This window comes from Astatotilapia calliptera, chromosome 14, assembly GCF_964374335.1.
Source record: "Astatotilapia calliptera chromosome 14, fAstCal68.1, whole genome shotgun sequence".
NCBI classification, from domain to species: domain Eukaryota; kingdom Metazoa; phylum Chordata; class Actinopteri; order Cichliformes; family Cichlidae; genus Astatotilapia; species Astatotilapia calliptera.
In genome coordinates, this window is record NC_137435.1 from 14,829,097 (window position 1) to 14,973,275 (window position 144,179).

A 144,179-nucleotide genomic window follows, 5' to 3' on the forward strand; every position below is an offset into this window, starting at 1 on the left:
GGTTTCTTTCAGCGACCTGTGAGGAATACTGGGCAACAAAACTGCGGAGCATGTTATAATATGTCCTCGGATCGAGGTCTGAATCAGCTTCATCCGACATTAACAGGCGAGAGGAGGGGCCAGGAAAAGGCCTGCCATGCTCCAACTCAAATGGAGTGTAACCAGAGGTTTGATTTACTGAGCATCTTATGGACATTAATGCAAGAGGCAATGCCTTAACCCAATCTAATTTGGTCTGTGCACAGATTTTAGCCAATTTAGTTTTTAGAGTTTGATTCATCCTTTCCACTTTCCCCTGGGATTGGGGGTGGTAAACTGAGCCAAACTTATGTTTCAAACCTAATGCGGCTTCAACCCTCTGCAGATCGTGGTTCCTGAAATGTGAACCATTGTCCGACCTTATGACCTCGGGAAACCCATGCTGTGGTATATAATGATTAATCAGACACTTCACCACAGTTCTACTGTTTTCACTTGCTGTCGGCCAGGCTTCTGGCCAACCTGAAAATGCATCCACAGCCACCAGCAGGTACCTGTAACTGCCTACTCTGTCCACCATGTCTGTGTAATCAATGATTATTTCTTTCCCTGGGCAAAGTGGGATGGGGAAGTACCCTGCTATTGGCTTGAAGGCGGGCTTGATTCCAAATTGGTTGCACTCCTTACAGGTTTTAACCATGTATTTTGTCATGTCTTTTAGATAAGGGTGCCACCAGGCGGCTAAGTTCCTCATCATTTGTGCAGGTCCCACATGCCCCACTCCATGTGCCTCTTCCATTGCTGTCTGTCTGACCCCTGGCGGTAGAATGGGCCTTCCATCTGGGCCACGCCAAACATCTGTGTTTGTGGCCCCTCTTGTTACCCATAATGATTTTTCCTGGGGGCTGGCTTTGTCCTGTAACTCTCTGATTGTGGCTAGGCCTAGTTGTATGGGTGGTCTTTCTGGAGGGGGTGTGGCTTCTGGGTCCATTACCATAATCAGGGAGGGTAAGTAACCAGCTGTCTGCTTAGCTACTAAGTCGGCCTGTTTGTTACCTAATGCCACTAAGTCCAATCCGGCACTGTGTCCTTTGCATTTTACCACTGCCACCTTAACAGGTAACAACAGTGCTTCCGCTAATTCCCTCATTTCTATCTCATGTTTAATAGGCTTTCCGCTGGCTGTCAAAAAACCAGCTCTTAGCCACTGCTTGAGCTCCACATGCACTGCTCCCACAGCATAAGCTGAATCACTGTATATATTCACTTTCTGTCCCTTTCCCATCCTTAAGGCTTCAATCACCGCTCTCAGTTCAGCTCTCTGTGCAGACTGTTGTCCTGTCAACTGCTCTGCCTTCACTGTTTTCCATCTCATGTCTGTCTGTTCCACTATTGCCCATGCAGCCTTCAACATTCCACTTTCAGTTCTGAAACAACATCCATCTGTGAACCAATCTTTTTCTGCATCCATTAGAGGTTCTGCCTGCAAATCTGGCCTGATTTTCTCCTGTACCTGCACAACCTCTTCACACATATGTGGTTCCCCTGATCCCATGTGATCAGCCATGTTTATGCCTTCATGTGAGTAGGAGATGTGTGGTGCTTCCAAAATGGTACTGAGGCGTCTCTGCCTGAGTGAAGTGAGTGTGAAGGCCTGTGAGGAGACGTAGGCCACCACACTGTGTGATGTCAAAATTTTTAGTGGGTGGTTCATCACTATGTGTGCTGTTTTCTGAATGATTTTTGCAAGTCCAGAAACGTGTTGTGTGCACGGTGGGTGGCGTTTTTCAGTGTTGTCAAGCATTACGCTTACATATGTCAACACTTTTCTCTCTCCCCCTTTTTTCTGGAACAGGATACCATTGATATGGGTTCCAGTTCCAGAAACATCAAGATGAAAAGGCAAAGCATAATCTGGCACAGCAAGGTCAGAGGCGACAGAAAGCTGTTGTTTTAACTTTATAAACGCCTGTTCTGTTTCTGTAGTCCATGAGAGGGGAGCAGAGAGGTTTCTCATGCCTTGTTCATTTACCAAAACGCGCAAAGGGCAAGTAAGGCCAACATAGTCTGGGACATAGGTCCTGCTGTAACCAGTCAGGCCCAAAAATGACAACATGTCTTTTACAGTTAGAGGTTTTGGATGGTGCAAAATGGAGTTCCTGTGTTCTGGGGACAAGGAAATACCGGACTGTGAGACCATGCGGCCTAGAAAAGAAACCTGTTTTCTTGCAATCTGTAGTTTGTTTTTGCTCACTTTAAAACCTGTGTTGGCCAGGTGGTGAAGTACCACTCTGGTGGCCTCCAAACAGATGTCAGCCGTGGGGGCAGACAGCAAAAGGTCATCCACATACTGTATTAACATACAGTCAGATGGTAGTGGGCTGGTTTGTAAAAGTTCTTTCAAACACTGATTAAACAGTCCTGGGGAGAGGGCAAATCCCTGTGGTAAGCGAGTGTAACGCCATTGTCGGCCTCTAAATGTAAATGAGAAAATGTCACGCAGTGACTCACGAAGTGGGAGGCAGAAAAAGGCATTAGCCAAGTCAATGCAGGTGAACCAGGCATGAGATGGTGGGAGGTTGGTCAAGGCAACATAAGGATTAGGCACAGGCAAAGTAGGAGTGCCAAGTAAGGCATTAATCCTTCTCAAATCATGTGCCATTCTGAACTTCCCCGTGCCTTTTTTCTCAACGGGTAGGATGGGCGTGTTCCACTTAGAGCAGGAGGGCTCCAAGACACCGGCAGTGACCAAACCAGAAATTGTTTCTGCAATCCCAGCCTCAGCCTCCGGTCTGTGTGGGTACTGAGGCTGCCACAAAGGGGTAGCAGATGACAGTTGAAAAGAGACTGGCTCCACATCAACTAAACCTACATCTGTGGGTCCAAGGGACCACAAACAATCTGGAAGAGAGTCGAGTAAAGGCGCAGCATCACAGTGGTCTGTGTGTTCTCTTCCATGTGACCCGCTGACCACTCCATGTTGCAGTGTTGAGGAATTAAAGCAATCATTTAAAATTTGGTATGTCTTGGTAGATGGAGAAAACAAAACCTGTGGGAGTTTTGTAGGTGTCCAGTCAGTGGCCGCAAGGGAACGTTTAACCATTCCACCCAGCTCCTTAGCCTGGTGTCCAGGATGTAAGGCCAGTGACACATGGGGAGCTGCCTCATCAGACATCATGTACCACTGTAATTGATCTGTTGTAAAAGTAACCGCTGCTGCCACTCCCTCCGGTGCCGCAAAAATGCACGACATGTTCAGAGACCAAGCCCGCCCCTCACACTGCTCTTGGAACATGTGCTGGTACCAGGTGGTGTCATGCCTGTCATAAAACAGTGTAACATGAGGTGGGTCAGGGGGAGGGACATAAGGATGTAGGAGTGAGAGCCACGGCCGCCATTGCTGAAAAGCAGTCCAAACTCCTGGTTCGGCAGGTGTTTCAACTTCCAATAATGCCCAGTAGATGTCAGCAGAGTCCGCCAAACAGGAGGAGGGTTGCAGCAGAAACTGACCACCTCCCTCTGGCCCATCAGAGCAGGGAAGTACAACCCCAGTAGGGAGAGTCACAGTTAGGCCTTGTGAAGAGCAGAGTATTGTGGCTCCTAATTTAATCAACAAGTCTCTTCCCAGTAAATTCACAGGCGCCTGTTTTGAACAAACATAGCTGTGTAACAAGGTCTGATCTCCAACCGTTGTGGGGAGGGGCACGGTGTAAGGCAGAGTTTTAGGTTCCCCAGATATGCCCACCACTGTAATCACTCTGTCAGTAAGTCTTTCACGAGCAACATCCTTAATGGTGGAGTACGTAGCTCCAGTGTCCACTAAAAAGCTGCTTCTTCTTCTATCTACAGTTATGGACAGCATAGGGTCCGCCGTTGTCCCTTCACCGTCCTGGGCAGTCTGTGGGGTGTCCTATAGCTGGGGACCACCCTCGTAGTACTCCCACCCCATCACAGGCATCTGTGGGGCCGGGGGCACTCCAACTACAGCACCACGAGGTCCACCTCTGTGGCCAGGATGCTGATAGGGCCCACCACGGGCTCCCCTGCCTCTTCCAGCAGCCGGGTTCAAAGGGCACGCTTTAGCCCAGTGTCCAGGTTGTCCACACCGGAAACAAACATACATCTGGCCTCCCCTACCACCTCCCATCTGACCCCTTCCCCTGAAACCACCTCTGTTTCCTCCAAATGGGGAACCTCTCTGCCCATAAGGGGCCGGGGAGTGATAAGCACCATACTGGGGGGGCTGTGGATCAGTTGGCCATGGGTTCGGATACAAATCAGGGGCAACTGGACCAGGAGGGGGAGCCGCAGCGGCCACAAGTTGCTTTTTAGGCTTGTCACCTTTTCCACCCAGGTCGTTTTTAGCTTTCTGCAGCTGAACCTTCAACAGTTGCAACTGTAAATCTTCGACGCTCTCCGCTTTATCATCAGACTTAATCTGCACTTTGTTAAGATTAAAAATCAAATGTTTCTTCCAGATTGCAAAGTCACAGTCCTGCAAGTCAGGATTATCCTCCATTTTCTGGCTTACTGACTCCGGAATGCCCCTCAGCACCGCCCTTCTAAACCACATGCTCTGTGAACAAGTCCTACTGGGGTGATGACCTGTATGGTTCACCCAGTCTTCAACAGCCTGATTTAGATAATGGGTGGGATTTTGCTTTCCCTCCCATTTAAATTTCTGTAAGGTGCCTTGATTTTTGGGTGGGAATTGTTTGCGCAGGGCCGGTCCAATAAACCTCAAGGCCTGCATTAGTGGCACCTCGTTCTCATGCATGGTAGTACCCGCATTTTGTTCCAGGTCCGCTGCCTGAGATCGGGATGTGCACCTAGTTATAATAGCTCTAAAATCTCCCAGTGCGAGGTCCTGTCCAGCTGTGTATTTATCCAAACCAGCCAACCAGGCATTCCCTCCCTCCGTTATGTCAGGGAGTTTGTCCACTAGGGCCTGGACATCTCCGAATGAATAAGGTTGATACACTGGTCTACGTTGCGCTTTAGTCTGGACCAGGGGAAATATGCCTGGAGGCTGAGGCACAGGGCCCTTAGATCTAGTCTGATATCCTAAACTGGGAGGGGTAGAGGGGGGTGTATTGTTAAGGTCACTGAGTTCATCATCAGTATCCTCAGTTTCTTCCCCGCCTGGTGGGGTAGCAGTGTCAGCAAAAACGTGGGCTAAACTCATCTGTGTTTCCGGATCCTGACGGCCCACCAAAGACATGGTAACTGTGACATTTGGTGAAGTGCCAGGCTCAGTTTTTGCAGTAGCGGTCAGATCTCCTTTAACAGCGACAGGAGTGCTGGCAAAGGGGTTGGACCGGGAAAGAGGGGCTGACGCAACACGATTATTCACCTGGACCACTGACCTATGTTCATTTAAGCAGCTGCGTAATGCTGCTTCTTGATCAGTTAATTGTTGTTCAGTGGGTTCCTGTCTGTTCATTCGAACCGCAAATGGTGCGCTCGCAAATGGGTCAGTTAGGCCCTCAGATCCGGTTCCAAAACAATGGGACATAGAAGAGGGGGCTCTACTACTAGCTGAGGATGTCGCCGACAGAGAGGAGCTTCCTGGGCAAAAATGCTTGGTATCTATGGGAGTTGGAGCTACGGGCGGTTCTTCTCCAATAGTCATTATTCCACCAGAGATATTAAGTACCGGATATATGCCTGCTGAGGGAGGAGTTGAGGCAGAATAGGGAGGTGGCTGAGACCTATTTTTCTTCATGTGTGGTTTTGCAGTTTCCCATAAACACACCCAGTGATTAAATTTAGCTTTGCGGCCTGCGTGCTTATCTGCTTCCTTTCTGTGTCTCACCCCGCTCATCACACCTGCACCTGCTGCTGCTGAGTTGGCTTCTTCCTCTTTCTCTTTTGCCTGCATAGCCTTATTCTGCCAAATTATTCCCCAGTTACCACTACTCCCCTCGTCCTTTCCCTTTTCTTTCATTAACCTTTCAGCTGTTTTCCTCAATGACTCTTTCTGCTTTTTTGCTTCTTTAGGCTGGTGTGTGGAGTTGATGACTGTCTCAACACATGTTAATTGTTCTCCCAATGTGCTAAGAATAACACCGGGACCCCAACCATCATCATTAGTTTCTCGATCTAATTCTCCATCCATTTTACTGTCAATGGAGGAGTGTTCTTTTATTGATTTTAAAGGAGAATTTGGGCCAGCTGGGTTTCTGCCTCTGTTAGGCACTAACAGCTGGGGCGCTGCTTTAAAGGTGAGTCAGCACTGAAATATCCCTTCAGGTGTTACCAAGCTTCTACCAAACCGGAGTCTGGCGGGTAACCTTGCCTAGAGCTTCCTGATAGGGGTGCTAGTTGGTTGTCACCTTGTTCACACGTCTCATTCACACTTCATACATTACCTGCAGTCACTCATTACCCTCCTTATGTATGTAATAAATGTGTAAAAAAAATTCTATGTGTGGTGTATTATTTTAACCAAAAGAGGAACCTAGTTCCTTTAATTGTGTAATCTGTGAACAACGGAGAACCAAACTGTCCTGCCCAGTGTTCCACAGCAAGCATTCAGCGTGTATTTATGTGTGTCCAATATCAAACAGAACATCAAAACATTTAAAACACTAAAATCATCGGGGTTTTAAGAAGAGATCCGTTTTCTCCTATTGATCAAAGGGACCCCTCCTTTGGACTCCAACCAGTACTTCTCCTTTTTAAGTTTTAGAGGATCTTTTCTAATAAAGTCCTCTGGGCCTTCCTAACCCTTCTGTAGTTTAGAGAATATTACTAAAAAATATTCTCAAGGCCTTTAACCTTTTAATTTGTTTAGAAAGGCGTTACTAATAAACCCTTTCAAGGTCCCAGACCTGCACTGAGGTATGTATCCGACACCGGAGAGCAACCCGTCGGCTGCAACCGTGGTCAGACCTCAGTTCACTCTTATCTTTATTCACTTATTCACTTATTTCTTATTCACTTATCTCTTATTCACTTGTCTGATTCTCAACAAGCCTTAAGTAAGCCAGACAATTTTGGTTATGAATTACTAGGAGTTTGGACACTAAGTATTTTTATAATGTTCAATATAGCAGAAATAAAAGGTCTGCTTACCTTGTTTTTGTGTGCACACAGCTTTTGTCCAAACTCCGTTCACTCAGACCACGGCCGAAGTCCTCCCATCCGTTCCAGTTGACCTGGAGCGGATCCTGTTCCGTGACGCCAATTGAAGGATACAAAAAAAACAACAACAGCAATAGAATAATATTAAACACAAAGTGAACCCGTCTTCCTTCATTAAATAGGTTCTTTTAGATGTTAAGGAGGAATTGACTTAACCAGGCTGGCGGAGAATGAAGACAACCGGACACCTGCGGCAGATGGGGAATCAGTGAACTTTTATTGAGACAGAGACAACCTCTCAACACAGCTCACATCAGGAGATTCCTAATATTTGCTGTGAGGATGGGTATATATTCTCTAAAACTTACAGGAGGGGGTTGTGAGGAAAGTGCTGCATTAGCAGAAAAACAACTCCATAAAAGGAAATCGGCCTTGGGTGTTCTAGTCTCTTCGCTTGCAGATATCTTGCACCTGCAGGATGAGGCGATCGCTTCTTATCGCTCTCAAGGCCAAAGTCGTGAGCACATTTTTATTACACAGTTGCACAGTAACTTTAAAGCTGAACAATATTTAAAGCTGAATAATGTTTGATCAGATTATATTTTCTTCATTAGTCGACTAATCGCATAAATAATCGGTGACTAGTCGACTATCAAAATAATCGTTTGTGGCAGCCCTAATGTCCAGTGACTTCAAATACTTAGTGCTGCCCCAAGGAATCACAGCTGGAATTGAGTTTGTACTCTTGTTAGCAGTTTTTGCTGAATCTGTTATATGTGCCGTCATGCTGTCCATAACAGCAATGCTTTTTTTCTGTGAAAAAATCCCCCAGCCGCTAAAAAATCACCGTCGGTGGAAGCTTTAGCCTGGATGCTGTGTAGCTCAGAACACAAGTAAAATGCGTTCTCTCATGGTCACTTGTTTTCTGTGTGATGGACAAGTCACCTTTTTTATTAACAATCTGAGTGAGAGGCAGGTCAAACATCAAATGTATTTCATCCACATTTATAATATCATCTGGCTCGATGGAGTTTTCCACTATCTTTGTTTGAGTGACTGTGCAGAAGTTAGCGAGTTTTTCCTCGTAGTTGGGAGGGAGCTGCTGACACAAAATTGTGCCCTGATGAGCAGGTCTTTTCATCTCACAAATCTAAATCACTGCAATGGTCCACTTCTAAAATCTTCAATTTTCATTTCGGTGGCGATTGCTTTAGCCTTCAGTCTGATCTGCACGGTGGAAACACCACAGCCCCCTTCTCTCTGAGTGTTAATCCAGTTTTCAAGAAAGTTTTCAAGTTCGGGCCATCTGTTATGATTACCTCTGAAAGCTTTTGTCATCTTTTTGCATTGACTCAGTTTTTCACACTGGCATCTCCACTGTCTCATCATCAATTCATTTATGCCAAGATTACATGCAGCGGGTTGTTTTCCTTCTTCAACCGCCAGATTTATTGCCTTTAACTTTAATGCATACATAATGTTAAAATTTGGGCTGCATCATATGCTTTTCTTCGAGTGTTTTCCATGTTGATGAGGATGATTTACAATAATTTAATTGTGAAAGTATGCTAATGTATCACACAATTTCATTGGACCTCTGTGAACTACTTATCAACTTTATTGGTCTACTGTTACAAGGCAAAATGTTTTTGGTAGCATTGAAAAAAAAAATGCATTAGCTGCACCTTAGTATAGGCCGCAGTGTTCAAAATCTGGGAAAAAAGTAACGGCTTATAGTCTGGAATTTACGGTACTTTCTTAGTAATTCAATATCTTATTAAATACGTGGATGCACTGAAAATTTTATTTATATTTTTTTGTACAGTATTGTGGGCTACTCTTAGAGCTTTACACAATATATCACAGTCACCATTCATGTTGAGATTCACATCTGTGCATCACTGATGTGAATGACAGTTGGTGAATCTACCGGTGCTCTGAACGGATAATTGGAGGTGAGCTTCCCTTCCTCCAAGACATCTACAGGAAGCGGTGCCTGAGGAAAGCGGGAAGGATCATCAAGGACTCCAGTCACCCCAGCCATAAACTGTTCAGACTACTTCCATCAGGAAGGAGGTTCTGCAGCATCCGGTCCCGTACCAGCAGACTGAGAGACAGCTTTTTCCACCAGGCCATCAGACTGCTGAACACTTCATAGACACCTCACCTTCACTACTGGAACTTCAACATTATGCCACTTGTTTTGCACATGTCCAACTACCAACTTCTGTATATTTTATATATTTTATTTTATTGTTTACTCTATTTAATTTGTAAAATATGTAACACACACACACGTAGAAAAACATATTTAGTATACACATCCAGTAATGCATACACTCTTATATTGTACATATATTTATTACTGTCAGATTTAGCCATTTTTATATTTTGCTTGTTTTATGTTATTGTATTTTGCACAACTCTGTTGCTTGTGAAGCTCGCACACAAGAATTTCACCCGCATGTGCTGTACCAGTGTGCCTGCACATGTGATGTGACAATAAAAGTGATTTGATTTGATTTGGGTAGACTGATGCTATTCTTTCTCATTTAACATCAGCAGTACCAGTAACACAGCATAGAAGAAGGTAACAGTTAATAGTCTTTACAGCTTTGAAGCAACAATGGCGCCTGTGTTTGGCTTTGCCGCCGCTGCTACAGCTCGTTGGAGGCGACAGTGTAGTTTTTCACTGTCGTCGCTTGTCGTTTGCAATATACTTTTCGCTCTTTTGTATTCTGACTTTGCTTCTGCTGCTTTAATTTATGATCGGGATACACTGTTAAACATCAAAGATTCAATGGAGATCTACTGTGACAGCTGGGACAGCTACAGAAAAACTTTTCCTCCTCCTCTGGTGTGTTCCTCACCTGAGTGCGTGCTACTGTGCACAACCCGCGGCATTTCCACCCTCAAGAGACGAAAAAGGGGAACGAAGGCCAGCATCCAGGTGAAACGGAGAAGGTACCGGAGGCTAGCTGCTTGGCTGTGGGGTGCCTGCGACCAGTTCCTCTCCTGTTGTTTGCTGGGGATGATACGCCGCCGCCTGGGACCCGAGCCCCATGGCTCGAAAGCAGTTTGCTCACTCTGTGTCCGTCATCCATTTTCCGTTTTGCTGGTGACAGCTACGTCTGCTCATCGATCAAGGTTTTTCCCAACTCTGGAGTCGCTGCCCTGCCCGGCAGGTCCATAGGTTTGCACATACGGTGGCCCCTAGAGACAAAGCACGTACAAACTCCAAAACACTTGCAAACTCCAAAACACTTGCAAACTCCAAAACACTTGCAAACTCCAAAACACTTGCAAACTCCAAAACACATGCAAAATCCAAAACACTTGCAAACTCCAAAACACATGCAAATTCCAAAACACAACGGAAGTGCTCCAGGACGCTAGGGGCAGTGTGTAGCTTTTGTTACCTAGTAACTACACAAGCCAGGAAGTACCAATGACCGGATTTGGGCTGCATCCCAATTCAGGGTCTGCAGCCTTAAAGGCCGCATTTTAAGGCCGATTACGTCACAGCGACACGACGAAGGCTGTCCCAATTCAAAGGCTGCTCGAAATGCGGCCCTCAAATGCGTCCTTAATTTCCCTGAATTTTAAGGATGGGTCAGTGTAGCCTTCATGGCCCAACATATCCCAGATTTCATAGTGCAGCGGTGGTGTGGATAATTTTGCCGAAAAAAAAGCGGAGCCTCCGAAGAGTAAACTTTCAGAAGTAAGTACTGAATATTATGTCACTTATTTATGCGCAAATGTTTTTATAATGAAAAACATTAAAACATTATTGTTGGCCACATGTCGGGAAAGTTATGTGACATTAGCGATGTTTGTACTAACTTGGTTTTAAAGCCTTTACTTCAAAATATATGCCGTTCAATAGTTGAACTTACAGAGATTGTGATGATTTTATGGATAATTAAAGTCAGTCATATATCCACAAACACAACAAGCTGAAAGTCAGTGATGCTGCTCGGTTTGCAGTCCTGAAAATCACGGCACAAGCAGGATTCACTGCACTGTTAATGTTAGCTATGTTATATTACTGCCTCTGTTCTGTGGTGTCGAACCAAACGGACTTTAACGTGTGTTTGAACGAGCTGACGGTTCACTCGTTAAGCTGAAAGAAAGATGCTTTAATCACAGGAGTCACACATGTGTCCACTGTACCATCTGGGAACTCTTCTTGTTTCGTAATAACACAAACATTAAATCCTCCTTCTTTTGTGCTGTTTTGTAGCAGTGTATACACCTGAGACTGTCACCTGTCTGTCTGTCCTGCACTCTCTCTCTTTTTCTTTCTCTCTGATTGTCTAATAAAAGTATGAACATGTATTTATAAGTTACACTTGTGTTTGAACCCTGCAGCTTATCACAGATTTGATTTCCATGTGTGACAACTGCAAGTGTCCAGAGTGAGGACAGACTGAGGGACCCACTGCTGCACATCATCTGGGAGGCTTTGCACCCCTGATGATCTACCAGGACAAACTCAGCAGTGTGTGAGGAAGAGGAGGAGGAAGAGCCAGCAGCAGCTGACAGATGGAGAGAATAGACAGACTGTTCCTTGTTTTTGAAGGACTGCTAGGAAAGTTTAACATAACTAATTGTCTGTCCTGAATCAGTCTTATTAGGTAATGTTCAAATAATTGTATCATTCCAGTGTTTTCAGTGTGGGAGAAAGTACTCAGGGCCTTCAAGTTCAAAGGCCTATGAAAGGCAGCAACAAGTTTAATATTCAGAAACCTAAAGTATGTATCAGCAGCAGAATGGAGCTAAAAAAAATGTTTGTTTCAGTTCTATGAAGCTTTGAGTATTTTGGATTAGTAGCACTGCTGTGTTTGTTGCATCATATTGCTGTAATTGTTTATATGCTTTATATATTCTGAGGTAAGTTGATCTATAGTGTTACATCATATTCTATAAGGATGTTATGTGTTTGTATACTTTCTGCCCAGTTTGACCCATTTAGCAGAAGTCAGCCTGTTTAAGGCTCTGATATTTATTCTGTATGACTTAAAGCAGTTATGACATGGTCTGATTTTCTCACCCAATAAAGGAATATTCAATATATCAGTCTACTCTTCATTTTATCAGAAACAGTTATCACAGCTTGTACATTTTCTTTTAGGACATGGTGGAGGACTTGCTGCTGTTTACCAGGACAGACTCATATGCAAACTGATGACCTCGGACTTCTTTTCTTCATTTGAGTCACAGATGATGAAGGTCGGTTCTTTGAAAACCTTTTACTGTATTTTAATCTATCGACCTCCTGGACCTGCTGGGGTCTTTCTAACTGAATTTAACGACCTTCTGACATCGATCATTAAACTGGAGAAAGTTGTAATATTGGGAGACTTAAACCTTCATATTGATGACGCTTCCTGTAACACTGCTGCTGTGCTCATCACTATCACTGAGTCTTTTAACTTTAAGCAGCATGTTTTTTTTACAAAGGGCCACACTTTTGATCTTGTTTTCTCCCTGAGTATAAATATACATGATGTATGTGTGGAAGATGTCCATGTGAGTGACCATAGTTGTATATTCTTTAATTTGTCATTTTACGTGGATCCTTCCCCTCCTAAATTGATGATCCAAAGGCGGATTTTAAACGAGGATGCTGCTAGAAGGTTTTCTGGCATGTTTGTCCCTCGCATGGCTCAAAATCATATGGATTCACTTATTTTGTCTTTTAACAATCAATGTAAATCTATTTTAGATAAGGTGGCACCTCTGAAACGAAATGTCCATTCATCCATTCGCTTCCGCTTATCCTTTTCAGGGTCGCGGGGGGCGCAGGAGACTATCCCAGCTGTCATAGGGCGAGAGGCGGGGTACACCCTGGACAGGTCGCCAGTCTGTCGCAGGGCCAACACACAGGGACAGACAACCATTCGCACTCACATTCATTCGCACATTTACACCTAGTGGCAATTTGGATTATCCAATTAACCTATCCCCACAAGCTGCATGTCTTTGGACGGTGGGAGGAAGCCGGAGTACCCGGAGGGAACCCACGCAAACACGGGGAGAACATGCAAACTCCACACAGAAAGACCCCGGCCTGATGGTGGAATTGAACTCAGGACCTTCTTGCTGTGCGGCAACAGTCAGTCATCCTGGACTATAACTATTCATTTTCTGGTATGATTACTCCTAGCTCTCGTTCCCATTTCAGTGTTATATATATGGTTGTATTGCCTTTTCTGTCCGACAGTTGTAGATAGGATTCTATACTTTTTTAATTGTATGTTTCAACTTTGTATCTTTCAATTCTAATGAGTCAGTTTATATCCAGGTTGACCTTATGTTCAGTGATGGCGAGTAACGGAATACATGTACCAGCGTTACATATTTAAAATACAAAATATGAGTAACTGAATTCTGCTACAAATACCGTTTAGCCCTTTAAAACTGGTCAGAGCGGGCACGCTCCATTTTGCATAACTATTTTTAAATCCCTGTAGAACTGCAAGCACATAAGCTAGCGCAGTATTTTTTTTTTTTTTTTTTTGCAAATGAAACCGGAGGAGTTGTACTTCTTATGCCATCAGCTCGTCTTAGGTCACGGTTTCCTTCCACATATAGCTTTGCAAAAACTGGATAAAAAACACTTGCAGCAACAAAAACATAATATTCCAGAAAAACGCTTTGCCGATCTGATCAGCTGTTCATAAAACTTCCTACGTTGCAATAGACGTCAGAATGAACTATCGCATGTCCGCCATTCCCTGCCTGAAACCAGAAGTGACAGCATTTTTGCGAAAAATGTAGTTTTTTACCTTCAGGGCCTCATAAACCTATACTGGTGTTTAAAGTCATGTTTGACTTTATGCTTTTCTGAATAGTTTCTGGGATGCTAAGAACTCAAATTGCACTGCCGGAAATAGTTTATTTTGATGCACATGCTGTTTTTTTTTGCAAATTTGCATGATAATATTGTGGCGTGTTGGGGGAGCAGCTCGTTCTCTCCCATCAAGGCTTGGGACATGTGCTGCTGTTTAGATGTTCTCATTTTATTGTTTATGGTTACGTTACTTTTAACTGTTATCTTTAATATTGTGTTTGTACTACGGTACAAAGTCACTGACAATTATTGTTTTATAGAAAGAATGCAGTACCATAAGTGAGTTCTGTTATGCTGTTATTGACCCTTGAAGCACATTGTAGCATAGGCAAGTGTTTAATAAAGAGCTCCCCCTACCAGCTTGGGGTTGAACAGACAAGCTCCAACCTTCTGTAGAGCTTCTTTGCTAAGATTCCTCTCCATGCCATGATATTTAATTTCATTATTCCTGCAGCACATAAAAATATAAAGATAAGCTCCGGCAGACTTAAGGCAGTCTTAAAGGGTTAAAAAGTTGGTCTTCAGAATACAGTCACTTTGTTGAAATAAATGGATTACATGGCAGTCTTTTCCTGTTTCATATGCTATGCTATGCCTCTATTTTTGTTAATTCCACGCTGGTGGAAACCCAAACAAAACACACATTAAGAGGCTCTAATGCCTGGGTCTCAATCTCACGGCCCATGTCACCACTACTTGCGGCCTGCATAATGACATGAAGAAATGTTTTTTAAAATTATTATTCAAAACATAATTTAATATGAAGGCAATAAGCAGAGTGTTGGGTCTGCGCTTCCACAGGCCCCGCTGGTTTAGAAACTTATTCCCGTTAACGACAAGGATGCAAGGCAATCAGCGATCGATCGATTTTACTTGCTAGCAAGGGAGGCTGGTCGGAACCAGGCTCTTGGAGCTGAACGCTCCTCACCTGTCTCCTAGCCAACTTCAAATAAACAGCCTTCCTTGCCGCCTTTTATTGAAAACAGTTAGAGTACACACAAGCACCACCCATTGTAAAAAAACCCCTATGGTTCTAAAAGATAAGGTACTGTGTGTGTGTGTGCATGTATGTGCGAGCATCTGTATGTGTGTGTGTAGGCGCATGTTTGTGTTTGGGGGCCCACAAAAGGGTCATAAAGGCAGGAAGCTTACTAAACAAGAAAACAGAACCCTCACATAGGATGTCCCTATAATAAAACACTATAGCCTCCCCCACCAACAGGCTGGCTGGGGAGGGAGTCAGAAACAAAGGAATGTCTTTGATCCTACAGTTTGAACCAAGACTTACAAATTTAAGTAACATTATGACAACATTTAGCAATTTGACTCCAACACAGAGTGTTACAGGCATAAACCTAAGGAATGTAGCCTCATGGGCAGTGTAATCCCTGCTGCAGGGATAATGGACTGCAATACCCGTTGTGTGTCTGTGAGCGTGAGGGAGGGAGAAAAAAGAGAGTCAAAAAGTACAAGTTTTCACCGACCAGAAACGGGAGATGGAAGCAGGTAAATATAATAATAACCACTGCAGCTAACAAGAGCGCCTGACGAGCCCAGTTATAAGTAAGCTAGGGTGACCAACCTTCCTCTTTTCCCCGGACATATCCACTTTTCACGTTTTGTCCGGGGTGATTTTCGAGGTGAAAATGTCCGGGTTTTCCTACAGAGAACCCATTTGTGTAACGTCATCCCCGAGCTGCTGCTTTGTGAGTTGTTGTTCTGCGCTCACAGACGACACAGACAGCGCGCAGTAGCACACCTGATGATGTTTAAAAGATGCCAAAGCGCAACTGCAGCTTTTCAGACTAACTGTAAAAGAAATTTCCCTCGTACCGTCCCGGTACTGGTAATTTTTTTTTTTTTTATACAGATGAGGCCTTATTTCTGTACCATTATTTTATTCCAGAGGTTTTTAAATTTTTTGCCCTTGTTGACTTGTAAAAGCCTATATGACATTTTTTGCTTCACCATTCATTAACCGCACAGAGAAGGCGTCGTTTAAATGTGTTAAAATTTTCTTTAAGCAAACAGTATTGCCTCGGACTTCCAGTGTTAAAGTTCTTCCTGACTTTTTGGAAATCAAAATATGGTCACCCTAAAGTAAGCTATTAAGAATCGACTGTACACTGTGTTCGGGTTTTCCTCCAAAATAATAATTTCCGTTGGAGCAGCCTTTCAACTCCTCTCTCTGTCTCTCACTAGCAAAGTTGACCCAGACAAAATAAAGCTAGTTTTCAGCTACGAGCCTGAAACGGAACCCAGCTTATTAGCCAGAGGTCCCTTTACTACGGTTCAGAGCCGCGGACTTGTTTTATATACGTGTGAAATTGTTTTCTATACAAGATCGCTGCAAAAAGTGCAGCCTTATCTAATGTCCACCCTACTGTTACTCATTTTATATTAAGATGTAGAAATCTAGTTGGTATTGGTATTGCGACTAACCTTCAGTAATAGCAATAAATCACACAGTAATGGTACAGTCATGTAGTTGTAAAAAGCATGATAATATATTAAGTAATCCAAAGTTTTCAGAACGTTTCTCTCATTGAGTAACGTAACGGAATACATTACAAAATACATTGTGAGGCATGTATTCCGTAATCTGTAGTGGAATGTATTTTAAAAGTAACCTTCCCAACACTGCGTATGTTTTACTTCTTATGTCATTTTTACTCCTTTGTTCAAATCTCTGGTTAGAGAACCGGGGGTAAAGCGCCTGTCATAAGCTATCCACTAAGTTATCTCAAGGTCTTCCTCCAGTTTATATTTGTGTACTATATTAAACCACATCTTTAGTGTGAACTTGGTGACACTACCCATTTGGTCGATTACACTCATTGCTCCCTCTCGGTCTCTAATGAGATTTTGAATTTCCCTTCCCTGTATATATTGTTCTAGAGTGTTCCATTTGGATACAAAGTCTCTGTCACACCAACAAATTATAGGTCTAATTTGTTTTGCATGAAAATATTCTTCATTCTTGATCTATGACCATTCTATAGATATCTAGAGATGATTTTATCCCATAATCTATATTGTTTTCTGGGATTGTTGTTTTAAATCACTGCCTATTGAGATAGGCAGTGATTTAAATAAGTAGAGAAGCTGGGAAAAAATACTTATTTTTATAGTCTCTATTCTTGAACCAATATCTAATGAAAGAAGGTTCCACCCTTCCACGTCACTCCTTATCTTTGTCTATTTTAGTGAATGGACAAAGAAATAAGGAATGAACACTGGGCTGTGAGTTCAGTTCTTTGATCATTAATATGCAAATTGTCATGACCACTCATCAACATTTACTGATCACTTGGATTCGTTAATGATCTGGTTCATATCTATACAGTGGTCCCTCGTTTATCGCGGGATAAAAATAACCTGTGATAGTTGAAATCCGCGAAGTAGCCAACTTAATTTTTTTTATTATTATAGATGTTTTAAGGCTTTAAAACCCCTCATTACACACTTTTCTCAGACAGGCATGAACAATTTCACACTTTTCTCTCATTTAAACACTCTCAAAGTTCCAACCTTCGTAGAAAAATAAGTCCAGTATTATAGAAAGAAACCAATGGCACCCGCAGGTGCCTTTGACGGTGCACGATTTGTTGACATTGTTGTGTTTGTTGGGGAGAAAACTTGTCCAAATTGTCCATTGCTATTTTCTTCTTGGTTAAAATTTTTATCTTTCTTTTACTCTTGAGTTACTACTTTGTATTTTTCCTCTGCCCATTTAGTTTGACCTCCAGATAAACTGCACAGCGATCTTATACACCTGCTTCTTGAATTTCACATTTCTTTACCCATAGTTCCTTCTTATGTGTAAAAAAACAAACAGTCAATTTTTGTGTAGCTGTTATTGGTCCCTGAGTAGTGTATAGTCCCTCTTTTAGGGGTGTACTGCCCTCCAGATGTGAACTATCCCAAATTCTTTGTCTTAATTGTTTTTGTAATGAGGTTAGTATTTTTCTTCTTATTTGTTGTGTCCAGTTTACTGTCTAAAACTATATTAAAGTTGTCACCACATATTAATATCCCTTCCATTTCCAGACTTATGGTATCAAAAAAGGTTTAAAGAAATGTTTTCCACTGTTGGGCTATGCATATACAGTACATGAATCACTGTGGCCATTTCATCTTCTAGTCTTCCTTTCACAAGGACAAATCTCCCTTCTTTTTCCTTAATTTTTTAATGCACTCATTTTGCTTAAAAGACAGAAGGTGAAAGTGGGAAGTGCATCCTTGTTTTGTTAACATAAGACTTATTGCCGCTACTACGGGCACTATAGCAGTTTTTTTAAGAGCAGGGCTCCATGGAGTAAGTTTGCCTTAATAACTTTGTGTCACTGACAATGGGCCAATCTACTTAGCCCAATCTACTTGAATGGAGGAGCCACAGTGTCTGCTGGCCGGGGGTGGGCTAACGACTTGAATCTGTCTTTTAACAGATTTGACAATGGCCCACTTATCACCTCTCCCACCCCCCAGGTTCCATTAACCCCCCCCCCCCCCTCCAGTTGCCCCCCCCCCCCCCCCCTCCGGGTGCAATGCCATTGTCACCTGAGCTCTCCTCTCACCACAACCCTGCTTCACCCCTATCCACACATCTACCCACAACAAAGCCAGCCCCCCCCCCCCCCCTCCAGCTCAGCCTCACATCTACTTCACAGCTGATCAGGTGAAAAATCAGCTCAAGAGGACGAAGGCAAGGAAGGCTGCAGATCCGGATGGAATCTGCTCCAGACTGCTCAGGGACTGTGCAGACCAGCTCTGTCAGGTGGCCCTGTACATCCTCAAACTGAGCCTGAGCCTGGAGAGAGTTCCTGAACTGTGGAAGACTTCCTGTGTGGTTCCGGTGCCAAAAATCGCACACCCCAAGTAGTCCAACCACTTCAGGCCTGTTGCCTTGACTTCTCATCTGATGAAGACTATGGAATGGCTCATCCTGCACCACCTTCGGCCACTGGTGGGCTCAGTGATGGATCCCCTGCAGTTCGCCTACCGTTCTGGAATTGGGGTGGATGACGCTGTCATCTACCTGGTACACCGATCCCTCTCTCATCTAGAGCAGGCGGGGAGCACTGTGACGATCATGTTTTTTGACTTCTCCAGTGCTTTCAACACCATTCAAACTGCACTACTGAGAGGGAAGCTGGAGAGAGCCGGAGTAGGCAAACAGCTGACTGCATGGACCATCGACTACCTTACCAACAGACCACAGTATGTGAGGCTCCATGACTGTGCGTCCGAGGTGGCAATCTGCAGCACAGGAGCACCACAGGGCACGGTTCTCTCACCTTTCCTGTTCAGCCTTTACACTTCAGACTTCTGTTATAATTCGGATGATTGCCATCTACAGACGTTCTCAGATGATACAGCCATCATTGGATGCGTATCAGACGGGAATGATCAGGACTACAGGGGGGTCATCAGTGACTTTGTTGGCTGGTGTGAGACCAATGTACTCCAAAACAACGCCGGCAAGACAAAGGAGATGATCATAGACTTCAGGAGGAAGTCACCCACTACTACACCGGTGAACATCCAAGGGAAAGACATTGAGATAGTGGACTCTTATAAGTACCTGGGTGTTCACCTCAACAATAAACTGGACTGGACTACAAATACAGACATCCTGTATAAGAAGGGCCAGAGTCGACTCCACCTGCTGAGGAGACTGAGGTCCTTCGGAGTCTGCAGGACTCTGTTAACCCTTTAAAACCGGTGAGAGCGGGCACGCTCCGTTTTGTGCAACTACATTTAAATACTTGTAGAACTGCAACCACATAAGCTAGCGCAATAATTTTTTTGCATATGAAACCGGAGGAGTTGTACTTACATCTTATGCCATCAGCTTGTCCTAGGTAACGGTTTCCTTCCACATATGGCTTTGCAAAAACTGCATAAAAAGCACTTGCAGCAACCAAAACATAATATTCCAGAAACACGCTTTGCCGATCCGATCAGCTGTTCATAACACTTCCTACGTTACAATAGACATCAGCGTGAACTATCGCGTGTCCGCCATGACCTGCCCGAAACCGGAAGTGATGTCATTTTCGCGGAAATGTAGTTTTTTTTTTTTACCATCAGGGCTTCATGAGCCTATACTGGTGTTTTTAAAAGATATGTTTGACTTTATGACTTTCTGTGTCGTTTCTGAGATGCTTAGAACTAAAATTGCACTGCTGGAAATAGTTTATTTTGATGCATATGCTCCTTTTTTGAACAAAAAAGCAGCATATGCTTTTTTGTATATTTTTTTTATGCACCAAAAAAAATATAGTGCAAATTTGCACTATAATATTTATTTTCGTTTTTCCTGTTTTGCTGTTTTTCAAAAATAAAACTATGAAGACACTCAAAATAAATTTTCTGTGGTGGGAAATTATTTTGTGCAACTTTTTTGTATTTACAGTTTTGAGGGATAAGCCTCTTAAATTTGTCTAACTAGAAATATATGTTTAAAAAAAACAAAAACGATTTTCAATTTTTTTGTAGTTTATTGCACTTTCTTGCAATTTTTGTAATTTCTATGCACTTAATGCCGACATATTATTAAAATTTGGGCTATAATGGTTGTATTGCAACTTGAAATGCTCCCAAAAATGGCACTACAGCATGTAAAAATATAATATAAGCTCTGGCGGACTTGGTAGGTCGTAAAGGGTTAAGGACATTCTATGACACTGTGGTAGCATCTGCCCTTTTCTATGCAGTGGCCTACTGGGGGAGTGGATGCACGGACAGGGAAAGGAGCAGGATTGACAAACTGGTGTGGAGGTCTAGCTCCGTGCTGTTATGTCCCCTGGAGTCTGTGGAGGTGGTTGGCGAGAGGAGGATGTTAGTTAGTTAGCTGACATCCATCAGGAACAACCCACATCACCCACTGCATGAGTATATGAGTGGGCTGAGCAGCTCTTTTAGTCAGAGACTGAAACACCCTCGCTGCAGGAAGGAGCGCTTTCGCAGATCTTTCTTGTTTGAATAAGTAATTAAAATGCATCAAAAAAGGAGAAGTAGTTTCTATAAAGACAGTATCAATTGGAGTGTATCCTGCTGACAGCTTCTTTCTATTCTGACAGGATGGTGACAAACTAATTATGTACAAATGATCAAATTAAAATCCCATTTTACCACATTCATTTTTCAGAGTGAATTTGGTGCCTTCTTCCCCATCATGTGTTTCTTTGTATTCTTCTCAGGTTTCATTAAGATTATATAACATTTGGGTATGAAGATGCAAATTAGCAGTCCAAAACTGGAAGCAAGTATAGCAAAAATTTCTACAGCAACACTGAACTTCCCAGGGGAGCTGACATATGCTGGGACAAATGTAATCCATACTGCACAGAATATCAGCATGCTGAAAGTGATAAATTTGGCTTCGTTGAAATTATCGGGTAGCTTTCGAGCTAAAAATGCAAAAATAAAACATAAAATAGCCAGAAGTCCTATATAACCAAGCACAGCCCAAAAGCCCACAACTGAGCCGAGGGCACACTCCAATGTGATCTTGTCTTTGATTTCCTTAAAATTCTTAAATGGAAAAGGAGGAGAAGTTGTTAGCCAGATGATACATATGTTAATTTGTATAAGAGTAAATGCTGTAACACAGAGTCTCTGCTGTGTCTGCCCAAACCATTTTTTAACATTACTACCTGGACGTGTAGCTCTGAAGGCCATTAAAACAACCATAGTTTTTCCCAGAAGACAAGAGATACAGAGGACAAAGGTGATGCCAAATGCTACATGTCGGAGCATACAGGACCAATCAGAGGGCTGACCAATGAAGGTCAGAGAACACAGAAAACACAGAATTAAGGAGAAGAGCAGCAGGAAGCTCAGTTCAGAGTTGTTTGCCCTGACAATAGGAGTTTTCCTATACTTGAAGAAAATAAGTATCACACCAATCGTCATGTGGGCCCCAAATATAGATGCTGCAGTCAGCAGTGCTCCCATAATTTCTTCATATGATAGAAACACTGCTTCCTTCTTTATACAAGCATCTCTTCTCTCATTTGACCAAAACTCAGGGAGACATCTCACACAGGTGACTGAATCTGGAAATTAATATTAAAACAGACGTTACTTTTACCCAGTACAGTTGTGTATGCCTCTGCCATGATATATTCTACTGGTGCTTTAGAATTAGAAGTTGAAAAACAACATTATTATTGAATGACTGCTACACTGTTTTGTGATTAAATGACGATTGACACAGCATTCATCAGAGATTGTGAATGTAGTATACTTTCCCCTAGAATTTTAAAGGAATATGCATATAATTTTAAAAAAAATCATGAGCATACACAGGCAGAAAGATACATAATTCTCCTGTTAGAAAATCAAACATGTCCCTTTTATCCTAACGATATCTATATCTATATATCTATATCTATCTATTTATATGTATATGCATGTGTGTATATATATATATCTATATATCTATATCTATCTATTTATATGTATATGCATGTGTGTATATATATATATCTATATATCTATATCTATCTATTTATATGTATATGTATATGCATGTGTGTATATATATATATATATATGTACATATATCCCCAAGAAAGAGGAGGAACCATCATGAAGAATAGGCCTCTGCACAGTATGTATGCTGGCAGACAGAGGAAGTGGCTGACATCCAGAAATCCTACCAGTGCCTCGAAAAAGCTGAAAGACAGTACAGAGGCACTAATCATGACAGCAGAGGAAAAAGCTCTGAGCACAGGATCCATAGAAGCTGGGGTCTGTCACACCAGACAAGACCCCAGGAGCAAGCTGTGTAAAGATGCCCCTGAGACAATCCAGCACATAACTGCAGGATGCATGTTGCTAGCTGGCAGGGCATACATGGAACGCAATAACCAAGTGGCTGGCATAATATACAGAATCATCTGTGCCGAGTATGGTCTGCAAGTCCCAAGGTCAAATTGGGAGAAACCCCTCGAGAATGATCGAGTTAAGATTCTGTGTGGCTTTTTGGTAGGACTTGACAAAGAAGTGCAGGAGACAGATGCTGTCCAGTGTAGCAAGTGATTTATTCACCATTTTGTGACCAACCAATATTTACAAAAATAAATAAAAAACTCGACTCCAAAATTAACTCAGTTCAAATAAACATAACTAAACTTAAATCAACGGAAATTAAGGTCAAACTGCACACAGCTACACTGCCCTGGTCCTTCCTTCCTTAACACCTGCTTTCATCTGCTTAAATAGTCCATTCACCCCTGGACTATTCCATTAGGGTAGGTATGGCAAACATTTCTATACTCAAACCTGTACTACTACTTATCCTAGCAATAAAACTCTAAGGTATAGTCACTACATCCATCCATCCCTTTGCTTCCGCTTATCCTTTTCAGGGTCGCGGGGGGGCTGGAGCCTATCCCAGCTGTCATAGGGCGAGAGGCGGGTACACCGTGGACAGGTCGCCAGTCTGTCGCAGGGCCAACACACAGGGACAGACAACCATCCGCACTCACATTCACACCTAGTGGCTATTTGGATTATCCTATTAACCTATCCCCACAAGTTGCATGTCTTTGGATGGTGGGAGGAAGCCGGAGTACCCGGAGGGAACCCACGCAAACACGGGGAGAACATGCAAACTCCACACAAAATGACCCCGGCTTGATGGTAGAATTGACCTTCTTGCTGTGCGGCATAGTCAATACATATTAAAACAAATCCATTTCTCTACTAACACTCTAAAAATCAGCTTTATTAAATTACAAAGAGTCTCCTCCTTCTTCACCTGGTCTCTTCCTGTGACCTCAGATTAACCAGGAAACTAAGCTACATTTCCTCCTTTTGTTCCTGGAACACAGGTAGGTAAGGTGGGTTCAAACAAAACCAATTAACAGTTGAAATAAATAACATGTTAACTTAACAAACTTGTCAGAATTGAGTTAAACCAAGATGTTGCACAATCTGTAAAAGTGCAAAACATAAACAAACCCAGGATAGTAGATGTTTGGTTATTGCAGACTACATATGAGATATGGCTAAATCAAAACAAGAATGTTAACTAAAAATATGGACAAATGGTGTTCTCACCACTTTGTCACAGGCTTTCAGATACAGATGGACAAAATGGAGATGGCTAACCAACCGGACATAGTGGTGGTAAACAAACAGAAGACAACAGCCGTAGTGATAGATGTAGCGGTTCCCAATGACAGCAACATCAGAAATAAGGAACACAAGAAGCTTGAGAAATACCAAGGGCTCAGAAAAGAGCTCAAGAAGACGTGAAAGGTGAAGGTAACAGTGGTCCCAGTGGTAATCGGAGTGCTAGGTGCAATGACTCCCAAGCTAGGTGAGTGGCTCCAGCAGATACCAGGAACAACATCTGAGATCTCTGTCCAGAAGAGCGCAGTCCTAGGAACAGCAAATATACTGCACAGGACCCACAAGTTCCCAAACCTCTGGTAAAGGACCTGAACTTGAAGGACAGACCACCCACAGGGGCAAGAGGGAGTTTGTTGAAATATATATGTATACTCTTCTAAGGTAGCACGTTTTATTACAGCTCAGTACTTAAATAGTAATAGTCAGGTAACAAGGCAGAAACAAAGTAGTAATGCAGTTATCGGCCCCTCTGGTGTTGGCCAGAGGGGCCGATGGCGCGATATGGCAGCCTCGTTTCTGTCAGCCTGCCCCAGGGCAGCTGTGACTACAACTGTAGCTTGCCTCCACCAGTGTATGAATGTGAGAGTGAATGAATAGCGGCATTGTAAAGCGCTTTGGGTGCCTAGAAAAGCGCTATATAAATCCAATCCATTATTATTATTATTATTATTATTAGTTAAGTTGCGCCTTAGGGTCGGGGAACGGGTCCTGACTGTCATCTGCGCTTATGCGCCGAGTGGCAGTTCAGAGTACCCAGCCTTCTTAGAGTCCCTGGGGGGGGGGGGGGGGGTGCTGGAGGGTGCCCCACCTGGAGACTCTGTTGTCCTGCTGGGAGACTTCAATGCTCACGTGGGTAACGACAGCGAGACCTGGAGGGGCGTGATTGGGAGGAACGGCCTCCCTGATCTGAACCCGAGCGGTGCTCTGTTATTGGACTTCTGTGCTAACCACAGTTTGGCCATAACGAACACCCTGTTCGAACATAAGAGTGTCCATAAGTGCACGTGGCACCAGGACGCTCTTGGCCGTAGGTCGATGATCGATTTTGTATCAGCAGACCTGCGACCATATGTTCTGGACACTCGGGTAAAGAGAGGGGCTGAGCTGTCAACTGATCACCACCTGGTGGTGAGTTGATCAGGTGGCGGGGGAGGACGCTGGACAGACCTGGTGCACCTAAACGCGTAGTGAGGGTGTGCTGGGAACGTCTAGCAGAGGCCCCAGTCCGCGAGATCTTCAACGCACACCTCCGGCAGAGCTTCAACAGCATTCCGAGGGAGACCGGGGACATTGAGTCCGAATGGACCATGTTCAGCGTCTCCATTGCCGAAGCTGCTGCATTGAGCTGCGGCCGCAAGGTGGTGGGTGCCTGCCGTGGTGGTAATCCCCGAACCAAATGGTGGACACCAGAGGTGAAGGGAGCCACCAGGCTGAAGAAGGAGTCCTATCGGGCTTGGTTAGCCTGTGGGACTCCGGAGGCAGCCGACAGGTATCGACAGGCCAAGCGGAATGTGGCTCGGGCAGTGGCTGAAGCAAAAACTCGGGTGTGGGAGGAGTTCGGAGAGGCCATGGAAAAAGACTTTCGGACTGCCTCGAAGAGATTCTGGCAAACCGTCAGACGTCTCAGGAGGGGAAAGCGGTGCTCTACCTGCACTGTGTATAGTGCTGGCGGAGCGCTGCTGACGTCGACTGAGAAAATTGTCAGGCGGTGGAAGGAATACTTCGAGGACCTCCTTAATCCCACTGACACGTCTTCCAAGGAGGAAGCAGAGTCTGGGGATGAGGGGAATGACCCGCCAATTTCCGGGGGCGAGGTCACTGAGGCAGTTAAACAACTCCTTGGTGGCAGACCCCCTGGTGTTGATGAGGTCCGCCCCGAGTTCCTGAAGGCTCTGGACGTTGTAGGGCTGTCCTGGTTGACACGCCTCTGCAATGTTGCGTGGAGATCAGGGGCAGTACCTGTGGACTGGCAGACCGGGGTGGTGGTCCCCATCTTTAAGAAAGGGGACCGGAGGGTGTGTTCCAACTACAGGGGGATCACACTCCTCAGCCTGCCTGGGAAAGTCTATGCCAGGGTGCTGGAAAGGAGAGTTCGTCCGTTAGTCGAACCTCGGATACAGGAGGAACAATGCGGTTTTCGTCCTGGTCGCGGAACACTGGACCAGCTCTTTATCCTCTCCAGGATACTTGAGGGTGCATGGGAGTTTGCCCAACCAGTCTACATGTGTTTTGTGGACTTGGAGAAGGCATTCGACCGTGTCCCTCGGGGTGTCCTGTGGGAGGTGTTGCGGGAATATGGGGTGTCTGGCCCATTGCTACGGGCCATTCGATCCCTATACAACCGTTGCAAGAGCTTGGTTCGCATTGCCGGCAATAAGTCGGACTCGTTCCCGGTGGGTGATGGGCTTCGCCAGGGCTGCCCTTTGTCTCCGGTTCTGTTCATAATTTTTATGGACAGGATTTCTAGGCGCAGCCAAGTGGCGGAGGGCTTTCACTTTGGTGGCCTCAGAATCTCATCTCTGATTTTTGCAGATGATGTGGTTCTGTTGGCTTCATCGGGTGAAGGCCTCCAGCTCGCACTGGAACGGTTCGCAGCCGAGTGTGAAGCAGCGGGAATGAGGGTCAGCACCTCCAAATCCGAGGCCATGGTTCTCAGCCGGAAAAGGGTGGAGTGCCCACTCCGGGTCGGGGATGAGTTCCTGCCCCAAGTGGAGGAGTTCAAGTATCTCGGGTCTTGTTCGCGAGTGATGGGAGAAGGGAGCCGGAGATCGACAGACGGATTGGGGCTGCAGCTGCAGTAATGCGGACGTTGCACCGGTCCGTCGTGGTGAAGAGGGAGCTGAGTGTAAAAGCGAAGCTCTCAATTTACCGGTCGATCTACGTCCCTACCCTCACCTATGGCCACGAGCTGTGGGTAGTGACCGAAAGAACGAGATCGCGGATACAAGCGGCAGAAATGAGCTTCCTCCGAAGGGTGGCTGGCCTCTCCCTTAGAGATAGGGTGAGAAGTTCGGCCATCCGGGAGGGGCTCAGAGTAGAGCAGCTGCTGCTCCACATGGAAAGGAGCCAGCTGAGGTGGTTCGGGCATCTGACAAGGATGCCCCCTGGGCGCCTCCTGGGTGAGGTGTTCCAGGCATGTCCCACCGGGAGGAGGCCCCGGGGCAGACCCAGGACACGCTGGAGAGATTATATCTCTCGGCTGGCCTGGGAACGCCTTGGTATTCCCCCGGACAAGCTGGAGGAGGTGGCTGGGGAGAGGGAGGTCTGGGCCTCTTTGCTTAGGCTGCTGCCCCCGCGACCCGACCCCGGACAAAGCGGATGACGATGGATGGATGGATGGATTAGTTAAGTTATTACCATGCTATTACCAAAGTAATAACCACTTAATAACCAAGTAATATTATGGTAGCAACATTTGTAACAGGAAAGGAATATTATGCTGACATTTATGTTAATGCATAATAAGCACCCAAAAACTAAGTTTAATACTGTAGAAATACAGCTCGGTAAAAGAGTGGTAATAGTAGGGTAAAAAATGCAGTTTTCAAGTAATAACTACTGAATTACCACTGGTGGTTTCTGTGTAATAAGCAGGAAACAGAACTGCAAAATGCAAATCTGCCTCTCTATTTAATAACATATTAATCAACTATTAAAGCAGACGTAAGAACGTTGTGATTACCTGGAAACACCTGTGGTAGTTTTTCTGTTATAAGCATAAATAGAAACAACCTACAAAGAGCTGGCTGCCAGTAGGTGGCAGACTGCTGTCTACTGGGAATCTGTCATTTGTATTTTAGCCCTGGATAAAAACAAAGAAGAAGTAGTGTGTCTTTTTGGCTTGCTTCTTGGAGCGATGCTTGCACAAAACAATGGATTATAACAGTATATTGGACAAACGGGAGAACATAGATGGCATCTTATTTTTGTGTACTGGACATTTTAAAAATTAGTTCCACTTCCTTTCCTACCTGAAATATTTTTACGATACTATGCATTGTCATCCATATTTAAACTATGCTGTGAAAGAGGGTCCTTTACACTTCTATGCACACCTAATATATTCATATGTATTATTCTTTTAAGCTTAATTATTAGTATTTTACCTAAGTTTTTTCACTTCATTACAGACTTCCTGGTTCTTGTTTCATTCAGTTATAATGATCATGGAATTCAATTCCTGCTTATTAACCCTTTAAGACCTACCATAGAACCAAGTCCGCCAGAGCTTATATCATATTTTTACATGCTGTGGAGCCATTTTTGGGAGCATTTCAAGTTGCTATACATCAATACAACCATTATAGCCCAGATTTTAATAATATGTATTCATTAAGTGCATAGTAATTACATAAATTGCAAAAAAGTGCAATAAACTACAAAAAAATTGAAAATCGTTTTTGCTTTTTTAACATATATTTGTAGTTAGAGAAATTTAAGAGGCTTATCCCTCAAAACTGTAAATACAAAAAAGTTGCACAAAATAGTTTCCCACCACAGGAAATTTATTTTGAGTGTCTTCATAGTTGTATTTTTGAAATACACCAATTTTTATACACTGCAGGAAAAACGAAAATAAATATTATACTGCAAATTTGCAAAAAAGCAGCATATGCATCAAAATAAACTATTTCCAGCAGTGCAATATGAGTCCTAAGCATCCCAGAAACGACACAGAAAGTCATAAAGTCAAAGATAACTTTTAAAAAGACGAGTATAGGCCCTGAGGCCCTGATAGTAAAAAATACTACATTTCCGCGAAAATGACGTCACTTCCGGTTTCGGGCAGGTAATGGCGGAAATGCAAAAGTTCGCGCTGACGTCTATTCCAACGTAGGAAGTGTTATGACCAGCTGATTGGATCGGTAAAGCGTGTTTCTGGAATATTATGTTGCTTTTTATGCAGTTTTTGCAAAGCTTTATGTGGAAGGAAACCGTGACCTAGGACAAGCTGATGGCATAAGATGTAAGTACAACTCCTCCGGTTTCATATGCAAAAAAAAATTTTGCGCTAGCTTACGTGGTTGCAGTGCTACCGGGATTTAAAAATAGTTACGCAAAACAGAGCGTGCCCGCTCCGATCGGCTGTAAAGGGTTAAGCAGAAAATGCCAAAGGTGTTTCCTGGTGGTCATCACTACTTTTTAAGTTTGGTTATTAATTTGTTATTAAACAAAAATGGGCAGTTTTGCAGCGCTGCTTCCTGCTTATTACACAGACTCTTTGACAAGTAATTGAGTGGTAATAACTTAGAAATTACCACATTATTACATATTTGTTTCTGCCTTGTTTCCCTAGTCCAATAACATTAATGTTAGTTTAATATTTCTTAACTATAACCACTGTTGCTACCATGATATTACTTTGATGTTGAAAGGTTATCACTTTACAAACAAGCTGTAATAGAATGTGCAGGCATACAGACTAACCTGAGGCAGTGAGTTAAATATTTTCAAATATTTTAATCAGGCATTCTAGATGGAGATTATCTCTGCATAAAAGCATTAATCAAAATCATTAAATAGTTCTCATATGGCCTTCCTACATATATAACTTTGCTTTGCAACACACCAAAATTAAATGAAATATCACCACACCGGTAACGTTGCTGATTTCTCCTTCTGCACATCTTATACAGTCATAGCAGCAAACAGGCCTTCCTTTCTGGAGAACCTTACGTGTTCCTGGGGGACATTTCTCACTGCAAACTGACACAGGAACCTGCATGATCAAGAACGTTTAACTGTCTATAGACATTGAGAAAAAAAATGTCTCTGTGATGTTCTTTGTTAAAAAACAAATAAATAAAACTCTTAATGTTGAAGCATCAAAACCAAAATAAACAAAGTATGTACATATGTATAAAATTAAAAAATAGAACAAAAACATAAAAACAATGAAATTGTACGATAGCTTACCTGCTTTGAGTTTCTTGCCCAAATTAAAGACTTGTTTTGCAGATTTAGCTGTTTTTCTTGAACTAATGATGGATTATACAGACCAACTGTTACAAACTCCACAACACTGTTTTCTCTTGACTGCCAGTTTATAATGTCATACTTTGCTGCTGGATCTCCATTCTCATCAAAGTGAACCTCATCTCCTTCCTTAGTTGTGAAATGGATCTTTCGTATGTGTTGCAGAACCTAAGAAATATGTTATGACTCAATTTATTGCGTGACAAAGATTTTGCACACCTACTGACTGAAAAATATACAGAAGAACTGCAAAATGAAGTTCTTGAAAATATTTTTAACTAAAATATCTTTTTAATAATGTATCTTAATGTGAACATTGTAATGTAAATTAGTAAAAAGCTCACCGTGAGTGGGTCTAGCTGCACATTTTTGTTACATGTTTTATTACAGCTGAGGATATTGTGAAGTGCATGGGCCACTGCATACACTCCTTTGTAGACATTGTTAAAGAGAGGCATGAGAGACATGTCAATGAAGCTATTTTGAACTCCAGTTACATCTTCATGCCCAGTACACTCTTTCTGAATGTCTGCTGATGACGCTGACTGCCTAAACCTACAGTTAAATAATGTCTCCCAGAACTCAATAAACAGTTCATTGTTTGATGAATTGAGTGGCTTCTCATTCAGTATGAACTCTCTCAGGCCAGTGACATGTACTTTAGGAATGGAAAGACCTATGGCACCATCCAGTATGTGATGTGTGTCCATTTCTGCAGTTCGTGAATCAAATATCCAAGTCTCACTGCCTATCCACTGATACCCAGACAAGTTATGGTATGAAAACTCAGGTAGCAGCACATTCAAATCTGCACGGGTAAGGAATGTAACAATCACCTTGGAGGTTGAAGCCTTTATAATGTCAATTATCCTTTGTATCTTGGCAGATGGATCTGTTCTAAAGAAAGGTACAGAATACTCCAGACAGATGCCCAGCTGCTGTGCAGTTTCAGTGAATGTGGCCATGCCATTATTTCCATAATCATCATTGGATCTGATAGCTCCAACCCAAGTCCATCCAAAATACTTGACCAAATGGGCCAGGGCTCTGCTCTGGTAGTAGTCACTGGGTATTGTTCTGAGGAAGGATGGGTACTTGGTTTTGTCACTGAGACAAGCACATGTAGCAAAGTAGCTGATCTAGAATAAAAAATGAAAAACTTATAAATGAAAAAGACACAAGATGAAAAAAATGAAGCTGTTAAAAATAAAATATTTGAATTTTTTTTTTAACAGCTGTGATGCATATGCATAGATACAAAAATAGCAATTCTACTCAGTACAGGTACATAAAATGTACCAGGCAAAGCTTTGATCTAAGAAAACAAAATATTTTTAAAAGTATTCAAAGATTTAAAAAAAAATTAGATATGTATAATACCCACCACTGGTATAAAAAAAGGTCCGATGACAGTAGCTACTGCTATGCTTTTAGAAGAAGAGGTCGCTCCTATAATGGCCTGCACATGTGCAGGTCTGGTGCACGTTGTCTTTGACGGTACAGACACAATTTCATTACCATTAGCTAAAGCCAGGGTAGCTCCAATGCTTCTGGTATCAGGTCCACAAATGTCATAGATTTTATAGCCCACAGAGATTCCTGGCAGTAGGTCTGTGCTGTTATTAATTTCCTCAATGGCAAAAAGCATAGCCTGGGCAAACTGCAAATCTCTGAAATTTAAACTTAATTGAGACAAACAATTATGAATAATTGTGTTCCTTAAAACAGACACAAATATTTATGGATAAATGTTTAAATAGAAACAAAAGCATTTCTCATGAAAACATTTAAGATAAGATATGATAAGATAACATTTATTAGTCCCACACATGGGAAATTTGTTTTGTTACAGCAGAAAGTGGACAGTGAAAAGTTACATAGAAAAATTAGAAAAACCCCTAATGAAAGGAATTTAAACGACTGAAAAAATCAAAATAAATTTTATTCTACTTTTGATTCCTAACAGATTTCGTAAATGTAAATGGATTTGTATCTTGTCATTTACCTGGTACATTGTAGTCGCAGAGGTTTGATCATGTAGGTATCTGTTCTGTCTTTCCAGCCTGTGTGAAAAGAAAACACCCCACCCAGTATAATTTCTCCATCTTTAAATAGCAGCAGGTTCTCAGGATCTCCTCTACGCCTGCACACTGGCTCCTCAGCAGAAGAGGCAGATGCCACTAACAGCAGTTGCAGAAGTGCCCATCCCTTTTCTGGCCATCTTTGTGTTGATGTCATTTCTTGAGCTAAACCCTTAGTAGCATTAAAGTACTGTAATGACGATGAAATACTTAGACTGGTATTTATACCTTTCGGTGCAGCATAAATAAAAATCGAATAGAGACAGTTAATTCCCAGTAGATGTACAAATTCAGCAAAATGAGGGACATGCCCAACTTTGCCATTTAATGTAGTTTCATATATGTAAAATAAGGATATACACAGGTTTATTTAAATATGAATTAACAATGCAAATCACAATTCATTACAAATGAATATGTAGAAAAAAAATTATTTTTCCAAAACAGTACTTTTATGGAGTATATTTTTACAGCACTCTTAGAGTTTTATGAAACAAGTTACAGTCATCCATTCACTTCCACTTTCACATCTGTGATGAATAGATGTGATATTAAGATCTGTCATCAGTATGATACTAATTTCATTCTGAAGTTTACATGACATGCTGAAGAAAATTTACACCATTGAACCCTCCTCTCAGAAACTGTAGTGGATTTAACAATGTCTTTGAAGTGTGGTTTAAGAAAAAGTGATTTTACATCATGTGTAGCGCCATCTTGTATCAGTACAGAACCTGATTGTTTCGTGTTACATCTTTTACTAGATGCACTGAAATGGGGTAATCCACCTGTGGGCCGTAATGTTTGGGTTTGTAGATCACTTTGCAAATGACAGTTGTGTGGATAAGTACTTGCTTGAGTCAGTTGCATAGGTGGTTCAACAGACCCACAAGTTGAAGCTGACACTGTCCCCTCTGTGTTGTTGAGTCATGATGTGGAAAAACCAAGCGTTGCAATCAGCTGGCAGTGCAATATCCTTTTTCAATGAGTACCAAGCACTTCCAACCAGTTTACACCAGTTTGCAACCAGTGTGGGGGGTCAGTACTCAAGAACAATAATGTATTACACATTATGTGTTACATTTAAGTAAAACAGTATGTTATATACTCTTAGCCTAAAGTTATTTGTTATGTTACTCAATACTTTCTGGTAACTTTGTAAAATGACCGGTTATGTTGTTTAGATGAGCTGCATTTTATCACATAAAATATTGCTGATTGTATCCAACGGGCATCTGCTCTGCCAGCTTGTTCTGTATACTGACCCAGCGAAGAGAAATCAAATCTGGCTTTAGCCTGTTGGTCCAGTGAACCACTGGTTCTACTTAGATGACAGATTCCATTCAGCATCAGCAACAACGTACCAGATGTGAGATGAAGAACAAACACAGCACAAAGGCAAGAGTACATGATCAGCAGTTTAGAGGTATTTTAGACATTCAACACCAACAGATTTTTTTTTATTAACTGTAATTTTTGTTTACACTAAAAACTCATGTTCTAAAATACCATATATTATATTCTGTTGTAATTCTATACGAAAGAAGAGCTTGACTGTTATTGCTGTTACCAATATATTAAGAGAATAAAGGTAAACTTTCCTGATTTCATTTGCTCTGTATCTGTGTCTAGCTGCTCTTTGAGAATCATGCATGAAACTGAGGTAAGTGACGGAAGTGACGGACAAGGTAAGCGACCCATGTTGTAGGTGACGTCAGACGCCGGAGATTTTGGCGGAGAAAAAGCAAATGGTAGCATAGAGTTTAACAAAGGTTTTTCAAGCTTCAGTATTACCAAATATACTAATCAACTGTCATATAACTAACAACATCTGTTTTATCATTTCTAACACCCTGGAGGACAACGGGAAGAGTTTAGACGCTCTCCAAGATTACATCGACCGCTGTTTTCAAGATTTAGTAATGAATAAGGCCCAGAGTGCATCTTCCCCGGCCAAAATTGAGACGCCGTCATCGAAGAGATGTCGCCCGGCAGACAACATCGCCTGCCGGCAAAGACATCGCAGACATCCTGGAGTCAATCGACAAGCGATTGTCCAGTTTCGATGCGAGGCTGTCCCTGGTGGAGATTTTACACCGGGAATTTAAATCTCTGAGAGAATCCCTGGAATTCAGCCAGCAGCAGGTGGAAACGCTTGCCGCTGAAAATGCCACACTACGGGAGTCGGTCAAATCTCTCACGATAACGTGACCCAGCTAAACATTGAAAATAAAAAAATAAAAGAGTCCGTTATCGATCTACAAGCCCGTAGCATGAGAGATAATCTTGTGTTTTCTGGTATTCCAGAAACTGCTGGAGAGGACGCAGAGGCAACGGTGAAAAGCTTCATTAAAATCCACCTGAAGCTGCCGGAGGACACCGTAAAGAACATCAACTTCGATAGAGTACATCGCTTGGGGGGCGTGTGGTCGCGGACCGGGAGACCACGGCCTATTGTGGCCAAATTCGGTCAATTCAAACAGAAGGAACAGGTGAAGAGTCGCGGCAGAGAGCTGAAAGGAATGGACTTCAGCGTGAACGACCAGTTCCCCAAAGAGATCCTGGAACGACGCAAGGTCCTGTTCCCAGTTCGACGTAGCTTCATCCAGAAAGGCTCCCGTGCTGTCATCGCCGTGGACCGGCTCTACGTGGACGGACAGCTCTACCGCGACCCCGGCACCACACCATGGTTATATTGACTGCACTCCAGATAAGAACCTGCTACACTCTTTTCTTATTCATTCACACTTTCTCTTTTAACATGGGTTTAACCTAGTAATGTCAATATGATGTCATAGCAGATATAACACCGTCACCCTCCGTCATTGCTTTAATTGGAATGTTTCCGTTTCGTTTCTTTTTTGTTGTTGTTGCTCACAGTTCATGTGGTTTCTTTCTTTCTCTTGTCTTTCACTGCTGTGGTCACCTACTTCCCCACTCACCTACAAACAACACCCTCTATTTCTCCATATTTTCACACCACGATCACGCAAACACATCAGCTCAACGGCAGCACATTCACAACAGCCTCACAGCACGCACAGACTTGCAGGACACATAAGCAAGCCACGCTTGTTCATATTAGTGAATATTCACACACATAGTCAGACTTATGGAGCCTCTCACCACACTTCTTTTTCTCTTTCTATTTACAAACAAGGGATGTTTCCACATTCTCTCCACCTGTCTAAACGAAACACCCAGCATACTTCATTAGACATACACACACAATTATGGGCATGCTGAGGTTTGTCACATGGAATGTAAATGGAGCTGGCTCCAGAGGAAAGAGGTTAAAGATATTTAACCAGCTTAAAAAACTACAGGCAGATGTTGTTTTATTACAAGAAACTCACAGACCTGTCACAGGTTTAAACGAACTTAAAACACCTGAGTTTCCTAACGTGTTTGCAGCCTGTTATAATTCTAGACAACGGGGAGTAGCAATTTTAATACATAAAAATGTTAATTTTACAGTACTCGATACAGTTATAGATCCAGAGGGTAGATTTCTAATTATTAAACTATCAATATTGAACAAAAAACTATGTATTGTAAGTATATACGGTCCAAATGTTGATGAACCCTCATTCTTCCACGGATTTTTTAGTGCACTCTCTGAACACCTTGATTGCACACTCATTCTTGGCGGTGACCTCAACCTTGGACTAAATGAAGACATGGATAGGCTCAACACAACAGGAACTCAGCGCAATTGGCAGTCCACAAATATAATCAAACAGTATATGAGCGACTTTGGTCTTTGCGATGCATGGCGCTCTCTTCACCCCACCAGTAAGGAATATACTTTTTTCTCACATGTTCATCACTCTTACTCTCGTCTGGATTATTTTTTGGTCAGCAGCTCACTGCTGTGTGACATTTCAGACACTGAGATTCATCCTATAGCTGTCAGTGATCATGCTCCTGTATCTTTAACACTAATGCACAAGAATAACACTACGCCAAGAAAAAACTGGAGATTTAATATATCACTACTTAAAGATGAAGACTTTATTAAATATTTTAAAAAGGAATGGACTTCATATTTAGACTTTAATGACACTCCCGGAATATCTGCTTCTGTTCTATGGGAAGCAGGGAAAGCTGTGATGAGAGGTAAAATAATTTCTTTCTCATCACACAAAAAGAAAGAAGAAAACAAAAATATTCAGGAATTAGAAAAAAACATCAAATCACTAGAAGAAACCTACGCGTGCGACCAAGATCAGGAAACATTGAACAAAATATGCAAAACAAAACTAGAATTAAATGAAATTATTAATAAAAAAACACAATTCCTTATACAAAGACTTCGCTTGCAGAATTTTGAACACAGTAACAAATCCGGTCGATTTCTAGCTAACCAGCTAAAAATAAATAAAGAAAAAACAACTATATGTGCTGCTAAAGATTTATCGGGGAACATAATATATGATCCTGGAAGAATAAACAACATTTTTAGGAATTTCTATGAAACTTTATACTCACCACAAATAAACCCATCTAAAAATGAAATTGATCTGTTTCTTGACAACGTAACTCTTCCAAAATTACTAGATAGTCAAGCAATGGAACTGGATTCGCCACTGACGCCAAGTGAACTCCAGGAAGCCCTGATAAGTATGCCCAATAATAAGGCTCCAGGTCCAGACGGCTTCCCTGCAGAATTCTACAAAGAATTCTGGATAATTTTGGCACCAGTATTCCACGGCATGTTGCAGGAAATCGAGGAAAATGGCAGACTACCACCAAATATGAATTCTGCCAACATTAGTCTCCTGCTAAAACCAGGCAAAGACCCTTTATTTCCCTCAAGCTATCGTCCAATTTCTCTTTTAAATGTAGACCTTAAAATAATCTGCAAAGCTCTCTCAAAGAGATTAGAGAAAATGACCCCCCTCTTAATTCATCCTGACCAAACTGGTTTCATAAAAGGTCGGCACTCCTCAACAAACACTCGTAGATTACTTAATTTAATAGACTACTCATACGATAAAAACATCGAAACCATAATATTATCTCTAGATGCAGAAAAAGCATTTGACAGAGTTAACTGGAAATTGTTATTCGCAACTTTACACAAATTTGGTTTTGGAAACTCTTTCATAAACTGGATAAGAATACTATACAATTCCCCAACAGCTCGTATCAGAACAAATGACCAGACATCCTCCAGCTTCTATCTCCTGAGGGGCACCAGACAGGGATGCCCACTCTCCCCTTCACTTTTTGCAATTTTTATCGAACCTCTAGCAGCAGCATTTAGACAGGCTACAACAATTAAGGGCATAAAATGTAAGAACATAGAACATAAAATCAGTCTCTATGCGGATGATGTGTTGCTTTTTCTGCAAAACACACAAACCAACCTCTCTGAGGTAATTACTTTAATAAACTGGTTTTCAAGAGTTTCAGATTATTCAATTAAATGGCCAAAATCTACAGTTCTCCCCATTAACTGCTCCTTCCATAATTCTTCCTCTGCCCCACTGCAATCCGGAAATATTAAATATTTAGGTATTAATGTCTCTCCTAAGCTTTCAGACTTAACTAAATTAAACCACATCCCACTTCTAAAGAAAGTAGAAGGCGATCTGACTAGATGGAAATCTTTACCCATATCACTTATGGGAAGGGTCGCCACTATAAAAATGATGATCTTGCCAAAAATAAATTACTTATTTTTGATGATCCCTAACAAACCATCACTAGATTGGTTCAGATCTCTGGATTCATATATTTCCAAATTCCTTTGGAAAGATAAACCCCCGCGTATCAGCTTAAAAACGCTACAAAGAACCAAGGATAGAGGAGGATTAGATCTGCCTAATTTTCACCAATACTTCTTAGCCAACAGGCTTCAGTTCATCTCAGAATGGTTAAAACATACCTTCTTAGTTGAGCCCTGGCTAGATGTTGAACAGGCACTATGTAAGGATCTAGAGATTTCAGACCTACCATTTATTAGCTCAAACATCAAAAGACATGAATGCTTTAAAAGTATCAACATCAGCTTTTCTCTGACAGCATGGTGGGAGTTTCTAAAAATAACGGAGTCTTCATTAATCCCATGCAAACGTACACCTATCTGGAATAACCCTGACATATTACAAAACAATAATATGATTAATTTCCCAGAATGGAGTTGTAAAGGAATTAAATACTTAGAACATATATTAGAGGGAACAGAATTTATTCCATTTGACAGACTAGTTGCACAATATGGGATCAACAAGACAAGATTTTTAGAATATCAACAAATTAAATCCATAGTAAAAAAGAAATTTAACCTCAGTCAAGTTGAATTACAAACACCACTAAGTGCGGCACATTTTCTTACTCTTAAATCCCCCAAATTATTATCTAAAATATACAGAACACTTTCTAAATTAGATGAATCAATATCCCTTCCTATTGCAAAGTGGGAAGCAGATTTATCAGTCAGCTTAGACCAAAACTTCTGGTCTCAGATTTGCTTAAAAACCTTTAAATTAATTAAAAATCCCAGTCTGCAATTAATACAATACAAAATACTACATAGAGTGCACTATACAGGTCATCGGATATTCAAGATGGGCTTTACATCTTCCAACAACTGCTCACACTGTCAAGGCAATACACCAGACAATTACATCCACGCTCTTTGGTTCTGTCCACCAGTGCAAAAGTTTTGGCGCGAGATATGTGAAGACTTATCAAAGTGTCTGAAATGTAACATTCCAACCTCCCCCTTAGTGTGTTTACTGGGCAGCTTAGATAATGTCACTTCAGAAAAGAATATAGCCCATATGATTTTCACTGCCCTATGCATAGCCAAGAAAACAGTCCTCATGAACTGGAAAAATAAAAATAATCTTAATTCTAACCAATATAGAAATTACCTATTAGATTACATTAGTCTTGATACAGCCTCTGCCACCACATCAGATCAATTGCTCTGGACTCCTTTTATCAGCTCCATCACCTAGTGGGGGTGGGGGGTCATAATTTGGTCCCACCTTCACTGTTGTGATTGGTGTGGGGGTAGGGACAGGCTTAGGGCGTCGGGGGGTTCCCCGGAGGCATCTTCCTTGGGGGGCTCAACCCGGGGTAGCGGTCATGTCCGGTTGGGGGCTCTGTTGGCTCTCAGGTGACTGTTTCCTCGCGGCTGCGTGCAGCGGGGCTAGGGGAGGGTCTGCGCTGACGGACGTGGGTTACTGACCTGGTAGCCTGGCTGGCCCTGGGTGGGTCCGGGATGGGCGTGAGGTTCTGGGGGCGCTCCGTCTCTGGGCTGGGGCCCGGGCCGGGCCTCGGGGGCTTGGATCCTGGTTGGTGTGTTGCCGGGGTTGTGGGCGGGTGGGTGCATGGGGGCCCGGCCCTGGAGCAGGGTGCCGCCGGTGCGTCGAACCACCTGGGGGGCTCTTCAACTGGTGGGGGAGATGGTCACATCTTGCAGGAGCTTTCCTCTCTTCAGGAACTCTCTCTGCAGGAGGGGGAGATACAGGAGAGGTGGAGGAAGATCTCAGCCTGGGCGTTTATTGTCTTATGTAGTCTGGAAGATGAGTGGATGGTGGGGTGGGTGCAGTTTTCTCTGTGGTGGGGTTGGGTGGACTGTCCCGGGCTGTGTGGGGCCGGGAGGCGCTGCTGCACTGGGCCCCGGTCTGGATGGACCTGGGCCCCCTTTCCCTGGCGGGTCGCGGAGTGTGGGAGTGCCTACTGGGGTCAGCGGGGGAGCTGGCCCCAGGGAGGGGTTACCTGCCCCTCCCTTCCTTCCCTCCCCATCTCCAGCTGCCTCTCTCTTCCCGCTCCACCACAACCACCCACACATGCAGGGCCTTGGAGTAGGGGTATGTCACCAGGGTGCAGAGGAGGCTACCCCCCCCCCCCCCTGTCCCCTTCTGGCTGCCTCTGCCTCAATTTTATCCCACAACTTAGACATTCACATTATTCACACTCTCATTACACATACATATAGGATCTTGGGGGTGGGCACAATCACGGAGTCCAAATTACCATCAGGGTGTACACCCCACCCCTGGCGTCGTTGCCCACCTCTCAATTTTAAATACACTTAGACATTGAGGGCTATCAGGAGGGACTATGCGCTTACCTGCTGCTCCTTGGCAGGTAGCTCCATGCCCTCCTGGGTTTTAATTGCACCTTAGAACACACATGCATCAACACTACAATGAGCGGGTGGAGGGAGGTTTGGAGTCTTCTCCCACCCCCATTCTCTGCGACCTGCTGGAGCGGGGGGGCTAGGAGGAGGAGTTGGCCGTCCGACTGCGGTCTGGAGTGTGGGGCCTCCCTGCTGCTGCGGAGTCGGGGCGGTCTGCCTCCCCCCACCGCAGGGAAAAGGGTAACACCACCTGGGTCTGGGTGCAGTTCCCCCCTCCAGGGGCAAGGGTACCTAGACCCGGTTTGTAGAGTACGCTTGGGGAGTGTGATCGTGTGTACAGTGTCTCTTTATGTCTGTCTCCACGTTGGTTGAGTGTGGAGTGAGTGCATATGAGAGCATGAGGGGGGGAATGGATGTTTGTGTCTGTGTGTGCCTGTATGTCTGTGTCTATATGTCAGGTTGGGTATCAGACGCCACCTCTCTGGGGACACCTCAGGCCCTCCAAGGTTTGGAGGCCTATCTCCACCTACCACCACTTCCCCTGCCGGTGGCGGACTCCCTCAGGTGTCGGTGCGTTGGTGGTTCTTTGTGTCCGGGGGTGGGCTTCCAGGTACACACCGGCTCACTCCTTGGCGGCCGCTTATCGGGGCCTGGAGCCTGGGGCTCGCTCGGGCCCCTTCGGGGGTGGGGTGCCCCCGGCCTCTCGGCCTGGGGCTCGGTCACTCAGGCACAGCTGGCGGCCGGCGGAGCTCACGGGCGCGTCACTGCAACTCCCCCTGGCTTCTGCTCCGCGGCTGCTGAGTGAACCCTCATCTGGGACTCTCCTCAGCTCTTACTGGAACAGTGGCGCGGCTACCCCTCTGTTGGTCTTCCATGGTTTCTTGTGTTCTGGGGGCCTCTGGATGTCTGGAGTTTTGATCTCCTCCATACCTGCTTCACACCCTGGAGGATGGGGCTGCGGCCCCCCCACACTCCTCTTGCAGATCGTTACATGGAGAAACCTTTGGAATACAAGCGCGCTGATCCACACAGGTATGCACACGGGTGTTCACTGCTCGTAGACCCAAATTACACCTTTCTTGGCTGCTACTTCGAAGCACATCTGTCCTGCGTGCTGCACAACAACATTGAATATTTAGTATTTACTGCTGTTTACACTTAGCTAGATTAATGCGATGGTGTTGTGTTTAGTATGTTGCTTTGTTTGTTTTTTTTTGGTTTTTTTGCTTGTTTTCTATTCTTCTCTCAACAGGTGATCCAGGAGATTTTTTTTTCTCCCCCCCTTTCTCACTGTCCCTCTCCCCTTCTGTTTTTCCTTTCCTTCCTCTTTCTTTCTCCCTTTCCTATCCCTCACTCATGTCTGTCCCGTCTGTAACATCTGGAAATAAAATATAATAAATAATAAAAACAAAGATCGACCAAATGGACCAATACGGCAATGCCACGATGATCCATTTGGCAAAGTAAATCCATTGGGTATCCTTGTTGGTCTTCAGACAACAATTCTGATGGCTAAAGAACCAAATGGGACAGGCGGGGGGAAAAAAAAAAAAAAAAAAAAAAAGGAGAATCATGCATGAAATGCATACAATATTTTTCGGACTACGAGGCGCACTTAAAATCCTTCTCCCAAAAATCAACAGTGTGCCTTATAATCCAGTGCGCATTATGTATGAATTCTGGTTGTGCTTACTGACCTTGCACAGATTTTATGTGGTACACGGCGCTCAAAGATCTGTCAAAAAATGTTTTAGTACAACTTTGATAAGCTACGAAGGTGCACCGCTTGATGGATTGTCTGAGCATTACGGCTACTATAGTCAGGAACATTGCGGAGTAATCTGCGTCCAAACTGCGCTTCAGGTCCCAAAGTCAAAAGAACAATGTGGCATCACTGAGAGTTAAAAACTGTCTATCAAATGATCAGTGTTGCTGCTTTACCAGGTGTAACAATTAAGATTAACAGCCAGGCATCCATGAAAACAGAATTTATTAATGTTCTGATATCAAAAGTTTTTAAGGTAGACTGTTTTCTTAGATTTGGTAAATGTTTAAATATGCAATTGTAACTCTCTGGTGCCACCTTAAAACATGTAGTCGGTAATAGGACATGATGTCGTTGGAAAACAGGAAGTAAGTCTGTGAATTAAGGAGAAGGCATGTGCAGCATGGTGGCCTTAGCCAGATAAATCCAGTGGCATCCACATACATCCTATGCATTTGGTAGCATTGTAGGTATGTATGGACTTGTTTTATATTTTATGTGCATGTATAGACCACTTTCTTTTAAGTAAGTTAATTTTTCTGTAAGTTTAATGATAAAACCAATCTTATGCAGTTTACGCTAGCAATCGCTTATGGAGCTAGTTAAAGGGGAATGACAAACGAATTGGAGGCATTCATTATAGCAAGACTTGTTAAAATCACAATTTGATGTTTGTATTTGAGTTAAAAAGGGAAGTAATTCATATGAACGTTGCATGTTGACATATTAAAAAAACTGGGTTAATATATTTTCATCATTATATATGTACATGGTGAATAAGTACAGTGATTATGCCTTGTACTGTTTGTTACAGTTTCACCTTTCCCTGTGTCAATAAACCTGTGAACTGGGAATCGTGTCATCAGAGTCTTGATGTGGGGAAGGAGTTTAGCTGACTGCCCAACCATAGCAGAGGCAGTACAATTAAACTTACCAGAGTTAGAAGTTAGAAGGAAGTTAGCTCGCTAGTTTCCATCTAAACATGATATACCATGTTTTGAAATTTGTGAAAAAATTTAAACATACAGCGCTGCTATGACTTCCAACATAAATGAAGACAGAAAAATAAACAGCAGTGACGTTTGTAGGGTTAATGAAGTTGGATTAGCTGGTATATAATGATGTGCTAAGTGCTAGCGATCACTTAGCACATCATTATATACCAGCTAGTCCAACTTCGAGACAGTTATGTTAGCATAACATTAGAACAGTTAAGCTGGATGATGAATGCTAACTTTGTTCCACTTGATAAAAATTAATGTGAGGGCTTCCGAAGGTGAGGGACAAATGCAATCGCATGGCAGGATGCTGTAAACAGACCAAACTTCTGTCAGGAGAACACCTCATATAATCCATCCACAATATGAGGCTAGTCATTAATATACTGTAATAACATGGGAATAGAGCAGCTGCGAGAGAATTCAACATTAATGAATCAATGGTACGGAAGTGGAGGAAGCAAGAAGAATGACTTGAGTAAAGTTTGACCTATCTGACTGTTTTGCTTAATGCCCCTTTTAATTTGGTGCACGTTACGTATGAAAACAGACCCGTTCATCGACAGTGTGCCTTATAGTCAGAAAAATTCTGTCATGGTGAATTGGGTTAAAGGACTCAGGTGCGAGACTCCTTGCAGAGTGACAGTGAATTTATTCACAGTGAAAAAATAAGGCAACAGTTCGAGTCTGTAATCCAAAAAGGGCAGTGCAGTGATACGGTTGCTTCTCCCCGTGGTGACAGTGCAGTGACAACCCAAAACAACTCCTTGTGCCCGCTCCTCCTTCGATCCCTGGATCCTGGAGGCAGATGAGAAAAACACACGCACGGTAACGAAAAATTTCTCTCTCCTTCACAAACTAGGTATGCTAATCGCGACTACGCTACCCGGTTTAGCTCAACGTTCCAGCGTTGGTTGTGACTCGACTGCACCGTTAAATAGGTCTGCTTCGGATTAGTAGTAGCCGGCGAAGTGATTAAGCACAGGTGCGACGATTCCAGCTCAGGATACTCCCCCCGGGTCAGCTGCCGTTCCGTGCCACGGCTTCCGGAAGTACACGTTCCAGCATACAAACACACATGCACAGGATGGAGAGGAGAGCACCACAAAGTACACACAAACACAACAAAAATTGGCAAGGCGACCGATGAGGACCGTCTAGCCGTGACAAATACGGCACATGGAAAACGCAAACCAGCGATTGTCATCTTTTAGACTGTGCTGCACACTAAATTTTAACAATGGATACACATAGAGGCTTCTTGAAAATTAAAACAAACAAGATAGAGAATTATAGATACTCTTACTGATTTTACCTTCATTTGCATATTATTCAAATCAAAACCTTCCCGAGTTTTACAGAACAATATAAAAGCATGTCATGATGAATGTGTGAATGACTCAATAACCTTTAGCTATCACTAACTTGGTATGGTTTCTTGTTTGAATAAGTGATTAAAATGCATCAAAAAGGAGAAGTAGTTTCTATAAAGACAGTATCAATTGGAGTGTATCCTGCTGACAGCTTCTTTCTATTCTGACAGGATGGTGACAAACTAATTATGTACAAATGATCAAATTAAAATCCCATTTTACCACATTCATTTTTCAGAGTGAATTTGGTGCCTTCTTCCCCATCATGTATTTCTTTGTATTCTTCTCAGGTTTCATTAAGATTATATAACATTTGGGTATGAAGATGCAAATTAGCAGTCCAAAACTGGAAGCAAGTATGGCAAAAATTTCTACAGCAACACTGAACTTCCCTGGGGAGCTGACATATGATGGGACAAATGTAATCCATACTGCACAGAATATCAGCATGCTGAAAGTGATAAACTTGGCTTCGTTGAAATTATCGGGTAGCTTTCGAGCTAAAAATGCAAAAATAAAACATAAAATAGCCAGAAGTCCTATATAACCAAGCACAGCCCAAAAGCCCACAACTGAGCCAAGAGCACACTCCAATGTGATCTTGTCTTTGATTTCCTTAAAATTCTTAAATGGAAAAGGAGGAGAAGTTGTTAACCAAATGATACATATGTTAACTTGTATAAGAGTAAATGCTGTAACACAGAGTCTCTGCTGTGTCTGCCCAAACCATTTTTTAACATTACTACCTGGACGTGTAGCTCTGAAGGCCATTAAAACAACCATAGTTTTTCCCAGAAGACAAGAGATACAGAGGACAAAGGTGATGCCAAATGCTACATGGCGGAACATGCAGGACCAATCAGAGGGCTGACCAATGAAGGTCAGAGAACACAGGAAGCACAGAATTAAGGAGAAGAGCAGCAGGAAGCTCAGTTCAGAGTTGTTTGCCCTGACAATAGGAGTTTTCCTGTACTTGAAGAAAATAAGTATCACACCAATTGTCATGCATGCCCCAAATAAAGATGCTGCAGTCAGCAGTGCACCCATAATGTCTTCATATGATAGAAACACCACTTCCTTCTTTATACAGGCATCTCTTCTTTCATTTGACCAAAACTCAGGGAGACATCTCACACAGGTGATAGAATCTGGAAATTAATATTGAAGCAGATGTTACATTTACTCAGTACAGTTTTGTATGCCTCTGCCATGATATATTCAACTGGTGCTTTAGAATTAGAAGTTGAAAAACAACATTATTACTGAATGACTGCTACACTGTTTTGTGATCATCAGAGAATATGAATGTGGTACTCTTTTCCCCAGCATTATAAAGGAGTATGCATATATATATATATATATATATATATATATATATATATATATATATATATATAGAGAGAGAGAGAGAGAGAGAGAGAGAGAGAGAGAGAGAGAGAGAGGAGGAAGAGGAGGAACCATCGTAGAAGAATAGGCCCCTACACGATATGTATGATGGCAAACAGAGGAAGTGGCTGACATCCAGAAATTCTACCAGTGCCTGGAAAAAGCTGGATTGAAAGACAGTACAGAGGCACTAACCATGGCAGCAGAGGAACAAGCTCTGAGCACAAGATCCATAGAGGCTGGGGTCTATCACACCAGGCAAGACCCCAGGTGCAAGTTGTAAAGATGCTCCTGAGACAATCCAGCACATAACAGCATGATGCATGTTGCTAGCTGGCAGGGCATACATGGAACGCAGTAACCAAGTGGCTGGCATAATATACAGAAACATCTGTGCCGAGTATGGTCTGCAAGTCCCAAGGTCAAATTGGGAGAAACCCCCTCGAGAATGACCGAGTTAAGATTCTGTGGGGCTTTTAGATACAGATGGACAAAATGGAGATGGCTAACCAACCTGACATTGTAGTGGTAGACAAGCAGAAGAAGACAGCTGTAGTCATAGACATAGCGTGCTGATAGCACTACATGTTATACACCCCCCTTGGTTGATGATGTTGTTAATTCTATGTTGTCACCTGCTCCTCTATTCTGGACACAGTGGCCCCAGTAAAGTTGAAAAGTCCCAGATCTTCATCTTAACCTTAGTTAAATGACTCTATATAAGCCTTGCGATGTGTCTTTCGTCCATCTGAGAGGAATTGTAAAAAAGACAATCTTCAAGTATCCCTTGACACTCTACGCAGGAACCGTTCTATATACCAGGACTCTGTTAAGACAGCTATAGCATTTTTCCTGTTGGATATTATTATAACTAATAGTCATAACCCCCGAATCCTGTTCAAGATCTTTAACTCTGTGATCGATCCTTGTCCTGGAATGTTGGATTTGGCCTCCCCAGCTCTCTGTGAGCAATTTTTAAATAATTTTACAAGAAAAATTGTATGGGCCTCACTTTTACACCCTTCTGTGGTGAATCCTCTTCCTACTTCAAGATTTCTGTCGACTTTTTATCAGTTTGAGCCAATCCCACTCTCCAACCTCAAGAGATTAATTGAACAGCTGAGAAGTTCAAATTCTGTACATGACATTCTCCCCTCCTGCATTATTAAGGATGGTTTTGATGTAATGGGGCCTTACATTCTATCTTTGATGGACCTATCAGTACTGGTGGGCTGTCTCCCAACTGCTTTTAAACACACAATAGTGCAACCTGTTCTAAAAAAAACCCCAGCCTTGACCACAATGAACTTGCGAACTATAGACCGATCTCCAAACTCCCGTTCTTATTTAAAGTTTTAGAGAAAATTGTCTTTTTGCAACTACAGGCCTACTTAAACACAAATATTGGTGACAAATTTCAGTCTGGTTTTAAACTACGCTACAGTACTGAAACAGCTCTGCTGAGGGTCTTCTACAATCTTCTTTTAATTACTGACTCAGGTTGCCCTGCTTTTTTAATTTTATTGGACTTGTCTTTAGCTTTTGACATGGTGGACCATAATATTCTTTTAAAGAAGCTAGAATATGCTTTAGGCATTAAGGGTTCTGCCCTTAACTGGTTTAAGGTCTTTTTCTGTGAAGATGGGATGTTATTCATCCACCATGGCTCCTCTTTGTTGTGGCCCCAGGGGTCTGTGCTGGGCTCTTTGTTGTTTTCTTTGTACCTGCTATCTCTGGGCTCTATTTTTGATATAAAATCGCTTACCACTATTATGCTGACGACATTCAAATTTATTTTCAATTGACTGATGATTTGTCATTTTCACTGGACTGCTTGTTAGATTGCATGAAAGAGGTCAAAGATTGAGTGTCAGCCAATTTTCTTATTTTGAATGAAAGGAAAACTGAGATTGTGGTGTTTGATAGTCATATCCCTCAGGACCAGTTAGCCTTTCTATTTGGGCCACTTGCCATCTTCCTCTCTGACACTGTAAGCAATCTAGGTGTTTTCCTGGACAGTTCATTTAAGCTCGATAAACAAGTGTCCCCAGTAGTCAAATCTGGCTTTTATCAATTGCGCCAAATCGCTAAAGCCAAACATTTTATACCGTGCAACAATCTTGAAAAACTTAAACACATTTTTGTGACTTCCAGATTAAACTACTGCAATTCCCTTTACTTTGGTCTTCAATCCGTACACCTTCATAGACTTCAGCTTGTTCAAAATGCTGGGGCTCGTCTCCAACCTGAACCCAAAAATTTGCTTCCATTGCTCCAGTTCTTGCTGACTTACATTGGCTACCCATCAAATATTGTATTGATTTTAAAATCTTGTTGCTTACCTTTAAAATTTTAAATAATGTTGCTCCTAGCAATCTTGCCGACCTTCTTAGCTTGTATACTCAAGCATTAAGATCATCTGGTCAACTACTCCTGGTCCAACCTAGGTCCTGCCTAAAGACCAGGGGCGATGGTGCTTTTGTCTCAGCTGCCTCTGGAATAGTCTTCCTGTTACTATTCGTGCCTTGGACTCTGTTCAATCTTTCAAAACATGGTTGAAAACGTACCTAATTAATTTGGCATTCCCCACTAGCTAATGCTCTTATCTAATCTATTTTAACCTTTTACTGCATTATTCCTGATTCTCCTAGATAATATTTTATATTTTGAATTGACCCTATCTCTGAACTGAGGCCCGATATCTATTTTATTTTGCCCACACTCCTGGTTTAATTAGTGCTTCCTGTCTGTTAGTATTAGTACTGGTGCTTGTTTTGTACTTGTTTTGTTTTGTTAATGTTTTATATCAATGATTTATTGCATTATTGTGAAGCACTTTGGTCTACCTTTGGTTTTAAATGTGCTATATAAATAAAATTGTATTGTATTGCATTGTAAGGAACATGAGAAACTGGACCAAGGTATCAGAGAAGAGCTCAAGAAGATGTGGAGGGTGAAGGTAACAGTGGTCCCAGTGGTAATCGGAGTGTTAGGTGCAGTGACTCCCAAGCTAGGTGAGTGGCTCCAGCAGATGCCAGGAACAACATCCGAGATCTCTGTCCAGAAGAGCGCAGTCCTAAGAACAGCAAAGATACTGCGCAGGACTCTCAAGCCCCACACGTCCTGTAGAGGACCCGAACTTGAAGCATAGACCACCCACAGGGGAAGGAGGTAGCACGAAGTTGGACTAGCTGGTATATAAGGTAGCACGTTTTATTACAGCTCAGTACTAAAGTGGTAATAGTAGGGTAGTAATTCAGTAGTAATTCAGCAGTTATTACTTGGAAACTGCCCTGTTAACCTACTATTACCACTCTATTACTGAGCTGTATTTCTACAGTATTACACCTAATTTTTGAGCCCTTATGATTCAATAACATAAATTCCAGCATAATATTACTTTACTGTAATCAGTGTTGCTACAATGATAATACTTTGATGTTATGTGGTTATCAATTTATAACCAAGCTGTAATAGAAAGTGCAAGGAGATATACTAATCTGTGGCAATGAGTTAAATATTTTCAAATATTTTAATCAGGCATTCTAGATGGAGGTTATCTCTGCATGAAAACATTAATCAAAATGATTAAATAGTTCTTGTATGGCCTTCCTACATATGTAGCATTGCTTTGCAACACACCAAAGTTAAAATGAAATATAACCACACCTGTAACGTTGCTGATTTCTCCCTCTGCACATCTTATACAGTCATAGCAGCAAACAGGCCTTCCTTTCTGGAGAACTTTGCGTGTTCCTGGGGGACATTTCTCACTGCAAACTGACACAGGAACCTGGATAATCAATAAATTTTAAATGTGTATAGACATAGAAAAAAATGTCTCTTTGATGTTCTTAGTCAAAAAAGCCCCTCTTAATCTTGATGCATCAAAACCAAAATAAACAAAGTATGTAAATATGTATAAAATGAAAAAAAGAACAAAAACATAAAAACAATGAAATTGTACGATAGCTTACCTGCTTTGAGTTTCTTGCCCAAATTAAATACTTGTTTTGCAGATTTAGCTGTTTTTCTTGAACTAATGATGGATTATAAAGACCAACTGTGACAAACTCCACAACGCCGTTTTCTTTTGGCTGCCAATTTATAATGTCATACTTTGCTGCTGGATCTCCATTCTCATCAAAGTGAACCTCATCTCCTTCCTTAGTTGTGAAATGGATCTTTCGTATGTGTTGCAGAACCTAAGAAATATGTTATGACTCAATTTATTGCGTGACAAAGATTTTGCACACCTACTGACTGAAAAATATACAGAAGAACTGCAAAATGAAGTTCTTGAAAATATTTTTAACTAAAATATCTTTTTAATAATGTATCTTAATGTGAACATTGTAATGTAAATTACTAAAAATCTCACCGTGAATGGATCTAGCTGCACATTTTTGTTACATGTTTTATTACAGCTGAGGATATTGTGAAGTGCATGGGCCACTGCATACACTCCTTTGTAGACATTGTTAAAGAGAGGCATGAGAGACATGTCAATGAAGCTATTTTGAACTCCAGTCATATCTTCATGTCCAGTACACTCTCTCTGAATGTCTGATGATGACTTCAACTCCTTAAACTTACAACTAAATAATGTCTCCCAGAACTCAGTGAACAGTTCATTGTTTGATGAATTCAGCGGCTTCTCATTCAGTACGAACTCTCTCAGGCCAGTGACATGTGCTTTAGGAATGGAAAGACCTATGGCACCATCCAGTATGTGATGTGTGTCCATTTCTGCAGTTCGTGAATCAAATATCCAAGTCTCACTGCCTATCCACTGATACCCAGACAAGTTATGGTATGAAAACTCTCGTAGCAGCACATGAAAATCTGCACGGGCAAGGAATGTAACAATCACCTTGGAGGTTGAAGCCTTTATAATGTCAATTATCCTTTGTATCTTGGCAGATGGATCTGTTCTAAAGAAAGATACTGAATACTCCAGACAGATGCCCAGCTGCTGTGCAGTTTCTGTGAATGTGGCCATGCCATTATTTCCATAATCACTGTTGGTTCTGATAGCTCCAACCCAAGTCCATCCAAAATACTTGACCAAATGGGCCAGGGCTCTGCTCTGGTAGTAGTCACTGGGTATTGTTCTGAGGAAGGATGGGTACTTGGTTTTGTCACTGAGACAAGCACATGTAGCAAAGTAGCTGATCTAGAATAAAAAATGAAAAACTTATAAATGAAAAAGACACAAGATGAAAAAAAAATGAAATGGTTAAAAATAAAAGATTCTGTATTACTGTAAAAATACAAAAATGACAATTCCCCTCAGTACTGAGTACATAAAATGTACCAGGCAAAGCTTTGATCTAAGAAAATAAGTATTCAAAGATTTAAAAAAAAGATTAAATATATAAAATACCCACCACTGGTATAAAAAAAGGTCCGATGACAGTAGATACTGCTCTGGTTGTAGAAGAAGAGGTCGCTCCTATAATGGCCTGCACATGTGCAGGTCTGGTACACGGTGTCTTTGACGGTACAGACACAATTTCATTACCATTAGCTAAAGCCAGGGTAACTCCTGCACTTCTGGCATCAGATCCACAATCATCATAGATTTTATAGCCCAGAGTGACTACCGGCAGTAGGTCTGTGCTGTTATTAATTTCCTCAATGGCAAAAAGCATAGCCTGGGCAAACTGCAAATCTCTGAAATTTAAACTTAATTGAGACAAACATTTAGGAATAATTAGCATTGCATTGTGTTCCTTAAAACAGACACAAATATTTATGGATTAATGTTTAAATAGAAACAAAACCATTTCGTGTGAAAAGGACTTTAAACAACTGAGAAAATCAAAATACATTTTACTCTTCTTTTGATTCCCAACAGATTCCTTAAATGTAAATGGATTTGTATCTTGTCATTTACCTGATACATTGTAGTGCCAGAGGTTTGATCATGTAGGTATCTGTTCTGTCTTTCCAGCTTGCGTGAAAAGAGAACACCCCACCCAGTATAATATCTCCATTCTTAGATAGCAGTGGTTTCTCAGGATCTCCTCTACGCCTGCACACTGTCTCCTCAGCAGAAGAGGCAGATGCCACTAACAGCAGTTGCAGAAGTGCCCATCCCTTTTCAGGCCATCTTTGTGTTGATGCCATTACTTGAGCTAAACCACTTAGTGGCATTAGAGTACTGTAATGAAGATGAAATAGTTATTCTGGTATTTATACCTTTTGGTGCAGCATAAGAAATAACTGAATAGAGAGAGTTCATTCCCAGTGTCAGCAAAATGAGGGACATGCCCAACTTTGCCATTTATTCAATTCAATTCAATTTCTTTATTGTCCCACAAGGGGAAATTAGTTTAGCAGCAGGAGGATAAAAATAAACAGAACAATACTATAAAATAATAATAACAAGAATAATGATAGAAAGTTCAAGGACAATTATTTGCCATAAAGGAGACAAGACACCGTAGGGATAAAAGAGACCTGGAGTCTTTTAGTCCTCCTCGGAGGTACTCTAAAACGGCGGCCGGAAGGCAACAACTCAAACTCACTGTGGATGGTTCACACAATTAATAATAGAATGAGCCTTTCTAAGCACATTTCTATTGTAAATGGCCAAAAGTCCATCTTGCCAGCGCCCTGAAAGTTTGCTAGCAGTTTTTACCAGAAGTCCCAACCGATTCTTATTCTTCACCGTCAGGTTACCAAACCAGGCAGCAATACAAAAAGACATCACAGATTCGATAAAACTTCTATAAAACAAGGACAACATCTCAGATGAGACATTAAAAGATCTAATTTTCCTTAAAAAGAACAGTCTTTGTTTAACTTTTTTAGTAGTGGCATCAGCATGAGATTCAAAACACAGTTTATGGTCAAGTACCACACCTAGATATTTATAACTCTCAATGATCCCAATATCGGCAGTTTTAATGATAGTGGGTGATGAGCTATAAGAGGACTTCCTAAAATCAATAATCATGTCTTTAGGTTTTGCGCAACATGATGCAAGAGATTTTTGAGTTTTCTCAACTTTTGCAACTGTTGTTGACTTAACTAAGATTTACAAGTTCTGCCAACTTGGTTCTTCTTTATAATTAAATTATAAATAAATTAGGACAGTCTTACCTCCTCAGAGTAAAACAGTGCAGGTCATCTCTCCTGGACACACACACTGGACACCATAGGCTGACACTCTACAACCTCTCTCCGCCTGAGAGAAAATGTTTGCAATAATGAAACATTTCAATATAACAGAAAAAAAAACGAGTTACGGATTGGACTCCCTGATCCTTACTGCGCATGTGCGAAGTCGGACCGTACAGATCGCGTCTACCCGTGGAATTGTACATAAAATCAATACTCCACCAACACAAAGGCTCTCAAAACAATACCATACTTTCCACAGCTTTGAAGGATGGGTCAGGTGTATCCTTCGTGGCCCACCCTATGCCAGAATTCATAGCGCGGCCCAGCTGATTCTAGTCTCCAACAATGGCGGAAGCCACTTAGTTTTAATATTACTCTTATTACCCTTTCTGGGTCACAAAGTAAACTTTTAAGATATTTTCAGGCGAGAATGTAGCTGTGTACATTTCAAATATCTGCTCAGTTTATTAAGATAACACATATTTGCAAACATGCTTCTATGTTTTCGGAGACGTCTGTTACCACCGGCTATGGTAGCTAGCTGGTATATCATTTTCAAACCCCCCACGCGGTCCTTCGCTAGCTTAAGCATGATATATAAGTCACTTAGATAACTTAAATATGTTATTGTTTGGCTTTTTTTCAGTGTTTTACTCATTCCACCCTCCTGGGTCCTGAGGAGGATGCAGCCTAGGCGCTTGTAGAAAATCCTAATAATAGATCTCGTTAGCTTACCTGCTAGGGCAAATAGTCAGCTTGTCCTGTTCAAAAAATACACTCCAACTTCAGACCAGGTAAAATCTGTAATGGTCGAAAAATTTTAATTTCCATCCAACTTTGGACACGTGTCTTCAAATTTTCTTAGCAGGTGTAAAATTATGATATTATTTTATGCCATGTTATACCCCTAATTAAAGATTGTGAATTATTATGTAGTTTTAGTTTGCATTATTCTCCTGAATTAGAAGAAGCTGATAACTATTGCATTAGTTAAACTGATTTGCATTACATTAAATTGCTGACTTGTTGTGAATGAATGATATTGTTTTATGATGCATTATATTGCTGAGTTATAAGAAATACTGTTCGCAGAAGGTTATTGTCTAATTTGTCTGAGTAGAAGAGAACAGAGTGTGCTGGAGTTTTCTGCCCCATTTCAGCAGGAGCAGATAAACAGGGAGCCAAGGTCGTAGTTTAGGCGCTGTGTGAGAGAGAGCATGTGAATGTTTAGGCTTTTTATGATAAGGTGGAGGCACCAGAGGTTATAAAAGTTTGAGCAATGCTCCACCATTTTGAGATTTTGAGGCTGTCTGCATCAGTGTCCATCTCCCACGTGTGTGATCATTAAATCATCGTTTGACTCAACCCGGCCGGACCAGTGTTGTTATTGTGGTTTTTTTCTCTTGTCTCCATCCCCAATATTTTGAACCTTAACACAGGTTTTCAGTCCAGAACACATTAACAAACCACTATCTATCACACAGCTCAGGTCTGCTCAGGCTCGTTTGGTCTAGTTCAAACTTGGCACAGACCACGTGTGCCAGTCATCTACGGGGTTTCCCACTGGTTCCCAACTTGACTCGAAAAATCTACTCAAAAGATGATAATCTTTGTTATGCTCTCTAGAAAATCTTAGTTAGGACAACAATGGAAGAAATTTGTTGGGCAGACATGCTTTTTCAGGTTGTAAATGGAAAGTTTTATTTCTAAGTCAGTTTAATTTGAAAACTTTAATCAAATCAACAATTACTAGTTATCGTTTTTACAGTGTGGAAGGGGTCAAGATGGTGTTCAACCTGCATTAAAATCTCCTTCTTAATTATCTTCTCAAATGTCTTCATCACTAAAGAAGTCAGAGCCACAGGCCTAAAATCATTCAGTGCTTTAGTAGAACTGCCCTTATCAACAGGAACAATAATAGCATGTTTCTAAATCTTAGGTACTCTCTGTAGCTCTAAAGAAAGTGAGAAGATATAGTGAAAAATCCCACTCAGCTGATCAGCACAAGTTCTCAGTACCTGTCCACAGATGTTGTCAGGTCCAGGACTCTTGCTTTTGGTGTGTCTAAAGAGATTAGCTACCCCCCTCTCATCAATATAAATAGATGGGGGAGTGATAGTCTTTTCCCTCAGTGTGCTGGTCTGCCTAGAACAGTCATAGTTCTCAAAACGAAGGTAAAAACTGTTAAGACTGTCTGCCAGATGTTTGTCAGAGGTAAACCCCTCTAAGGTAATGCTACTTTTACCTTTCGTGTGTAGCCCTGCCATTGTTTTCATACCAAGCCAAGCTCTTTTGAGGTTGTTACTGCTGAGTTCTGCGTCAATCTTATTTCTGTACAACATCTTGGCGATCTTTATTGCAGCCCTCACCTCCTTCCTCAATATTCTCATAGTGGGAACGTCTCCCTCGTTAAAAGCAATTTTACTTTTAAGAATCAGATCCTTAGTATCTTTAGAGAGCCACGGTTTGTTATTAGGGAAAGTCTTAAATTCTCTGACTGGAACCACAGAGTCTTTGCAAAATGAGATGTAGCTACACACCACATCAGTGAGTTCATCCAAATCAGAAGTGCTCTCTTGAAACAAGGACCAGTCAGTGCAATCAAAACACCCCTGAAGGGCAACACAACTGTCTTTTGTCCAGACATTAGTCCGCTTCACACAGGCCTTCTCCCTCCTAATCACAAATCTGTAAGCAGGGAGGAGGTGAATAACATTGTGATCCGAAGAATCTAGCGCAGGTCCAGCCACAGACTTATATGCCCCCTTAATTGGTCCATAACACAAATCCAGCATTTTGTTATTCCTTGTAGGACAAGTGACATATTGAAAGAAATTGTTCAGTGATTTCTTAAGATTACAATTGTTAAAATCACCAAGAATAAAATTAGGAGCATCCGGTGAGAGAGTCTGCAGATTGTGTACCACTTTAAAAATGGCATCGGCAGCAACTTTAATGTCAGCCTCAGGATGAATGTAAACAACAGTGACAAAAATTTGAGGGAACTCCCTCGGTAAGTAAAAAGGCCTGACAGATACTGAAAGGAGCTCGATGTCAGGAAGACACAACCGTTCCCGCACAGTAAAATTATTACACCAGCCCTGGTTAATATACAAACAAACCCCTCCTCCGTGAGATTTGCGTGTTACTCCACAGTTCCGATCCAATCTGACAGGGGTCCCAAAGCCGCCACCAAGAATCACATCTGTCCGAGCATTAGAAGAGTCGTACATAGACAAACAGGACCACCGTAATCCAAGTAGTTCCTCGCGTGTATAAGTGATTGTCAGTGAGAGTGAATGACTCCAGGTGAATATCGCCAACAACAATAAAACTAACGTGTAGAAGATCTCCATCTCGGCAAAAAGTTAAAACCACGGTTAAGAACAGAGTTAAAACAAAGTTAAAAGCAAAAAGAAAAAGAGAAAGAAAACACTAATAAACACCTGCTTCAGATCGCCACAGGAGCAGCGCCCTCACATGCACAGCGCCCTCACATACACATTTAATGTAGGTTCATATCGGTAAAATAAGGATATACACAGGTTCATTTAAATATGAATTAACAATGTAAATCACAATTCCTTACAAATGGATATGTAGAAAAAATATTTTTCCAATACATACTTTTATAGAGTACGGTTATACAGTACTCTTAGAGTAAGTTACGGTCATCCATTCACTTCCACTTTCACATCTGTGATGCATAGATGTGATATTAAGATCTGTCATCAGTATGATACTAATTTCATTCTGAAGTTTACATGACATGTCGTGGATTTAACAATGTCTTTGAAGTGTGGTTTAAGATAAAGTGTATAATGATTTTACATCATGTGTAGCACCATCTTGTATCAGTACAGAACCTGATGTCACTAGGTTGGTTGTTTGGTGTTAAATTTTTTTGCTAGATGCACTGATATGGGGTAATCCACCTGTGGGCCGTAATGTTTGGGTTTGTAGATCACTTTGCAAATGACAGTTGTGTGGATACTTGCTTGAGTCAGTTACATCGGTGGTTCACCAGACACATAAGTTGAAGTTGACACTGTCTGTTCTGTGTTTGCCATTGAGTCATGTGAAAAAACCAAGCGTCACATCAGCTGGCAGTGCAGATGTCCTTAATGTTCAATGAGTAACCTAGGCTAAAGTTATTTGTTACACTACTCGATACTTTCTCATTAGTCTGTAAAATGACCAGTTATGTTGTTTGGATGAGCTGCATTTTATCGCATAAAATATTGCTGATTGCATCCAATGGACATCTGCTCTGCCAGCTTGGTCTGTATACTGACCCAGCATGGAAAAATCAGATCTGGCTTTAGCCTGTTGGTCCAGTGAACCACTGGTTCACCCACACAAACAGCCTCTCCTCTACAAAGTCCTCATATATAAAGTAGAGATGGACCGATCCGATATTACGTATCGGTATCGGTCCGATACTGACCTAAATTACTGGATCGGATATCGGAGAAAAATAAAAAATGTAATCCGATCCATTAAATATCACGAAAGCACCTCACAAAACTTGCAACACGCCGTAACTCACCTCAGAACGTTAGCACGTCGAGCAGTATGCATCACGTGATAGAGCGGCTGTGGCATGCGGGACCTGTGGTCTGGATAGCATGTGGAGCTTCGCTAGCAACCCGGCATTTCATCTCCGACGAAGTTATCCCCGAGAGAAGTAAAGCAAGTGTGTAAGTCCATCTCTGAATGTTTGTAAAGCATTCCTGCGTTAAGCTTAACAAGCGACTGCCTCTCGCTCTCCGGCTGCTACTTCAATCATGAAACTGCTTAATGATCAGCTGATCGGCTTTTCTGTCGCGAGTCCGTGTCTCTGGTTTGTTTTTGGCCCACTTTGCACCAGAAAGAGGAAACCAGCGGCTGAACAACAGCAGCACGTTTAAGCTTGATCAGCTGTTGTTAGAATTTATTTATTATTACTTTCTACTCGAGGATCTTTTTCTACGTAGCTGACGGCTGGTAACTGTGCAGGGGCGGATCTAGCAAAGTTTAGCCAGGGGGGCCGATAGGGCATTAACAGGGAAAAGGGGGCACAAAGACATACTTTTCTTTCTTATTCTCATTTAAAATGTAGAGCTTTTAATAAATAATTATCCGAATCTTACACCCAAAGTTTTAATTTGATGTAAAATGAATAGAAGTCAATTACTGTATATAGTGACTATTAAGTCTAATATATATACCCTAGTAAGCTATAGTACTTTTTCCTTTGAGAAGGTACCATCTGTGCAGTCTGCAATTTTGTTGAAGAAAGATGTTGAATCTATTTAATATTTCTTGAAAAATAATTGATTTCTGTGCATTTTTTTTTCACACTGCATCAAATTAAGGTTGATTACGTTGATTAAGCATCATGAGGTGGAGTGTGAGGGGTGGTTCCCTATTTTTTATTTATTTTTGTTGTTGCTGGGAGTTGGAACCCTATTAGTTAGGTTGCTTAATATTTACGCTAAGTACTCTTTAAAATACCAGAATAGGGAGGATGGTGTAGGTTTAAGTTTATTAGATTGATCAGTATTGCTGAACTATGAAATTTTTTTTTTTTTTGCATATAGGTATAACAGAATAGCTTTAGTGTAGTTGTTGTTTTAAACTTGAGTATGAACTTATACAAAATGCAGCAAGATATTTTTAAAAAAACAGTTTTGTTGATTAAAAAACACTATATCAGATTCATATCGGTATCGGCAGATATCCAAATTTATGATATCGGTATCGGTATCGGACATAAAAAAGTGGTATCGTGCCATCTCTAATATAAAGTACTATACAACACTCAGCATTACAGTTAACAAGTGAATTCTCCCATTTCAGTGCAGCATTTATAGCATTTACCAAAAAACAAGATAAGGACAAGTATAAAGCAGAGATGTGTTTCTGTTAGAGGAGTTAACCTGTGGAATAGTTATGACAGTGATTTAAAAAGGTGTAGTCCATTTTCCTTGTTTAAAAATATGTTTAAAAATAGAGTATTAGAAAAATATATATATCAAGAATGAAAAGAGCAAAAAAAAAAGAAAACCCCCAAAATAACCTCTTGACTCTTTTGCTTTGATGTAGTTACTTATCTAAGGTGGAAAGTTTTTTTTTTCTTGTTTGTTTGTTTGTTTGTTTTGTTTGTTTTGTTTTTGCTTTGTTTTATTATTTGCTTCGAGCCCTGTGTACAGGAGCTGCATGCAAAAAGATCTTTTGTTAAAAGGGTTGGTGTAATAAGCAAATGCTTCAGCCAATACCTTTTGATGAGCCTTGTCTCATGCTTTCTTGCTTTTTGGTAGATCTTTGTTCTGTCTTCACTGAGATATTTGAATGCTAATCAATAAAATCAAATCAAATGAAAAAAAAGCAAGAAAAAAGAAACACCTATTGCTTAAAACATGGAAGGTGAAAGTGTACAGCATCCTTGTTTTTTTTTAAACATAAAACTCATTTCCGCTGCTAGGAGCAGTATGACTCTTTTTAGAGCAGTGCTCCTTGGGGTAAGTTACCCTTAATACATGTAGAGTTTAATGTCCACCTTCAGTAGCTAGACTTTGTGTCACTGACAATGGGCCAATCTACCTGGGAGACAGATTCCATTCAGCATCAGCAACAATGTACCAGATGTGAGATGAAGAGCTAACACAGCGCAAAGGCATGATCAGCAGTTTAGAGGTATTTTAGACATTCAACACCAACACATTTTTTTTTGTTAACTCTAATTTTTGTTTACACTAACAACTCATGTTCTAAAGTACCATATATTGTATTTCGTTCTGATCTTACACCAATGAAGAGCTTGACTGTTATTGCTGTTACCAATATATTAAAAGAAAAAAGTTAATCTTTCCTGATTTCATTTGCTATGTATCTATGTCTAGCTGCTCTTTGAGAATCATGAATAAAACACATCCATAGACAATGCAAAGCAACTACTGTCATCAAGTTAGACTGTGCTGCAGTCAGCAATGGTTGTGCGTGGAAGCCTGTTGATAATGAGAACGAACAAGATAGGGAATAATAGATACTCTTACTGTTTTTATCAGCATTTTATTGCATGTTATTCAAATCAAAACCTTCCCGAGTTTGACAGAACAAAATAAAAGCATGTCATGATGAATGTGTAAATGACTCAATAACCTTTAGCTATCAGTCACTTGGTATGGTTTTTTTTGTTGTTTTTGTTGTTGCTGTTGTTTAGGTAAGTTGCAAAGTAAGTAATAAAAACACATCACAAAGGAGAAGTAGTTTCTATAAAGACAGTATCAATTGGAGTGTATCCTGCTGACAGCTCCTTTCTATTCTGACAGGATGGTGACCAACTAATTATGTACAAATGATCAAATTAAAATCCCATTTTACCGCATTCATTTTTCAGAGTGAATTTGGTGCCTTCTTCGCCATCATGTGTTTCTTTGTATTCTTCTCTGGTTTCGTTAGGATTATATAACATTTGGGTATGAAGATGCAAATTAGCAGTCCAAAACTGGAAGCAAGTATAGCAAATATTTCTACAGCAACACTGAACTTCCCAGGAGAGCTGACATATGCTGGGACAAATGTAATCCATACTGCACAGAATATCAACATGCTGAAAGTGATAAACTTGGCCTCATTGAAATTATCGGGCAGTTTTCGAGCTAAAAATGCAAAAATAAAACATAAAATAGCCAAAACTCCTATATAACCAAGCACAGCCCAAAAGCCTATAGCTGAGCCTAGAGCACACTCCAATGTGATCTTGTCTTTAATTTCTTTAAAATTCTTAAATGGAAAAGGAGGAGAAGTTGTTAGCCAGATGATACATATGTTAATTTGAATAAGAGTGAATGCTGTAACACAGAGTCTCTGCTGTGTCTGCCCAAACCATTTTTTAACATTACTACCTGGACGTGTAGCTCTGAAGGCCATTAAAACAACCATAGTTTTTCCCAGAAGACAAGAGATACAGAGGACAAAGGTGATGCCAAATGCTACATGTCGGAACATGCAGGACCAATCAGAGGGCTGACCAATGAAGGTCAGAGAACACAGAAAACACAGAATTAAGGAGAAGAGCAGCAGGAAGCTCAGTTCAGAGTTGTTTGCCCTGACAATAGGAGTTTTCCTGTACTTGAAGAAAATAAGTATCACACCAATCGTCATGCATGCTCCGAATAAAGATGCTGCAGTAAGCAGAGCTCCCATAATGTCTTCATATGATAGAAACACTGCTTCCTTCTTTATACAGGTATCTCTTCTTTCATTTGACCAAAACTCATGTAGACATCTCACACAGGTGACTGAATCTGGAAATGAATATTGAAGTAAATGTTACTCTTACTGAGTATAATAGTTTATGCCTGCATTTGCATCTACAACAACATCCATGTAATATTCTACTGGTACTGTACAGTCAGAAGATGATAACCAACAAATATACTCAGTGACTGCTACACTGTTTTGTGGTTAGGTGAGGATGGATAAATGAGACATTTAAAGTGTTCAATAGCTCTTGTGATTATGGCATATTTTTTGTTTACATTTTAAAGCAAAGTGCATAATGTTATAATTTCTTTCCAAGGAGCACAGAAGTAGAAATGTTCATATACAAATTCATAAAGCTCTGCATACACCTCTGTTTTTTGGATATAAAAATTGGCAATGAAAACAACCTCAAATACTATTTTGGGACCTCATTTCTGTTATTGAGAGGAGAAAAAAATGAACTCAATGAACTCAATTATTTTCCATCAACAACAAACACCAGCTACTATTGAGAGGCCTAAACAAGAATTATCATGTCACAGTAAGAAAGTGGACTACTGTATGTATAAATATGATTTTGTAAGCCGTCAAAATAAATACAGAAAATAAAGTGAACTTATGCAATTTAGCACAGACTACTTTTTGATTTCTTCACGTAGTTCATCTTTCTGAACTACTCCACTTATACAATCCCAACAGAGCACTTGGATCGTCCAATCACATGCTCAACCTAGGTCTCAACTTAAGTCAAGAAGTGATCGGGCCTTTGCAACCGTGGCACCTAGACTCTGGAATAACCTCCCTGTTCATATTCATACCGCCGAGTCTATCCAGTCTTTTAAATCTCATCTTAAAACCCATCTTTTGATTCGAACTAGTTGGCTGTTCTAGCTTGTTGTGTTGTTACCTATTGTTTGTTGTGCTGTTTTATTGTTTTGTCTTAATTTTCTCATGCTTTTACTGACTGTGAAGCACTATGGTCAACATTGTTGTTTTTAATATGTGCTATACAAATACATTTTGATTGATTTTTTTATTATTTTGGTTGTATTGGATTATTATAAGGCATCAGTCCTTATTTTGACAGTGCAGCATCATTTATAAAATGACAAGTATCTCTTGTTATTTTATATTGGTTACTGGTATGAAGTGTGTTAAAATACCAGAAATGGTCTGAAAACCACGCAAACATTTCTTATTGTGTTCATAGAGCTACAAACTGGAGCAATGTTCTTGATCATGTCTTTATCTTTCTACAAATGAAAATAAACATAATAAAAATTCAACATGAAATATATGGTAAAGATGGGATTTAATTTACATTTCTATATGTGGCTTTACTGTTCATAGTTTAAGAAGGCGATCTGGATGCTGATGTTATCTGCAGTAAATATAAACCAATTATTTAATTTTAAAAACATAGTTTAAAATGATTCAGAAATTCTCCAGTGAGCTTCTAACATGTGTTGGAAGTATTTATAACTGACAATAACTTGCCAATGAAATGCAAAAAGCCTTAAAAAAAATATCACCACACCTGTAACGTTGCTGATTTCTCCCTCTGCACATCTTATGCAGTCATAGCAGCAAACAGGCCTTCCTTTCTGGAGAACCTTGCGTGTTCCTGGGGGACATTTCTCACTGCAAACTGACAAAGGCACCTGGATGAATTTTAAGTAATTTATTAAAATTTAAGCATTAAAATAATGACAATAATAATGCAAAATAATTTAAATACAAACTGATATCTTAAAAGTAAAATAGAAGGGAAAATGTATCGCAGCATACCTGCTTTGAGTTTTTTGCCCAAATTAAAGCCTTGCTTTGCAGATGTAGCTGTTTTTCTACAGCTAATGATGTATCATACAGACCAACTGTTACAAACTCCACAATTCCGTTTTCTCTTGGCTGCCAGTTTATAATGTCATACTTTGCTGCTGGATCTCCATTCTCATTAAAGTAAACCTCATCTCCTTCCTTTGTTGTGAAGTGACTCTTTCGTATGTGTTGTAGAATCTAAGACATATGACATAGCTAAATTAGTTTTGACAGATATGCTGAAAACGGACTGGCTGAAGAATATGAAAGAAACCATTTCTTTAAATTAAAACTATTTTCTTGCCAATGTGACTTAATATGAAAAATATAATTTAAGCTAGTAAAAAGCTCACCATGAATGGATCTAGCTGCACATTTTTGTTACATGTTTTGTTACAACTCAGGATATTGTGAAGTGCATGGGCCACTGCATACACTCCTTTGTAGACATTGTTAAAGATAGGCATGAGAGACATGTCAATGAAGCTATTTTGAACTCCAGTCATGTCTTCATGTCCAGTACACTCTCTCTGAATGTCTGATGATGACTTCAAGTCCTTGAATTTACAACTAAATAGTGTCTCCCAGAACTCGGTAAACAATTGGGTATTAGACGAATTCAGTGGCTTCTCAGTCAGTATGAAATTTCTTAGGCCACTGAGATGTGCTATGGGAATGGAAAGACCTATGGCACCATCCAGTATGTGATGTATGTCCATTTCTGCAGTTTGTGAATCAAATATCCAAGACTCAGTGCCTACCCACTGATACCCAGACAAGTTATGGTACAAGAACTCATGTAGAAGCACATTCAAATCTGGACGGGAAAGGAAAGTAACAATCACCTTGGAGGTTGAAGCCTTTATAATTTCAATTATCCTTTGTATTTTGGCAGATGGATCTGTTCTAAAGAAAGATACTGAATACTCCAAACAGATGCCCAGCTGCTGTGCAGTTTCTGTGAATGTGGCCATGCCATTATTTCCATAATCACTGTTGGTTCTGATAGCTCCAACCCAAGTCCATCCAAAATGCTTGACCAAATGGGCCAGGGCTCTGCTCTGGTAGTAGTCACTGGGTATTGTTCTGAGGAAGGATGGGTACTTGGTTTTGTCACTGAGACAAGCACATGTGGCCAAATGGCTGATCTAAGAGAGTACAAAATTTATATATATATAAAAATGACAAAAAAATCTATCTATCTGTCTTTAGATATAAAGAAAGAAGTCTACACACCACTGGTAGAAAAAAAGGTCCGGTGACAGTAGCTAACGCTATTGTTGTAGAAGAAGAGGTTGCTCCTATTATGGCCTGTACATGTGCAGATGTGGTACATGGTGTCTTTGACGGTACAGACACATTACCATTAGCCAAAGCTAGTGTAACTCCTACACTTCTTGCAACATTGTCACAAGTATCATAGATTTTATAACCCAGAGAGATTCCTGGCAGTAGGTCTGTACTTTTATTAATCTCCTCAATGGCAAAAAGCATAGCCTGGGCAAACTGCAAATCTCTGAAATTTAAACTTAATTGAGACGATAATAGACACTTATGAATAATTTGCTTTGCATCATGTTCTTTAAAACAGAGACTAATAATTATGTATAAATCATTAAACAGCAACATAAGCATTTCAAACAACAATATTTGATGCAAACAATTTATAAAACTGAGAACATTAAAATATTTATCAAGTCTTATTAGCATCTACATATTTCAAGCAGATTCTTTTAAACTAAATTAATTTCTGCGGTGTCATTTACCTGGCGCATTGTAGTGGCAGAGGTTTATTCATGTAGGAATCCTTTCTCTCTTTCCAGCTTGTGTGAAAAGAGAACATACCCCCCAGTATAATATCCCCATTCTTAGATAGCACTGGGTTCTCAGGATCTCCTCTCTGTCTGCACACTGGCTCCTCAGCATGAGAGACAGATGCCACCAACAACAGTTGTAGAAATGCCCATCCCTGCTCTGGCCATTTCTGTGTTGATGTCATTTCTTGAGCTAAGCCACTTAGTGGCATTAAAAGTATCTTGATGAAAATGAAAGTGTACTGGTATTTATACCTTTCAGTGCAACATTAGAAATAATATAATAGTAACAGTGTATTCTCTATAGACCTACAGGGTTGGGCACAAGGAGGGACCTGCCCTAATTTGTATTTTAATGTATCATGTATGTATCACACATATCCCCATTTAAATATGTAACAGTGCAAAACTTCTTAAAAATAAATATGCACAAAATTTTTTTTGCGCATGTGAAATGTGCATTGAGCTCTTCTTATATGGCAATGAAGGTCATATATTTACTCTCTTATGAAGTCAATATCTTAATTAACAAGAGGATGCACTGAAATATTATTTACTGTATTTCATACAATATTTTGGGCTACTCTTAGAGCTTTACACAACAAGTCACAGTCACTTATTCATCTCCATATTCACAGTGAAGATGTAATATTTTGAGTCTAAATTCATTTGCTCACTCTCACATACATACATTCTTCTTTCACATTCATATATTACTGTATACATGTTTATGAGGGCATATTTCAATTCATTTTAATTCAGTTTTATTTATATAGCCCCAAATCACAACAACAGTTTCTTCAAACCACTTGATATTGTAAGATGAAAAACCTATAATAATACAGAGTAACCCCAACAATCACATGCAATCACTTTGGTGAAAGTGGTAAGGAAAATTACCCTTTTAACGAAAAGAAATCAATGACAGAGCCAGGTTCAGAGAGGTGCGGCCATATGCCATAACCAAGTGGGGGTTAGGGGAGGGAGACAGGACAAAAGCCATGTCGTGGAAGAGAGCCACAGATTAATAATAACTTGTAATTAAATGTAGATTTTTTTTTTTTTTTTTTTTTTTGCCTGTCCCGTTTGGCTCTTTTGCCATCAGAATTGTTGTCTAAAGGCAAAGAAAGATGCCCAACGGATTTACTTTACCAAATTGACCATCCCAGCCTTGCCATAATGGTCCATTTGATTCACCTTTTATTGTTTATTTTATTTTCACTTACTGAACATGGGACAGACTTGACTGGGGGAAAGAAGGGGAGAAAGAAAGAGGGAAAGAGAAACAGCTGAGAAGAGGGACGGGGGAGAAGGGCAAAAACCAAAAACCAACAGAATGAGCAGGAAAAGAAAAAAAAGAAGAAAAAAAGAAAAAAAATGCATATATCAATCACCTGGGTCACCTGCTGAGAAAGAAAAAAGAAAACAAGCAGAAGAGAACAAGAGTAATAGAATAAACAACATCACAATGATATATGGGAATATGACAGTAAATACTAAATATTAAACATTATTGTGCAGCACATAAGATCAACAGAACACAGTGTGCTTTGAGGTAGGAGCCAAAAAGGGTGTAGTTTGTGGGTGTGATCACCCGTGTGTACACCTGTGAGCATGGACGCGCTTGTTTTTTGTTTTTTAAAAGGTTCCTTCATGTAATGATCTGCTAGAGGGTGTGGGGGGGCCACAGCCCCGTCCTCCAGGGCATGAAGCAGGTATGGAGGAGATCAAAACTCCAGACATCCAGAGGCCCCCAGAACACAAGAGACCAAGAAAGACCAACAGAGGGGCAGCCGTGCCACTGTCCCAGAAAGAGCTGAGGAGAGTCCCAGATGAGGGCTCACTCAGCACCCGCGGAGCAGAAGCCAGGGGGAGTTGCAGTGACGCGCCCGTGAGCTCCGCCGGCAGCCAGCCGTGCCTGAGTGACCGAGCCCCAGGCCGAGAGGCCGAGGGCACCCCACCTCCGAAGTGGCCCGAGCAAGCCCCAGGCTCCAGGCCCCGATAAGCGGCCGCCAAGGAGTGAGCCGGTGTGTACCTGGACGCCCATCCCCGGACACAAAGTACCACCAACGCACCGACGTCTGAGGGAGTCCGCCACTGGCAGGGGAAGTGGTGGTAGGGGGAGATAGGCCTCCATACCTTGGAGGGCCTAAGATGTCCCCAGAGAGGTGGCGCCTGACACCCAACCTGACATATAGACACAGAAATACAGGCACACACATATGCAAACATCCATTCCCACCCTCATGCTCTCATATACACTTACTCCACACTCAACCAACGTGGAGACAGACATAAAGAGACGCTGTACACACGATCACACTCCCCAAGCGTACTCTAAGCCCCGGGTCTAGGTACCCTTGCCCCTGGAGGGGGGGGAACTGCACCCAGACCCAGGTGGTGTTACCCTTTTCCCTGCGGTGGGGGGAGGCAGACCTCCCCGACTCCGCAGCAGCAGGGAGGCCCCACACTCCAGACCGCAGTCGGACGGCCAACTCCTACTCCTAGCCCCCCCGCTCCAGCAGGTCGCAGAGAATGGGGGTGGGAGAAGACTCCAAACCTCCCTCCACCCGCTCATTGTAGTGTTGATGCATGTGTGTTCTAAGGTGCATTTAAAACCCAGGAGGGCATGGAGCTACCTGCCAGAGAGCAGCAGGTAAGCGCATGGTCCCTCCTGCTGCAATGTCTACGTGTATTTAACATTGAGAGGTGGGCAACGACGCCAGGGGTGGGGTGTACACCCTGATGGTACTTTGGATTCCGTGTATCGTGCCCACCCCCAAGATCCTATATGTATGTGTAATGAGAGTGTGAGTAATGTGAATGTCTAAGTTGTGGGATAAAATTGAGGCAGGGGCAGCCAGAAGGGGACGGGGGTGGGGACGGGGGTGGCCTCCTCTGCACCCTGGTGACATACCCCTACTCCAAGGTCCTGCATGTGTGGGTGGTTGTGATGGAGCGGGAAGAGGGAGGCAGCTGGAGATGGGGAGGGAAGGAAGGGAGGGGCAAGTGACCCCTCCCTGGGGCCAGCTCCCCCGCTGACCCCAGTAGGCACCCCCATACTCCGCGACCCACCAGGGAAAGGGGGCCCAGGCCCATCCAGACCGGGGCCCAGCGCAGCAGCGCCTCCCGGCCCCACAGAGCCCAGGACAGTCCACCCAACCCCACCACAGAGAAAACTGCACCCACCCCACCATCCACTCTTCTTCCAGACTACATAAGACAGTAAACACCCAGGCTGAGATCTTCCTCCACCTCTCCTGTATCTCCCCCTCCTGTAGAGAGAGCCCCTGAGGAGAGGAAAGCTCCTGCAAGATGTGACAATCTTCCCCACCAGTTGAAGAGCCCCCCAGGTGGCTCGATGCACCGGCGGCACCCTGCTCCAGGGCTGGGCCCCCATGCACCCACCCGCCCACAACCCCGGCAACACACCAACCAGGACCCAAGCCCCCGAGGCCCGGCCCGGGCCCCAGCCCAGAGACGGAGCGCCCCCAGAACCTCACGCCCATCCCGGACCCACCCAGGGGCAGCCAGGCTACCAGGTCAGTAACCCACGTCCGTCAGCACAGACCCTCCCCTAGTCCCGCTGCACGCAGCCGCGAGGAAACAGTCACCTGAGAGCCAACAGAGCCCCTAACCGGACATGACCGCTACCCCGGGTTGAGCCCCCCAAGGAAAATGCCTCCGGGGAACCCCCCGACGCCCTAAGCCTGTCCCTACCCCCACACCAATCACAACAGTGAAGGCGGGACCAAACTATGACCCCCCACCCCCACTAGGTGATGGAGCTGATCAAAGGAGCCCAGAGCAATTGATCTGATGTGGTGGCAGAGGCTGTATCAAGACTAATGTAATCTAATAGATAATTTCTATATTGGTTAGAATTAAGATTATTTTTATTTTTCCAGTTCATGAGGACTGTTTTCTTGGCTATGCATAGGGCAGTGAAAACCATATGGGCGATATTCTTTTCTGAAGTGACATTATCTAAGCTGCCCAACAAACACACTAAGGGGGAAGTTGGAATGTTACATTTCAGACACTTTGATAAGTCTTCACATATCTCGCGCCAAAACTTCTGAACTGGTGGACAGAACCAAAGAGCGTGGATATAATTGTCCGGTGAATTGGTTTGGCAGTATGAGCAGTTGTTGGTAGACGTAAAGCCCATCTTGAACATCCGATGACCTGTATAGTGCACTCTATGTAATATTTTGTATTGAATTAATTGAAGACTGGGATTTCTAATTAGATGAAAGGTTTTTAAGCAAATCTGAGACCAGAAGTTTAGGTCTAAGTTAACTGATAAATCCGCTTCCCATTTTGCAATAGGAAGTGATATTGATTCATCTGTTTTAGAAAGCATTCTGTATATTTTGGATAGTAATTTGGGGGTTTTAAGAGTAAGAAATTGAACCACACTTGGTGGTGTTTGTAGTTCAACTTGACCCGGTTTAAATTTCTTTTTTACTATGGATTTAATTTGTTGATATTCTAAAAATCTTTTCTTGTTGATCCCATATTGTGTAACTAGTCTGTCAAATGAAATAAATTCTGTTCCTTCTAGTATATGTTCTAAATATTTGATTCCTTTACCACTCCAATCTGAAAAGTTTATCATATTATTGTTTTGTAATATGTCAGGGTTATTCCAGATAGGTGTACGTTTGCATGGGATTAATGAAGACGCTGTCAATTTTAGAAACTCCCACCATGCTGTCAGAGAAGCGCTGATGTTGATGCTTTTAAAGCATTCATGTCATTGGATGTTTGAGCTGATAAATGGAAGGTCTGAGATCTCTAGATTATTGCAAAGTGCTTGTTCTAAATCAAAGTCAAATTCAAATTTTATTTGTCACGTACACAGTCATACACAGTACAATATGTAGTGAAATGCTTGGACAACTGCTCGTGACCTAAAGAAAACAAAAAAGGAAAAGGCTATGAATAAGATAGGAAATAAATATGAAAAATTAAAAAGGGTAAATTTAACTAGGAAGGAATAAAATATAAATTAAGGTTAAAAATGAAATAACTGTACAACACAAATTAGAATGAAGGGTAAATTTAACTTGGAGAATAAGATAAAATATATAAATTAAAGTTGAAAATAAAATAACTGTACAACAAAATACACAATATAGAACTATATAAGAATGTATGAAGAAATCTAAATATAAATAAATATATACACAATAACAGCAGCTGTACAAGTATTAACCGGAAATGAAGAATATAGTGACCAGTGTTGTGCAAAAACAATGTCCAGAAAGTCCAGTGTGTGTGTAAGAACCATATGTGTGGGTCAGTACTGTGTGGTGGTGTGATTGAGAGACCGTATCGCCTGCGGGAAGAAGCTCCTCCTCAGTCTCTCTGTGTTGGTCTTCAGGGAGCGGAATCGCTTTCCTGACCTCAACAGAGAGAACAGTCTGTTGTTGGAATGGCTGAGGTCCTTCACGATCTTCCTGGCCTTGGTCCAGCACCGCCTGCTGTAGATTGAGTGCAGGTCAGGGAGCTCGGAGCGGATGGTGCGCTCAGCTGACCGCACAACCCTCTGTAGAGCTCGTCTGTCCTGCATGGTGCTGTTCCCGAACCAGGTTAAGATGTTTCCCGCCAGGATGCTCTCTATGGTGCACGAGTAAAAGTTCCTGAGCACCTTGGAGGGCAGTTGGAAGTCTCTCAAGCGTCTGAGGTGGTAGAGACGCTGTCGGGCCTTTTTCACCACGGTGTTGATGTGACAGGACCATGACAGGTCCTGCGTGATGTGAACTCCGAGGTATTTGAAGCTGTCCACTCTCTCCACTGGGCACTCGTTGATGACGGGGGTCTGGTAGTTCCTCTCCTGCTTAGTGCTGAAGTCCACTATCAGCTCCTTTGTCTTACTGACGTTTAGAAGGAGGTTGTTCCTCTGGCACCAGTTCTCCAGATTCCTAATCTCCTTCAGGTAGGCCGTCTCGTTGTTATCAGAGATCAGGCCCACCACGACGGTGTCGTCAGCAAACTTGATGATGGTGGTGGAGCTGGTAGTGGCCACACAGTCATATGTGTACAAAGAGTACAGCAGGGGGCTCAGAACACACCCCTGGGGGGCTCCAGTGCTGAGAGTGGTGGAGGCTGAGACATGTCCGCCCATCCTTACTGCCTGTGGTCTGCCAGTTTGGAAGTTGGAGATCCACTGACACATAGATGAGCTGAGTCCCAGATGCTCCAGCTTGGTGGTGAGTGTGGAGGGAATTATGGTGTTAAATGCAGAGCTGTAGTGTATGAAGAGCATTTTAACATAATTCCCCCTTCTAGTGTCCAAGTGAGTGAGTGATGTGTGGAGGAGATGAGAGATGGCATCGTCTGTGGAACGATTTGGACGGTAAGTGAACTGTAGTGGGTCCAGTGTGTCTGGTAGTGAAGAAATGATGAAGTCTCTGACCAGGCGTTCAAAGCACTTCATCACTACTGAGGTGAGGGCTACAGGGCGATAGTCATTGAGAGAAGCAGGGTGGGGTTTCTTCGGGACAGGAACAATGATGGACTCTTTGAAGCATGTGGGGATCACCGACTGAGATAAAGAGATGTTGAATGTCTCAGTGAACACAGGAGCTAGCTGGTATGCGCAGTCTCTTAGGATACGACCTGGGATGCCGTCTGGTCCTGCTGCTTTCCTGGTGTTCACTCTCTTGAAGGCTCTCCTTACTTCATGCTCGGAGATGACGAGCACGTTTCCGGTGCTGGCAGTATCTTCCTGTCTGCAGCCGTTAGCGCCGCTAACACTAGCATTGTTGGAGACCTTAGCTGCAGCCTCGAAGCGAGCATAGAAAGTGTTCAGCTCGTCTGCCAGAGTCACGGCCGCGTTCGTCATACCGGTTGTTGGTGCTTTATAGTCCGTTATTGTCCTTAGTCCCCGCCACAGGCTCCTAGAGTCACTCTGTTGGAGTTGTGACTCTAGTTTCCTCCCGTAGCGCTGCTTCGCCTCTTTCACCGCCCTCCGCACGTTATATGACGCGGCTTTGTACGGGTCCATGTCCCCCGTCATGAGTCCCGTGTTGTAGGAAGCGGTGCGGGATCTCAGAGCGTCGCGGATGGTTTTATCCACCCACAGCTTCTGGTTGGGAAACGTTGTGATAGTCTTTGTCTTCACGGTATCATCTGCTAGTTTCCCGATGAATCCCACAACCGCTTCCGTAAACACGTTGACGTCATCGTCGGAGCTGTTTCTGAACATGCCCCAGTCTGCGTCATCGAGTGCGTCCTGTAACGCGGCCACCGATTGATCCGTCCAGCGCGCGACCTTCCTCTGAACCGGAACTTCCTGTTTCAGCCTTTGTTTGTATTTTGGCATGAGGAAGATGGCGGCGTGATCAGATTTGCCAAACGGGGGGCGGGATTGTGCCTTGTAGCCGTCCTTGACCGTAGTGTAGCAGTGGTCCAGTGTCCTTTCACCCCTGGTGGGGCAGGTGATGTGTTGATAAAAGTTCGGTGCTGCGCGTTTGAGGTTGGCGCTATTAAAGTCCCCCGTCACAATAAGCGCAGCGTCCCGGTGTTGTGTCTAGTGCTGTGTGAGTGCCTCATGCAGCTCGCATAAGGCGGTGACCGTGTCCGCTTGTGGTGGAATATAAACGGCACTTACAATGACCGATGTAAATTCCCGAGGTAGATAAAAAGGACGACACATGATGGACAGTAGTTCCAGATTTGGTGTGCAGGAGCATGTGAGAGGAACAACGTTCGCACTGTTGCACCAGTTGTTGTTCACCATTAAACACACGCCGCCTCCCCTTGACTTCCCCGAGTCCCGTGTCCTGTCCATGCGGTGAACCGAGAAGAACTCGGCCGGCTGGATGGCGTGGTCCGGCACCGCTGGGTTCAGCCATGTCTCGGTGAAGCAGAGGAGATTGCAGTCCCGAATGTCTCTCTGGAACTTTATCCTGCCCTGAGGTCGTCAAGCTTGTTCTCCAGTGACTGGACGTTGGCGAGCAGGATGCTAGGCAGAGGTGTGCGGTGTGCACGAGCTCTCAGCCTGTTCCTGACGCCGGCTCGCTTCCCTCTAGGCCGCCGCCGCTTCCCTTTGTTCTCCCTCGAGATCTCACTCGGCCAGCTCGGATCCGGAGTTAAAAACTTCGAATTGTGAGTACATTGTATACCAATAGAAACAAGAGTGTCACTGTCATACCTAATGTACCCAATGGTGATGATTTTGCCGATTTAGAAACGCTGAAAACTAACTTAAAAAACAAAGACAAAGAAAAAGTGTCACGGGCGAGAATGCGGTGGACTCAAGAGCAGACTCAATTTGCTTCGAACTGTGTATAATTTATTGAAAAGAACAAAACGTGAACAGAACTGGGTTTAACAGAAACCATACGCAGAAACTAAGGGAAATCCGTGGGCGGAGAGACCGGCGTAGAGCACGGGGAGAACTCTAACGGGAACTTCTGTAAACACAGGAGAGAGATGTTACTGAATGGGAAAAAAAACGAGTAAGGGACAGAGGTATGGAGTGCCAGTGGATAGTCTTGGGCTTACTTGGAGACCCTAGTTATTAGGCGGGAAAAGGGCTGCCGTGGGAGTATTCCAGAGAGGGTCAAGAGTGTGGAGAGTCCGGTCCAGATTCCAAGGAGGTGGAGAATACGGACTGAAGGGCAGGCTGAGGAGAAGTGGAGTATATAATCCTCGGGTTCAGAGCAGACGGAAGAACAGAATGGAGACCAAACCAGCACTACTGATGAGTGCGACGGGTGGTGAATCTGAAGAATACAGGAAACAAAAACACATTAACCCATGGTCCAGATATACAGAGTCAGAGCTCAGAGGAGGGCGAGTTTACCACAGATGGTAGCAGGACGAACTGGCGAGGAGTGGCAGGCCGTGCCGGCTTAAAAACCCTCTAGGTGGAGCCCCGGAGATTGACAACAGGTGATGAGCTGGCCATCCTGAGATAAACTGAAGCCTGTTGGCTAAGAAGTAGTGCTGAAAGTTAGGCAGTTCTAGTCCTCCTTTATCCTTGGTCTTTTGTAGTGTTTTTAAGCTTATACGTGGGGGTTTATTTTTCCAAAGGAATTTGGACATACATGAATCTAGAGATCTGAACCAATCTTGTGGCGGTTTAGTTGGGATCATTGAGAATAAATAATTTATTTTTGGTAAGACCATCATTTTTATAGCGGCAACCCTTCCCATGAGTGATATGGGTAGACATTTCCATCTAGCCAGATCATCTTCTACCTTCTTTAAAAGTGGGATATGGTTTAATTTAGTTAGATCTGCAAGCTTGGGAGAAACATTAATACCTAAATATTTTATATTTCCCGATTGCAGTGGTGTAGAAGAGGAATTATGGAGGGAGCAATTAATTGGTAGAACTGTAGATTTTGACCAGTTAATTGAGTAATCTGATATTCTTGCAAAAGAGTTTATCAATTCAATCACCCCAGAGATATTGGTTTGTGAATTTTGGAGAAAGAGTAACACATCATCCGCATAAAGGCTGATTTTATGTTCCACGTTCTTGCATTTTATGCCCTTAATTACTGAATTCTGTCTAATTGCTGCTGCTAGTGGTTCAATAAAAATTGCAAACAGTGAAGGGGAGAGTGGGCATCCCTGCCTGGTGCCCCTCAAGAGACAGAAGCTGGAGGATGTCTGTTCATTTGTTCTAACACAAGCTGTTGGGGAATTATATAATATTTTTAACCAGTTTATTAAAGAGGATCCAAAACCAAATTTGTGTAAAGTTGCAAATAGAAATTTCCAGTTAACTCTGTCGAATGCTTTTTCTGCGTCTAAAGAGAATATTGTAGTTTCTAGGTTTTTACTGTATGAGTAGTCTATCAAATTAAGTAATCTACGTGTATTTGTTGATGAGTGCCTACCTTTTATGAAACCAGTTTGGTCAGGATGAATTAAGAGGGGTGTTATTTTCTCCAGTCTCTTTGAGAGAGCTTTGCAGATTATTTTAAGGTCTACGTTTATAAGGGATATTGGACGATAGCTTGAGGGATATACAGGGTCTTTGCCTGGTTTTAGCAGGAGATTAATGTTTGCAGAATTCATATTTGATGGAAGTCTGCCCTTTTCTTTAATTTCCAACAACGTTCTGTAGAAAACTGGTGCTAGAATCGACCAGAATTCTTTGTAGAATTCTGCAGGAAAGCCGTCTGGACCTGGAGCCTTATTATTGGGCATACTTATCAGAGCTTCCTGGAGCTCAGTGTCAATGGTGAATCCAGTGCCATTGCTTGAGTGTCCAATAATTTTGGAAGAGTTATGTTGTCCAAAAACTGATCAATTTCTTTTTTAGATGGGTTTATTTGTGGTGAATACAACGTTTTATAGAAATCCCTGAAAATGTTGTTTATTTGTATCGGATCATATATTGTGTTCCCAGATGAATCTTGAACAGCACGTATAGTTGTTTTTTCTTTATTTATTTTTAGCTGGTTTGCTAGAAATTGACCGGATTTATTACCATGTTCATAATTTTGTAGGCGTAGTCTTTGTACTAAGAATTTTGTTTTTTTTATCAATTATCTCATTTAATTCTAGTTTTGTTTTGCATATTTTGTTCAATGTTTCCTGATCTTGGTGGGACGCGTAGGCTTCTTCTAGTGATTTGATGTTTTTTTCTAATTCCTGAATATTTTTGTTTTCCTTTTTCTTTTTATGTGATGAGAAAGAAATTATTTTACCTCTCATCACAGCTTTCCCTGCTTCCCATAGAACAGAAGCTGATGTTTCGGGAGTGTCATTATAGTCCAAATATGAAGTCCACTCTTTTAAAAAATATTTAGTAAAGTCTTCATCTTTAAGTAGTGATATATTAAATCTCCAGTTTTTTCTTGGCGTAGTATTATTCTTGTGCATTAGTGTTAAAGATACAGGACCATGATCGCTGACAGCTATAGGATGAATCTCAGTGTCTGAAATGTCACACAGCAGTGAGCTGCTGACCAAAAAATAATCCAGACAAGAGTAGGAGTGATGGACATGTGAGAAAAAAGTATATTCCTTACTGGTGGGGTGAAGAGAGCGCCATGCATCGCAAAGACCAAAGTCGCTCATATACTGTTTGATTATATTTGTGGACTGCCAATTGCGCTGAGTTCCCGCTGTAGATTGATGTATAAGCACATGGTGAGTGAAAAGGGCTGAGAGAAGGAGAAACGCTTAGTGTATCATGAGATGCCAAGTCTATTGCAACATAAGGGTGGAAAAAGAGAAACATATACAAACTAGTGGACATGTCCACATGGCCTTCTCAGCTTTCAAGCTGACTCCTCTCCTCTCTCCCATCCTGGCGTCACTGAAAAAGGAAGACACTAATTAGGAGGATAAGGAACAGCTGCCCTGTCAGCCTCACTGGCATTGCCCCTCAAGCCTGCTGCTTCATCCCTCCCCTGCACCTACCCCAAAGACACATCCCCACCACCACCCTCACCACCTGGCCGAGACTGGGGAGCCATCTGGCCGAACCTACTCCTCCTGTGGGTGTGGGAGAGGAAGTCGGCCACTGCCATCTGAGGACCAGTCCTATGGATCACCTTGAATTTAAAGGTCTAAAAAGCCAGATCCCACCAGGTGATCTGGGCGTTGGCATCCTTCATGCGCTGGAAGCACTGCAGCGGAGCAGGGTCTGAGCAGAGGGCGAACGAGTGTTCCGGGAGGTTCCGATGGAAATTTTTTTTACCTTAGTGTACTGATCACGTGTTCTGACGATAGTATACATATGTATTAGTGATATTAGTTATATATGAAGGATAACTTGTTTCCCACTCGCTGGTTGAACAAGAAGGGTCCTTGCAACTGGAAGAGGGAAGTAACACAAGCACTTTGTCTCCTGGTGAAAACTGCCTGAGTCTAGCCCCTCTGTTGTACAGGTGCTGCTGGGACTTGAGCAGTGTCTCTCATGACAACCTCCCCAAAGTGTACGGCTTTGGTCTCAGGTCCAGAACCTACTGAATCTGATTTTTTGCTGGGCTTGGACCTTCCTCTCAGTTTTCTTTAAGCAGGTCCAACACCCCTGCGGCTTTCTGCAGGGGGCACTTCATGCACTGCAAACAACAGAGGGTCTAACCAGCAATCACAATTGTGTTCATCCTTATGAATGAAATTCCGAATCATGGACTTTAAGGTCCATAATCCACGTGGATGCCCCGGCCAATAACATCTGGCCATTATTCTTTCCAGAGTTTTGTCATAGACAACAACAACTGTGTGTGTTCCTCTGTGCGAGTATCACAAATTACTCAATAAAGCCTATCATTTAACAATATGAAGTGCAAGTAGGACCATGCGGCTTCAGGGTGCACCAAGTAACCATTAATTTCTATCACTTAGTTAAAGTCTGAGTGTAGGGGTCATCATGAGACTGCTTCAGTGGAAAATTCCGTGGGGCAAATCGTTGGAGCCAGCAGGACCTTCTAGTGAGGTCTACTCAGTCAGTACACGCTACTAAAGGTTATGATCGCATCTCCACACACTGCCTCAACAGGTTATTACACCCCAGCCAATTCATTTCCAGAATTAGGGGATGCATCAGGCACGAGCTAAGTGCAACCTTTATCCCATGCATTTTTCCCTTGTATTTTAATAGCAGCAGCACAGTGGGGTATTTGTGAATATCCCCATGAACAACTTAATCTTCACCCACTCTGCTTCCAACAATGTCCTGGGGTGAACCGTGAACTAGGGTATGCTTGCAGCCCATGTCCACAAAAGCCTGCTGTATACCCCCTTGACACCTTACCAGAGAGCAGCCAAAGCGGAACACCCAACTGACCTCCATCAGCTAACAATCCTGTAGTGGGTGTCCCGACCGACCACACTTTCAGCACTCCCACCCCTAGTGGCTTGGGTGCAGTGCCTGTTGTTGCCAGGGCCCAGGGTGACAGATCGGCAACGACTGGGTTTGTGGAATGTAGTGGTGGCTAGCCCTAACCCACTCCGATGGGGCAGGGCCTGCTGACCGGCTGGCTGCGGCCCTCCTCTGCTTGTCTCCATGCAGCCAGATGATCCTCAGCTAGGGTGACCACGGTTTCCAAACTCGCCGGCTGGTTGCAGCAGTCTCTATGGGCAGCCTCTGTCTGACAGTGGGTGGGAAGTCTGAGACTAATTGTAATTGGTTAGGCAGGAAGTCTTCTCAAGGTTGTACAGTTTGGTGGTGAGGATGTCTGGGATTGTGGTGTTGAACGCTGAGCTGTAGTCCACAAAGAGCATCTTCATGTAGCTAATGTTGTTCTACAGAATGATCAGCGTTCTGTGAAGGGTGATGGCATCCTCCATGGACAAACTAAGTAAATGGTAAATGGTAAATGGTCTGTATTTGTATAGCGCTTTACTTGGTCCTAAGGACCCCAAAGCACTTTACACTATACACAATCATCCACCCATTCACACACACATTCACACACAGGTGATAGCAAGCTACAGTGTAGCCGCAGCCACCCTGGGGCGCACTGACAGAGGCGAAGTAAAGGTTTCCAGGTTTCCAGGTCAGACTCAGCCTTTGGTTTTGGCTTTTGTTTTCTGTAAAGTTAGGTGTGTGGGAATACGAGTTTAGTTTAGTTTATTATTTTGGCCTTGTCTCACCCTAAGTTGTTGACTCTCCCGTTTTGTTGTTTCCTTTTCATTATGTTGTAAATAAATGACATTGCAATGAACAGATATTTGTTTCTTGTGGCTGCTTGGGTATTCAGTGGGGTGGGGATGGGGGGTGCTTCATTCATGTTATGACCCTGCCCCTAGATGGGTCATAACAAGGCACTAATATGGAAGTTAATAAGGAGTTTGGATATATTTCAGACAATTCACACTGATAATAAACAGTGTGAATTGTCATACACAGTTTATCTTTTGTTTACAGTAATTTGTGTTTACAATGGTTAAGTAAGGAGATTTCAATGGTAAATTGTCATCATGTAAAGTATCATATACCATTTTTTTCTACTCCAATACCAAGCAAAGGTTTGGCTTGTATTCCAAAAAGAAAGGGTTAACTTTCCTCATTTCATTTGCCATGTATCTCATGAGTGTAGCGGCTTTCTAGAAATCATGCAGAAGTGCTTGAGGCAAAGCAACTAATCAAGTTACATTGCACTTAATACTACAATTCATACATAGCAGCCTCTTGAAAAATAAGGAAGAATTGACCAGGTTACATATGCTTTCTGAATTTATCTGCAGTACCATGTCAATTAAATTTAAATGTAAAAAATTCTAACGTTTAACATAATCAAGAAACTATAAAAAGTGAATGCAAGCTAAAGGTTATTGAACCATACATATAATTACTATCGTTCGTCTTTATTTTATTAAGTAAGTAAACAAAATCTCATTTTACTACATTCAGTTTTCAGAGTGACTGTGGTACCTTCTTCCCCATGATACGTTTTTTTGTATTCTTCTCTGGCTTCATTAAGATTATATAACATTTGGGTATGAAGATGCAAATTAGCAGTCCAAAACTGGAAGCAAGTATAGCAAATATTTCTACAGCAACACTGAACTTCCCAGGAGAGCTGACATATGCTGGGATAAATGTAATCCATACTGCACAGAATATCAACATGCTGAAAGTGATAAACTTGGCTTCGTTGAAATTATCGGGTAGTTTTCGAGCTAAAAATGCAAAAATAAAACATAAAATAGCCAGAAGTCCTATATAACCAAGCACAGCCCAAAAGCCTACAGCTGAGCCTAGAGCACACTCCAAAGTGATCTTGTCTTTGATTTCCTTAAAATTCTTAAATGGAAAAGGAGGAGAAGTTGTTAACCAGGTGATACAAATGATAACTTGCATAAGAGTGAATGCTGTAACACAGAGTCTCTGCTGTGTCTGCCCAAACCATTTCTGAACATTACTACCTGGACGTGTAGCTCTGAAAGCCATTAAAACAACCATTGTTTTTCCCAGAAGACAAGAGATACAGAGGACAAAGGTGATGCCAAATGCTACATGTCGGAGCATACAGGACCAATCAGAGGGCTGACCAATGAAGGTCAGAGAACACAGGAAGCACAGAATTAAGGAGAAGAGCAGCAGGAAGCTCAGTTCAGAGTTGTTTGCCCTGACAATAGGAGTTTTCCTGTACTTGAAGAAAATTTGTATCACACCAATCGTCATGCATGCTCCGAATAAAGATGCTGCAGTGAGCAGTGCTCCCATAATTTCTTCATATGACAGAAACACTGCTTCCTTCTTTATACAAGCATCTCTTCTTTCATTTGACCAAAACTCAGGTAGACATTTCACACAGGTGATAGAATCTGGAAATTAATATTGAAGCAGATGTTACACTAACTCAGTACAATTGTCATATGCCTGCATTTGCATCTACAACATCCGTGCATCATACTGATGCTGTACAAGTAGAAGATGAAAAACAACACCTTCATTGAGTGAATAACTAGTATCCTGATTTGTGATCAAGTGAAGATTGACAGATGTGACATCGAGAGAGTCCATCAGCATTTGTGATTGTGGAATACTTTACATTTCAAAGGAATGTTCATACAATTCTAAATATTTTCCAAAGTGCACAGAGACAAAAAGGTACATGCAAAATTTGAAAGAGACCACATATATGTCCTGTAACAAGATGAAACGACTCCTTTGGCCTTCCTAAATACTTAATTTTGCTAATCACCACACCTGTAATGTTGTTGATCTCTCCCTCTGCACATCTTATACAGTCATAGCAGCAAACAGGCCTTCCTTTCTGGAGAACCTTACGTGTTCCTGGGGGACATTTCTCACTGCAAACTGACACAGGCACCTGCATGATCAAGAACGTTTAACCATATGGACTTTGACAAAAAAGATCTCCCAATGATCTTCTGTATCAAACAGTTTATTCATTTTGAAGCTTTAAAACCAAACAATGTGAAACTAATTAGGTATAAATTGAACAAAGGAACAAAGACATAAAAACAAAATTGTATGGTAGCTTACCTGCTTTGTTTTTCTTGCCCAAATTAAAGACTTGCTTTGCAGATTTAGCTGCTTTTCTGCAGCTAATGATGTATCATAAAGTCCAACTGTTACAAACTCCACAACGCCGTTTTCTTTTTGCTGCCAGTTTATAATATCATACTTTGCTGCTGGATCTCCATTCTCATTAAAGTAAACCTCATCTCCTTCCTTAGTTGTGAAATAGATCTTTCGTATGTGTTGCAGAACCTAAGAAATATGTTATGACTCAGTTCATTGCATGACAACTTTTGCACACCTACAGATTGAAAAATACCCAAGAATCAATTTTGAATTAAAAATCTTCTTAATACTTCAACTTAATGTGAAAACTGTAATTTAAGCTTGTAATAAGCTCACCATGAATGGATCTAGCTGCAGATTTTTATTACATGTATTATTACAGCTCAAGATATTGTGAAATGCATGGGCCACTGCATACACTCCTTTATAGATGTTGTTAAAGATAGGCATGAGAGACATGTCAATGAAGCTGTTTTGAACTCCAGTCATATCTTCATGTCCAGTACACTCTCTCTGAATGTCTGCTGATGACTCCTTAAACTTACAACTAAATAATGTCTCCCAGAACTCAGTAAACAGTTCGTTATTAGATGAATTCAGTGGCTTCTCATCCAGTATGAACTCTCTCAGGCCAGTGACATGTGCTTTGGGAATAGAAAGGCCTATGGCACCATCCAGTATGTGATGTATGTCCAGTGCTGCAGTTTGTGAATCAAATATCCAAGACTCACTGCCTACCCACTGGTACCCAGACAAGTTATGGTATGAAAACTCATGTAGAAGCACATTCAAATCCGCACGGGCAAGGAATGCAACAATCACCTTGGAGGTTGAAGCCTTTATAATATCAAGTATCCTTTGTATTTTGGCATATGGATCTGTCCTAAAAAAAGATACAGAATACTCCAGACAGATGCCCAGCTGCTGTGCAGTTTCTGTGAATGTGGCCATGCCATTATTTCCATAATCATTATTAGTTCTAATAGCTCCAACCCAAGTCCATCCAAAATGCTTGACCAAATGGGCCAGGGCTCTGCTCTGGTAGTAGTCACTGGGTATTGTTCTGAGGAAGGATGGGTACTTGGTTTTGTCACTGAGACAAGCACATGTGGCAAAGTGGCTGATCTAGAATGAAAAATGAAAAATGTATATATGTAAAAGACAAAGAATGAGAAAAGCTGTAGCTGTTAGAAATAAAACATTCAAACATACTGTAAAAATATGAAAATAACAGTTCTGCTCAGTACTGTTACATAAAATGTGACAGGTAAAGCAACAGATCTAAGAGAGTAAAATATGGTTTAATAAGTATTCAAAAATAGAAAAAAAAGATTATAATACCAACCACTGGTACAAAAAAAGGTCCAATGACAGTAGCTACTGCTATGGTTGTAGAAGAAGATGTTGCTCCTATTATGGCCTGTACATATGCAGGTCTAGTGCATGTTGTCTTGGAGGGTGCAAACACAATTTCACTACCATTAACCAAAGCTAGTGTAACTCCAATGCTTCTGGCAACAGATCCGCAATCATCATAGATTTTATAACCCAGAGAGATTCCTGGCAGTAGGTCTGTACTTTTATTAATCTCCTCAATGGCAAAAAGCATAGCCTGGGCAAACTGCAAATCTCTGAAATTTAAACTTAATTGACACAATTTTTAAAAATTTGCATTGCATCATGTTCCTTAAAACAGACACAAATAATCATGAATAAATCTTGAAATTTAAAACAAATCATTTCAAATTAAATCATTTAATGAAAGGAATTTAAATAACTAAGAAAATCAAAATACCCTTTACTCCTCATTTGTATCTTTAATGAATCCCAACAGATTCCTTAAATGCAAATTGACTTGTAGTGTGTCATTTACCTGATACATTGTAGTGGCAGAGGTTGGTTCATGTAGGTATCCTTTCTGTCTTTCCAGCTTGTGTGAAAAGAGAACATCCCCCCCAGTATAATATCCCCATTCTTAGATAGCAGTGGGTTCTCAGGATCTCCTCTCTGTCTGCACACTGGCTCCTCAGCATGAGAGACAGACGCCACCATTAACAGTTGCAAAAATGCCCATCCCTGCTCTGGCCATCTCTGTGTTGATGTCATTTCTTGAGCTAAACCACTTAGTGGCATTAAAAGTGCCTTGATGAAAATGAAAGAGTTATACTGGTATTTATACCTTTCAGTGCAACATAAGAAATAATACTATAGTGACAGTTTATTCTCTGTAGACCTACATGGTTAGTCAAAAGTAGAGACATGCCCAAATTTGCAATTTAATGTAGTTTCATGTATGTAAAATAATGCTATACATACATATGCCCATTTAAATTTAAAGTAACAATTCAAATAGAACTCCTTACAAATACATATCCACTAAAAATAATTTTTCTAATGTGAAATGTGCAATGATCTCTTCTTATATGGCAATAAAGGTCATATATTTACTTTCTTGGTAAGTCAATATGTTATTAAACAAGTGGATGCATTGGAAACATTATTTACTTTATTTAATAAAGTACTTTTGGGTTAGAGATTTACACAACAACTCACAGTCACCTACTCATGTCTATATTCGCATTGAAGAAGTAATATTTGAAACTATCATCAATCTAATACCAGTCTGATATAATCATTTAAGTAGTCACACTGCACATTACTGAAAGTCAGTCAAATACACTGGGCAAACTAATTCTAGGAGGAGTATTCCAAGTCCAAATTCATTCTTTCACTTTTACATACATAGCTTCTTCTTTCACATACGTGCACTACTGGTAAAACGTTTTAGAAATCAAAGAAATCAAATATTCCTCAGAATGTTATTCCCATATCTGTTGGAGAAGTTCCCATAAATGTGGGGCACTTGTAGGTTGGTTTGTTTTCACTCTTCTATCCAGTTCATCCCAAACCAGCTCGACTGGGTTTAAGTCTGGAGACTGTGCTTGGCACTCGACGTTTTCAAGCTTACCATCTTTTTCTTTTTTCCTGAGGTAGTTCTGGCATAGATTGGACTTATGTTTTGGGTTATTATCTTGCTATAGGATGAACGCCTGAGCAACTTCTACAGCAACACTCAGAGGGTGTTGCATGGTGCTGCAGAATGCTGTGGTCGGCGTTCACTGTAAAATCTAATTAGTTCACAGAACTAAAAAAAAAAACAACTATGTAAACTCGTTGCCTCAAAAAATTTAGTAAAGTTTTACTTAAGATGATTAAGCTAGGGCAACTTACCCATTTTGAGTATACTGTACAGCCTCATTAGTTCCCAGAACTCAAAAAAACTATGCAAACTTGTTGCCTCAAAAAAATTGAGTAATATTTACTTAAGATGACTAAGTTAAGGCAATTTATTCACTTTGAGTACAGAGTAAAAACCTATTTAGTTTCCAGGACTCAAAAAAAAAAATATGCAAACTTGTTACCTCAAAAAAACCCAAGTAAAGCTTACTTAAGATGATTGTTAGGACAACTTATTCATTGTAAGTATGCAATATTAAGAATAACTTGATATTTCTGACTTTACAATACTAATTGTTTACCTACTGACAAACATTTCAAGTTCAACTAAATGAAAAAACAATTTGTAGTAACCTGAATATGATTAAAAATAATTAACAACACTTTTTGTAATGATGTTAAAAATCAGCCCAACTTTTATTTTTAAACGCAACAAAGTATAACAGCCAACATACTGGACACTGTTCTCTTGAACAACAAACAATTATATTGCCATCACTGTTATAATCTTACAATGAAACAAAGTCTCAGATGTAATTATTCTGAAACTAAGTTTGGCCTTCCTCAAGTTTGTTTTGTACTTACATTACACTGAAAAAAATATGTTGTTGGATTTACTTAATTCAATGGTGGACATTTGTTGCACACAGATGTTTTGCTTTGGCAGCAACTTAAACAATTGAGTTAAATTAACACAATTTATTCATGTTCAATAAACTTGTGCAATTTGTGTTGATAAAATGTGACTTAAACATGTTTTGATGAAGTAATTTGAGCTCTTGGAATATTTTAATCCTTCACAATTTTCTCACGTTATCCCAACACGATTCAATAACTTTTACCCAATACTACTTGGTCACTTAAATACTACATGTTATCTTCAAATTACATTTTGCTATTATATTCTAGTATCAAATACACAATTTTCAAATGGAGGCCTTATAACAGATTGTATTGTTCTCTTCCAAGATGGTTGCTGGCATCCACCAGTAACCTTTCAAAACAAAATGTCTAATTTCACTGCATTGACAGTAGGTAAAGAATTAAACTGACATTACTCCTCTACTGAATCTATATAAATCAACAGTTAAATAATGTCAGTTCTTCCGTGTTCTCTGGAATCAATCACAGCAAAGAAATTGGACTGTTTCTTTTGAAAAATGTTGGGAAAGAACAATACAAAACATTCTATTTAAGGCCTCTAACGTCAAGATTCAGTTAAACAACAATTATAACTAAACAATTTGAGGTAATGTTAGTTTCCATTAACATTAAATTAGGTTACTGAATTGGCAAACACCTTCCTATTAACACTACCCATTTTACCCCAATAACTAAAGAAATTAGCACTTGCAGGTCAAAACCTTTATTCAAGAGACGCAAAAATAACATTGATACAGTGACTGTCAAAAATTACAGCACTGATCATACTGTGACATCTTGGTTCAAAACAGCACACTTAGAAATATTCAACGTTCTTTACTTCAACTGAATGAAACTGAAAATACCATTTCACACGACCCATATGGGATATTTAGACTGTATAACTGTTCACGCTACATCTCTTCACTAGTAAAAGAAAGAAAAAATACAAAGAGAAATTTAAAAATGCTGCCAAACAGACAAACAGAACTTGTACAGAGCAAAAGGAAAAACAAACAACAACAAAAAACGGCTCGTCCTCATGGCAGTTGCAGAGTATATAAAAATGAACCCTGCGATCCGTTCCTGGAATTGAGCTTCAAAAATGCAGCAGAACAAGTGTGAGATTTAAATGTCCTCTCACCTAGAGCTGGTCACCTCACATGCATAACAGTGAGCTTCGTTGCAGGAGCAGTTTTGTCTTAGTTGTGAGCTTTTCTTGAGAGCTGAGTTGCATCCAACTCCATTACCACCCATTGAATCACCTCAAAAGTGTAGCAGAGTTGTGATGGGTAACTCATGTTGAAGGAATAAAAAAGGTCCAAACAGCATGGCTACTGCAAAGGTCACGTTATCCAGATCTTGAAGAACAACATCAGAAAAGTCATTGCCTGGTGCATCCTCTGGAGACAGATGTTCATTGTGGTTTTCTCAATCTGTGCAGTGGCCTCAGTCAAGTCCTGGTTAAACACAAAACATTTCTTTAAGATTCCTTTTTAAACTCATCTCTTTTGAATCTACCAGTTCTAATGTTAGAGTAATTTAAACCAATGCAAGCAACATAGTAAATAGCTATAGCCAAAGAGTGGCCTGCCATGCTGCCATTCATGGTCTAACAGAGTTTCTAAGAGAGGGTGAAAAACATAATAATTTCAAATGCTTTACATTAGTTTTTGTTAGAAAGACACCGGCCCATCAGAAATCCAGGTTATGTCACTCAGAAGATGTTAGAATTTAGACTTTCAGCCCCACAATTTGGTTAGCTGTTGGTCAGTTGGTCATTTTTTCAAACAAAAGCTAATATAAATATTGGTGGGATTTTCCTTTGTTCATTAGAATGACAAATTTAAAGTTTTTTCACACTGATGTGACCCCTAATACAGGGGTGGGGATGGGGCCTCAAGGGCCGGCGGCCGAGTTCACTACCAGGCCTCATGTGAACTTCAAATTATTAAAGAGGACTACTGGTCCTAACCAGTCCAATGAGGATCAAGTGGATAACTAAATGCATTTTTAAATGTTGCAAAGCCACAATCTACTCATAAAACACTCACCATGAACTCCTGCACCAAGATGTTGCAATTGTCTTTCACACAGATGCGGAGCACTTTGATGAGGGACTCCGAGCATTAATGTCATCCTTGACTATTATAACAAAGAAAACAGAGATTTGTGAACTTTTCAGTAGCACAGAAGAAAATGATCCCAGACAAAAACTCTTGACTTTTTAAACCAGTCAACATGCAACACCAGCATCTACAAAGCAATATCAAAAGTTCCTGTTTGACATCAACTTTATGGATATATAGTTTCCAGAACATTTATTTTTAAAAAAAGATAATTTTTTCTCAGTGGGCCAGTAAATGCATGACGAAAATTATGGCATCCTTTTAGTGGAATCATTACTCACAGGTAATAGTTGACTGTTTCAATGGATGTAGCATAAAAATCTTTTACTGACCTAATGCAATACATATACACTTTGTAGTTAAAGAATTTTAAAGTTCTTACTGTCATTATGGCCGCTACATCCTTTAGCTTTGTGCCCTGTTCCCCCGATCACTTTGCAAACACTTTCAGCAGACTGTCAGAGAAAAACTCAGCTCCGTCAGAAACCTTGACTGTAAAGGCATGGTTGGGATGCACTGGAATGCTGCATTTTATCTGAAATGACATAAAATTATTTTGAAATAACAGCAGGCACTGTGCTTGGTTAATCAGTAATGTTTTGTTGAATAAAAACTGTGTTTCCAGATCTTATGGGATTAAAAAAAATCCAAAGATGTTTGTTTCTGATTTGCAACCCAACAACCCACAAGTTACAACCTCATTTCAGTTCAAGTGTGCATTAATGCGAGTCCAGTAATCACCTTTCTGGCAATACATACAGGTATAAGTTAAACCTATGGCAGATTTTGGATCTCTCAGTTGTATTAATAGGGTGAGTATGCATGCACCTAATAATTATAAAAAACCTATTATAATTAAGTTACAGAAACGAAAATAGAATATACTTTCTTACCATAACACCTTGAACCCACAATCCATCAGCTGACTCCTGGTGAAATGCAGAATAGAGGTCATCTCTCAATGTGCAGCAAAAAAAACAAAAACAAAAGGACAGCAGGTGAGGGCAGGAGGGGTAGGGATGTAAGCTAGCATAATGCCGCTGATGATATTAGCTAAAGCTGTTCAATGTCCAAAATCTCACTAACACCACGGTGCAGTAAATACACAATGTAACTGAAGAGTCAGTTGACAAATCTATTCACACAGAAAACCAAATTATGTTATGAGTGCCTCGTAATTAGGTTTAATGTGATATTACGGCTCTTGTGCCAAAGACAAATTCAAATGAAAAAGCGCCAATTCTTTGACAACAGATAAAACAGCAAATAAGCTAACGGCTCTTTTTTAGCATGTTACATGGCGACACTCTAGACGTTTAACTACATTTGGCTGAATTATGGTAAAAATGAATTCAAAAAATCAAGACATACCAAAAACGTAGAGGTGGCTGCTCGACTTGACTGAGATGGATGCCTTTTTTAAACCACGATCCAAAGCCCGCGAGATGAAATCACGCGTGGTTTCACGAGATTTAACGTTGCTATCTTATTGACTTACGTCACCTGAACATGATATGAACAATTTAATACACCCTTTCTGCATATCATGTAGTTTTTACACTATATAGTTACATTTAACTTTAAAACATGAGGCAATTGTGTTAAATGCATGCAAGATGCTTACATAAATCCAAGAGATGGCCAGTCCCTTTTTTTCAGTGTACTTATATAATCAAAATAAAATATATTTGTTGTTTTGTCACAAGTGCAGTCTCTAATTTATTAAACAACACATTTGTTTTTCATTCCAACACATGAGCTGGAATGTTGTAATATTTTAAGGATGGCTTGTTTCCAGTCCAGGCATTATTGCCTGAATTACTATCATGGGTCGAGGTGATCCAAATGTAAGTGCAGAAGAAAGTCTTTAACTTCCCTTAAGTACAGTGGCAGTGGATGTGGGTTGGAGATGCAATGAGCTTGAACCTGCAGGCGACCATCTTCACTTTCCACACCATCTGTGACGGAGGACTCATCTCTCCTGGTGTCCTGCAAGCAAACAATCATATTCTTTGGAACACGAACTTAATTGCTTTCTTAAAACATTTTTTTTCTGGATTTGGTATAGAACAGACTCCAATTTAGACAATCTCAGGCTCCCTCCCCACCAGAGAGGTGACATTCAATGTCCCACTTGTCAGTCTGGATAGCCTTGACCACCACCCAACATACAATAATGTCATGAAAGCATATTTTTAAAAAGGGCTATGCAAACATGGCCAATAATTTTCATTCTAATGCTCTGCAAAATGACTTGGGCACAAAACAAATTTTGCTGTTAGAAAACCTGCAGACTTCACTATATACAGTGTAGACCCTTATTAAATTCAGTTATTTGCATTCTTTTGGAGGCGAAGAAAGACTCAAGCTCAAAGTGGTCTAACTCAAATAATGATCTTTAATTTTACATTTTCCGGAAAAGGGAGACCGAGCTCATAGAGACACCAGCTCAAGTCTGACTGCGGTAGCAGCCAGCATGGTTATACAGGGAGTGCAGAATTATTAGGCAAATGAGTATTTTGTCCACATCATCCTCTTCATGCATGTTGTCTTACTCCAAGCTGTATAGGCTCGAAAGCCTACTTCCAAAACCATTCAGCTTTGATATAAAGGAGTTTTTTGGGTTCATTGAGAACATGGTTGTTGTTCAATAATAAATTCAGAAATAAAATTATTCCTCAAAAATACAACTTGCCTAATAATTCTGCACTCCCTGTATGTTTAGCTGAGTCACATTTGCAGTAAATGATTTGACCAACTCCCATAGCGTGGCATTTTCAGCAGCAAGCGTTTCCACCTGCTCCTGGCTGAACTCCAGGGATTCTCCCAGAAATTTAAATTCCCAATGTAAAATCTCCACCAGGGACAGCCTCGCATTAAAACTGAACAATCGCTTGTCGATTGACTCCAGGATGTCTGCGATGTCATTGCTGGCAGGCAATGTTGTGCCAGGCAACATGTTTTCGATGACGCCGTCTCAATTTTGTCCGAGGAAGATGCAATCTGGGCCTTCTTCATCACTATGTCCTGGAAGCACCGATCAATGAAATCTTCGAGAGCATCTAAACTCTCCAGGGTGGCCTCCAGGGTGTTGGAGATGATAATACAGATGTGGTTAGCTATATGACAATTGATTAGTATATTGATTAGTATATTTAGTATACTTGAAGTCTAAAGAAACATTTGTTAAATTCTACGCTACCATTCACTTTTTTTGAGTCACTTACCTTTCCCGTCACTTTCGTCACTTACCTCTTGTTCCTCTTTGCTACCAAAAAAACAAACAAACATGTGTATCTAATAAAAGAAAGTATGTGAGAATGAAAAAAAAAAGAATTATGGTACCGGTAAAATTATATTTTTTCTTGTTCAGCAACAGCAGCAATGATATGTCTAAATGAGGCACTAACATAGAAAAATAGAATAAAAACTGAAGTAACACTACATGTTTAGAAGTTTAGGTATATTTCAGACATTAACACCAATACATTTTATTTTTATTTTGTTTACAGTAATTTGAGTTTACAATGGTTTAGTAAGGAGATGTCAATGGTAAGTTGTCATAATGTAAACTACCATATACCACTTTTTTCTGATCCAATACCAAATAAAAGTTTGGCTGGTATTGCTTTTTCCAGTTAATAAAAAAAGTCAAGAGAGGGTTAATTTTCCTCATTTCATTTGCCATGTATCTCATGAGTGTAGCTGCTCTCTAGGAATCATGCAGAAACAGCATTTCTGAAAGCAAAACATACTAATCAAGTTGCATTGCACTTAATAGTAGAATTCAACTATGGCTCTAAATGGCAGCCAAAGAAGGAAGAATTGAGCAGGTTACATATGTTTTCTGAATTTATCTGCAGAACCAATTCAAGTAAATATAAATAAAAAAGCTTCTAACTTTTGAGATAATCAAGAAACCATACCAAGTGACTGCAAGCTAAAGGTTATTGAGCCATACATATAATTATTACTGTGTGTCTTTTTTTTTGGTAAGTAAGTAAGTAAAATCCCATTTTCATACATACAGTTTACAAAGTGACTATGGTGCCTTCTTCCCCATGATATGTTTTTTTGTGTTCTTTTCTGGTTTCAGTAAGATGATATAACATTTGGGTATGAAGATGCAAATTAGCAGTCCAAAACTTGATGCAAGTATAGCAAATATTTCTACAGCAACACTGAACTTCCCAGGGGAGCTAACATATGCTGGGATAAATGTAATCCACACTGCACAGAATATCAGCATGCTGAAAGTGATAAACTTGGCCTCATTGAAATTATCGGGTAGTTTTCGAGCTAAAAATGCAAAAATAAAACATAAAATAGCCAGAAGTCCTATATAACCAAGCACAGCCCAAAAGCCTACAGCTGAGCCTAGAGCACACTCCAGAGTGATCTTGTCTTTGATCTCCTTAAAATTCTTAAATGGAAAAGGAGGAGAAGTTGTTAACCAGATGATACAAATGACAACTTGTATAAGAGTGAATGCTGTAACACAGAGTCTCTGCTGTGTCTGCCCAAACCATTTTTGAACACTACTACCTGGACGTGTAGCTCTGAAGGCCATTAAAACAACTATTGTTTTTCCCAGAAGACAAGAGATACAGAGGACAAAGGTGATGCCAAATGCTACATGGCGGAACATGCAGGACCAATCAGAGGGCTGACCGATGAAGGTCAGAGAACACAGAAAACACAGAATTAGAGAGAAGAGCAGCAGGAAGCTCAGTTCAGAGTTGTTTGCCCTGACAATAGGAGTTTTCCTGTATTTGAAGAAAATGAGTATCACACCGATTGTCATGTATGCCCCAAATACAGATGCTGCAGTGAGCAGTGCTCCCATAATTTCTTCATATGACAGAAACACTGCTTCCTTCTTGATACAGGAATCTCTTCTTTCATTTGACCAAAACTCAGGTAGACATCTCACACAGGTGACAGAATCTGGAAATGAATATTGAAGCAGATGTTACAAGTAGTTACACTCAGTACAATTCCATATGCCCGTGTTTGCATCTACAACATCCATGCAATATCCTACTGATGCTTTACAATATGTTTATTGAGTGAATAAAACTTGCATTCTGTTTTGTGATCAGGTGAGGGTTGACAGATGTGACATCTAGAGTGTCCATCAATATTTGTGATTGTGGCATACTTTCCTTTACATTTTAGAGTAATTTGCATACAATTCTAAATATTTTCCAGAGTGCACAGAATCAGAAAGGAGTGAGTGCAGTTGCCCCCCCGCCCACCCACCTTCTTCAAATCCAACAAAAGTGGTGCCAAATGTATAAGGTATGCGTGTGCTGGTTTGTGCAAAGATTGAAATGAAATATCACCACACCTGTAATGTTGCTGATCTCTCCTTCTGCACATCTTATACAATCATAGCAGCAAACAGGCCTTCCTTTCTGGTGAACCTTATGTGTTCCTGGGGGACATTTTTCATTGCAAACTGACACAGGCACCTGTATGATCATTTAATTGTATAAGGAATTTGACAAAAAAAAATTGTCTATGATCTTCTGTCAAACAATTTACTCATTTTGAAGCATCAAAACCAAAATACTGTGAAAAAAAGTTAAGTGTATATTTCTAAAATGAAAAAAGAAATGAAAACATAAAACATAAAAAAGGAATTTTACCTGTTTTGAGTTTCTTGCCCAAATTAAAGACTGGTTTTGCAGATTTAGCTGTTTTTCTTGAACTAATGATGGATTATAAAGACCAACTGTAACAAACTCTACAATACCATTTTCTCTTGGCTGCCAGTTTATAATTTCATACTTTGCTGCTGGATCTCCATTCTCATTAAAGTAAACCTCATCTCCTTCCTTTGTTGTGAAGTGACTCTTTCGTATCTGTTGTAAAATCTAAGGAATATGACATAGCTTAATTCATTATATGATAAAGATTTTGCACACCTCTTGCTTAAAAAATTTTAAGAATCATTTTTTATTAAAAGTCTTCGTAATAATTTAACTTAATGTGAAAACTGTATTTTAAGCTACTAAAAAGCTCACCATGAATGGGTCTAGCTGCACAGTTTTGTTACATGTTTTATTACAACTGAGGATATTGTGAAGTGCATGGGCCACTGCATACACTCCTTTGTACACATTGTTAAAGATAGGCATGAGAGACATGTCAATGAAGCTATTTTGAACTCCAGTCACATCTTCTTGTCCAGTACACTCTCTTTGAGTGTCTGCTGATGACTTTGACTGCCTAAATTTACAGTTAAATAATGCCTCCCAGAACTCAGTAAACAGCCCATTATTTGATGAATTCAGTGGCTTCTCATCCAGTATGAACTCTCTCAGGCCAGTGACATGTGCTTTAGGAATGGAAAGACCAATGGAACCATCTAGTATGTGATGTATGTCCATTTCTGCTGTTTGTGAATCAAATATCCAAGACTCACTGCCTATCCACTGATACCCAGACAAGTTATGGTACAAGAACTCATGTAGAAGCACATTCAAATCTGCACGGGAAAGGAATGCAACAATCACCCTGGAGGTTGAAGCCTTTATAATGCCAATTATCTCTTGTATTTTGTCAGATGGATCTGTTCTAAAGAAAGATACAGAATACTCCAGACAGATGCCCAGCTGCTGTGCAGTTTCTGTGAATGTGGCCATGCCATTATTTCCATAATCATTACTGGATCTGATAGCTCCAACCCAGGTCCATCCAAAATACTTGACCAAATGGGCCAGGGCTCTGCTCTGGTAGTAGTCACTGGGTATTGTTCTGAGGAAGGATGGGTACTTGGTTTTGTCACTGAGACAAGCACATGTAGCAAAGTGACTGATCTAGAATTAAAAATGAAAAACATATAGATGTGAAAGTCAGAGAATGAGAAAAGATAAAGCTGTTAAAAATAAAACATTCAAATTTACTGCAAAACTCGATTGTAAAAATATGAAAATACTAGTACTCGTACAAATAAACAAAAACAGCTAATCTAAGAGAATTAAACATTTTAAAAAAATATTAAAAGATGAAAATTATATATAAAAATATAAAATTATATATAAAATACCCACCACTGGTACAAAAAAAGGTCCAATGACAGCAGCAACTGCAATGGCTGTAGGAGAGGAAGTCGCTCCTATTATGGCCTGCACATATGCAGCTCTGGTACATGATGTCTTGGAGGGTATGGACACAATTTCATTACCATTAGCCAAAGCTAGTGTAACTCCTGCGCTTCTGGCAACAGATCCACAATTATCATATATTTTATAACCCAGAGAGATTCCTGGCAGTAGGTCTGTACTGTTATTAACCTCCTCAATTGCAAAAAGCATAGCCTGGGCAAACTGCAAATCTCTGAAATTTAAACTTAATTGAGACAATTATTTGCATTGCATCATGTTCCTTAAAACAGACACAAATAATCATGGGTAAATCTTGAAATACAAAGCAAAAGCATTTCAAATTAAAGCATTTAATGAAAGGAAATTAAGTAACTAAAACAAATGAAAATAACTTTTACTCCTCAGTTGTATTTGTAATGAATCCCAACAGATTCCTTAAATGCAAATTGACTTGTAGTGTGTCATTTACCTGATACATTGTAGTGGCAGAGGTTGGTTCATGTAGGTATCCTTTCTGTCTTTCCAGCTTGTGTGAAAAGAGAACATCCCCCCCAGTATAATATCCCCATTCTTAGATAGCAGTGGGTTCTCAGGATCTCCTCTCTGTCTGCACACTGGCTCCTCAGCATGAGAGACAGATGCCACCAACAACAGTTGCAGAAATGCCCATCCCTGCTCTGGCCATCTCTGTGTTGATGTCATTTCTTGAGCTAAACCATTTAGTGGAATGAGAGTACTGCAATGAAGATGAAATACTTAAGCTGTTATTTATACCTTCTGGTGCAGCATAAGAAGTTATCGAATAGTGGCAGTATATTCCCAGTAGATGTACAGGTCCGGCAAAAGGCGAATCATGCCCAAATTTGCATTTAAATGTAGGTTATTATATATGTAAAACAAGGATATACACATTACACATGAAGCAAAATATGAAGCAACAGTGCAAAAAACAATGCATTCGAAATAAATATAAACTAAACAATATTTTTCAGATATCATATTTCTATACAGAAGTCTTAGAGCTCTATTCCACAAGTTACAATAATCTATTCCACATTCACATCTGTGATTCATTGATGTGTTAAGATCTGTCATCACTCTGATATTAAATTAAAGTTGACATGAAATGCTAATGGAAATTTACAGCATGGACCCCTACTTTAAAAGCTGTCATAGATTTACCGCTGTCTTGGAAGTGTGGTTTAACCCTTTAAAGCCGGTCGGAGCGGGCACGCTCCATTTTGCGTAACTATTTTTAAATCCCGGTAGCACTGCAAACACGTAAGCTAGCGCAATAATTTTTTTTGCATATGAAACTGGAGGAGTTGTACATTCATCTTATGCCATCAGCTTGTCCTAGGTCACGGTTTCCTTCCACATAAAGCTTTGCAAAAACTGCATAAAAAGCACTTGCAGCAACAAAGACATAATATTCCAGAAACACGCTTTGCCGATCCGATCAGCTGTTCATAACACTTCCTACGTCCATCAGCGTGAACTAATGTAGTTTTTTACCATCATGAGCCTATACTGGTGTTTTTAAAAGTTATGTTTGACTTTATGACTTTCTGTGTCCTTTCTGGGATGCTTAAGGTTCATATAGCACTGCTGGAAATAGTTTATTTTGATGCATATGCTGTTATTTTGAAAATTTGCATTATAATATTTTCGTTTTTCCTGCAGTATATGAAAATTCGTGTATTTCAAAAATAAAACTATGAAGACACTTAAAATAAATTTCCTGTGGTGGGAAACTAGTTTGTGCAACTTTTTTGTATTTACAGTTTTGAGGGATAAGCCTCTTAAATTTCTCTAACTAGAAATATATGTTAAAAAAACCAAAAGGATTTTCAATTTTTTTGTAGTTTATTGCACTTTTTTGCAATTTATGTAAGTACTATGCACTTAATGCATACATATTATTAAACTTTAGGCTATAATGGTTTTATTGATGTATATGAACTTGAAATGCTCCCAAAAATGGCTCTACAGCATGTAAAAATTTAATATAAGCTCTGGCGGACTTGGTTCTATGGTAGGTCTTAAAGGGTTAAGCTCCATTCCAATTTACTTGGAAGACAGACTCCATTCAGCATCAGCAGCAATGCACCAAATGCTAGACGAACAGCTAACACACCACAAATGCAACTGTACATGATCAGCATTTTAGAAGTATTTTAGACATTTGACACCAACAGATATCTTTGTTTTTACTGTAATTTTTTTCACTAAAAACTTATCTTGTAAAGTACAATATATTATATTTTGTTTTGATCCTATTCCAAGGAAGAGCTTGTTATTGCTATTACCAATATATTAAGAGAAATTTTTTTTTAAACTTTATTTCCTTGATAAAATGGACCAGCGCTCTGTTCTGGTAGTAGTCTTGGCTTTTTGGTACTTGTGTTTTTTTTACGGAGACAAGCGCATGTGGCAAAGTGGCTGATCTAACAGAGTAAAACATTTTTTTTAAATAAAAACAAATGATATCTATATATCCTCTCGCAAGAGGACTGGGAGGTTGTAGGTCCTGCGCAGTATCTTTCCTGTTCCTAGGACTGTGCTCTTCTGGACAGAGATCTCAGATATTGTTCCTGGTATCTGCTGGAGCCACTTGTCTAACCTGCGGGTCACTGCACTGAGTGTTACCATGGTGACCGCTGTTACCTTTCCGATTTCCGAACTGTTGTTGGTGGCATCTGTCTCTCATGCTGAGGAGCCGGTGTGTAGGCAGAGAGGAGATCCTAAAAACCCACTGCTATCTAACAAAGAGGATATTGTATTGGGCATGACTGTCAAGAGGGCCTGTGCCTGCAGAACCAGATATGGAGAAGGTTGAGTTAGTTTCACACAAGTTTTATTTAAGATCATGAACAACAAGAAAAAGTGCATGGTGTGGTGAAGTGAAGGGGTAAAGGCTCCAAAGGTAAACAATTGGGGGAGACTCGTGGCATGGTGGTCTAGCGCTGGTAAATTGTGGACATAGGAGATGGGAATTAGCAGGGACACAAAATGTATCCAGGAGGAAATGAAGGTTAGTGGGATATGCATGGTTTATTTGGCAGGCAGAGGTTTGAAGCTTGCAGAGGGAGATGAAGGTCCCAGAGTCTAGCTGAGTGTGGTGTGTGATGAAATATGCTACCACATCTGTTTTTGCTGCCAGAGATTAATAATAACTTATAATTAGTGCTGTCAATAGATCAAAAAAATAGATGTGTTAAATGCGTTTAAAAAATGTATTGCCTTGACCGTGATGGCAGATTAACTTGCGTTAACATGTTAATTTTGACAACACTACTTGTGATTAAATGTAGAGTGGTCTAAACACATGGTGAGTGAAAAGGGGTGAGATAAGGAGAAACGCTTAGTGTATCATAAGATGCCAAGTCTATTATACCATAAGGGTGTATTCAGAGTCCCCTGATCCAGTCCTAACTGTAAGCTGTGTCAAAAAAGAAAGCCTTAAGCCTTATCTGAAAAGTAGAGAGGGTGTCTGTCCCCAGATCCAAGCTAAGAGCTTTTTCCACAGAAGAGTTTTCAAGGAGAGAGTGTTTTAGATGATGCTAGAGATGAACAAGCATCCGGTTCCATTAGCTTCTGCAATCCAGGGGTCAGAGAAACTTTTTAACAAAAAACATTTTCACATATAAAACATGTACTACTTGAAAGACAAAAAAGATTCATAAACAACAGAACAACAAAATTAAAAACAGTGCCTTAAAGCTCCTCCCATACTACTTTTAATTGGAGATAAATTATTTGAATTTCAGGAGTAGAAACACTCCCCCAAACACGCCCCTTCTGTTTCTTATCTATATATGACCCTCAGTTCTACGAGCTGTTCGTTCTCTTTTTCGTGCGAACAAGGTTAGTTTTTGTCGGTTCTCGTTTTCGTGTGAATACCATTTAAGAAGGTCTTTAACACAGCTTATCTTAAAAGAGTAACATAATTTTATCTGATATCCTTCAGGCGATCCAAGAAACCCAAACACTCTGAATGTCACGGCAGCGGTTCAGAGAGACCGAATGCCCTCTGCCATCCTGGGAAACTTTTTAGCAATTTTTTGTTAGCTTGATCTATTCAGTCATCTTCTCTCCAGTAAATTCAGTTATGAAGTAAGTCCGGCCACTGGCCACCTCCACGAAATTCAGGAAGATCACTCACCAGCAAAGCTCGCAGCTCCACTCACGTTACTCTGAAACTGGCCCACAGGCCGGGTGACTTAGCCGAAAGCCGACAGACATCAGCACCCGACCCAGAAGCCATGCCATTCCTACGCTTCTGTAAGGTCTTCCGAATATGCTGCCGTTAAGGATTCAGACTGGGTTGTAGCCCGGTTTTAACTGCTTCTGTTCACCAGTATTCTAACTTTTGTAGTTTTTTAACCTCGGACTAAATATCAGTCCAAAGTCTTCTTCTGTGCAGAAGCAAAATTGCAGCTCCAAAAGCAAAAGCTACTGCGTACCTTGTAGCTCCACCCACCCATCAGCACCAGGTAGCAGGGGCAAGCTCAGTACTATGCACCTGCACCCCACAACCATTTAATGCACAGCTGGAAAATAGTCGCTAGTTCCATGCTCTACTGCTCCTCCATGCTGTTTATCTCTGCTAAGCATAGGATGTCAGCTTTGATGTTTTCCATCCCTCTTTACGCAAAGTGCAGAAGCAAACTTTGGCATTGTGATGCCAGGTTCTTTCTCTATCTGTCATTCGCAAAATGCAGCAAACTTCCTGCCACCGAGTTGCCAGTTTCTCTGCATTTCTTTTTGCAAAAAGCAGCTGTTAACCCTTCTGGCACTGGGATGCCAGGATCTTTCTCTAGCCCTCATTCACAAACACAGCATCAAGCTTTTCTACCACTGATTTGGCAGTTTCTCTGCATTTATCATTGAAAAATGAAAGGCAGTTCGTCTTGTAATCGGAAGGTTGCCGGTTTGAGCCCCGGCTCTGACAGTCTCGGTCGTTGTGTCCTTGGGTAAGACACTTCACCTGTTGCCTATTGGTGGTGGTCAGAGGACCTGGTGGCGCCAGTGTCCGGCAGCCTCGCCTCTGTCAGTGCGCCCCAGGGCAGCTGTGGCTACAATGTAGCTTGTCATCACCAGTGTGTGAATGGGTGGATGACTGAATGTAGTGTAAAGCGCTTTGGGGTCCATAGTGACTAAGTAAAGCGCTATACAAATACAGGCCATTTACCATTTTACTAAAAGCACTGTCAAACCTAAAATGAGGATGTGGGCCCAGCTAGTGAAATATCCTAGGAACCACAAGTAGCCTTCGGTTTAAGACTGAAATTCTCAGTTAGGGTGATACAGCAGTATGAGTTCTCTAAGATAAGATGGGGCATGATTATTCAAGCCCTTGTAAATGAGGAGAAGGGTTTTAAATTTTATTGTAGAATAGAATAGAGAATAGCCCTTTATTGTTATTTTACATTTACAGTGAAATTATGTGTGTTCCATGCCAAATATGCAAGAATAAAATATAAATTGCAAGACAGCAGAAATAAATAACAAACAGGAGATATACAATCAAGCAGCAGCTTCTGGTCCAGGTTATTCTTCCTCCGGACTCCGAGGAAGTGCAACCACTGTTGGGTCATCATTACAAGGGCGTTTATGTTGTGGGTCTAGGTGAGATCAGCAGAGATGTGGTTGCCCAGAAACCTGAAGATGGAGACAGATTTCACCCGTTCTCCATTAAGTATAAGAGAGGAGTGGACTGTCTGTGCCTCCTGAACTCCGTTATGAGTTCTTTTGTTTTAAGGGCATCTGGCTTCAAATTATTTTCTAAACACCAGCAGGACCGATTTTCTACCTCCGACCTGTACACTGTCTCATCTCTCTGAGAGATGAACCCAACCACTGTGGGCATACTTGACAATGACCCTGGCTGCGTGGGTTGGTGTACAGTCAAATGTGTACAGGGCATAAAGTGGGGGGCTGTGAATACAGCAATATGGAGATCTGGTGCTGAGTGACAGTGGGCGAGGAGTCAGACTGATTGAGGCTGGCTGATTAGAAAGTCTTCTGAAGGTGGTACAGTCTGGTGGTAAGGATGTCTGGGATTGTGGTGTGGAATGCTGAGCTGTAGTCCACAAAGAGCATCTTCATGTAGCTCTTCCTGTTCTCCAAAGGGCCAGTGCTCTGTGAAGGGTGATGGCATCTTCCATTGACAGACTTAGTGAAGGTCTCCATGTCCTGCTGTTCAAAGATGGACCAGTCTGTCAGATCAAAACAGTCCTGTAGCTGGAGGACAGCATCATCTGGCCATGTCTTAATGACCTGGGTGCTTAGAGAACTATTTTCTCTTTGGGGGATGTAGGCAGGGATAAGGAGCAGAGAGAGGTGGTCAGATTGTCTCAGGTTGAGAGAGGGGTGTTGCTCTGTAGGCATGCTTCATGTTAGTACACAAATGGTCCAGTGTTATATCCCCCCTGGTAGGACAATTAACACATGATTTTGGAGAGTACAGATTTAAAACATACCTTATTAAAGTCCCCAGAAACAATATGGGCATCCCCCAGGTTCTCTCTCTGCTGTCTTATACAGTACATACAGTGTACAGGGTGGGCCATTTATATGGATACACCGTAATAAAATGGGAATGGTTGGTGATATTAAAGTCCTGTTTGTGGCACATTAGTATATGTGAGGGGGCAAACTCCTCAAGATGGGTGGTGACCATGGTGGCCATTTAGAAGTCGGCCATCTTGGATACAACTTGTTTTTTCAATAGGAAGACGGCCATGTGACACATCAAACTTATTGGTAATGTCACAAGAAAAACAATGGTGTGCTTGGTTTCAATGTAACGTTATCCTTTCATGAGTTATTTGCAAGTCACAGCCATTGACATGTCGAAGAGGTTAACACGTGAGGAGCAGATCGAAATTGTGTTGATATCTGGTGAACGCAGTAACCGGGTCATTGCAGCAGATTTCAATGCAAGACACCCTACAAGACCACCCATCTCCCATGCTACAGATAGCAAACTGCTTGCTAAGTTTCGTGAAACTGGTTCAGTGTTGGATTTGCCAAAATGTGGACGCAAGAAAACTGTCACTAATGAAGAAACATCAGTGTCTGTCCTAGCTTCATTCAGCAAGAGCCCACAGCGTAGCACTCGCCGCATGTCACTGGAGAGTGGCATTAGTCAAACATCCCTTCGGCAGATATTAGCTACTCACAAATGGCACCCTTACAAACTCCAGCTACTGCAGCATCTCAACGAGGATGACCCAAATCGGTGCACAGAATTTGCAGAATGGGCAAAACAAAAATTGGACTGGACCCTCAGTTCACGCAGAAGATTTTTTTCAGTGATGAGGCAAACTTTTATGTGAATGGTGAAGTTAACAAACAAAACCACTGCTATTGGTCTGACACTAACCCACATTGGATGGATCCCTCCAAGACTGTTGGAACAACAAAAGTGATGGTTTGGTGTGGTATATGGGGTACAACGATAGTGGATCCATTCTTCATCAATGGAAACCTCAAGGCCACTGGATATTTGAAATTGCTACATGATGATGTGTTTCCCTCTTTGTGCACTGAAGCTGGCACATTCCCTGAGTTTTTCCAGCAAGATGGTGCACCACCACATTATGGGTGCCAGGTCCGAGCTTTCCTAGATGAACAGTTTCCTGGAAAGTGGATTGGTCATCGTGGGCCAGTTGAATGGCGCTCAAGGTCTCCCGATCTGACCCCCTTAGACTTTTATCTTTGGGGTCATCTGAAGGCAATTGTCTATGGCGTGAAGATACGAGAGCACCTGAAACTACAGATACTGGATGCCTGTGCTGTCATTTCTCTTACGGTGTTGCTATCAGTGTGTGAAGAGTGAGAGAAGAGGGTTGCATTGACAAACCAACACAATGGACAGCACATTGAACACATTTTATAAGTGGTCAGAAACTTGTAAATAACTCATGAAAGAATAAAGTTATGTTGAAACCAAGCACACCATTGTTTTTCTTGTGACATTACCAATAAGTTTGATGTGTCACATGGCCGTCTTCCTATTGAAAAAACAAGTTGTATCCAAGATGGCCGACTTCTAAATGGCCACCATGGTCACCACCCATCTTGAGGAGTTTGCCCCCTCACATATACTAATGTGCCACAAACAGGACTTTAATATCACCAACCATTCCCATTATTACGGTGTATCCATATAAATGGCCCACCCTGTACATTGTGGGCTATGTCCCTGAAAGACTTTTGGCCACAGTCTTTTGACAAGATGGGTAAGCAGCGACCGAATAGAGAAAGGACACTCCGTCTGAACTGATCGAAGCCCCTCAAGATGGTGCCCACTCCGACTCTGACCCTACTGCCGAATTGGACCCATCCCTTGCCAATGCCTTTAACTTGATGACGGCTAATGTTGTTAAAGTAATTGACGAGAAACTTAGTCCTCTGACCGAGGCTGTTTCTAAGCTCGTGGTGGAACTCCAGTCAGCACATAAAAGGTTGGACAAAGCAGAAGCTAGGGTGCCAGCTGTGGACAGCGTTGCTATTGCTCACGAGCCCCGGATCACCGAGCTTGAAAATCAAGTCAGCGCTCTCATGGAAAGATTGGATGCAGCAGAAAACTACAGCACACGACTGAACGTTCGGCTTGTTGGCCTACCGGAGGACACTGAATCTGCTCATTTGTTTTCACTCTTTCACAGATAAGCAGAGAGTCATGGAAGCGGTGCACCGACTCAGATGGGGGGCTCAAGCTTAATGGCTCAACGGTGTCATTCTACAATGACTTCTCCACGGCGGTGCTGAAGAAGTGAAAGGCCTATGATGCAGTGAAGCTGCTTTTGCGGGAGCGGGGGATACAGTACGCCATGTTCTTTCCGGCGACACTCCAGGTGACACACAACGGCTCAAGGAGGAGATTCTCCACCCCTGGGCAGGTGCAGGATTTCCTGGCTTCCCTACCTGATTGAATCCCTTTCCGTTTGCTTCTTCTTCCACCCATTATTACTGCATCATTGACCTCATCCAGGTCCTGGTTTGGTTCTACTGTTCCCTACACGCTGAATCAGCCAAGCGGCTTGGGCGCTCGGTTTATGAACAGTTGCTCTTTACTTGGAATGTCTAGCTCCAGCACGATGAGCCTAAGTTTTTGTTTTTTTCATATGCGTGGTGTTGTTATGACTAGAAACCAAGTACACCATTGTTTTACCCTGTACATCAATGTTAAAATGTATACATATGAGAATGAAAATGTGCAAATATAAAAATTAACATAAAATTATGTAAGAGTAAAAATACGTGTATCTAACAGAAGAAAGAAAAAAAATTCTGGCTTGCATAAAATTACATTTTTTCTTGTTCAGCAATGTGTCTAAATGAGGCATTAACATAGAAAAACAAAGAAGTTAACAGTAAATCAATAAATTGTATTTATTTTTTGTTTACAGTAATTTGTGTTTAAAACGGTTAAATAATGTGCTGAGAACAGCTAGTTATCATCATGTAAGGTACCATATAGCATTTGTTTTCTGATCCAATACCAAGAAAAAGCTTGGCTTTTATTGTTTTATCCCATATATAATAAAAGGAAGAAAGGGTTAACTTTCCTTATTTCATTTGACACGTATCTCATGAATGTAGCTGCTGTCTATGAATCATGCAGAAACAGCATTTCTGAAAGCAAAACATACTAATCAAGTTACATTGCAATTAATACTAGAATTCAACTATGGCTCTACATGGCAGCCTCTTAAAAAAGAAGGGAAAATTGAGCAGATGACATATGCTTTCTGAATTTATCTGCAGTCCCATGTCATTCAAATTTAAATTAGAAAATCCAGACTTTACCATAACGAAATAAATGAAGAAAAATCATAATAAATATATATACATCCGTAACTTTTAGCCTTCAGTCACTTGGTAAATCGCATTTTACTGCATTCAATATTCAAAGTGAATTTGGTACCTTCTTCCCCATCATATTCCTTTTCGTATTATTCTCTGGTTTCAGTAATATAATATAACATTTAGGTATGAAGATGCAAATTAGCAGTCCAAAACTGGAAGCAAGTATAGCAAATATTTCTACAGCAACACTGAACTTTCCAGGAGAGCTAATATATGCTGGGATAAATGTAATCCACACTACAGAGAATATCAGCATGCTGAAAGTGATAAACTTGGCTTCGTTGAAATTATCGGGTAGTTTTCGAGCTAAAAATGCAAAAATAAAACATAAAATAGCCAGAAGTCCTATATAACCAAGCACAGCCCAAAAGCCCACAACTGAGCCGAGGGCACACTCCAGAGTGATCTTGTCTTTAATTTCCTTAAAATTCTTAAATGGAAAAGGAGGAGAAGTTGTTAACCAGATGATACAAATGATAACTTGTATAAGAGTGAATGCTGTAACACAGAGTCTCTGCTGTGTCTGCCCAAACCATTTTTTAACATTACTACCTGGACGTGTAGCTCTGAAGGCCATTAAAACAACTATTGTTTTTCCCAGAAGACAAGAGATACAGAGGACAAAGGTGATGCCAAATGCTACATGTCGGAACATGCAGGACCAATCAGAGGGCTGACCAATGAAGGTCAGAGAACACAGGAAGCACAGAATTAAGGAGAAGAGCAGTAGGAAGCTCAGTTCAGAGTTGTTTGCCCTGACAATAGGAGTTTTCCTATATTTGAAGAAAATGAGTATCACACCAATCGCCATGCATGCCCCAAATAAAGCTACTGCAGTGAGCAGTGCTCCCATAATTTCTTCATATGACAGAAACACTGCTTCCTTCTTTATACAGGCATCTCTTCTTTCATTTGACCAAAACTCAGGTAGACATCTCACACAGGTGACAGAATCTGGAAATTAATATTTAGTACAATTGTCATATGCCTGCATTTGCATCAAAAACATCCATGTAATATTCTACTGATGATTTACAGTTACAAGATGAAAAACAACATGTTTATTGAGCACCCCCCTCCCAAAAAAACAAAACAAAAACCAAAAAAACAGTGCTTCACGGTTTTGTGGTTAAGTGAGTTTGCACAGTGTAGCTATCTAGTGCATTGACTTGCTGTTTTTGATTGTTGCATACGTTTCCTTTGCACTTTAAATGAATGAACATGCAATTCTAAATATTTTCCAGAGTGCATACACAATTTTACGAAGACCACATGTAAGTCCTGTTATAACATAAAAACTCTCTCTCTATTTATCTATATTTACATATGCAGACATATGTAAAATTTATATAAATTTTAATTAATTTTTTTTGCAGAAATCCAATGCTATCAATTATCAAAAATAATGTCCAAATTAATTTTATCTCCTTACTCACGATTCCGTGATAAGCAGTTAATTATTTTCACATAGTTCAACAAGGAAATCTAAATGATATTATGTCTCCACAAAAACAGACATCAAACTTATTATATGGTTACTGTGGCCTTCCTACGCACTTAACTTTGCTTTGCAACGCACCAAAGTTAAAATGAAATATCATTGCACCTGTAATGTTGCTGATCTCTCCCTCTGCACATCTTATACAGTCATAGCAGCAAACAGGCCTTCCTTTCTGGAGAACCTTGCGTGTTCCTGGGCGACATTTCTCACTGCAAACTGACACAGGCTCCTGCATGATCAACAGTATTTAACCGTGTATGGACTTTGACAAAGAAAAATGTCCATATGATGTTCTCTGTAGAACAATGTATTTTGAAGCATCAAAATATTGTGAAACATAATTAATTACATATTTTGAACAAAGAAACAAGAACATAAAAAGGAATTGTACGATAGCTTACCTGCTTTGAGTTTCTTGCCCAAATTAAAGACTTGTTTTGCAGTTTTAGCTGTTTCTCTGTAGTTAATGATACATCATAGAGGCCAACTGTGACAAACTCCACAGTACCATTTTCTCTTGGCTGCCAGTTTATAATGTCATACTTTGCTGCTGGATCTCCATTCTCGTTAAAGTGAACCTCATCTCCTTCCTTTGTTGTGAAATGGATCTTCTGTATGTGTTGCAGAACCTAAGAAGTATGTCATAACTCAATTCATTGCATGACAAAGATTGTACATACCGACTGGTTAAAATATATATATAAGAATTCATTTTTTTAGATAACATTTTTAATTAACAACTTAATGTGAAAACTGTATTTTAAGCTACTAAAAAGCTCACCATGAAGGGATCTAGCTGCACAGTTTTGTTACATGTTTTATTACAACTGAGGATATTGTGAAGTGCATGGGCCACTGCATACACTCCTTTGTAGACATTGTTAAAGAGAGGCATGAGAGACATGTCAATGAAGCTATTTTGAACTCCAGTCATATCTTCATGTCCGGTACACTCTCTCTGAATGTCTGCTGATGACTTCAACTCCTTGAACTTACAACTAAATAGTGTCTCCCAGACCTCAGTGAACAGTTCATTATTTGATGATTTCAATGGCTTCTCATCCAGTATGAACTCTCTCAGGCCAGTAATATGTGCTTTAGGAATGGAAAGACCAATGGAACCATTCAGTATGTGATGTATGTCCATTTCTGCTGTTTGTGAATCAAATATCCAAGACTCACTGCCTATCCACTGATAACCAGACAAGTTATGGTATGAAAACTCAGGTAGCAGGACATTCAAATCTGCACGGGAAAGGAATGCAACAATCACCCTGGAGGTTGAAGCCTTTATTATGTCAAGTATCCTTTGTATTTTGGCATATGGATCTGTTCTAAAAAAAGATACAGAATACTCCAGACAGACGCCCAGCTGCTGTGCAGTTTCTGTGAATGTGGCCATGCCATTATTTCCATAATCATTATTGGATCTGATAGCTCCAACCCAAGTCCACCTAAAGTACTTGACCAAATGGGCCAGGGCTCTGCTCTGGTAGTAGTCACTGGGTATTGTTCTGAGGAAGGATGGGTACTTGGTTTTGTCACTAAGACAAGCACATGTAGCAAAGTGACTGATCTAGAATTAAAAATGAAAACTTATGAATGAAAAAGACAAAGAATGAAAAAAGATGAAAGTGTTAAAAATAAAACATTTAAATTTAATGGAAAAAATATAGTAAAAATATTAAAATTACAGTTCTACTCAATACTTATACTGAGTACATAAAATGTACCAGGCAAAATGATTGATCTAAAAAATTTTTTTAAAAAAAAAAGTATTCAAAGATGATAAAATAGGTTCTATATATGAAATACCAACCACGGGTACAAAAAAAGGTCCAATAACAGTAGCTACTGCTATGGTTGGAGAAGAAGAGGTCTCTCCTATTATGGCCTGCACATATGCAGGTTTTGTACATGAGGTCTTGGATGGTACAGACACATTTTCATTACCATTAGCCAAAGCTAGTGTAACTCCTACACTTCTGGCAACAGATCCACAAGTATCATAGATTTTATAGCCCACAGAGAGTCCTGGCAGTAGGTCTGTACTGTTATTAATCTCCTCAATGGCAAAAAGCATAGCCTGGGCAAACTGCAAATCTCTGAAATTTAAACTTAATTGAGACATTTATGATTAATTTGCATTTCATTGTGTTCCTTAAAACAGACACAAATAATCTGGATAAATCTCAAAATACAAAACAAAAACATTTCAAATTAAAACATTTAATGAAAGGAATTTAAATAACTAAAACAAATGAAAATACCTTTTTGTCTGTAATGATTCCCAAAAGATTCTTTAAATGCAAATTGATTTGTAATGTGTCATTTACCTGGTACATTGTAGTGGCAGAGGTTGGTTCATGTAGGAATCTCTTCTGTCTTTCCAGCTTGTGTGAAAAGAGAACATCCCCCCCAGTATAATATCCCCATTCTTAGATAGCAGTGGGTTCTCAGGATCTCCTCTCTGTCTGCACACTGGCTCCTCAGCATGAGAGACAGATGCCACCAACAACAGTTGTAGAAATGCCCATCCCTGCTCTGGCCATTTCTGTGTTGGTGTCATTTCTTGAGCTAAACCACTTAGTAGCATTAAAAGTACTATAATGAAGATGAAATACTTAAGCTGGTATTTATACCTTTTGGTGCAGCATAAGACATAATCGAAGAGTGGCAGTATATTCACAGTAGATGTACAGGTCTGGCAAAAGGAGAATCATGCCCAAATTTGCATTTAAATGTAAGTTTATGTATGTAAAACAAGGACATACACATCACACAGGGCTTAAATAAGAAGTAACAGTGCAAAAAACAATTTATTAGAAATAAATATGCATTAAAATGTATTCAAATGTTAAACATGCAGTATCCTTTTCCAAAGTGGTAACAAAGGTCATAAAATTACTTTCTTAGAAAGCACCTGCTTAATAAGGAAAGAACTGGATGCACTGGAAACTTTACTTTTTTATACATTACTCTTATACACTCTTCTTAGAGCTTTATACAACAAGTTACAGTAATCCATTAACTTCCACTTTCACATCTGTGATGCATAGATGTGATATTAAGATCTGTCAACAGTCTGATACTAAATTAAAGATGACATGAAATGCTAAGGGAAATTTACAGCAGGGAGGATTTGACATTTGAAGTGTAGTTTAGGAAATAAGTGTTTTAAGTTTTTACAACAGGTGTAGCGCCATCTTGTGCCCGTACAGAACCTGATGTCACTAGGTTGGTTGTTTTTTAATTGTTAAATTGATTCCCACTGAAATAAGGTAATCCACCTGTGGGCCATAATGCTTGGGATTGTAGATCACTTTGCAAATGACAGTTAGGTGGATAAGTGTGTGTTTAAGTCAGTTGCATCGGTGGTTCACCAGACCCACAAGCTGAAGTTGACACTGTCCCCTCTGTGTTTGACTTTTCCTCGTCAGGCCGCGTGGAAAGGCCAAGCAGCACAATCAGCTGGCAGTGCAGATGTGCGATGAGTACCCAAGCACATCAAATCAATTTACAACCAGTTTGCAATCAGTGCTGCGGTCATTACTCAAAAACAGTAATGTATTATACATTACGTGTTACTTTTGAGTAGCACAGTATGTTACTTACTCCTATGATAAAGCCATTTGTTACACTACTTGATACTTTCTGCTTACTCTGTAAACTGACCAGTTATCATGTTTTTTGATGAGCAGCATTTTATTCGCATAAAATATTGTTGGTCGCATCTTACAGACATCTGCTCTGCCAGCTTGGTCTGTATACTGATCTAGTGAGGAAAAATCTAATCTGACTTTAGCCTGTTGGTCCGGTGAACCACTGGTGCACCCACGCAAACAGGCTCTCCTCCACAAAGTCTTCATTTATAATTGACTCTTCAAAACTATGCATTATGGCTAACAAGTGGATTTCATTTCAGTTCAGTTAGCCAACAATAAATAAATAATTAAAATCACTCGTTGCTTATTAGACAGAAGTTGAAAATGAACTGCATATCCTCGTGTTTTTGTTCTTAAAATTAAATCTATTGCTGCTACTAGGGGCAGTATGACAGCTTTTTAGAGTTTAATGTCCACCTTAATTAGCTAGAATCTGTCTCCCAATCTACTTGGGAGACCGATTCTGTTGCCAGCAGAAAGGCAACAGTAAATGATTAGCAGTTTAGAGGTTTTTTAGACATTTTACACCAGCAGAATTTTTTTGTATATTTACTGTTTTTGTATTTACTCTAATATCTCATCGTATAGAGTACCATATATTATACAGTGGAACCCTGACTTACGAAATTAATTCGTTCCTGAGGGTCTTTCGTAAGTCGAAAATTTTCATAAGTCGAAGCACCCATTGCGCCTTTTGAGTGAACGATAGGCTATAGGCTAATTGCTAACTGCAGGCATTCTGGGCTCAGCCAATCAGAGCCAGCGGATTTCGTTACGCGGGCATTTTGCCGTAACACGGGCAGAAATATTGCCGTTAAGTGCCTTCGTAACTTGAATTTTTCGCTAAATGGGGTATTCGTAAGTTGGGGTTCCACTGTACAAGTAATCTGCAATAAATTACAGTAATAAAATAAACTACTAACTCTTTTACGCTGTGTCCACACCTACATGGGTATTTTTGAAAACGCAGCTATTTCTATGCGTTTGGGACTGTATTTTGTTCTGATCTTATATCAAGGAAGAGCTTAACTGTTATTGCTATTATCATTAAATTAAGAGAAAAAAAGTTAAACTTTTCTGATTTCATTAGCCATGTATCTATGTGTAGCTGCTCTTTGAGAATCATGCATAAAACGCATACATGGACAAAGCAAAGCAACTACTGTAATCAAGACTGTGCTGCACACTAAAATTCAACAGTGGTTGGAGGCCTCTTGATATGGAGAATGAACAGGTTACAGAATAATACATACTCTTACTAATTTTATCTGCAGTGGCATGTCATTCAAATAACAAATTTCCAGAGTTTGACAGAACAAAATAAAAGCACGTCATGATGAATGTGTGAATGACTCAATAACCTTTAGCTATCAGTCACTTGGTATGTTTTTTTTTTTGTTTGAGTAAATTACAAAGTAAGTAATGAAAATGCATCAGAAAGAAGAAGCAGTTTCTACAAAGCCAGTATCAATGGACTATATCCTGCTGGCAGCTTATTTATATTCTGAAAGGATGATGACCCAATTATGTAAAAATAATAATAACATTAAAATTCCATTTTACTGCATTCAGTTTTGAAAGTGACTATGGTGCCTTCTTCCCCATAATATGTTTTTTTGTATTATTTTCTGGTTTCAGTAAGATGATATAACATTTGGGTATGAAGATGCAAATTAGCAATCCAAAACTGGAAGCAAGTATAGCAAATATTTCTACAGCAACACTGAACTTCCCAGGAGAGCTAACATATGCTGGGATAAATGTAATCCACACTGCACAGAATATCAGCATGCTGAAAGTGATAAACTTGGCCTCATTGAAATTATCGGGTAGTTTTCGAGCTAAAAATGCAAAAATAAAACATAAAATAGCCAGAAGTCCTATATAACCAAGAACAGCCCAAAAGCCTACAGCTGAGCCGAGGGCACACTCTAAAGTGATTTTATCTTTGATTTCCTTAAAATTCTTAAACGGAAAAGGAGGAGAAGTTGTTAACCAGATGATACAAATATTAACTTGTATAAGAGTGAATGCTGTAACACAGAGTCTCTGCTGTGTCTGCCCAAACCATTTTTTAACATTACTACCTGGACGTGTAGCTCTGAAGGCCATTAAAACAACTATTGTTTTTCCCAGAAGACAAGAGATACAGAGGACAAAGGTGATGCCAAATGCTACATGTCGGAGCATACAGGACCAATCAGAGGGCTGACCAATGAAGGTCAGAGAACACAGGAAGCACAGAATTAAGGAGAAGAGCAGCAGGAAGCTCAGTTCAGAGTTGTTTGCCCTGACAATAGGAGTTTTCCTATACTTGAAGAAAATGAGTATCACAATAATTGTCATGCATGCCCCAAATAAAGATGCTGCAGTGAGCAGTGCTCCCATAATTTCTTCATATGACAGAAACACTGCTTCCTTCTTTATACAGGCATCTCTTCTTTCATTTGACCAAAACTCAGGTAGACATCTCACACAGGTGATAGAATCTGGAAATTAATATTGAAGCAGATGTTACACTTAATGAATACAATTTTTTATGCCTCTGCTATGATATATTCTACTGGTGTTGAATTAGAAGTGCATAAACAACATTATTATTGAATGGCTGCCACACTGTTTTGTGATCAAATGACGATTTAAAGATATAACTTCTAGAGCATTCATCAGAGTTTATGAATGTGGTATACTTGTCCTTTGCATTTTAGAAGCAATGTGCAAATAATTCTAAATATTTAGTAGCAAGCACAAAGGCAGAAAGATACACAATTTTACATAATACATCCTGTTACAACAGTGGTTCCCAAAGTTTTTTTTGCTAGGCACCCCCCTTTGTTTTACAAGAAAATTCTTTTTTTTAAAAATTCATACCGCAATGACACTGCGGTATTTCTTAGGCATGTCCCCCACTTTGGGAACCTCTGTGTTACAAGATCAAACATGTATCTCTCTTTCTAATAATACATAGTTTTCTATGGCAGCACTTTTTATTACAGCTCGGCATTTGTAAGTAATACCACTCAATTACTGGTGGTAGTTTCTGTGTAATAAGCAGAAACAGAAATACAAAATGCAAAACTGCCTTTCTGTTTAATAACATATTAGAAAGTCTTTAGAATCTTTTTCTTCAATTGATCTTTCTTAGTTAACTTCAGTAATTAATTCCTCCAAACCATCAACATGTCTTCCTGACTGCATTCATACAAGACTGCACAAAGAAGTCCTGCTATTAATTAATGTGTCAATCTTAAATATGATCAACCTATCTCTAATAATTTGCTATGTAGGCCTTCAAGCTTATGGAACGCCAGGACTGCCATAATGAATTAATTAAATACACCATTAAATAATTAATTAAATGTGTCAATAATTAATTAAAATTGGAATTAATTAATTAAATAAATAGTTATGACACATGTAATTAATTAATTATTGACACATTTAATTAATTATTTATGTATTTCACATTTTAATTAATTATTGACACATTTAATTAATTAATTATTGACACATTTAATTAATTATTTATGTATTTCGCATTTGAATTAATTATTGACACATTTAATTAATTATTTAATGATATATTTATTTATTTCATTTTGGCAGTCCTGGTGCCTGGCTCTCATCATGAAATAATTTTATCTGTCAGCCTCACCCATCAAACTCAGGGGGCGGGGTTAACGCTGCCCATGCAGCTTCTCTAACATTTGATTGGTTGCCGTGCAAAGTAAGTCAAAACAGGTCGATCCTAGATAATCGATTGCTTGTGTAGACTTGGGGCAGCCAGGTATCCCAGAATGCAGATCAAATCACAGGCAGCAATGGTGGTGGAGTAGTTTTAAAATACCCCGTTTTTCTGTCACCAGCTACACTTTTAACAGTGTTTTAGCCGCGAATGTCGCGCCATACGTCTGGTCAGGTTGTCAACATAGAACATGTTTGCAAAAGTGCTCAGATGTTTTCAGAGATTTTACTAGCTCTGCTAACAATTAGCATGCAGAGTGCACCCAGGGGGTTACGTTAACCGGTTTGTTTACATATTCCACTCTCCGTGTTCCACATGTTGCATTCGCAGATTCTCATTTTCACCGAACGATTGTCTCTTTCCGCCTGGTCTTGTGTCTCTGTGCTTCTGTAACATAAAGAACGAGCTGACATTTTTCTCACGAAACCAGCGATCAGCTCAACAGACCCTCAGTTTACCTGCATGCATCCCCCTCCTCACCTGTCAGCTGTTTAACACCTGCTGCTAAGGAAGAGTACCCAGCCACTGGTACAGATACGTGGACGACACCTGGGTCAAAATCAAGACACAAGAAGTGGAATCCTTCACTGCGCACATTAACGTTGTGGATAAAAACATCAAGTTCACCAGGGAAGACACAAAGGGCAATTGTTTGCCTTTCCTGGACTGTGCTGTGCACATTGAAGAGAACCGCAAACTCAACATCGAAGTTTACCGGAAGCCCACACACACGGACCAGTACCTCCTCTTTGACTCCCATCACCCTTTGGAACACAAACTTGGAGTAATTAGGACCCTACACCACCGGGCAGAACATGTTCCCTCTAAGCCTGAAGGAAAAAAGAAGGAACACACACATGTAAAGGAAGCACTCCAAACGTGCGGCTATCCTAAATGGGCGTTCTTAAAGTCAGCAAAGAGGCACAGAAAAGAAGACCAGACACCAGCGAGGGAGGATAAGAAGGACAGACGCAACAACATTGTCATCCCCTATGTAGCCGGTGTATCAGAGAAACTCAGGAGAGTTTTCTCCAAGCATGACATCCCAGTATATTTCAGACCCAGCAACACGCTCAGACAAAAACTGGTTCACCCGAAAGACAAAACGCCAAAACACAAACTTAACAATGTGGTGTATGCTGTACAGTGCAGCGAGGAATGCTCAGACCTCTACATTGGAGAGACCAAACAGCCACTTCACAAGCGCATGGCACAACACAGAAGAGCCACCTCCACAGGACAAGACTCAGCAGTCCATCTGCATCTTAAGGATAAAGGACACTCTTTCGAGGATGCCAATGTTCACATTTTGGACAGGGAGGACAGATGGTTTGAAAGAGGAGTGAAAGAAGCCATCTATGTCCACTGTGAGCGACCATCTTTGAACAGAGGCGGGGGTTTACGACACCAACTCTCTGCCATCTATAATCCAGTTTTGAGATCCCTTCCCAGACGCCTTAACGCCCACTCACATCCTGGGCCATCTGCCCTCAGGAATTCGCATGATAAGGTGGGGCCAGGTTTCACAATGAACACACCCGAAACTCTGGCTGATTGGGACCCACACCCAGTTACACACCTTGGCTCAGGCGATTAGAGGATCATCAGGGGGTCCTTTTGTCCCTCTGTGGGGGGTTTCTCCCACTAGGTTTATATCTGGGACTTTCCACCATTTGACCCTTAGAACTGAAGAAGCTTCTCGGATGAGAGGTGAAACGTCTTCAAGCAACTTAAAGAAGTCCAGACGCTTTTCTTTGCAAGCTCCTTTGACTACGATGACCTGGATGACTGAGAACCTTCACAGACATTTTTCCTTACAGAGCACTTTATAGGCGAGCCAGCTTTATCAGCGGCTGATGTCCAATCACACAGCTTTGAAACCTCAGCTGAGTTTTAGCTCTCAGTGGTTAAACGCTGGACTTCATTCACTCAGGTTCTGTCTGTCGGGTCACGTTTACTTCGCTGTTTTATTTACAACTGAGCAAATCGGTTTGGCTGGGGTTAGAGTTATGTTTCATAACTGCATAGTTTCACAGACGTTTAATGGTTCACTGGCACATGTGTTAGACTGAACTATCATCTAAATATCATCTGATTTTTAATAGTTATTCAACTGTATTCTAAGCACCAGCTGTCTGTTAGAATGTGATTTTTTTTCTCTCTCTGTTGGCAGAGATATAAAAATGCGCAGGAAAATCTGACATGCATGGCGAACTTCACCGACGATATTTAGGGAGTAATAAAAACACATCAAACATAAATAAACCATTTGCCTGTCCCCATTATTGAGAGCATTTTCTCTTCTTATGTCAACACTCTCTCTCTTTTTTTTTTTTTTTTTTGGCTTTTTCGGTCATGTTATGTTTACCTGTCAAAGGCTTGTTACAAACTATGAAACACATCGTGCAGACTTCTGGATGTTAGAAGAAAACTAATACTGCTCATGAATGAGACTAAAGGCAGGAAGGTGTCCTTTAAAACATGTTAATAGGACCTCCCTGTTTATATCATAGTTTATGATATAGCACGTGTATTTCAGTAATAGCCTGCTGATTTCAGTGTAGTGGTGAACAGTCACACAGCTGACGTAGGCGTTATCTGTGATACTCCTTAACTATAATTTATCCAAGTTAACTTCAGTTAACCATTCAGACAGTTCTTTTGCAATGAAAAACATAAACACCCATGCTGCCGGTAGGTTTTCTCAGTGCCAGCTGTTAACATTATAGCTGCTTATGCAGTAACCATGGTAACCACGGACTCTGAGCGGCTGGATCGACGGAGGTCAGACAACAATTTTACATGTATGATCTTAAAACAGGACACAGTCACTATACGTGCTTGCCTCACATTTGTTTATATCTAATCTTCCTTTTCAAACATTTAAACAGCAGCGAGTCTGCATCTGAGGGAATACAAACTCAAATTGTCGGAACAGGTCTGCTCGTTTCTTGGATTCATTTGGTGATTTATTAAATCTATAACTGTTATTCTAATCTGCTGCTGAGTCTCTTGCACTTTTCTTTATGCTGTATATTTTCACGTCTCTGGAATAGTTGGCAGTTAGATAGTCAGCTGGGAAACTTTGTGTTAACTCATGGAGCTGAGGATATCGTGGATATGCTGACCTCGCTCCGTGGTGTACAGGGCCGTTTACCCTCATGATTAATATTCACAATAAAAATATTAGCCGAACATCATGAAGTCTGTATGTGTTTCATAGCGTCGAACAACCTTTGTACAGTTAAAGCCAGCAGTTACTACATGACAGAAACACCAACGTTATCTCTTTTATGCATTTATACACAGGTCACGCTGATTACTGAACAAAAACCCAAAGATCAGATGTTAAACAGATTTATTTGCTCTCTCTCCTCCTTAAACATTTTTTTAATGTTAGTTATAATTCAGAATTGGCGACTGAAACACGTAGGACACATAAGAACTTCAGGAAATAAAACACCGATAAATATAACCTCAGTAAAAGAAGTCAGCGGGGGTTACTACAGCTGTGTACCGGGGCCTGCGCTTTGTCGGTGGGATTGCTTGCGAGGCGAGCGGGTCTATCCCACGCTTTGCCGTGAGACTGGGCAGACATCTCCGACATCATCGAAGCACTTTTGCAAAGAGGCTGTATCTTGACAAACCGACCAAACACATGAAGATTAAACCACTACATTCTCGGCTAAAAAAATATTAAAACGGTATTTGGTGACACACAAACAGGGTTTTTCAAAGTTCAGTTCTGTTAGCTTCCACGTGCCGGTTGTTGTGTGCTAGAAACAATGGCCACCAGGCCAAAGCAATGGTTTTGACTCGATCAGCGTTAACCCCGCCCCCTGAGTTTGATGGGTGAGGCTGACAGATAAAATTTTTTCATGATGAGAGCCAGGCGCCAGGACTGCCAAAATGAAATAAATAAATATATCATTAAATAATTAATTAAATGTGTCAATAATTAATTAAATGTGTCAATAATTAATTAAAATGTGAAATACATAAATAATTAATTAAATGTGTCAATAATTAATTAATTACATGTTTCAATAATTAATTAAAATGTGAAATACATAAATAATTAATTAAATGTGTCAATAATTAATTAATTACATGTGTCATATCTTTATTTAATTAATTAATTCCAATTTAATATCCCCTTGGCTTGCTGCCGGTATGTTGGGGTTTTTCCCGGTGGATGAGAGGGTTTGTTCCCTGCGCCTGTAACCCGTTCCCCTGTGTCGGGGAACGGGTCCTGACCGCTTATGCGCCGAGTGGCAGTTCAGAGTACCCAGCATTCTTAGAGTCCCTGGGGGGGGGGGGGGGGGGGGGGAGAGAGAGTGCTGTTGTCCTGCTGGGAGACTTCAATGCTCATGTGAGTAACGACAGCGAGACCTGGAGGGGTGTGATTGGGAGGAACGGCCTCCCTGATCTGAACCCGAGCGATGTTTTGTTATTGGATTTCTGTGCAAATCACAGTTTGGCCATAACGAACACCTGGTTCGAACATAAGAGTGTCCATAAGTGCACGTGGCACCAGGACGCTCTAGGCCGTAGGTTGATGATCGATTTTGTAATCGTATCACCACACCTGTGACCATATGTTCTGGACACTTGGGTAAAGAGAGGGGCTGAGCTGTCAACTGATCACCACCTGGTGGTGAGTTGGATCAGGTGGCGGGGGAGGACGCTGGACAGACCCGGTGCACCTAAACGCGTAGTGAGGGTGTGCTGGGAACGTCTAGCAGAGGCCCCAGTCTGCGAGATCTCCGGCAGAGCTTCAACAGCATTCCGAGGGAGACTGGGGACATTGAGTCCAAATGGACCATGTTCAGCGTCCCCATTGCCGAAGCTGCTGCATTGAGCTGCGGCCGCAAGGTGGTTAGTGCCTACCGTGGTGTAATCCCCAAACCAAATGGTGGACACCAGAGGTGAAGGGAGCCACCAGGCTGAAGAAGGAGTCCTATCGGGCTTGGTTAGCCTGTGGGACTCCGGAGGCAGCTGACAGGTATCGACAGGCCAAGCGGAATGTGGCTTGGGCAGTGGCTGAAGCAAAAACTCGGGTGTGGGGGGAGTTCGGAGAGGCCATGGAAAAAGACTTTCGGACTGCCTCGAAGAGATTCTGGCAAACCGTCAGGCGTCTCGGGAGGGGAAAGTGGTGCTCTACCTACACTGTGTATAGTGCTGGCGGAGTGCTGCTGACGTCGACTGAGAAAATTGTTAGGCGGTGGAAGGAATACTTTGAGGACCTCCTTAATCCCACTGACATGTCTTCTGAGGAGGAAGCAGAGTCTGGGGATGAGGGGAATGACTCGCCAATTTCCGGGGGCGAGGTCACTGAGGCAGTTAAACAACTCCTTGGTGGCAGAGCCCCTGGTGTTGATGAGGTCCGCCCCGAGTTCCTGAAGGCTCTGGACGTTGTAGGGCTGTCCCGGTTGACATGCCTCTACAATGTTGCGTGGAGATCAGGGGCAGTACCCCTGGACTGGCAGACCGGGGTGGTGGTCCACATCTTTAAGAAGGGAGACCGGAGGGTGTGTTCCAACTACAGGGGGATCACACTCCTCAGCCTCCCTGGGAAAGTCTATGCCAGGGTGCTGGAAAGGAGAGTTCGTCCGCTAGTCGAACCTCAGATACAGGAGGAACAATGCGGTTTTCGTCCTGGTCGCGGAACACTGGACCAGCTCTTTATCCTCTCAAGGATACTTGAGGGTGCATGGGAGTTTGCCCAACCAGTCTACATGTGTTTTGTGGACTTGGAGAAGGCATTCGACTGTGTCCCTTGGGGTGTCCTGTGGAAGGTGTTGCGGGAGTATGGGGTGTCTGGCCCATTGCTACGGGCCATTCGATCCATATACAACCGTTGCAAGAGCTTGGATCGCATTGCCGGCAATAAGTCGGACTCGTTCCCGGTGGGTGATGGGCTCCGCCAGGGCTGCCCTTTGTCACCGGTTCTGTTCATAATTTTTATGGACGGGATTTCTAGGCGCAGCCAAGTGGCGGAGGGCTTTCACTTTGGTGGCCTCAGAATCTCATCTCTGCTTTTTGCGGCTGATGTGGTTCTGTTGGCTTCATTGGGTGGGGGCCTCCAGCTCGCACTGGAACGGTTCGCAGCCGAGTGTGAAGCAGCAATAATGAGGATCAGCACGTCCAAATCTGAGGCCATGGTTCTCAGCCGGAAAAGGATCGGGGATGAGTTCCTGCCCCAAGTGGAGGAGTTCAAGTATCTCGGGGTCTTGTTCGCGAGTGATGGGAGAAGGGAGCCGGAGATCGACAGACGGATTGGGGCTGCAGCTGCAGTAATGCGGACACTGCACCGGTCCGTCGTGGTGAAGAGGGAGCTGAGTATAAAAGCGAAGCTCTCAATTTACCGGTCGATCTACGTCCCTACCCTCACCTATCGAGCTGTGGGTAGTGACCGAAAGAACAAGATCGCGGATATAAGTGGCAGAAATGAGCTTCCTCCGAAGGGTGGCTGGCCTCTCCCTTAGAGATAGGGTGAGAAGTTCGGCCATCCGGGAGGGGCTCAGAGTAGAGCCGCTGCTGCTCAACATCGAAAGGAGCCAGCTGAGGTGGTTCGGGCATCTGACAAGGATGCCTCATGGGCGCCTCCTAGGTGAGGTGTTCCGGGCATGTCCCACCGGGAGGAGGCCCCAGGACAGACCCAGGACACGCTGGAGAGATTATATCTCTTGGCTGGCCTGGGAACGCCTTGGTGTTCCCCCGGATAAGCTGGAGGAGGTGGCTGGGGAGAGGGAGGTCTGGGCCTCTCTGCTTAGGCTGCTGCCCCCGCGACCCGGCCTCGGATAAAGCGGATGAAGATGGATGGATGGATAATTAAAAATAGAATGGGAGGGAGAGTATTCAGTTTTCAGGCCCCTGAAACCACCTTCTATAGAACCAGCTTCCAGTTTGGATTCAGGAGACAGACACTATCTCTACTCTTAAGATTAGGCTTAAAACTTTCCTTTTTGCATATAGTTAGGGCTGCATCTCGTGACCTTGAGTCCTCCCTTACCTATGCTGAAATAGGTGTAGGCCTCTTGGGGATTCCAATGATGCATTGAGTAGTTCTTCTTCAGTTACCTTTCTCACTCCCTATGTGTTAATAGACCTCTCTACATTGAATCATACTTGTTATTAATCTCAGGCTCTTCTCCACAGCTTATCTTTTATCCTGTCTTCCTTCTCTCACCCCAACCGCCCCTCCCTGAGCCTGGTTCTTCCAGAGGTTTCTTCCTGTTAAAAAGGTGGTTTTCCTTCCCACTGTCACCAAAGTGCTTGTTCATAGGGGGCCATGTGATTGTTGGGGTTTTTCTCTGTATGCATTGTTCTAGGGCCTACCTTATAATGTAAAGTGGCTTGAGATTACTATTGTTTTGATTTGGCATTGAATTGAATTGAAAAACGCAAAAGGTGTTTCCTGGTAGTCATTACTATTCTTTAAGTGTGATTATTAATATGTTATTAGATAGAAACAGGCAGTTTTGCATTTTGCAGCTCTGTTTCCTGATTATTACACAAACACTCAAACAGTAATTGAGTGCTAATAAATTAGAAAGTACCATATTATTACATTCTTGTTTCTGCCTTGTTACCCTACTATTTCCACTTTTTTACCAAGCTGTAGTTCCACATTATTACCCCTAGATTTTGGGACTTACTATCCATTTACATAAATGTCAGCATTTTATTATTATATTATGCTACCATGATATTACTTCGATATTAAGTGGTTATCACTTTATAAGTGAGCTGTAATAACAAATGCAAACATATATACTATTCTGTGGCAATGTGTTAAATATTTTTAAATATTTCAATCAGGCAATCTAGATGGAGATTATCTCTGCATAAAAACATTCATCAAAATGCTTAAATAGTTCTCGTATGGCGTTCCTACATACATAACTTTGCTTTGTAATGCACCAAAGTTAGAATGAAATATCACCGCACCTGTAACGTTGCTGATTTCTCCCTCTGCACATCTTATACAGTCATAGCAGCAAACAGGCCTTCCTTTCTGGAGTACCTTGTGTGTTCCTGGGGGACATTTCTCATTGCAAACTGAAACAGGCACCTGAATGATCAAGAACATTTAACCGTGTATAGACACTGAGAAAAAATTGTGTCTATGGTGTTCTATGTCAAACGATTTCTTAATTTTGAAGCATTAAAACCAAAATAAACAATTTAAGTACATATACATACAATAAAAAAGGAATTGTATGATAGCTTACCTGCTTTGAGTTTCTTGCCCAAATTAAAGACTTGTTTTGCAGTTTTAGCTGTTTCTCTGTAGTTAATGATATATCATAAAGACCAACTATGACAAACTCCACAACGCCGTTTTCTCTTGGCTGCCAGTTTATAATGTCATACTTTGCTGCTGGATCTCCATTCTCATTAAAGTAAACTTCATCTCCTTCCTTAGTTGTGAAATGGATCTTTCGTATGTGTTGCAGAACCTAAGAAGTATGTCATAATTCAATTCATAGCATGACAAAGATATTACACACCTACTGACTGAAAAATATGCAAGAATCAATTTTTAATTAAAAATCTTAATGTGAACACTGTCATGTAAATTAGCAAAAAGCTCACCATAAATGGATCTAGCTGCACATTTTTGTTACATGTTTTATTACAGCTGAGGATATTGTGAAGTGCATGGGCCACTGCATACACTCCTTTGTAGACATTGTTAAAGATAGGCATGAGAGACATGTCAATGAAGTTATTTTGAACTCCAGTCATATCTTCATGTCCAGTACACTCTCTCTGAATGTCTGCTGATGACTTCAACTCCTTGAATTTACAACTAAATGTTGTCTCCCAGAACTCAGTAAACAATTCATTATTAGATGGATTAATTGGCTTCTTATTCAGTATGAACTCTCTCAGGCCAGTGACATGTGCTTTGGGAATGGAAACACCAATGGCACCATCCAGTATGTGATGCATATCCATTTCTGCTGTTTGTGAATCAAATATCCAAGACTCACTGCCTACCCACTGGTACCCAGATAAGTTATGGTATGAAAACTCATGTAGAAGCACATTAAAATCTGCGCGGGCAAGGAATGCAACAATCACCTTGGAGGTTGAAGCCTTTATAATTTCAATTATCTTTTGTATTTTCACATATGGATCTGTCCTAAAAAAAGATACAGAATACTCCAGACAGATGCCCAGCTGCTGTGCAGTTTCTGTGAATGTGGCCATGCCATTATTTCCATAATCATTATTGGATCTGATAGCTCCAACCCAAGTCCATCCAAAATACTTGACCAAATGGGCCAGGGCTCTGCTCTGGTAGTAGTCACTGGGTATTGTTCTGAGGAAGGATGGGTACTTGGTTTTGTCACTGAGACAAGCACATGTGGCAAAGTGACTAATCTAGAATTAAAAATAAAAAAATATAAATGAAAAAGACACAGAATGAAAAAAGATGAAACTGTTAAAAATAAAACGTTCAAATATAATGCAAAATTACAAAAAGAACAATTCTACTCGGTACTTGTACATAAGATGCACCAGGCAAATATATATAATACCCACCACTGGAATAAAAAAAGGTCCAATGACAGTAGCTACTGCTACGGTTGTAGAAGAAGATGTTGTTCCTATAATGGCCTGCACATGTGCAGGTCTGGTACATGATGCCTTGGATGGTACAGACACATTTTCATTACCATTAGCCAAAGCTAATGTAACTCCTACACTTCTGGCAACAGATCCACAATTATCATAGATTTTATAGCCCACAGAGAGTCCTGACAGTAGGTCTGTACTGTTATTAATCTCCTCAATGGCAAAAAGCATAGCCTGGGCAAACTGCAAATCTCTGAAATTTAAACTTAATTGAGACAATTATGATTAATTTGCATTGCATTGTGTTTCTTAAAGCAGACATAAATAATCTGGATAAATCTCAAAATATAAAAAAAAGCATTTCAAATTAAAGCATTCAATGGAAGGAAATGAAATAACTGAGAAAATCAAAATACATTTTACTCCTCTTTTGATAGCCAACAGATTCCTTAAATGTAAATTGATTTGTATTGTGTCATTTACCTGATACATTGTAGTGGCAGAGGTTGGTTCATGTAGGAATCTCTTCTGTCTTTCCAGCTTGTGTGAAAAGAAAAGATAGCACCCAATATAATATCCCCATTCTTAGACAGCAGTGGGTTCTCAGGATCTCCTCGCTGCCTGCACACTGGCTCCTCAGCATGAGAGAGAGATGCCACCAACAACAGATGCAGAAATGCCCATCCATGCTCTGGCAATCTCTGTGTCGATGTCATTTCTTGAGCTAAACTCTTAGTAGCATTAAAGCACCACAATGTAGATGAAGGTATTTATACCTTTTGGTGCAGCAAAAGAAAAAATAGAATAGAGACAGATCATTCCCATTTGATGTACAGGTTCAGCAAACGGAGGGACTCGCCCAAATTTGCAATTTAATGTTGGTTCATATACAGAAAATAACGATACACTGTTAGCCTTTGCAGTAATTTCCATAGCTTAGTACTGCAAAATCAACAGTAAAAAACTCTAAAGGATGTTAGAAGTTTAGTACTGTAATTTGCATGTAATTGTGGGAAAATTCCATGAGATTACATTATTTTTACGGTAACTCACTGTACCCATGGAAACAGCTGTAAAATACAGCAAATGTAACAATTGGTGATGTTACTGAGATTACTATTACACCATCCGGATTTCTGTTGTTTTCTACTGTAGATCTAAGAGTAATTACTTAAATCCTCATTCAGAGTGTATTACTATAAAATGCGATTCACTGTGAAAGTAGTATAACATATAAACTACAATATACAGCGTAATTTTTAACTGAAGGAGTAAGTTACAGCCACACTAAAATTTAATTCCTTGAACTGAATGGAACCTCATATATTAATAAATGTATTTGTTTATTCAAACAATGTGAAACATTATTAATACTGTAAGGTTAGTATTGTGATAGAGTCGAGTATATTTAATTATACTCTTGTAGACATTATGACATTATGCTAGTACATTTATGGTGAACAAAAAGTACATCTAAAAGTTAATTTCAAGAATACTGTTATGTACTAAAACGGGGGCCAATATAATCCCAAGAAGCATTATTAGTATACGTACTAGGTAAGGTATACTTGGGAAATATAATTGAAGTATACTTATTTTTTGTATGGCCAGCAACAAAAACTAATGGCTACATTTAGAGTAATGTTTAAAAATGACTTCATTTAGCAGGGTGTTCCTTTGTTCTCTTCTTATTCTTTCTTATACTGGACCTTCATTTGGTTTGTATAAGGTGGTACTTTTTAAGACACCTCTGCCTAACTACAGTGAACTAACCTAATAATATGCTCTGGTCATCATTTTTACTCAAGTTAAGGTGTCACATCCATGAAACTTACACCACTAACCAGCATCAGTCCTACAACTTCACTCTCAAAATTAATAAATTCTGGGACAAGCAGAAACTGTATTTTTAGCGGTGCATTTTGTGGCAGGCCAGACTGCTATTAAATGCACTCTCCTAAACAAATAATTCCTTTGTAGCACCACTTCGTCTTGGTTCAGAAGAGATGTCCTGGATATACGTGATAATGTAACACGGGTGTTTATGTTTGTTCATGTTTAGCGCGTTGGGTTGTGTTTTTAAAGCGATTGTTACGTTTTTGAAGCTTTGTAATGCGACAGGTGCGATAGCCGACACCACACCTTCACCTGACGTACAACGTGACGTATGACGCACACGTCGGGTATTCACTTTCAAAACAACAATGGGGATAGAAAATATTGCTCGAGGTGGTTAATGCTCCTTTCGCTGGTTGCCAACCACCATTAAATAACAACAAGAGGAAAATATTGATCTGTTTCTCAAGTTTTGCACGTTTAAGTCGCAATTCAGACTCAAACAAAGCTGCAAAGCAGGAGAACAACATAACCATCAACTATTGATGAATAGATGGTTAACATGTGCAACTTAGAAGTAATCAGAGTTAACTGGATGTTCAATCGGGTTAAATGCAAGGTTGATTGGATTATATCTGAAGATCGTATGCTATTCGTGATAACTCTGCTAGACTCCAAATTGCTCGTCCATGCGGGAGTATCTCAAAATTAAATGAAACCATATAACACTTTTTCCCTAAAACGGAAATATCCCTACCAGGATATTTTCAGTCAAATGCTAAGAAAAAATGTCAATATCTATGAATGTGGAGACTCAAGAGACTAGTTAGGTAATAGTTGCCAATGGATTTATGAGACTTGATAGAAACTTGGACGTTTGCAACAGGTGAATCGGTGAACTACCGAGGTTGCGCCCAAATGCTTAAAGCTGTTAGCTGGTCAGTGTTTTCAGGTGTGCTTGTACTACCTGTACGGTGCGGGGTGCTGACTAAGTCATGTTAAACCCATTAAAGAGTCGAGCTCAAATATCTTTTCATTTTTGTGCACTGCTCTCTTGTCGGCACACATTTTCTGTTTATTGAAGCCTTTTGTGAATAATTTTGATCATGTAAAAACTGGGAATTGGTCCCTATTGACAATACTCTTACTTTTTGCATTGCATATGTCATTTAGGAAAGGTAATTGGTCACTGAACTTTTTGCAACTATGTGTATTTCTAAATTTTGTGGCATCAGTGCACGCAAATATATATTGTTCAGTTTGCATGTTAAAAGCCACAAACATGTAGCTAACTATAGGCTTTCTTGTGGAACTGAGAACTGCCCTGCCACTTTCAGAACATTTTCTGCCTTCATTCACATATGCCTAGGAATCACAGAACAAGAAGGGAGACCACTAAGGAGGAGTTTTATATGTTCACTGGTGACCTCGGCTGTCAAGTTCCTGGATGTGGGTATGCTGCACAAAACTTCACAGCTCTTTGTGCCCCTCTCAGATTTCATATCAAAGATGGGGGAGAAAGTATTATGTCCATTTGAAGGTTGCTCTAAATACTTCAGTGTCCGAACATCATTTTCCAGCCATATTTCTCGAAAACATAAGTAGACAGTTCAGCAGTCAAGGCAACAAGAAATTGGAGGATTTGCCATAATACAAGGAGAGGACACAGTTAATCTATTAGAAGACAGTTGACTTTGTGTCATTTAAAAATGCAGGCTAAAATGCTCTTGCCAACCAGCACTATACAGAGCATCATAGAGGATTTTCAGGATCTTTGCAGCTGTAACAAAAGTAGACACTGAATCTAACACCAACTCTCTTTTTTTTAGATGGCAGACCAAAGAATTTGAATGACACCATTACTCTGGAGCTTGGGAATGATTTCCACTCCAACTGTCCCATGCAATCACAAGAGGAGACAGAGGTCATCCAGAGGACAGAAGTATGGTTAGAAATTGTTGTGGAGGCCATGCAAGTTAACTGCAGAAACCCTAAACGTGCATCTTGTGAAGAGGTTGCTAAGATCATTATAAACAGATACCCTCAAACATTTGCAGATTTTACTGAAAAGGGAGAAAGACTGGGTTGTGGATATTATTCACTACGAAGAAGCATCAAATCTAGAGTTCAACATGTTAATCGAGATAATACAACACATAGACTTCGTCAAACAAAGAGAACCAGGAATGAGGAAGACTGCAGTCCCAACAGTAATGCAACCTCACATAAAAAAGTTAGATGCCTTGCAGTTAGCTATGGCTGTATAAATTGGCAGCCAGTTGAACTTCCTCAGGGGGAAACGCCAGCTTCTTTAGAGGAAAAGAAACACATCTTGTTAACAATTTTTAATTCAGAAGGACCTGGAGCTGTGGAGAGACCTGATGTGGATGACTTCATGTGCATCACATATATTTCTCAGCGGCAGCTTATCAACAGTTGTCCCTCACTTTCAGTAGCTGAAATTCAGGAGCAGTGGCCATTCTTATTTACTCGGAAAGGTCTTTCGAACCACTTTTACAAACTCACAGGCATCGATGTCAGTGAGTGCTTAGGTCAGGCCCTCGTAACCAAAGGCAGAAGGATTGTTAACTATTTCTCCACCCAGAAGCTCAAATGGAACCTTGGTATAAGGACACTCATCCAGCAGATAGAAAGTGAGGGAGTTTTGACCAACAACAAGAATGGCACAGCAGCCATACTTCTCATGATGAAGTATTACAAGGAAGATGAAGACTCCCTCTTTGTCTTAGCAAATGTAAGCTTTTTTCATACAGCTCTACAGGGAGTGCAGAATTATTAGGCAAGTTGTATTTTTGAGGAATAATTTTATTATTGAACAACAACCATGTTCTCAATGAACCCAAAAAACCCATTAATATCAAAGCTGAATGTTTTTGGAAGTAGTTTTTAGTTTGTTTTTAGTTTTAGCTATTTTAGGGGGATATCTGTGTGTGCAGGTGACTATTACTGTGCATAATTATTAGGCAACTTAACAAAAAACAAATATATACCCATTTCAATTATTTATTTTTACCAGTGACACCAATATAACATCTCCACATTCACAAATATACATTTCTGACATTCAAAAACAAAAACAAAAAACAAAAAAATCAGCGACCAATATAGCCACCTTTCTTTGCAAGGACACTCAAAAGCCTGCCATCCATGGATTCTGTCAGTGTTTTGATCTGTTCACCATCAACATTGCGTGCAGCAGCAACCACAGCCTCCCAGACACTGTTCAGAGAGGTGTACTGTTTTCCCTCCTTGTAAATCTCACATTTGATGATGGACCACAGGTTCTCAATGGGGTTCAGATCAGGTGAACAAGGTGGCCATGTCATTAGTTTTTCTTCTTTTATACCCTTTCTTGCCAGCCACGCTGTGGAGTACTTGGACGCGTGTGATGGAGCATTGTCCTGCATGAAAATCATGTTTTTCTTGAAGGATGCAGACTTCTTCCTGTACCACTGCTTGAAGAAGGTGTCTTCCAGAAACTGGCAGTGGGACTGGGAGTTGAGCTTGACTCCATCCTCAACCCGAAAAGGCCCCACAAGCTCATCTTTGATGATACCAGCCCAAACCAGTACTCCACCTCCACCTTGCTGGCGTCTGAGTCGGACTGGAGCTCTCTGCCCTTTACCAATCCAGCCACGGGCCTAATCCATCTGGCCCATCAAGACTCACTCTCATTTCATCAGTCCATAAAACCTTAGAAAAACCAGTCTTGAGATATTTCTTGGCCCAGTCTTGACGTTTCAGCTTGTGTGTCTTGTGCAGTAGTGGTCGTCTTTCAGCCTTTCTTACCTTGGCCATGTCTCTGAGTATTGCACACCTTGTGCTTTTGGGCACTCCAGTGATGTTGCAGCTCTGAAATATGGCCAAACTGGTGGCAAGTGGCATCTTGGCAGCTGCACGCTTGACTTTTCTCAGTTCATGGGCAGTTATTTTGCGCCTTGGTTTTTCCACACGTTTCTTGCGACCCTGTTGACTATTTTGAATGAAACGCTTGATTGTTCGATGATCACGCTTCAGAAGCTTTGCAATTTTGAGACTGCTGCATCCCTCTGCAAGATATCTCACTATTTTTGACTTTTCTGAGCCTGTCAAGTCCTTCTTTTGACCCATTTTGCCAAAGGAATGGAAGTTGTCTAATAATTATACACACCTGATATAGGGTGTTGAGGTCATTAGACCACACCCCTTCTCATTACAGAGTTGCACATCACCTAATATGCTTAATTGGTAGTAGGCTTTCGAGCCTATACAGCTTGGAGTAAGACAACATGCATGAAGAGGATGTGGACAAAATACTCATTTGCCTAATAATTCTGCACTCCCTGTATGTTTAATGCTGTTGCTTGCTGTCCTGTTATATTTTTTTTATTTGTTACATAAAATGTCTTGGTCCTTTTTCTGGCAGGAAACATCTACCAGGATGTCCCTTGAAGCAGAGAGCAACCTGCCCATCACCCCAAGGCTGATTATGCTTGGTAAGAAGTCATTTATGAAATAGAGCTGATTAGACCATATTAGAATTTCTGTTTGGCACAGGAGCTTTTCGTGGACACAGGTATCCAGTGTCTGTTTTGTTAGCTCAAATTTCTGTAATTTCCTTTATAAACCAAGGTTGTTGGACAAGTGTCTCAGTGAATCCAGCAAAGTAACAATATCAAATTTCACAATACATATTACTGATCAACGTAGTAGTCTAGCTACACCAACAGCAGAAATACTGAAGTCAATACTGTAAAGTTTAACAGCAGCACAAACTATGAACTCCAAAATAACCATAGAGTTGATTCATCTCTGGTAATTTAACTGGGCTGACTGTTTGTTAGGTGTGTTTAATGTGCAGAATAATTCCCAATTATGTACAATTATAATATGTTAAAACGGACTTATGTACATAAGGCCATTAATAATTAACAGTACGTAGCTATTTGCTTTATGACTATCTAGACAGTGTGAAGAAGTGAAGTATTACAATTATTTTATGTTGCATAATGACAACATGTTGCCCCTATACATTTAAGGACAAAGTTCAATGACCGCCACCTGCTGGATGGTGAGTGCAGAGGGGCGTGTAATTGTTGAGCTGGACAAAGAGAACACCTTTGCTGATGCAATGTCAGTCTCTGACATTGATGTATTCAACCTGGAATACCAGGAGTCAGCGTGTGCAAGTTTTTTGTAAGGATAAACCCTGAAGAGGGAACAAAATGTACCTCCAAGGTTGGGACAAGCAGAAAGACTGGGACCACTGTGAAGCGAAAGGTTGTTTACATTAACCCTCATGTCACAACTTTCCTCCAGCGGCTTACTGAATTTGAGTGGAGAACTTCAAATTAGGTAACTGTTGCCATTTTTAGTGAATTTCTTGTATAATTTAAGTGACCAATGTGTTGTTACCTGTGTCTCCACAGATGATCCATGGCCCATGCTTTCTGGACATTTACACAAGACGAACAACAATGAAGACAAGCTCTCTTGCCATCTTGCAAGACGCTGTCTCTGTCCAATAGGTTTTTTGAGTGCAACAGTTTTGATTTTTTTCCCTTCTTTTACCTGTTTGTTAAAAATTATTTCAGCTACTTACACTTTAATTGTCACATGTATTGGCTCACCCTACAAATCAATGAACTCAGTCCACAAAGCAAGATCAGGGTTCAGTGCAGGTCAGTCAAGTTCCTTCACACCACACACGCTCATCCATGTCGTGGACCCTGTTTTGTGCAATGATTTGGTGGTGTGAGCCAGTATTTTGGACAAAGTGTATATAAAGGCAGAAGTGTGGGGCTTGATATTATATTCATTACAATTCACTTTATTTGTATGGTGCCAACAAAATGAATGCCAAGGCACTTCAAAACCCTACAAAATATAACTAAGAAAACCCAACACTTGAGCATAATGTTGTCTGCCATGATATGGATATGACATAATATCGTTATTGTTTGTACAACCATCTGAGAAAATAATGTATTACATGGTTTAGTAAAAACAAGTGCTTCCTCAATGAAAATGTTTTCGGTTCTTTTTAGTTTTTGATTTTGGAAATGTGTATTTCAGCAGGGAAAAATCAGTGATAATAAATAAAGTGGTGTAAAGCACATGAATTATATTTTGTGTGTGTCTATCTATCTATCTATCTATCTATCTATCTATCTATCTATCTATCCATCCATCCATCCATCCATCCATCCATCCATCCATCCAATTTTTTTTTGGAACCCTCCAGTCTCTTACAGTATGTTACTGTTAACTGAAATTTCGGTAAAATTACGACCTGTTAAACGGTAAATGACCGCCTGTTGGGACACGGTATCCTCTAGCAGAGATGAATATTTTTGGTACTGATGATGCGTGATAACGGTAAGTTACTGGTTAATAAATTGCAGTTTATTACCTTGCAGCGGGCTTACAGTGGCATACCGTGAATAAACAGTAGTATACCAATTTTTTAATCACAGTATGATGTTACTTTGTTGACGTAATTTACGACATAACGACATAACGGTATCTCACTGGCGTCACTGTTGCCAGTGAGATACCGTAAAAAAGGCTACGGCGTGTTACCATAATTTGTCCAAGAGTATTATACCACACCAGCAAAAAACTGTATCATCCTGCAGAGCATTAAGCTACCGTAACACAGCACAGTGAGGCCAGTATGTTACCGTAAAGTGGCGATGAAAAGTCTAACAGTGTATACAAAGGCCCATTTAAATATAAATTAACAATGGAAAGAACAATTCACTACAAATAATGTACTAAAAAAATCTTTTTCCTATACAGTACTTTTATACTCTTAGAACTTTATACAAGTTACAGTCATCCATTCACTTACACTTTCACATCTGTGATGCATAGATGTGATATTAAGATCTGTCATCAGTCTGATACTAATTCAGTCTGAAGTTAATAGGAAATGGTAAGGAAAATTTACACCATTGAACCCTACTCTAAAAACATGTCATGGACTTAACAATGTCTTTGAAGTATGGTTTAAGAAAGTGTTTAAAGATTTTACAGCATGTGTAGCGCCATCTTGTATCAGTACAGAACTTGATATCACTGGGTTGGTTGGTTGGTGTTACATTTTTTGCTTGGTGTACTGAAATAGGGCAATCCACCTGTGGCCCTAATGCTTGGGTTTGTAGACCCACTTTGCAAATGACAGTTGTGTGGATAAGTGCGTCTTTGCGCCAGCTGCAGATGAAGAGGTAACAGAGAACAAAGGCAACAGCAAATAATCAGCAGTTTAGAGATATTTCAAACATCCATCCAGCCATCCATCCATTCGCTTCCGCTTATCCTTTTCAGGGTCGCGGGGGGCGCTGGAGCCTATCCCAGCTGTCATAGGGCAAGAGGCGGGGTACACCCTGGACAGGTCGCCAGTCTGTCGCAGGGCCAACACACAGGGACAGACAACCATTTGCACTCTCATTCACTCGCACATTCACACAATGGCAATTTGGATTTTCCAATTAACCTATCCCCTCAAGCTGCATGTCTTTGGACGGTGGGAGGAAGCCGGAGTACCCGGAGGGAACCCACGCAAACACGGGGAGAACATGCAAACTCCACACAGAAAGACCCCGGCCTGACGGTGGAATTGAACTCAGGACCTTCTTGCTGTGCGGCAACAGTGCTAACCACCGTGCTGCCCCAGATTTTTTTTTACTTTCCTTATTTCATTTGCCATATATATGTGTAGCTGCTCTTTGAGAACCATGCATTAAACACATACATGCACAAAGCAAAACAATTGATGGAGTTGCATTGTGGTGCGCACAAAAATTTGATAATGGCAATGGAAACCTCTTGAAAATGAAAATGAACAGGTTATAGAAGAACAGGTACTCTTACTGATTTTATCTGCAGTGGCATGTAATTCAAATTTCAAACTTCCAGGGTTTGACATAAAATAAAGACAAAATAAAGGCATGCCATGATAAATATATGATTGACTCAATAACCTCTAGCTAGCAGTGCCTTGGTATGCTTTTTTTTTACCTAGTTGCAAACTAAGTAATGAAAATGCATCAGGAAGGAGAAGGAGCTTATTCATATTCTGACAGGATGGTGACAAACTAATTTGGGAAAAATAATAAGAGTAAAATACCATTTTACTAAATTCAATTTTCAAAGTGAATTTGGTACCTTCTTCCCCATCATATTCCTTTTTGTATTTTTCTCTGGCTTCAGTAAGATTATATAACATTTGGGTATGAAGATGCAAATTAGCAGTCCAAAACTAGATGCAAGTATAGCAAATATTTCTACAGCAACACTGAACTTCCCAGGGGAGCTAACGTATGCTGGGATAAATGTAATCCATACTGCACAGAATATCAGCATGCTGAAAGTGATAAACTTGGCCTCATTGAAATTATCGGGTAGTTTTCGTGCTAAAAATGCAAAAATAAAACATAAAATAGCCAGAAGTCCTATATAACCAAGAACAGCCCAAAAGCCTACAGCTGAGCCAAGGGCACACTCTAAGATGATTTTATCTTTGAATTGTAACAAATTCTTAGATGGAAAAGGAGGAAAAGTTGTTAACCAGATGATACAAATGACAACTTGTATAAGAGTGAATGCTGTAACACAGAGTCTCTGCTGTGTCTGCCCAAACCATTTTTTAACATTACTACCTGGACGTGTAGCTCTGAAAGCCATTAAAACAACTATTGTTTTTCCCAGAAGACAAGAGATACAGAGGACAAAGGTGATGCCAAATGCTACATGTCGGAGCATACAGGACCAATCAGAGGGCTGACCAATGAAGGTCAGAGAACACAGGAAGCACAGAATTAAGGAGAAGAGCAGCAGGAAGCTCAATTCAGAGTTGTTTGCCCTCACTATAGGAGATTTCCTATACTTGAAGAAAATGAGTATCACACCAATTGTCATGCATGCCCCAAATAAAGATGCTGCAGTGAGCAGTGCTCCCATAATTTCTTCATATGACAGAAACACTGCTTCCTTCTTGATACAGGAATCTCTTCTTTCATTTGACCAAAACTCAGGTAGACATCTCACACAGGTGACAGAATCTGGAAATTAATATTGATGCAGATGTTACAAGTTGTTAAATTTAATGAGCACAATTTCATATGTGTTTGCATTTAAAACATCCATGAAACATCCTACTGATGCTGTACAATTACAAGGTGATAAACAATATGTTTATTAAGTTAAGCACACAGGTATACTGGTTTGTGATCAAGTAAGGATTAACAGATGTGATGTCTAGAGAGGAGACAGCATGCATCCCACTTTGGATGGAGCAGCTCTCATTTCTAGAAGTCTTGCCAAATGTATTAATTCCCCCCAAAACCTGACTATCCAGAGTTGGGACCCAGAAGCAGAGTTGCAGTCTTACACGCCTCTTTGCAGCTTCTCTCCTCCCATTATTCCCCAAAACCCCATCTCCTCAGAGACAGTGTCAGCTCCCAAACAGACAAAAAAACAAACTAAAAACCGGCAAAAAACAACTTAAACATAAAAAATCGCAAAGAAGGGACAATAAAATAATGCGCTTCTACAACAAAGAGTAAAACAGTAAAATGTGGATTATTAAATATTAGGTCTCTCTCTTCCAAGTCTTTTAGTCTGTTCGTACATTAATTAATAATTGATTAACAAATTGATTTACTCTGCCTTACAGAAACCTGGTTACAGCAGAATAATTACGTTAGTTTAAATGAATCAACACCCCTGAGCCATAGTAACTATCAGGGCTGAGGGGTCGGTGTGGCAGCAGTTTTCCACATCAACTTATTAATCAACCAAAGACCAAGACAGACTTTTAATTCATTTGAAAGCCTGATGCTTAGCCTTGTTCAAAACTCAAAAAACAGTCTTATTTGTTATTATCTTCCACCTGGGCCTTATACAGAGTTTCTGTCTAATTTCTCAGACTTTTTATCTGATTTACTGGTCAGATCAAATAAAATAATTATTGCTGGTGATTTTAACATCCATGTAAATGCTAAATATGACAGACTCAACACAACATGTCTGAAACTAGCACCACTGAATGAACAATGGGCTGGGAGGTCCATTCCTTGATCATTAATATGCAAATTCTCATGACCATTGATCAATCAATCAAATTTATTTATATAGCACATTTAAAGTCCGAAGTACACCAAAGTGCTTTCCAGTAAAACCATGATACAGGTAAAATCACAATATGAAATATAAATTACAGATATAAAATATAAAATAATTACATAATCTAAATGCAGAGCCAGATGTAAATTATCCTAATTAGCCTCGAATGCCAGGTTAACACCAGGCTAAGCAAAGAAACCCTCCCTCTCCTCAGCCACCTCCTTCAGCTTGTCCGGGAAAACACCAAGGTGTTCCCAGGCCAGCCGAGAGATATAATCTCTCCAGCGAGTCCTGGGTCTGCCCCGGGGTCTCCTCCCAGTGGGACATGACCGTAACACCTCATCCAGGAGGTGCCCAGGAGGCATCCTTATCAGATGCATGAACCATCTCAACTGGCTCCTTTCAATGTGGAGGAGCAGCGGCTTTACTCTGAGCCCCTCCCAGATGGCTGAACTTCTCACCCTCTCTAAGGGAGAGGCAAGGGAGAGCAATCTCGTTCTTTCAGTCGCTACCCACAGCTCATGACCATAGGGTGAGGGTAGGGACGTAGATCGACCGGTAAATTGAGAGCTTCCCTTTTACGCTCAGCTCTCTCTGCTTCCTTCTCCCGTGACTCATGAAGAAGACCCCGAGATACTTAAACTCCTCCACTTGGGGCAGGAACTCTTTTTCAGCCTTTTCCAGGTCCATGGCCTCAGATTTGGAGGTACTGATTTTCATTCCTACCGCTTCACACTTGGCTGCAAACCATTCCAGCACGAGCTGAAGGCCATCACCTGATGAAGCCAACAGAACCACATCATCCACAAAAAGCAAAGATGAGATTCTGAGACCACTCAAATAAAAGCCTTCCGACACTTGGCTACGCCTAGAAATTCTGTCTATAAAAATTACAAACAGAACCTGTGACAAAAGCAGCCCTGGCGGAGCCCATCACCCATCTGAAATGAGACCAACTTTTTGCCGGCTATGTGGACCAATCTCTTGCAACAGTTGAATAAGGATTGAATGGCATGTAGCCATGGGAGAGATACCCCATACTCTGTTAACATCTCCCACAGGACACTCCGAGGGACATGGTCGAATGCCTTCTCCAAATACACAAAACACACGTGGACTGGTTGGGCAAACTCCCATGCACCCTCAAGTATCCTCGAGTGGATAAAGAGTTGGTCCAGTGTTCCATGACAAAACTGCACTGTTCCTCCTGTATGTGAGGTCCAGCTAACGGATGGACTCTTCTTTCCAGCACCCTGGCATAGACTTTCCCAGGGAAGCTGAGGAGTATGATCCCCCTGTAATTGGAACACACCCTCTGGTGGGAACCACCATCCGGTCTGCCATTCCAGAGGTAACGCACAACATTGAAGAGGTGTGTCAGCCAAGACAGCCTTAAAAAATCCAGAGCATTCAGGAACTCAGGGCAATTTTCTCAGTCGAAGTTAGCAGCGCTACACCCGCACTATGCACAGTGCAGGTAGAGTACCACTTTCCCCTTCTGAGTCGCCTGACGGTTTGCCAAAATCTCTTTGAGGCAGTCCAATATCCGTGCAGTGACGAGTCCCGAGCCATGTTCTGCTTGGCCTGTCCGTACCTATCAGCTGCCTCTGAAGTCCCACAGGCTAACCAAGCCTGATAGGACTCCTCCTTCAGCCTGGTGGCTCCTTCATCTCTGGTGTCCACGATTTGGTTCAGGGGTTACCAGCATGACATTCACCAACCACCTTGCAGCACAGTGCAGTGATTTTGGTAATGGAGGTGCTGAATATGGTCTATTTGGACTCAATGTCCACAGATTCCCTCAGAATGCTGTTGAAGCTCTGCCGGAGGTGTGCATTGAAGATCTTGTGGACTGGGGCCTCTGCCAGGCGTTCCCAGTGCACACTCACTATATGTTTAGGTCTGTCCAGCATCCTCCACCTGATCCAACTCACTACCAGGTGGTGATCAGTTTACAGCTCAGCCCGTCTCTTTACCTGAGTGTCCAGAACATATGGCCGCAGGTCTGGTAATACGATTATAAAATCAATCATCGACTTCCAGCCTAGAGCATTCTGGTGCCACGTGCACTTATGAACACTTATGTTCGAACATGGTGTTTGTTATGGTCAAACTGGGGTTTGCACAGAAGTCCGCGGTTAGGTCTAGAGAAGCTTTTCCTCCCAGTTATGCCCCCCGAGTCTCACTGTCATTGCCCACATGAGCATTGAAACCCCCACCCCAAGAGGGACTCCAAAGGGCTGGGTACTTTGAACTGCCACTTGGCACATAAGCATAGATGACGGTCAGGACCCATTCCACGACCTGAAGGCGCAGGAGTAAACCCTCTTGTCCACCGGGAGAAACCCCAATGTACAGGCAGCAAGCCAAGGTGATACTATGGATACCCACCCCAGCCTGCTGCCTCTCACCAGGGGCAGCTCCAGACTGAGAAACTCTCCAGGTCCGCCAGAGCCTCCGCTCCTGGCCGCCACCCAGCACCCAACCCCTACCCCATCTCCTGCAGGTGGTGGCCTGCAGGACGGTGGACCCATGTCCCCTTTTTGGGCTGTGCCTGGCAGGCCCCATGGGCTAAGGCCCATTAACCAGACACCCTTGGGCACCCTCACCGGGCCTTGCTCCTGGGCAGGGCCCCGGTAACCCTATCCCGGGCAGGGTTAACTGTTCCCTTGATGTTCTACTCATAGGGGTTTTCTGAATCACTCTTTGGTCCCTCACCCAGGACCAATTTGCCATGGGAGACCCTACTAGGGGATACAAGCCCCCGGACAACATAGCCCCTGGGGTCCCTGGGACACATAAACCCTCCACCACGACAAATACAATTGTAACCATTGGAGAAAAAAAATTTACTCATAATCATCTCAAAGATTGTAACATTATCTACAGCTACTTTCAGTACCACTGGTACTTATTTTGAGTATTTTTCTCCAATTGATCTTTCTGAGTTAACTTCAGTAATTACTTCCCATTTGCACATAGAAGCCCTACCATTAATAATGCATCAGTCTTAAATATGATCAACCTATCTCTAATAATCAGCTATGTACCACAGGCCTTCAATCTGCCAATAGTTAAACCATTACTTGGAAAGACATCTCTTGACCCTGCTGGCCAATCTCCTACCTTTGTTTCTTTTCAAAAATTCTTGAATGAGTAGTTATCAAACAGCTAACTGATCATCTACAGAGGAATGGCTTATTTGAAGAGTTTCAGTCAGGATTCAGTGCTCATCACAGTACAGAAACAGAAAGCTTTAGTGAAGGTTACAAATTATCTTCTTATGGCCTCAGACAATGCATTCATCTCTGTGCTTGTCCGGTTAGACCTCAGTGCAATGTTTGATAATGTAGACCATAATATTCTATTACAACGATTAGAGTGTGCTGTAGACATTACAGGTACTGCATTGCAGTGGTTTGTATCATAGCTATCAAGTAAACGGAGAGTCCTCTTCACACAGTAAGGTCAATTATGGAGTTCCACATGGTTCTAATTGTGTTTACATTACACATGCTTCCCTTAGGAGGTATAATCAGAAGGCATAGCATACATTTTCACCGCTATGCAGATGACACCCAACTTTATCTATCCATGAAGCCAGATACCAATTAGTTTGACCGAAAGGAATGTCTTAAAAGACAAAGACCTGGATGACCTCTAATTTTCTACTTCTAAATTCAAATAAAACTGAGGTTATTGCACTGGCCTGAAAATCAAAGACATATGGTATCTAACCAGATTCTTGTTCTGGATGGCATTACCTTAGCCTCCAGTAACACTGTGAGGAAACTTGAAGTCAAATATTAAACAAATATGTAGGACTGCTTTTTACCATTTGCTCAATATCTCTAAAATTAGAAATATCCTATCTCAGAGTGACACTAAAAAACTAGTGCATGCATTTAGTACATCTACGCTGGAGTATTTTTAATTGGTTTGTCATTAGGATGTCCTAAAAACTCCCTGAAAAGCCTCCACGTAATCCAAAATACTGCAGCAAGATTATGGACAGGAACTAGAAAGAGAGTGTACTGTATATTTCTCCAATATTGGCTTCCCTTCCCTGTTAAATCCAGAATTGAATTTAAAATCGGGCTTCTCATTTTTAAGCTCTTGAATACTCAGGTCGCATCTTATCTTAATAACCATATCACCCTATTAGAGCACTTCACTCTTGGACTGCAAGCTTACTTGTGGTTTCTGGAGTATTTAAAAGTAGAATGGGAGCCAGAGCCTTTGGTTTTCAGGCTTCTTTTTCTACTTTTGAACCAGCTTTCAACAACAACAACAGCCTCAAGGCAACAGTTGTTGCAATTTAGAGCTGTATGACTAAAATTGAATTAAATTAAATTGAGCATCCATCAGTGTTTGTGATTGTGGCATACTTTTTATTTAAATTTTACAAGGAGTTATAATAGATTTTCTATACTTTCCAGATATTATTCCAAATATTATTTAGTGTTTAATATTTAGCCTCAGTGGTGTTATCAGATAGAGAAAAACATTTATTGAGTATTAATCACCATTAATTGTATTAACTCTAAGTTTAGAACAAAGGATTGTGGTAAATATTAAACACTGACTATAACTGAGAGGCTAACATAAGAGTTACTTTACAGAAAAAAAGCAGACTATGTATAATCATGGTTTTGTAAGGCATTAAAATATATTGTAATGGACTGGATTACAAGTTAATCCAATTGTTGTGTTATTACTGTTTTCAGAATTGCCACACAGTTTTGGCAGATATGCTCCACACCTGCAAAGAAGTAATTTACTGAGTATCCTTGAAGGTGTAATAGTCTAAAACAGGAGTCTCAAACTCAAATGAGCCACGGGCCACTGCTGGCACCACCATCTCATTGGAGGGCCACTTTCATGTTCAAGTAGTACAAAAAACCCAAACAAACCAGAAAACACCCACTAATATTTCCTAAAATGTTGTATTTTGTTTGTTTGTTTTAAATTTCAAATATTGTATAACAAGACAAAACTGCAAACATGAAAGGAATTCTTTTTCTCACTCTTAACTGAAGCCTTTCATTGAACTACCAAATAAACAAATTGGTACGCTCTTTCTGGCCAAACACGTGACAGCACTTCTGCTATAATTTTGTTCATATTTAACAAAATAAAAATGCAGACGTAAGTGTACACATTAGTTTTTGACTCTCATTGAACTGGCACAGCCAATCCTTCCACGTGTGTGTACTCTCTTGCTACCTCAGCCAGGTCAACGGCTCCATACCGTAGTAAAGAGACCTCTGGCTAATATGTCGGGTTCTGTGTTGGGCTCATAGCCAGGAACTAGCTTTACTGTCTGGGTCAACTTTGCTAGTGAGAGACAGAGAGAGGTGTTGAAAGGCTGCTCCAACTGAACTCTATTGTTTCGGAGGAAAACACGAACACAGCGTACAGTCTAGTCTTAACAGCTTACTTACAACTGGGCTCGTCAAGCATTCTTTTTGGCTGGAGTGGTTGTTATTATATTTACATGCTTCCATCTCCTGTTTCTGGTCGGTGAGAACTCATACTTTTTGACTCCCCTTTTTCTCCCTCGCTCACACTCACACACATAACGGAGAGGCAGTCCCACACTGTCTCCCTAAAGCACAGACTACACTGGCTACATTCTTAAAGGGCAATACCTGTAACACTCTGCTCACATTGCCTTCATATTAAATTATGTTTTGAATAATAATTTAAATTCTTCACATCAATATGCAGTCCGCAAGTAGAGGGGCCGCAAGTTTGAGAACCCTGGTCTAGAGGCTGTTAAGCCTGTCAATTATATCAGCTACCTATGACAGAGAGTCTGTAGAACAACATGTGTTACTGTTCCAAATAAACTCAGAAACAGAATAACCGACTGTCTCTGTCTTCTGTTGGAGAGACACTACAATATAAATAAAAAGACCTGATGAAATTTGGCACAGACTATATCTTTATATTTCTATTTTGACTTGTAAGTTGTGCATGTTATTGCGGGTCTCTGTGTGTAAAATTTATTATTATTTCTATTATTATTATTAGCAACAACAAGACTAAATACAACGTCTTGAATAAACCTGTTCTTTTTTTCCATGTAAACTTTTATCTAATTCTTTTTATCAATTCTACTTCATGACCGAGACATGGATAAGCAGCAGAAAATGAATGGATGATTTCTTCTTCATCATATTGGTTACTAGTTTCATGTATTTTAAATTATGAGTATATATGTGAAAAAATGCACATATAGTTCTATGCAGCTCTGTAAAAATCCAAAACCGTCAACTGAAACAATGCCCAACATAAATCTGTCTCCTTACTGTTGAAATGTTATGATTCTGTGACTATTAGTTAAATAGTTTTACTTAGTTTGAGAAGGAAATCGAAATTACGGAGCCCCGCAGGGGACATGGGAGGGATCTCGCAAAAGTTTTGCGAGATCTCGCAAAACAAACTCGGGATCTCGCAAAAGTTTTGCGAGATCTCGCAAAAGTTTTAGCCGCATTCTTCCCGCTAGCTCGAAGCTAACGGGAGGTCGAGACCTACTACAGCCGGGAGGAACACCGCTTTCCCGGCACATCGTGCCTCGACCTCCCGGTCGGCTTCGAGCCGGCATCCGAAGAATGCGGCTAAAAGTTTTGCGAGATCCCGAGTTTCTTTTGCGAGATCTCGCAAAACTTTTGCGAGATCCCGAGTTAGTTTTGCGAGATCTCGCAAAAGTCCGTCTTAATTTTTTTTTCTCCCATGTCCCCTGCAGGGCTCCGTACTAAATGCATATTATGTCTGCATAAAAACAAACATCACGATTATTAAATAGTTCTCGTATGACCGTCCTACATGGCTAACTTTGCTTTGTAATGCACCAAAGTTAAAATGAAATGTCACCACACCTGTAACATTGCTGATCTGTCCCTCTGCACATCTTATACAGTCATAGCAGCAAACAGGCCTTCCTTTCTGGAGAACCTTGCGTGTTCCTGGGGGACATTTCTCACTGCAAACTGACACAGGAACCTGCATGATCAAGAAAATTAAACTGCATATGGACTTTAAGAAAAAAATGAAGTTCTCTGTCAAACAATTTCTTAATTTTGAAAGATCAAAACCAAAATACTGTAAAACAAATTAAATACATATTTATAAATTGAAAAAAATAAAACAAAAAACCCCAAAGTTGCATGAATGTGTACCTGCTTTGTGTTTCTTGCCCAAATTAAAGCCTTGTTTTGCAAATTTAGCTGTTTTTCTGGAGCCAATGATGTATCATAAAGACCAGCTGTGACAAACTCCACAACGCCGTTTTCTCTTGGCTGCCAGTTTATAATTTCATACTTTGCTGCTGGATCTCCATTCTCATTAAAGTAAACCTCATCTCTTTCCTTTGTTGTGATGTGAATCTTTCGTATGTGTTGCAAAACCTAAGATAACATGCCAAAACTCAGTTACTTGCAATAGAGATATCTTGGACACCTAATGGTCAAAGATTATGAAAGACAAAATATTTTTTTAATTATGACAACAATGTTCGTGCTAATGTGATTTAATCTTTTAAGTTGGTGTAAAGCTCACCGTGAATGGATCTAGCTGCACATTTTTGTTACATGTTTTATTACAGCTGAGGATATTGTGAAGTGCATGTGCCACTGCATACACTGCTTTATATACATTATTAAAGATAGGCATGAGAGACATATCAGTGAAGCTGTTTTGAACTCCGTTCAGATCTTCATGTCCAGTACACTCTCTCTGAATGTCTGCTGATGATTTCAACTCCTTGAACTTACAACTAAATAGTGTCTCCCAGAACTCAATAAAGAGTTCATTATTAGATGAATTCAGTGGCTTAACATCCAGTATGAACTCTCTCAGGCCAGTGACATGTGCTTTAGGAATGGAAAGACCTATGGCACCATTCAGTATGTGATGTATATCCATTTTTGCTGTTTGTGAATCAAATATCCACGACTCAGTGCCTACCCACTGGTACCCAGACAAGTTATGGTATGAAAACTCATGTAGCAGTACATCCAGATCCACATGGGAAAGGAATGCAACAATTACCCTGGAGGTTGAAGCCTTTATAATTTCAATTATCTTTTGTATTTTCACATATGGATCTGTCCTAAAAAAAGATACAGAATACTCCAGACAGATGCCCAGCTGCTGTGCAGTTTCTGTGAAGGTGGCCATGCCATTATTTCCATAATCATTATTGGTTCGAATAGCTCCAACCCAAGTCCATCCAAAATGCTTGACCAAATGTGCCAGGGCTCTGCTCTGGTAGTAGTCACTGGGTATTGTTCTGAGGAAGGATGGGTACTTAGTTTTGTCACTGAGGCAAGCACATGTGGCAAAGTGACTGATCTAAGAGAATAAAATTATTTTTTAAACATTATATATATCTTTATATATATATAAAATGTATAAAGAAAGAAGCCTACCCACCACTGGCAGAACAAATGGTCCAATAACAGTAGCTACTGCAATGGATGGAGAAGAAGAGGTCTCTCCTATTATCGCCTGCACATGTGCAGGTCTGGTACATGGTGCCTTCGGGGGTACAGACACAATTTCATTTCCATTAGCCAAAGCCAGTGTGACACCTACACTTCTGGCCACAGATCCACAAGTATCATAGATTTTATAGCCCACAGAGATTCCTGGCAGTAGGTCTGTACTGTTATTAATCTCCTCAATTGCAAAAAGCATAGTCTGTGCAAATTGGAAATCTCTGAAATTTAAACTTGAGACATTTACAAATAATTGGAATTGCATCACATTTTCCCTTAAAACTTGGAAAAAACATTTCAAAGGATGTTTAAAGCCAAGAATTGATGAATTTCTTAAATGACTGTATTAAATTCATTTCTTATCATTTACCTGGTACATTGTAGTGGCATTGGTTTGTGTGTGTAGTTGTCCATTCTGTCTTCCCAGCTGCTGTGAAAAGAGAACATCCCCCCTAATATAAAATCCCCATCTTTTGATAGGACTGGGTTCCCAGAATCACCTCTCTGCGTGCACACTGGGTCCTCAGCTTGAGAAAAAGAAGCCATCAATAATAATTGGAGAAGTGCCCACCCCTGCTCTGGCCATCTGTGTGAGGATGCCAAGTCTAGAGCTAAACCACTTAATGCCATTATAAATGCCTTCGTGTAAATGAAAGACTTGCACTGATATTTATACCTTCTGGTGCAACCTAAGATGTAATAACAGAAGAGAGATGATGCATTCTCAGGTTGAGGAAGAGGAGGAACATGTCCAATTATACAATTTTATGGAGGTTACTTTTTGTAAAAGAAGGAAATGCAGTTTAGGTGTGTAGGTATGTAATATGTAGTTATAATACAAAAAGTGATTCACTATAAATAAATATGCACTGAAAAATTATGAAATTATAGTGGCTTCTTCCTACAGTAAGTGACAAAAAAGTTGTTATTATTACTTTCTTAGAAAACACATACTTATTTATTAATTCAATTAAAATAATTGAGCTGCCTACTTTATTTACTTCACTTTATATTGTATTTTCAGGCTGCTCTGAGAGCTTTGTGTAAGTCACATTCACCCATTCACACACCTACATTCATATTAGTGATGCAATATTATATATCAATCTTAAAACAACTGTATTTCTCACAGTTGGGCAACTGATGGGTCAGATCGATTCAGTTTGATGTTTTTCTGTGTTTTCTACAATAAAGATTACCAGCAGTCTACCAGTTGCTAGAAGGGGAGAAGCTAATACTAAAAAATCGACAGTTTGGAGGTATTTCAGGCTGTCAGTATCAACAATTTCACTTTTTCTTTATAGTAATTTGTGTTTACAGTGGTTCCCTCTCCAACTGCAACAACTAGCTACCAATTTGATTTTCTTCACTTCACCCGTCTTTTGTCTGTGTGAGGAAGTAAAATCACAATGAAACTGAGAAGAGAAAGAGTATAAATTTAGCAATAAAGACTCACACTCTT

General features: G+C 40.9%; 7 protein-coding genes, 2 long non-coding RNA genes and 2 pseudogenes across 10 annotated transcripts; 1 reads left to right on the top strand and 10 right to left on the bottom strand.

Moving 5' to 3' along the window:
- Positions 1-21,070: 21,070 nt before the first annotated feature.
- Positions 21,071-32,098, bottom strand: LOC113036255 (extracellular calcium-sensing receptor-like). Its single transcript, XM_026192469.2, has 6 exons — positions 32,052-32,098; positions 31,431-31,728; positions 30,391-31,185; positions 29,987-30,214; positions 29,666-29,789; positions 21,071-21,984 (listed from the first exon to the last, which is right to left on the bottom strand). The coding sequence occupies exons 1-6, from the start codon at positions 32,081-32,083 to the stop codon at positions 21,071-21,073; spliced, it is 2,391 nt and encodes a 796-aa protein (XP_026048254.2). The 5' UTR covers positions 32,084-32,098.
- A 5,972-nt stretch (positions 32,099-38,070) lies between these two features.
- LOC145420216 (uncharacterized) lies at positions 38,071-40,795 on the bottom strand. The gene is made up of 2 exons (XR_013901523.1): positions 39,781-40,795; positions 38,071-39,304 (listed from the first exon to the last, which is right to left on the bottom strand). It is a non-coding gene; the product is annotated as an uncharacterized LOC145420216 (long non-coding RNA).
- Positions 40,796-44,598: 3,803 nt separating this feature from the next.
- On the bottom strand, positions 44,599-51,841 carry LOC113036287 (extracellular calcium-sensing receptor-like). Its single transcript, XM_080288705.1, has 5 exons — positions 51,141-51,841; positions 50,132-50,926; positions 49,728-49,955; positions 49,420-49,543; positions 44,599-45,512 (listed from the first exon to the last, which is right to left on the bottom strand). Exons 1-5 carry the CDS (start codon positions 51,471-51,473, stop codon positions 44,599-44,601), a joined length of 2,394 nt encoding a protein of 797 aa, XP_080144831.1. The 5' UTR covers positions 51,474-51,841.
- Positions 51,842-60,258: 8,417 nt separating this feature from the next.
- Positions 60,259-61,360, bottom strand: LOC113036632 (extracellular calcium-sensing receptor pseudogene; annotated as a pseudogene).
- Positions 61,361-79,104: 17,744 nt separating this feature from the next.
- LOC113036633 (extracellular calcium-sensing receptor-like) lies at positions 79,105-82,665 on the bottom strand. Its single transcript, XM_026193049.2, has 6 exons — positions 82,619-82,665; positions 82,091-82,388; positions 81,082-81,870; positions 80,704-80,931; positions 80,404-80,527; positions 79,105-80,018 (listed from the first exon to the last, which is right to left on the bottom strand). The coding sequence occupies exons 1-6, from the start codon at positions 82,648-82,650 to the stop codon at positions 79,105-79,107; spliced, it is 2,385 nt and encodes a 794-aa protein (XP_026048834.2). The 5' UTR covers positions 82,651-82,665.
- Positions 82,666-85,332: 2,667 nt separating this feature from the next.
- LOC145420217 (uncharacterized) lies at positions 85,333-88,418 on the bottom strand. 2 transcript variants are annotated; one of them, XR_013901525.1, is made up of 5 exons: positions 88,378-88,392; positions 87,647-88,256; positions 87,136-87,288; positions 86,679-86,769; positions 85,333-86,084 (listed from the first exon to the last, which is right to left on the bottom strand). It is a non-coding gene; the product is annotated as an uncharacterized LOC145420217 (long non-coding RNA). The 2 variants fall into 2 exon arrangements; XR_013901524.1 differs by having other exon boundaries at positions 87,647-88,418.
- Positions 88,419-90,795: 2,377 nt separating this feature from the next.
- Positions 90,796-94,513, bottom strand: LOC113036634 (extracellular calcium-sensing receptor-like). Its single transcript, XM_026193050.2, has 6 exons — positions 94,335-94,513; positions 93,812-94,109; positions 92,783-93,577; positions 92,405-92,632; positions 92,104-92,227; positions 90,796-91,700 (listed from the first exon to the last, which is right to left on the bottom strand). Exons 1-6 carry the CDS (start codon positions 94,409-94,411, stop codon positions 90,796-90,798), a joined length of 2,427 nt encoding a protein of 808 aa, XP_026048835.1. The 5' UTR covers positions 94,412-94,513.
- Positions 94,514-103,672: 9,159 nt separating this feature from the next.
- LOC113036635 (extracellular calcium-sensing receptor-like) lies at positions 103,673-107,631 on the bottom strand. The gene is made up of 6 exons (XM_026193051.2): positions 107,585-107,631; positions 107,068-107,365; positions 106,030-106,824; positions 105,650-105,877; positions 105,354-105,477; positions 103,673-104,701 (listed from the first exon to the last, which is right to left on the bottom strand). Exons 1-6 carry the CDS (start codon positions 107,614-107,616, stop codon positions 103,788-103,790), a joined length of 2,391 nt encoding a protein of 796 aa, XP_026048836.2. The 5' UTR covers positions 107,617-107,631; the 3' UTR covers positions 103,673-103,787.
- Positions 107,632-110,437: 2,806 nt separating this feature from the next.
- On the bottom strand, positions 110,438-122,873 carry LOC113036636 (extracellular calcium-sensing receptor-like; annotated as a pseudogene).
- A 2,573-nt stretch (positions 122,874-125,446) lies between these two features.
- On the top strand, positions 125,447-128,604 carry LOC113036637 (uncharacterized). The gene is made up of 3 exons (XM_080289116.1): positions 125,447-125,534; positions 125,915-126,840; positions 128,512-128,604. Exons 1-3 carry the CDS (start codon positions 125,447-125,449, stop codon positions 128,602-128,604), a joined length of 1,107 nt encoding a protein of 368 aa, XP_080145242.1.
- Positions 128,605-132,106: 3,502 nt separating this feature from the next.
- On the bottom strand, positions 132,107-143,146 carry LOC113036321 (extracellular calcium-sensing receptor-like). Its single transcript, XM_026192590.2, has 6 exons — positions 143,088-143,146; positions 142,653-142,950; positions 141,777-142,571; positions 141,398-141,625; positions 141,098-141,221; positions 132,107-133,150 (listed from the first exon to the last, which is right to left on the bottom strand). The coding sequence occupies exons 1-6, from the start codon at positions 143,129-143,131 to the stop codon at positions 132,237-132,239; spliced, it is 2,403 nt and encodes an 800-aa protein (XP_026048375.2). The 5' UTR covers positions 143,132-143,146; the 3' UTR covers positions 132,107-132,236.
- Between the last annotated feature and the right edge of the window lie 1,033 nt (positions 143,147-144,179).

Bases quoted from the DNA above. Each gene is read 5' to 3' on its own strand.
- LOC113036255 (XM_026192469.2), bottom strand. From the start codon at position 32,083: ATGATCAAACCTCTGCGACTACAATGTACCAG. The intron at 31,729-32,051 runs GTAAATGACAAG...GTCTCAATTAAG, and splicing joins CTGCGACTACAATGTACCAG to TTTAAATTTCAGAGATTTGC. The intron at 21,985-29,665 runs GTGTGGTGATAT...ATTAATTTCCAG, and splicing joins AGAAATCAGCAACGTTACCG to ATTCAGTCACCTGTGTGAGA.
- LOC113036287 (XM_080288705.1), bottom strand. From the start codon at position 51,473: ATGCTAATTATTCCTAAATGTTTGTCTCAATTAAGTTTAAATTTCAGA. The intron at 49,544-49,727 runs GTAAGCTATCGT...TTGATTATCCAG, and splicing joins GGGCAAGAAACTCAAAGCAG to GTTCCTGTGTCAGTTTGCAG. The intron at 45,513-49,419 runs GTGTGGTTATAT...ATTAATTTCCAG, and splicing joins AGAAATCAGCAACGTTACAG to ATTCTATCACCTGTGTGAGA.
- LOC113036633 (XM_026193049.2), bottom strand. From the start codon at position 82,650: ATGAACCAACCTCTGCCACTACAATGTATCAG. The intron at 82,389-82,618 runs GTAAATGACACA...GTGTCAATTAAG, and splicing joins CTGCCACTACAATGTATCAG to TTTAAATTTCAGAGATTTGC. The intron at 80,019-80,403 runs GTGTGGTGATTA...ATTAATTTCCAG, and splicing joins AGAGATCAACAACATTACAG to ATTCTATCACCTGTGTGAAA.
- LOC113036634 (XM_026193050.2), bottom strand. From the start codon at position 94,411: ATGTTCTCTTTTCACACAAGCTGGAAAGACAGAAAGGATACCTACATG. The intron at 94,110-94,334 runs GTAAATGACACA...GTCTCAATTAAG, and splicing joins CTGCCACTACAATGTATCAG to TTTAAATTTCAGAGATTTGC. The intron at 92,633-92,782 runs GTGAGCTTTTTA...CATATTCCTTAG, and splicing joins TGCAGCTAGACCCATTCATG to ATTTTACAACAGATACGAAA.
- LOC113036635 (XM_026193051.2), bottom strand. From the start codon at position 107,616: ATGAACCAACCTCTGCCACTACAATGTACCAG. The intron at 107,366-107,584 runs GTAAATGACACA...GTCTCAATTAAG, and splicing joins CTGCCACTACAATGTACCAG to TTTAAATTTCAGAGATTTGC. The intron at 105,878-106,029 runs GTGAGCTTTTTA...CATACTTCTTAG, and splicing joins TGCAGCTAGATCCCTTCATG to GTTCTGCAACACATACAGAA.
- LOC113036637 (XM_080289116.1), top strand. From the start codon at position 125,447: ATGCCTAGGAATCACAGAACAAGAAGGGAGACCACTAAGGAGGAGTTT. The intron at 125,535-125,914 runs GTGGGTATGCTG...TCTTTTTTTTAG, and splicing joins CGGCTGTCAAGTTCCTGGAT to ATGGCAGACCAAAGAATTTG. The intron at 126,841-128,511 runs GTAAGCTTTTTT...TTTTTCTGGCAG, and splicing joins CCCTCTTTGTCTTAGCAAAT to GAAACATCTACCAGGATGTC.
- LOC113036321 (XM_026192590.2), bottom strand. From the start codon at position 143,131: ATGGACAACTACACACACAAACCAATGCCACTACAATGTACCAG. The intron at 142,951-143,087 runs GTAAATGATAAG...AAATGTCTCAAG, and splicing joins ATGCCACTACAATGTACCAG to TTTAAATTTCAGAGATTTCC. The intron at 133,151-141,097 runs GTGTGGTGACAT...ATTAATTTCCAG, and splicing joins ACAGATCAGCAATGTTACAG to ATTCTGTCACCTGTGTGAGA.